We start from the raw sequence: 144,179 nt of genomic DNA on the forward strand, positions 1-144,179 counted from the left end.
TTCGATCTAAGCAAGGCTGACTGTAATTGCCATATCGGAACATTTAGTATTACTATTGTATATTTTGTATCTATGAATACACTTACTATTTCTATCTAGTCTTTGACTCTAAGTGGGAAGATAATTTGAATTCCAACCTCAACATATTGTTATTTTTGTTTCATAACATCATAACTTGTCTATAGGCTTCATTTTACTTTACAGTTAACCTGTATAGAGAAGCAAAATCAGTTTAAAGGAGACAAAACAAGATCAACTCACCCGGCCCCTAGTCTCACGGATGATATCCTGGCTCAAGAGCCGATTGGTGGAACAGTTTTTCAGCATCGCTCCGGCGATACGAAAGAGTTCCGACATCCTATACAGTTTTACAAAGAGACCAAGTTTCAATCTGGCTAAACTGAAAAATAGTCATGCTTTTAGAGCCATCGTAGAATTTTCCTTAAAATTCATGACCTATACTTATAGGTGCCTTTCAATCTTTCAGTTCCTGCGCAAGAAACGCATATCATAACCTATGATGACTCTTATAAACATGCTTTAAGAATATTACTTCTTCAAACGAATTTGATATGACGTATGTATACAGCTTTGAACTAGATTTTCAATTAATTATAGGCCTAGACCGTATACTGTGGTTTCAAACCTGATGAGACAACTACTATTGTCATAGGTATTATGCTGCATAGCTGTTATTATTCACTATAAAGCTGAAATTTTCAACATAATTAAAAAAAAAAATATTTTGCACAAAATAATCTTAACTACATAGTAGTGCATCAGCTAAATTTATCTTTAACGTATAGCATAAACAATATGCTTTGAAGGTTCATTCATTTTACAGTTTCGGCAAAATTTTATGACTGGGTAATTTCCATGAGAGCTACTGTCTTAAGAACATCTCACGCTCAATGCCATCTACAATAATTTTGAGGGCGGAAGTAGACAGAATAACAGAGATGATCTTGTTTACACAGAAAAGTTGAAAGCATTTTTAAAAGAATACAGTCTATTGCTTGTTTTAATGCGAGTATAACGTTTTAAAGGGCGGGTACAGTTTCTGTTGAGATGGGTCTTCAGATTTCAAACTTTTTATAATAATTTTTTGAGCTAATGAGAACCCTTTCATGAAAATATGAAAGAGTATATAGTTCTAAGAGGAATCAAAGTTTAATTGATGAAAATTGGTTTTGAAATGACAGATATATTCAAAACAAAGCAATCTTTATAAAAAGTGGGACCCACCTTAATATTAGGATCACTTTGTTTTGCTTTGTTTTTTGATATCTCAGCCATTTCAGACCCGATTTTTATCAAATAAAATTTGAATTCCTTTTGAATTGCATACTCTTTAACATTTCATAAAGTGGTTTCTAAGTATCACACAAAAATTAAAAAGCTGAATCCTCATCTCAACCAATACCATACCATCACTTTTATTCTATGTAGCTTAGAAACTATACTGCATGTCGTGTTACTATATAATCTGAAAAGCAAACCTTACCTCGATAGACTAGGAATTCGTAGTATATTCGATGAAAAAACGCCGAATATTCGGAAAATACAGCGAAAGTTCACTGAATCACTCTTTGCAGTTGAAAAGCTCAAAGCAAAGTGTCTGTTTTCACTGGGTGCGTTTCCATCCCTACGCGAATTATGCTAATTAGGGCGTCGTCACTGGAACTTTCAGCCAATCAGGTTACTTTTACGTATGCTGTCTCTTAACGCGCTGTGCGTGTTACGCGTTTGGCATTGTTGCGTAAAAAAATTTGGACCGAGCAGGGAGGAGAGCACGCCTTACAGTATACAAATTACGTGTGCTTTGAATGCTTCAAAGGCGTCTATTGCAACAGACCCAATATAATTGTGCACAATCTACCGATTTGCCTTAGGTGATTCCAATGCTGCAGAACAGGACTCTCAACTCAAGCAATCATAAAACTCGAATTATTTTTTGAGCTTTGTCTTGAAGTAATAATACATTTTGAGTATTACCTTTTTTTTTCCCCATTTTCTTGAAATAATCAGAATCCATCGATCTGTTTTTGGTGAGTTATATTGTTATTTGATCTATCATTTTGGTGATGATAGTAAACTACAACTAGGGCTCTTTTCACATTATTATCGTTATACTGGCGCCTGCCGATTTTGTATTTCTTCGCACATACACGTATAATTTCGACGTGACTTTCATTAACTTCACTGTATTGTGGTGTCCCATCTGGTTTTTAAACATTTCATTTACTATTGTATCGATTTAACTCAAATTCTATCACATAAATACTATAAATAAACTTTGTAAATAATGCAAATACACCGTAATAGTTCATTTCATGTAAAACATGAATGGTTGTTCCCAATACCAGTCACGCTGACATGGGATGAATGAATTGTCATTGTCAGCCATGCCATCACCCTTACAAACGCACACACACGCAAATGCACGCACTCACACACACACACACACACACACATGCAAAAGAATGCCGGCTCACATATCAAGCATATGCAAAGAAGGTAGTCTTCAGCGGTACATTACATAATAATAATAGTAATAATAATAATAATAATAATAATAATGATAATAATAATGATGGTAATAATGATAATTATATAATAATAGTAATAATGATCATAACTTGATACCTTGATGTAGTAATCCCTTGAAGCAGCTTGTACATGAAGCTATACTGGGATGAACTCGAACTGTGTGTCATGAGGGGGTGTCATTCAGTGTATGTACAGATGTCTCACTATCATACAATAAAATGTGAGTATAGGTGCTCAGTGCGAGTAAAAACAGCGTCGATCCTCTTACACAGTGGCTGATCCAGCAGGAGGCTGCATTGCCCTGAGGATGGGCAAAGCAGCTCCTTGGAATAATGTTGGGTTGGCGGTGCTTACTACGGGTCCCGGCATTATAACTATAATTCTAAGTAAAATTGTAATAATATACTAACTGTATACACTAATTTTTTAATTAAAATAACAACATATGAAGTCAAGAGTTTCATTGCAATGGCGTGATTTTAATACTCTGGTTTATTTTTTATTATCGATTTTCTTGTTTATACACGCATACAGTATGTACAGGAACGGACACCAAATCTTACATTTTTGACACTCGATATGATTTAATTCTAAAATTAATCAAATATAGAAACTGATCCAGTATCAATGTACAATAATTCTATATCTACCAATACCTATCTATTGTATCAAATTATCAAGAATATGAGATTACACAATGATTACTTATATATGGCTTATTTTTTTATGTATGCCGTTTCAGCCAATATCACTTAGATGTATTCTATACAATATGCGGAGCACATTAATAGTTTAAAGACACAAAGTGTTCGGATATTAATGTAGCCCTTTAACAGGAAAGAATAAAAAAAAAAAAAACACCGTACGCAGTGATTAACAAAGGACCTTTGTTGTTATTGGTAACGAGAGGACCAGAATTGATTTTTTTTTTTTTTTTTTTTTTTTACGTTTGAGAGACGCATAATATCTTCAAAATATGACAAATCCCTACTCATACATTATACTACAATAGGCAGCTAGCTAGATACGTCTTTTCACACAAACAGACCCAAGCTTACAAACATTTTTTTTTTTTTTTGTACACAGACAATGACAAGTGCTAATATCTACCTATCTATATCATGACCAAAATAATATGGTAGATAGATAGGTAGGCCGATATATTGGCAGGTATATTGTAGATATATATGTCTGTGTACGTTTTTGTGAGCTTGGATCTGTTTGTGTAAAATGACCACACTGCAAAAAGTCCGGTGTTAAATATGAAACACCGAGCTGGTGTTAAATTTTCGGTGCTCATTTGGTGTTAGATCAACACCTCCGGGTGCCACTTAAAAATATAAAATTGTTTTTTGAGTAGTTTCTTAATTACTGTTTTTCTTGTTGATTTTGAACTTCAACAAGACGATCAAAAATTTTCCAATAAAGTACTTGATTTTTGAAAAAAAAAGGTGTGAACACATTTACACCACAGTAACACCAATTGGTGTGGTCTCCTATTGAAGCTGGGCGGGTGTTATATCATTAATATTAACACCAGCAATATCAAATCAACACCATGCGGTGTCATTGTTGAATTAACACCAGCGCAGTGTCAAAAATATCACCAGCTACAGTGTCAAATTAACACCATGAAGTGCCAGGTGAACACTTTTCAACACCATCACAATATATTTTCTACACCTGTGGTTGTGGTCCTCTATTGACACTTGATCGGTGTTAGATTTAACACCCGTGGCTTTTCTTCTAATCTTGATCCCAATCATGATATGACTAAGCGGAGAAACTGCTAAGTTCGCAGAATTCTAATGAAGAAAGTGTATTCAAAGAAGAAAGTGCCATTCCTCATCCTCTTACCTGATAGTGATGCAAATCGTAAATGCTCTATGTCACAATATATTCACATAATAACATGCAATGCACGACGCACAGACACACATACATACCATCATAATATTTACTTATACTTACTTGCTTATGTATGTCATTGTGTGTGTGTGTGTGTCTGTGTGTGTGTGTGTGTGTCTGTCTGTCTGTCTGTGTGTATGTGTCTGGGTGTGCATATACACTTCTCGATGTCAGAAAGAATTGAAGTGCAGCTTCACATCATAGTCAACTTGACTTTGATAAAAGAAATCAAGAAATCAGAAGAAGAATGATAGAAAAAAAACTCTCATCATGCAAAGTCGAACATAAAGAAGAGGGTCATGGAATTCGATAATTTCGCCTATTTTCGCCTGTCTAGCTGCAACAAATTTTATGGAATTAGTAAGTTTATAACTGTTCCAATAATATAAAAAGGAACAAATGAGATAGAACTCATGTTGCGCCTAATTCAGAATATCCGCTGAAACTATGGAATGATTATTAATGGATTAAGGCAACACACACACTTTTTCCACACGGAAAGCTACACTATCGTTTTATTTATTTTCTCTTCGTGTCTAAATGAAAACTCAGCGAGGTTATGTATAGATCAATTTGAAATTTGTTAGGTCATGATAAAATCCATTTATTTGCATATTGGTATACAAGTATGATTTTACTAACCATACCTCTGTTCCGTTAAATACATAAGAAGTATTTTTTTAATGATATTCTTTGTTATTTGAGTCCGATTTTAATGTAATCTATCACATTTTGTTTGCTTGATTTTACTTTATCAATCAACATAATAATCACTCAAAAGTCAATCATACCAATCGATATAATAAACACGGGTAAACGGGATCGGACACCCATGCACTTTAAGAGTGAAGAATTCCATCTCGAGATCTCTCAGAATTCTGAAATGAAATGAAATGATTATGAAACGAAACGAAATGAAATGAAATGAAATGAAATGAAATGAAATGAAATGAAATGAAATGAAGTTGAAATGAAATGAAATGGTTCCATAAAACAAAACAAAACAAACAAGCATAAAACAAATGTCCATAGAAGATAAATCCAGGGAAGGAAGTTTTGAAAGAATTAAAAACAAGCTGTGTCGCCAGTGGACTTCGTCTTGACTCAAATTAAGCACCTTGCATTCGTCTGGTTTTCATCCGTTACCATTGTTACTCTCCGATCAAAGTGACAGTCTTTGTCTCCTTGGTGAGGATAGCCCGGTCGTCCTCATTGCACCATAGATACAGAACTTTGAGCAAATACAGAAACGAGAAAATACGTGAATGATGTTGACATAAGATAGGACTGAAGGGTCGCCTCGCTCATCAGGAGGAGCTTTGATCTTATACAGCGAGTCTTAACACTTATAATAATCCCCCGCCATGACCCGGCACCCATTCTAAAAGAGCGATTCCACACCTCTTTGTGCAATTGAAGAGTTGTGAAGCGATGGTATCACCACCTTCTGAATGTGATTGTGAATGATACCACCTCTGTCCATGATAGACTGAAATTCCTCAACTTTACATCTTTTGATCTAATTTTGATAGTATTTTTACTATTTCTATTTACCTGATCTTAGTGTACTCATTACAGTCATCTTAAACATGGAGGCAGTTTTAGGTACAGCACATCTCTCCGCACCTATTTGAGATAATCAGATGATCTGCACCCACATTCATTAACCTGTTACGACGACAAAGCGATATCATCACTTAACTTGTAGAGCTTTCGTGTCATTTTTACCCGCGCAACACTCAATGTGGGTCGAATTCCATCAATGTCTTATGAGAAATATGCCTGTTCTATCAAAGAAAAAAAAAATGAATGAAATAATGCTGACATGTGCCGCTGAAGGAACTCGACCAGGCCGTCAGGTGGACAATGCTGACACTCTTTCCGAGAACTGCGACCAGCGTTACGCCCTCACGTGGCGATATGCAAAAGAGAGATGTTGGATACCTTGACCATGCAGCTGATGCCTTCCACTGAGACAACGCCGCATTTGGCGATCACAGGGCATAAGATCCGCCAATTTTATATCAGCAATGCATGTATAATGATCAGAGTCATTATTATCTTAAAGTCTAACGATTCATATTATATTTGGTTATGAATGCAAGAACAAGGATTGCAATAGAAAAAAAAAATCTGAAATATAAACATGATTTCAAAGATTATACTACGATAACGAAACGCCAGTCTTCAAAAAATATTAATCAAATCCAGTTGCTATTTCAAGTATGTTGACCTAGGAAATGAAAGACGCTTTGAATACGCACTTTTACCCTTCGTTGTCTTTGAGCTGTTCTCACACGCTGCAACTATTTCTTCAGTCTGGTTCGAATTACAGAGTATCTTGAAAAACTTCGGATTCAGTGGAATATGTTTCCAGGAGTCGGTCATCTCAACCGGAAAATCCTGATAAACATAATACATTGCATAATCATTTTTGCAAATAATCGGCAATAACTTTCAACTATTTTGTGAGTACATGTTCATACTATATGCATCTCACCTAACCTATCATTTATTTTTCTTTTCATTTCGTTTATTTCGTTCCAACAATTAATATAAGGATTATAACATTGAATACCATAATATCCCAAAAATATGATAAAACAAACAAGCACACTGTGAACAGGGATAATACGTTATAGATTTCATGACAAATACTAAAAAGTAGGTTGATGGAAATGGACGGGATTGCTAAAAAAAAAAAAAAAAAAAAAGGTTTTTAACTCGCAGTCCCCTCATAAAAATATCTAATTACAAAACTTACAAACCCTTGAGTTATGAAAAATTAAACACACAAATAAACCCCAATCAGCCTCAAAGATTTTGCTAGCTTCATTTTCCATCCGTATGAATATTTTTCCTTCAGCCGACCCCCTCCCCCCCTCGCGTTTTATAATAACAATTCAATAAAATCGATATCGTGCTATGACTCATGTCCTCTAGACAACAGAGGAAAGGGACAAGAAATGAAAAAACAAACAAAACAAAAGCAGTTCAAAGAGACACTGGACAAAGCATGTAAAGTTTCGTAGATCATTAATATCATTGATTAGAGATCATCATCCTTTTCATCATCATCATCGTCCTCGTCGTCGTCATGAATCATCTTATACTTTTAGAAGAAATTTCAACAACAACAAAAAAATAAAGCATGGTGATCTTGAAAGGTCAACGTTGGCTGGTTGACTTCGTCCTCTCTTACACATATTGATTCACCACAAATTCAAAACCCAGACTTTTCCTTTCTTTGAGTGGGAACCTGCATTTGTTTTTTCCACAGAATGTATAAATATGTTTGTATGAATTATGCCTCATTTTGTAAGGACTACAGACTCGAACATGTTATTCCTTGCTATATACCTGTGTATTATTCCATAGAATTAATGTCAAATTTACGTATTTTTTGTACATTCTGTTGAAAAAAAGTGAAAAAAAAAAACGTTTAAATTGAATTGAATTGATATCATTTGAAATATCTCCTACTTATAAAAGGAAACATACCACAACCTCCATCGGACCTCTTTCACTTCCGGCAAGGCATTTCTCGACATTGTTGTCGAAGTTGTGGATGCGAGATTCGTCCTCAAACTCATAGGAACAGCAGTTAAACGCGTTGCCGATACGCAAGCACCGGTTACCATGGCGACTCGCTAATGTAGAAGACTGCTTACGGGGAGTAGACGAGAACGCGACAACACACTGCTCGCCCCCTCGCTTCAAAGTAATTGGACTGTAATAATGCATTCGGAAATTAACTGCAACACAACCGTAGAAAGATATCTTAATGACTACATTACAAGAGAGAACAACAACAAAAGAGTGATATTTTTGCTTATATCTATATCTGAAATTATGTTCATCGTTCTGGCAAATCAAATTGATGAGTTTAGAAATTCTGAGCTGATGTCAAATAAAAAAACAAAAACAACAGTTAAACATAATTATGTAACATAAAATACTTGATCTTAGACACATAGAGGTGTATACGGGTAAATAAAATTAAGGTGTAAACATTGGTGATATAACATGGTATTCTATAGGTAAATGGAAATATATATGTTTACCAACGGGTAAATACAAGTGAGGTAAAGTAAGTAAGAGCAAGTAAGAACAAGAAAAAAAAAAACCAAGAAGACAGCAACATTTTGCCTACATCTACATGTAAAATTATGTTCATTGTTCTAGCAAATCAATTGATGATTCCAGCAATGTTGAAATGATGTCAAATTGAGAAAAAGAAAAGAAAACGCAAACAATAGAACAAACAACATTAATTACTTGATATCAGAACTGTATGATCACTGGTAAAGTTTATCATGGATAAATAAGATTAAGGTGTATAACATGGGTGATGTAATAAGGTTTTCTGTGGGTAAACGAAATAATGTTTACCAACAGGTAAATAATAGTGAGGTCTGGCAAGGGTTATAGCGTAATTTATCTGTTTTTTATCATAATGCGGGTTTTGCTTACTTATTCAATTGTACAAAGAAGCTCTCCAAAGGCGACCTGGAGTTTTGATTCCTGAAAATACATGGAGCATATAAATTACACAAGCAAATTATATAGTATAAATGAGATTTAAAAATAGGTATAAATGAGATCGGAAGACTACGAGCTCTTTATCCTGTTTTGTCTTTACGTACAGCATTTATTCGTGAACCTCGCCTCATCTTTATCGGACCAGCTGTAGAGGCCAAGATATTTTGGGCTTGTGTTCTGCTCAACTGAGATTTGCACCGAGACGGTTTTCTGGTAGTGGTACGTGGTCGCGTTAAGTGTCCCAGAGAGGAAGGAAAATTCCGCCCTGGACACGGTCACTTCCGAGAAGCTATCGCTGATGTGCCAGAGAAGAGCGCGTTTCTTAAGCACAGCTTGTCCACCTGCGATTGAAAAGTCGGTTAGGGGAAGAGAGACAGAGCAGAGATCTAACCTTGGGAATGATCAAGGGAAGATCGGTCCACTCCCAACCTTCATGCTGCTTGAGCAACTAGGAATTTGAATGGTCAGATCAATTTATATTTATGGCAGATAACAAGAAATTGATGTTCTCTTCATAAAGTGTTTTTATAACTCCTTTTCGGACAACGAATCATCCATTATTTTACTTACAGACTTAACTTTATGGTATTATGAGTGCTTGTTCGTCTTCCCCCTTTGATATGAACAGTATTGGTCACATCCTGATATCAAAGTAAAACTAGTCCATGAACATGGAAGCTTCGCACCCTTAAAGGAAATTGGAAATACAAAGTACGGTATCAGGCTACGATAAACGAATATCTATTGGTTTTTCAAATTCGAACTAAAAAACTAAGAAAAAGCACAAATAGCAAAAGGAATCGAGCAAACATAATTATTATGACTCCTTCAATTTAGTGTAACGAGTGCCATGCATAACGAGTAGCATTCAGTAATAAAATGTCATACATACACAATAATTATACTTATACAATCAGCATAAAATTCATGTTGGCAGAAACATGCTTATAATGGGATTCTGCTGATTCTCCTCAGAATGCGCCGTTGTACTGCCTTGCCCTTTAAAGTGCCCCGAAACTCGAGGTATTACAAAAGTTACACTGATCAGCTTTTGGTGATATTCTCTCAACAAAGTGTTACACACTTATGGCAATTTGTTGCAGACGCCATTAGCATAAGAATGCAGGGAAATGAGGGCCAACTATATTGGGAAAGTCACAGTTCCGCTATAGTTAAAAAAGAATTTTCTCTGACACGTCTCTTAAGATCAAGATTAATAAGAGTTACAAGGTGTGGATCACAGCAATCACCATGTGGAGCATTCCATTAGTCGGCCAGTACCTAGCTTTGATTGCGAATGACATTAACCAAGACATCCACCTAATAATTGAATAAAATTTAGGAAGTAGGAAAGAACGTCCCTCGTAAATAAAAAAAGTCACGAACCTCTCTCGCCAATCTTCAGTGCAACTTCGAGGCACACTTTCTCCCCGTGATCGTTCGGTCGCGTCACGTACTTAGGAGATTAGATGGGGAAAACAATGACCAAGACGTATGTCAGCCCTTTCTGTGTGAATGAGTCAATATAATATGCACAAATTTCACGCAAATACCTACGAACAGGGACACACAGAAGGTTTATTTTATACACTTTTATTATGGTCATGCCTCACACAATCATCGGTATCTATTGCTATTGTCATTATTACTATCATTTTTAACATTATTTTCATTTTTATCATTCTTCTTATTATTATCATTATCATTATCATTATCATAATCTTCATCATCATCATAAATACCGTCCGTCGTTAAGACAAGTCAGCCGTATTAGAAGATTATCTGGATCTGTTGCTCCTTTTTTATCTTGTCGCGCTTTGCGAGAGCCTGTTTAGTACTTATAGTTGCAATTAAGTATGCATTTACAGATCATCAAAGATTATTCGGAACGAGACTCTTAATTGCATCTTTTAGAGCGACATGAAGCACCTTTTTTTTTTTCTTGATGTTTGATTATCACTAATTTCCTGACAATTTCGTCTCGATAGATGCAAAGATTGATAAATGTCAATCAGACAAAGTCAATACATTTTAAAGGCAAGTCAAACGGGAGTATATTGTAGGTCCCAGCAAGCAATCCAAATACGGACATTTTTGTAGACTGTGGCTGTCGGTGAGTGTGGGCGATATTCACACGCACGTACACTAATGAGAAAATGGTATTATAGGAGAATGCCTTTTTGATATGATTTTGACACGACATAACAATAATAATAATAATAATTTTTATCGCATGATTCACACAAGTGATAAGGACAGCCGCTAAGTATGATCAATAAGCACGATAAGAGTCATCATCAACAAGATTCTTCTTTTTCATTTATTCATTTATTACGTGTTACACTCAAATTACATTTGTTATTGTAACATATCATATGAAATATAAGATTAATGAATAGTATCAAGTACTTAAAAATTCAGTGTATACATCAGACTGAACTTTAAATAATACTTCATGACACATAAGGATTTAAATCAGTCTAAGAGTATATTATGTTCATATTGGAAAAATAAGGATAATGTGCGGGGTAACATACAGACGTATCCGGGCAATTACCCCCAGAGGGCAATTACCCCCCGGCTAAATACTGGTTAGTGGTAGGTTAGAGTTAAGATTAGGGTTAGGGTTATGTTTAGTGTTAGGAGTTTGGGTTATGGTTAGGATTAGTTTCAGGATTAGGATTAGGATTAGGGACAGGGGAAGGGTCCGGGCTAATTGCCCAGGGGGTAATTGCCCTAGACCCCATACAGAAAAGCCGATGGTATAGTTCCGAGGGAAGAAGTCCACACACACATACACACACACACACACACACACACACACACACATACACACATTGATACGATTCATGATATAATAGTTCATGGCAATACAGATGAATCCCATGCAGAGTAAACTAATTAGGATTCCCCCCACATCACCAAAGCATCTCTTTGATCGACCAAAGCAAATTTACATACCAGGAGCATTAAAGTGCCACACCTCTGAAAGTATTCACATAATGCACGATGGGGAAAAGCTTCGCACGACGAAATCCATGGAATTGACAGCGACAATGACGTCGTTGTCTCTGTTGTATTAAAAGTGTTTGGAAATGGATATCTGATGTGGGCAAAGAACGTTCTGAGAGGACAAACGAAATTACTCTTCTCTCTCGCGTTGACCGAGTCAAGTGTCACATAAAGGAAAACATGGCTGTTAATTATCGGCCGAATTGTATCATCTTACATTCTCATGACATCGCTACATACAAGACACTCAAACATAATTATCCACCACTTAAGAGAATGGTGTCGCTGTCCAACCGAGATAAAGTAGATATAGATATAGAATGATTAATAGTGTCGATTTCAATACTGGCACGTGTTTGATAAACTTACTTGGAATACTTAACGCTTCCACATTGGAGAGACTTTTCATCACACCCAAGTTCCTGTATCCGTCAGGACACTTATACAAGGAGCATTAATGGATAGTTTTAATTTCTTCAGCTAAACCTAACTAACTAACCTACTAACTTTATTCAAACAATAACAAGATTGGGAAGAATCATAATTTTTAAAGGGTAAAGCAAAAGCAAAATTTTCATTTTATTTTATTTCATTTCCATTTCCATTTATAGCAAAAATGCAGTTACAGTAAAACCATGGAGCTACACAACACATTGTAGCTGCGTGGTAAAACATTAAAACGTAAAACATCACAACATTGCAGTATAAAAGGAAAACACTGAACGGAATGACTGTGTAGAAACAAAATTATTGAAAATGGAAAGGGCTTCTGGAAAGCAGGGCTTTATTGTAGTCTACATTATTATGAACAATAACTAATTACTAACCGAACAAAACCAAGGTAGATTGCCTACAAAAGCATGTACAACTTTCATCCCTCTGAATAATATCTTTATTTCAAAGAGACTCTTCTTCAGAATTTAGGATATGATTCTTCTCACCTGAGACCTGCCTGTCTTGCCAGGCCGCTACCAGTGAGGCCAACCAGAGTCTGCCCGGCCTCTGACGTGCGAAGCGACGCTCCAAGGTGAGCCAGGAGATTTCGGTGATTCTTGCGACACTGGACGAACAGATGAGAAGTTCCAGATGTTGAACATGGTGAAGGTTCAATATGTTGATACGACGCCATGGTAACTGAGTTTAACTCTGCTCATTGCCACACTTTTATGATTTACCAATTACAGTCCTCTATAGCTTTTTAACTTCTTGCAGAGTCTATTCTACCCGTCTACTAAACAGTAACTCTTTGAAAGCAATTATATACCGAAAGGTCAAAATGAAAAGTCCAACCTTCTTGGTGCAGACTTCCTGTTGTTCGTAAACTGTCCGAGGTATACCGGTCAATTTTACAACCATAGCTCTTTCACTGCTAGTTTAGCAGCACCTTAATGACACAATTTTGACTGTGGTTAAACGGTGTGTACAGTTCTGGTCGAGGTGAAGATTTAGCTTTTAACATTTTGTGAGACATTCAGAAACCACTCTTTGAGATGTCAAAGAGCATGCAGTTCTAAGGGGTATCAAAGTTTATTCGATGAAAATCGGTTTTGAAATGGCGGAGATATCCAAAAACAAGGTGAAACAAAGAGATACTAATAAAGTTGGGGCATGTCGCCTTTTATTATTAGCACTTTTTTGGATATCTCGGCCATATGAAAACCAATTTTCATCAAATAAACGTTGAATCCTTCTTAAAATTACATGCTCTTTCATATTTCATAAGAGGCTTTTCATTATCTCACTCAGGAATGTTCGAAACATGAATCCCTACCTCAACCAGTACTGTTATCACTTGTGCTGTTCAGGGTCTATAGCGCTACGGAAGGAGAGAGACGTCTTCAAAGCAGGCGTTCGGCGAACTTCGAACTACATGTACATAAACAATGAATGTCATCACATAAATACTCTGTTAATAAATTACATATACAATATGTTTTCATATATATATACATATATATATATATATGTATATATATATATATATATATATATATATTTATACATATATATTATTACACTTTATGTTTATACGTTTATGGCTGTCCGTCTGTTCACTGGCTGTCCGTCTGTTCAAGCACGGCTTATAACGGCGGCCCTCTGCATCATATGTATATATTATATATTGTACTGTGAATTAAGTCATTATTGGCCATATAAACATTTTGTATGTTATTCAACGTTTCATTTGTCTTTACATACAAAATATGACTTACTATGTAATATGTCAATAATTTTCAGAATTGTATTTGTGTAATTGAACCTGCCTTTGTTATTTTTGTTATTCTGAAAGAAAATATGAAATGCAGAAAAAAAATAAAATCTTTTCAAAGTTTATATAATATAAGCACGTTTATATAATCTACATGGCTTTATAAACACTGTATAGATAAAGGCATGCACAGTACATGCACACTATTTCAACTGGCCGTGCTACCTCAGCAGTGACTGAAGGAGAAAAATAATATTTATTCGGAAAGAAGAGTTATTCGATATTTATACTGTTAACTGAGATTTATAATAATATTCGACCTACACCACACTGAGTGCACTGTGATCACTTATAAGAAAAAAAAAGAGGAAGTGCTGCTTTGAAATATTTCTCATCATCCGCTTCCTGCAGAATTTTCGTGCTCTGAAGAAATGGACATTGCCATAGTATCACACAAATACTCCGGAGGTGCTGTCAAACCAATGATTACATAATTGTCTCGCCTAGCTTATAGAAGTTGACCTGCAAACCACTTCCGACAAAAATGAATGTGTTTTTCTGCTCTTTCCACAATTTCCAATAGGTCAAATTCGTTAAACAATACCAACCTCTCAAAAAACAACTACAACAAAACACAATGCTTCCTCAATACGAAATAATCAACGAGGCCCTTTCTTACTTTCTTGCTATCTATACTCTTGCACATGTAAACTGAAAAGCAAACTAACAAAATACAAAATGACCACAAAGAGCTCACAAACAGCTGAAGCCAATATGAAAACAACCATTCAAACTGATATAATTTTATTGACCAGGGGCTCCATTTTCGTTAAAGATGACAGAAACAGAATCATATACTTTGAGCAGTCAAGATCCATTGTCTCTCTCTCTCTCTCTCTCTCTCTCTCTCTCTCTCTCTCTATATATATATATATATATATATATATATATATATATATATATATATATATATATATAACTCTCTCAAACTACCAATGGTTTCCAGTCATAATAAGCCAGTTCACAGGTATCATTAGTTTCAAATGGCCTCTCCAACCAAAGACTTTGCAAAACATGGAATAGTCTTCAAGAAGAGCAGTTGATTTAGACAGCCATGCAGGAAGTGGTAATTTACCTGTCAGTGCTGCGTGAATGGCTTTTGTTAACGTTGCTGAAAAGCATGCAAATACACCTGTAAATACCAATCTGCACCTGGTTCATTTATAACGCAGTTGTCATGAAGCCCTATCTAGGTTTTGAATACCTCAGTAGCAAATCCATTTCAAGAGGTCTGCAATGACCTCTGTCTGCACATGCTCAGATTGGTGCTGTGAACTGGCTTATTGCTCGCACCCATTGCGGAGATTATAGATGAACTGATGACGTAATTGCATCCCATGGCTCAATCATTTATCAACCCAGATGTTAGCTGCTTTATTGAGCTGAAAACGAAAGAACAATGAAGAATGACACCTGTCTGTGCCTGTCGTTCCCGAAAATCATTCTGAAAATTAGAAAAAATTAACATTAATTACCATTTCAAAGGGGACATAATATCATATAGCTGTAGTTGCTAATTCTTCTCAAAATTATCGAGAAGCTGTGTGTGTGTGTGTGTGTGTGTGTGTGTGTGTGAGGAATATTCTATACACTGAAAACCTAGAACACAAATCTTATCTCGACAAATCATCGGACTCATGAAACCATTACGTTTCCACCTTCACACTCCATTTAGTGATGGAGGTTTACAGTCCATTTCTTTCCTCCTTTGGGTTACCCGCCTCCTTTAATGACTGTATGAAGAGTATTCATGGATCATAATTATATGCTCAGAATGCTATTGTAACAACTAAAGACTCAACGTCAACATGAAACAGTCTACGAATACCTAAATGACAGAAAAGCTATAACAAAAAATAGAAAATAAATCGAACAGACATTTGTTTTTTTGAAAGTCCTACCACTCACCTTAACTTCTATTCAATTAGATTTTGTTTTTTCTGCCTCCGCCACGAAGTGTCGCCGGAGGCATTATATTTCTGGTTGTCCGTTCGTTCGTTCTCTTCGACTTAATCGATAATCTCCTTCTGCGTATATCATGTAGGGCCTATATGGAAGAATAACACAACAAATTACAGGGTTTGCGAATGTATTTTTTTTGAGATTTTTATTTTCTTCGACATTGCCGAGTATTCAACATATGCGCCGTCGACGTACGTTATTGATGTCGCTATAAGGCTGCTGTTGCTGATGCACTCGCGCAGAAAATCGATGTTTTTGGTCATCTATGTGGACTTTCGTTGAGGTCGCTCTGAAATAAACATGGCCCACTAATGGTGTCATCAGCAAAAGCACTCTCGCGATAGATGCATCGCTATTACCAGACTGGTATACTGTCCCACTGGAGGAATTATTCACCGCTACAGGAACACATAATGAAACCATACACAATGTCATGTATATGTTTGTATATATTATACATGTATGAGCAAAATGAAAGAAAAATACCCAAAGTGCTTGACCGGGGGAGGGGGCTTTATATAAGATTTTCAGAGAATTCTTTTCAGTTACTGGTATGCAGACATGGCAACATTGGCGTATATCTAGGGAAAACGGCGCCCGGGGCAAGCGCGAAAATTGCGCCCCTAATTTCTGAAAAAGTGTTCAACCACAACCCCATGCCGGTAGGGACTTAAAAAAGTCCACACGATATGCTTTTTCAAGCACTTAAAGGGGTCTTTCGAGGGTGATTTAAATGTAATAAATTTTGATAAATTTTGGCGAGCGAGCCGAAAAATTTTTGTATTTCAGCTTACAAAACATGGAATTCTTGTCACTTTTTGCTTATTAAATCTTACAATTCTAATCAAGATATAGTGACGGCCTTATAGATAACGATTTATACCAACAAACAGAGGACTCTAAAAATACTCTAAATTAGTACGAGCGAGTGAGCCGAAATTTGTATATTTCCGCGTCATTATTACGTTTTGTTCTTATCTTGTTTGATTTGTTTGTTGTTCTTTTTCGCCCCCCCCCCCCCCCGTATGTTCGAAACCGTTGGCGCCCTCTTTTGATCCAATCGGCGATCGCTTCAGAACGAAAGAAATTGCAAAATCGCTGCTCCGTGTAACACGTTTGCCTGCTAGATATAAAATGACATGTGTGAACACAATAGACATTGTCATTTTGTCCGCGTCATCATCGCGTTTTGTTCTTATCTTTTTTTTTTCTTTTGATGAATTTCGGCGAGCGAGCGCAGCCAGCGAGCCGAAAATGTTTATATTTGAGCTTACAAATCATGGAATTCTTGTGTGAACACAATAAACATTGTCATTTTGTCCGCGTCATCATCATGTTTTGTTTATATCTTGTTTGATTTGGTTTTCTCCCCCCTCCCCCCCCCCCCCCCACCATTCTCCCTCCCCCCGTCCGGGCGAGTTTTGTTTTTGTTTTTGTTTTTCTTCTTCGTCCCCCCCCCCGTTTTTTTTTTTTTTTTTCGTTTTTGGCGCCTCCAAGGAGTGGCACGTGCCCCCCTTGCGCCCCCCCCCCCCGCCTATACGCCACTGCATGGCAATATTCTCACGTCAGTTATCAGATTTCTTTCAGGATAAATGAGTGAATTCTGTTCTGTCCTTATAAAATGAATAGACTGATTGCCCATTTACTTCATGGTTTAATCGGTATGTGAGTTCCATAGTCAGTATATTGTTTTTACCAATAAAATGAAATAAATGCGTGAGAGAAATAATGTTTAGTATATGCTTTCCTCTTCAAAATTGCTGGATAAGGCCTCTATAAATCATCATCCAATTTTAGTTTCACTTGAAATATCAATTCGCCTGAAATCTTGTTCAAGGGAAAAGAAAGTGCATGTACTTGTACAGCTGTGTAAAAACATTTTGTGAAGAAGTTGGTTCATTGATAGGGCCTACATCTTTGGGGCCACAATGGACCAGCAAATGTTTCATTTCAAAGCAGTGTGTAAGTTGATATGGTTACAGTGTATAGTAGAGAGTAACTGTACAGTATATCAACGAATGAGAATTAAAGATACGTAACCCTGTCAAGATTACAACATATATGGCAACACAATCGAAGTTTATTATTGATTATGCGAAATGGCACATTGTCCGGGCTCACCAGTGTAAGAATAAAAGAGCATTTTCCTTCTCAAATCCGAAAATGAAACAAGTTCGTAAATCGCACTGTTTGTTAGCGTACACATCTCTTTTCATCTTCGAATTAACGAACCCTATTTCATTTTTAGATAAACGAAGGCCTTCGGAACAATGAACTTTGGGAATAACGAGAATCTTATATTTCATTTTCGGATTAATGAACCTTTCGAAAAACTGAACATCACTCCAAAGTACACACACCAAAGTCCCTTTAAATCACTTCAGTAAGAAGTGGTAAACAGCATAGCTTTTTATTAGGTCCTATAACAGAAGCACGCCCTACAAGTTTGAATGCATTACTACTAAACTGGTCCCTTTTGTACTTTACAGGACTGGCATCTGTCAGAGACTTATATAGATACTGGCCTTCAAGTTCAGCAGGGCAAGTTCAATTGATGTCTGCCACGCCCTGACACAAAATTTGTTTATACTCCCGGAAGGGGGGATTAATGGGTGTTGAAACGGGCAAGAAAAAAAACCGAAAAACGTACAATCGTTTAGGGAGCCACTACACGTGTACATGAACGTGGGTACAATAACTCGTAATACACCGCAGTGCCACTTGATATCATTGTATAGTGGACTATCGCATTGGGTTCAAATAATATGGATGAGCGGATTCAGACCGGTGCAAAGTAGAGGACATCCTTTGTCCATTCGAAAAAAAGGAGATTCACGCACAAAAAGAAGGAATGACAAAAATACAACCCAGTCTAAAAACAACAACACAACACACAACACCGAAGAGCAGAATTTCTTTTTGTTCTATTCAAAATGAAGCGAAGAGAAAGACCAAAATAATCTCATGAACATGGTCACAACCATTTTGTTATTATCAAGCCTAACAAAACGAATCAACTCCTGACTATGCCCACACTGTAGATACAGTTATATATCCAACTTACTCCTAAAAAAAAACCAAACACACCAAACGGAATGAAGAGGCATGGACAACAAGAAGTGTAAGCTTCCAGTTTATTGATCTGAATCACCGTCAATTTAAGTTACATGTGTGACCAATCCAGTTTCTTGCCTTCATTTATCATTCAACTTGCGATGACAACGGAAGTTTCATATTTCACGCGACACCCTCAGTCATGTCAGTGTGGTGGCTCGTATTGACAATTTACAAGGTCTGCATTTGTGGCGTGTGTGTAGAATTAAATGTCTGTCCAAAATGAGTTACCTAGTTTGAAGAAAAAAAAAACTCAATTTAAAAAAAAACAAAACTCAGGTAATAAAGCTCTAAAAAGAGCAACAGCTCCTTGGGAATCTGAACAAAGACACACAACCCTCCACTGATCACCATTTGAGTGATCTAAAGTGACCTGTAACACTATTTTCAAGCAAATGACATTGCATCTCTGTGAGCTTGAGACAATGTCAAGAAAGAAAAATAATAGAAGGACCGAAATAAGTTATTAAATACATCATATTATAACACATCAAAAATGTTTTTTTAATTATTATGTCTTCCGGTTTTAAACTTGGGTGATGTGATGAGTCGTTCAAATAAAATGAGATACTATTCCACAGAGAAGAGGCTGCGTGACGAAATAGGGTGCACGTCACGAGACTGACACCCACGAGTAATACAGCCCACTGGTAATAGAGCTCACGAGTCACACAGTCCATGAGGTATACAGCTCACGAGTCATACAGCCCATGCATGAGTTATACCGATCACGAGTCATACAGCCCGCGAGTTCGATACTAAGCTAACGGCCCACGAGACCGACGCATTAATCCCCGTGTTGTATCTGTCGAACTCGTGGGCTGTTTTTACCTAGTGTCGAACTCATGGGCTTTATTTGCCAATAGTGTCGAACTCATGGGCTTTATTTGCCAATAGTGTCGAACTCATGGGCTGTATGTTCATTTACACAGTGCTAAACTTGGGAGATTGTCTCATCACAGGTTACATTGTCTATACGGAAACATCCAAGGACAATTATTATTGTGTCTCGTCGGCATAACGCATCCTTTTATTACATTCCATTCAATTCAAATATATTCGTTTCAATCCTACAAAAGGTAATACAAAGTACATGTATATAGTATAAAGTATACATTCGACAAATTATGATTGTATCAACAACTTGTAAGATGTACAAATCATAAAGTTCTATACAAGATAATTATGTACAAGTGAATGTATTATAATGAGAGGAACAATGTATTCTTGACAAAGGAGTAAATGAAGCGATAAAAACAGTCATAGAGGCCTACTGAAAAAAAGAGACCTTGTAAGACGCGGACCACTGCATAAACAATGTGCAAATAACATATCATCCAAAAATCTTCCCTCTATGTACAACTGCAGCGAACAGTAGAACATTAATTTGGAAGCTGACACGTTATGATACGCGAGCCTATTGTAAACTGGACTTGTATTGAAGTTCAGAGGAAAAAGAAGCACTTGTAAAAAAATTAATGATATCGATGTTACGGTACAGACACGATTCACTGAGCCGTGTATACCAGGAAAATATGGTGACAATAACGACAACACATACATATACACAGTAAGTTTGTCACCCGAAAAAGCCCCCAAACCAACAACAAAAGCATTACACTATAGCTACCTAATCACATCACCTATATGGGAGATGATTACATGGTGAACAACATCGAGCCGGCCACCAAATTTGGGGCGACACAGATATTTGTCACATGAACTGATGATTCTGACCCATCTATGACCACCTTTCTGCTTCTATAAACGTTCTAGCTGTATGTAAGGCCTCTAACATTAAACCTAAGTTTCAACTTCTGCAACAAGGGTTGTCTGATAGTGTCAAACACCGAAGAAAAACCGATCAGTGCTGGTATGGTTTCATCTTAGTCGAAGGAGGACTGAAAGTCCTTATTCAAACTTATATCATCATACAATCATATCATTATCTGACAAAGGTTGTATCTGAAGTACAGCTGATCTTTCGATAGTCGCTCTAAGAAAAGAACTATTAGCAACTGGTCGCTAATTCTTTAACTCCTCTGGATCTAGCTTTGAACCTGTAAGAGGAGGGAACACTGTGGCATTCTCAATGCTCTCCTTAAAAGTAACTTCATTAAGTCAGTTGTTTCTGATTCTTGTCATAATCAGGAACAAGAATACACTTGTTCGCAAGAAACTATGGGTATGATGCTGGATCTACACTGATCTAAATTACAAATTGTAGAAGTTAACTTCTTGATAATAGTAGGGCCTATAAGCTTCATGAATATGTTTATCTACCTTAATTTTCCTGAATTTAAAGAAATACACATCACTACATGGCAGTCCAGAAATTGACGACATACAATAAATAGAAGCAAAATCACTAGAAGTCTGTTTGACCTTTTATAGTTACAAGGGCATTCCGAATACGTTTCGACAGTGATACACGATCAGACTCAGATGAAGACAGAGTCAAGGAGGGTGTATTTCTTAAACTATACATAATACGGTCCTGTCAGTATATGTATTGTTTCTTTTTTTTGGCAGTAATCAATGCCTTACGATGACACGAAGCCTCCTTTAACATTATGACATTGAACCTCTATATAAGCTTATCGAACCCCAGTTCCTTTTTCATCTTATGATTTAATTTCGTTTATCTATTTTCATTTTCAACAAAGAATTATTGTACAAAACATATCATGCAATAACAACACAATATACATGTTCTATAAAATGTATCGAAATATATCAGAAACAATAAATTGCGAAGAATAGATGCATGATATTCACTAAATAATATTGAAAGTGAGATCAAAACCATTCAACGGCGTGTTACAAATAAACTGGATTGGAAGCTAAAAATCAGAGAATGCAATATAGTATACATTTTCCCAAACTCACAATTAAATGGTATGGAAAATGTTACCGTGTACAAGTAAGGTCGCCTTCTTGCAGCTACTAATGGGAAGGGGTGAGGCGGTGTCACGAATTGAGTATTAAATGGATCAGTTGGATCTGGGAAAGGAAATTGCAGATGAAAAATAACAACAGAACTCAAAATTCGGACACAGAACATCACCATGTGAACACTCTCTGAAAACCAAACCACAGTGTGAAATCATCTCAACACTGTAAAATTCAAGCGTTTCACATATTCGACTATGTGACCACACTGTGAACACACTGAGAGACACTGTGTTCTTTCCAGGAGGGACCTTCCTGTTTAGTATCCAAATTAGTGCAAAATTTAGTACAATTATTGATCAGAGTAGTCAACATCAACATCACGTGACCATTACAAAGATCCCCAGCCAAAGTTTAAAGTGAGATCAAAACCATTCAACGGCGTGTTACAAATAAACTATTATTATTCGCATTTAACTTTTCACTAAACTGATTCAAATGCCTTCATTCATCAAAACTAACTCTAGCACTAGGGAAATACTAAAATCCGTGGTGATTCCAGTATTTTGTTTGATTGGATAGATGTATCCTAAAGACGAATGGAACTTGGAAGGAGCTTTCAGTCATTGATGAAACGTTACATAGATTTTAAATGATTAGGCTTTTAGTCATCCCTGTTATGAGCATGTGTAGGTTCATTCTAAATTTAGCATTTTTTATTTTTGATACAATTTACAAAGCGTCATCTTCTTGGAAATGGGGGGGGGGGGGACGTGAGCTGAATATATTTGAGTTTGGATTCATGTCATTCATGGACACGATTTTTTTTAAGAGATCCTCTTCAGTTACGCTATTATTGTATTGGACCGAACTTGTCATTTTTGTATCATTTTTGCTAGAGATAAGTCGGAGGTTATAGTCTTAGAATTATGGTCCGTCTTTTTACTTCTCCTCTTGTCTATCACGTGCATGATAGTGTAGACGTACGGATTTACCGCTGAATTAAGTGGCAGCAAAAACACCACGATTGTGGCGTAGAGTATTCGAGGCATGCTCCAGGCAATGGCGAGCACCACCAAAAACATCACGAGGACGGGAAACCAAGCGAAAAAGTCGGTACCGACAATGACAGCCATTTTGCCCGCCAGTTGGATCTCCCCCGATCGATCCTGCGAGCGTTGAGAGCGATTGGCCGATCGTTTGATCGAGATGAATATTGTGACGTAGCAGCCGAAGATTACACAGAGGCACACGAAGTTGAGTCCCAAGTAGATGGCTGTTCCCAGGATCCAGACAGGTCCCTCGATCTCCAGTTCGGTCCCGGGAGGGGAATATATATAGAGAGCGATGGGGAGACCGACGCACACGTCAGAATTTCCGTAGAATCCTCGGAAAGTCATCGGAAACATGAATGGGATACAGCAGATCAACGTGGCTGCACACCAGAGGGCAAGAATTGCGATAATAGCTGATCGAATGCCTAGGTGGCGGTTGCGATCGAAAGGAAACTTGATGGCCAGCAGGCGATCGATGCTGATTAACGTCAGCATCAATACCGATATCTCACTCGATAGAGTAGCGATGAATCCCACTATCGAACACAAAGTGCTTCCTAACCATGAGTCGACAAATTGATAATATTGACCTCGGAATCGCAGATCAGCTCCAGCGATGAAGAGAAGAAAGATGCCATTCAATATGTCAGCGGCAGCCAGGCTGAGAATGATGATGGCATCCACGCGAGCGAGACGAGTGTTGAGAGACCGATACTGTCGGCACCGGAAGATGATCACGAATGCATTTCCGACGAACGAGAACACGCCGACCAGCCATACGAGAATCTCGAGGGCTTGGCTGCTGAGCAGACGTTCGCACGACGAGAAGGCGGTCAGCGTTGTGACGTCACACGTGAGGTTTGATCCTTCGCTGCAACATTGCTGCCACTCTAAAAGACTGACAAAGATAACAGTGAAATATTTCGTTAGAGACGGAGGCAAAGCAACATATTTTCCAAAGTGAACAATTATTTAATCAATTTCAAGCAGGTTAGGAGTTCGTTTAACATCACATCCTTAGGGGACAATGATCATTCGTTCACGTGACCACGACTAATCTCTTGACGCATTTCTCTTGTCACACAAAAAATATGACTCTTTTCACATTTGCACAGAGGAAATCCTCTGTGAATCTCGTGAAAACGATTTTTTTTTTGGTGTGTGTGATTGTAGACATTAACATATTGATAGCCCAAACGTGATTCATTAGTAATGTTCTGAACTTAACCATTCGCTCAGATCATTATATGAATGTCTTATCTCAGTCGAAACTATGCACGTTTAATTTCAGCTTTACATGTAGATGAAAATGGACAACCAGCAGTACACAGCAAGATCCTCATCAGTATCGAACAAAAGTAATATCAAGATAGCTAGGGATATCATGCGAAACTATAACACTTCTTATTTCTTGGTCCAATTTTTATGACACTTTCATCGTTCTATTTGTGAGACCTCTGTCTTTAACCAATGCCAACCTGTCTACCGAGTTGATTCCCCCATAGTGTTACACTTTAAGAAAAAAAAAAGACATTCCATGGGTGCAACCAGCGGTATGCACCTATATAGAATCACCACATTCTTTATAAATCCTGTTATGACTTTATCCTTGTATCTTATGTTGAAATGACAAATAACTTATAATGATAGTAACAATTATCTCTGCACCTTTCAGACCAGTGAGCACCTTTACAATTTGTAAAGGTGCAAAGTTGCACCATTCTGGTCGGAAAGGCGCAAAATTGCACCCTGAAGTTGGACCCCGTGTGTCACACGTAATTATTGTGCAAAGTTGAAACTATATAGAATTATGTTACTTAGAGAGTATTAAAGCGTAAGATATTTCCATGAGGTTGAGCCAGACCGACAGCAACTCTCAACCCACGGCGTGTTGTATAATCCCCGGTATTATTATGATGTTCCTCCTTCGACTACATTTTTGATCATGTCTCTATATAGTCAGATGAGGATTTTTGCAGATTCACCGTTCAGAGGGGGAGGGGAAGGGGGGGGGGGGGGAGAGAAAGAGAGGGGGAGGGGGTGGAGCCATGAACGTGAGGGGCCGGTTTTGGGATGACGCTTCGGAACTTATGAGCCTGTCATCACACGAACAGCAATTTTCGTCGCTGGGCATCGCGTTGAATACAATCCGCTCTCTTGTATCAGTATAAAATGCATATTTTCCAAATGCAGGATCTCATTAAAGGATGCAGACAACAATTTCAGTAAAAATACCAAATATTGCATGCCTGCCCTCGACGGTACATTATCTATGATTCTATATATAGGTCTACATTGTAACAAAATGCTCGCCCAACAGCTATTAATGATCACGGAACCATCCTAACCCTTAAATGCTGGATATCGCAGAGATACGGTTATGAGCACGATTCTATAAATCTCATTTTCTCCTAATCCTCTTCTCTTTGCTCCAATTCCCATGTCAAATACGTGTTCCGTTCATGCGCTCTTATCATCAACTCTACCTAAGCTTTTTAGTCATACAATCTTTTATTTTTTTATATATTTTTTTTTTAACATTTTGGTGGCACTCAGCATTTCTGACCTGCACTGAACGGAACCAGACAATAATTAGCAGATGTGGCTGCTAGTAATGCTGTAACTTAAATGTGTTTGTTCAATCAATCGGAACCCGACTCTTCTGAATGAGATCAAATAATTAACATGAAATTTTGATAAACAACACACACACATACACACACACACACACACACACGCACACACAGAGATAGACAAAAACACACATTGTTTCTCTCCGTCTTTTTCCCTATTTCTGTTTTTCATCTCGTCTGTTGGCGGGGGCGAGAAGTATTATTATGACTTTCTTGCCGCGCGGTGATGATAGTTGAATTGAGGCGCCAAACTGCACACTTCAATGAAATCCCCAATACATGTTTACAATCCCATGGTCTATTTTATCATAGAAATTTCGCTCTTAATGTTGCTTTGGCATATATGCTGACAAATTTTATATACACGAACCAATTGAAATTGTGTGTGTGTGTGTGTGTGTGTGGTTGTGCATATATACGTACATAATATACATTGTATGTATAAATACATCTACACACACACACACACACACACACACACACATATATATATATATATATATATGTATATATATATATATATATACATATATATATATATATATATATATACACACATATATATAGTCGTATGACACATCATGTACTTATACATGACATCATGTGGAAAACGCCATCGAAATGAGAATGATTATCAGTGGTATATTAAAGGGGAAGGCTAGTAACTGATCAGTGGAAATCAGTGGAAATGCTTGGAGATGATTGTTCCAATCCTTATGGGATTCATTCAAGAGTTCATTGTATATCTATTGTTGTGTGAAAATGATTTGCTTCAGAATGGTCTCATATTCAAGTAATGTGCAGTTTAATGCTTCCAGGTTAGCGTCCCTGGTCAGTGACGGAGCATGATGCATGGACTATGGACTATGATGCATCAACGGTACGCCATCAAATATTAAATTTGTCTTGTTCTTTACTCACTACTCTTTCTATCTACACATTTTACATGTCAGACACGATCGATTTGAAGAAAAGTAATGTCAACAAATTCGGCTCTTGGGGCAGCATAAATTGTTTTCTCACGAATAACGCACTCACAAACCTATAGGTTCATCTATACTGCATCTTCATCTCCTTGCATCCAATGTCATTTATAATGACAGCAACAAGACAGTATTGTTCAAACACCTTGATTTTTTTTTTCATACGTCTGCCTCCTACAATGGCAGGCTTTCCTCGTTCTGGCTAAATCCTGTTTGTCGGGCAAATCGGGAGGTGATCTCAGTGGTAGCGAAATCGAACATAATGGACTTCTTCACATAGCTTCCCTTTTACGTATTGTCTCTCACATTATTTGTCCGACAGAGTCAAAGCATAAACTTGATTTGATGATTCAGGCGACACCGATATGTCGAGTAATGTTATTGATCAAAACTTTACTAAATAGTTGTTATGCTGACATATTATGTATGTATAGTGTAGGAACCTATGTACCTAGTATTCTCTGCAGAGTCATAAAATGATAACCTTCTACCGGATTATACAGAAGCAAAACTTGCACCCATCCGTTTCATTCCACACTTGCACTCTCATTATATTGGAATTCGCTGGTATAGTAATCGTTCAACAATGCAGGCAATTTTTTTTTCAAGGATACACCAATAGTATGTGTACATACGAATGAAACACGCTGATACATTGTACTTAATTTGCCACAATTGCGATCATCAACCTGCACATAACACACTCATACACATAAATTCAAACCTTCGGACAGTTACATAATGAAGCATTTTTACATATAATAAGTGAGAATGTCGTAATTACAAAAATCAATACGGTAGGCAATATCGAATATAAAACATGTACAATAGGGACATTACAAACTTTTAAACAAACAGAACGGAAAAAACATACAGTGGTGACTCACGTTTGCCTCCGCCATATCTCACTATTCGATCCCCCCCCCCCCCCACAAAACTAGAAGACATTTAAATAAGACAACCGTTTCAAATGATTGATAAAAACAAAAAAAAATGATTTCTAATTTGGAAATTTGATTGCACAACTCCCAAATATATCAAATATTTATGTATTTTTCAACCAAAATTTCATTCAAATGACCAGGGCACCGTTCCATGAACGTTGTGAGCCCTGACAAGTTGTCAGTCTCTGACAATCGCCATAATTAACAGTCAGTGACCAGAGCTCCTCGGCCAATCAAAACCAAGCTGAATTTTGCTGAAATTGTCAGAGACTGACAACATGTCAGCGCTGACTAAATTAATGAAACAACCCCCAGATCTTCTCAAAAAACAAATACTCGGGAACCTGAGCACTCTCACTCACCCCGACCCCTATACTCCGAGACCCCGTGACCCGCATCCTTCTACAAACAACCCCCAACTAACTAACACCAAATGTACATATAGCTGTCCCCAAATACGCATAAAACGAAGTTTTTGTATATATCTGCATGCGGAATTGCAGAGATGGGGGGGGGGGGGAATAATGAAATAATGAGCGTAATTCACAAAATAAGTATCGATACAGAAAAAGGAGGAGTAGAAAGAAAAAGGGAGAGAGGGGGGAAGGGAGATGCATTTACGTGTATAATACATTATACATACACAACCATAATGTACATCACACAACTGTACTTTCTATAACCCCTCACCCACCCTGTTCTATTGCATCATACGACAGAAGAAGACTTTCTTACCTTGGCGCTGTTGGCTCCTCAGGTGATTTTGTGGTAGCATTCGACGACATTATTGCGACCCTCCTAATCCGATGAAGACGGGTTTTAACGAATCACAAATAAACGTCCACTCGAAAGTACGTGTAAATGCACCTGCAATGGGTGCAATCAGGGCCACCTCCCTGGAGCAATCGATGGTTGAGTGATGATAGTCAGAGACAAAGTGGCCTTCCAGTAGAATTCAGAGTACGGGTACCACAACGAAGGAAAAAAAAAAAGAGCCAACAGTCACGCCCTTTGCAATGCAATAATTTTTCGCAGGATTTGTTTTTCTGTGATGACGAACTGGTCCTCGGTGCGGATTGGGCGTTCACTTTACTGTATCAGACACCCAGCGTGCCTCGCTGCCCTGTCAGCTCTCTGTGGGTCGTACAATCAGTCAAACATAAGCATGTATTTAATTCCTCTCCCTTCCCGAACCCCCCCCCCCCCTCTCTCTCTCCCTCTCCCTCTCCCTCTCTCTCTCTCTCTCTCTCCTAACGTACAGTGAACACACACACACACACACACACACATCACCGCAAATGTATCAGACAATGACTGTAAGATACCAAATCATCCAAAACGCAATATATAAGAGCTCATCCCCAATAAAGCCCCCTTTTAACGTCTGAATAGGAACAATGATATAATGCCACGGTGAAATCTCCGATAAAACCTAATCACCTACGCACTATTTTAGGTTTGTCTCCATAAATCCGTTTTTTTTTTTTTCTTACCAAATCATATTAATTAGAGTTTTGATTCATCATATCTTGAATAACATGCTCCATTCAAAGGATACATACCAGCACGAAGCAAACTTAATTAAAACCACCATTACCGTAGATGCGTTCATACTATTATACTAAAAAAAAAAACTAGAAATGTCGCTTTGGCGACTGGTATGCCTCCGCCATAATGCATGATTTTCCCAATAGGTCTAGATAGTACATGTGGACACTGTGTGATTACATTTTCACAAAATTGGCACAATATTGGAATGACAAGTTTGTCACAAATGTGTTGAATGTTCACCTTCCTTGACGTAGGTTTAATTGGATGAATAGGAGAGCATGTATCTAGGGATTTAAGGACTTTAACTTGACTTTGACCCATTCATACATTTAGGCATTGAGTAATTTTCAAGGTACAGGTGTGGAGAAAAAGTGCAATTTCTGAATTGAATAGTAAATTGTTACCATTTTCATCTGGCCCTTGACCCTAAAATTCATAAGATAATTACTTTCAGGTTGAACATGCATAATATGTACTAAGTTTCAAGGTAACTTGAGCCACTTCCGAGATATGGAGGAAAAAGTTAGTTCAGCTCTTTCACTTGATCTTTGACCTTTGAGGCAAAAAGAGAAAAAAAAAAACTTTCCAAAGAATTTCTATTAGGTTACACATGCATACACCAAGTGTAAAAAAATAACCCTGCTGGCATTGCATAAATATGAGGGTAATAGCAAAATTTTGAAGTCTTGCACTTGACCTTTGACCCCTGTTGGACCTTTGACCCCATGAACCCTACATTCTCTAGATAATCACTTCCAGTCAGTACATGTATATACTATGTTCCATGAAGATACCTTGAACAATTTTCCAAGGTACGGAGAAAAAAAAAGAAGTTTTAATATTTTTACTTGACCTTTTGACCTTTGACCTTTGACCTCATGACCCAAACTTTCACCAGAGAATCTTAATTGGGTAATACATGTATACACTGAGTTTCAAGAAAATATCTTCAGGCATTCAATAGATATGGTGGAAACAGTGAAATTTTATGTATTTGACCCTGACCTTTCGACCTTTGACCTTTGACCTCATGACCCAAACTTTCACCAGAGAATCTTAATTGGGTAATACATGTATACACTAAGTTTCAAGAAAATCTCTTCAGGCATTCAATAGATATGGTGGAAATAGTGAAATTTTATGTATTTGACCCTGACCTTTCGACCTTTGACCTTTGACCTTATGACCCAAACTTTCACCAGAGAATTTTGATTGGGTAATACATGTATACACTAAATTTCAAGAAAATATCTTCAGGCATTCAATAGATATGGTGGAAATAGTGAAATTTTATTTATTTGACCTTGACCTTTTGACCTTTGACCTTGAGCATGTGCACCCAAAAGTTGATAGGCACAACTTCACCCCCTAATACACATACATGCCAAGTTTCATTAGGATACCTCAACAGGTTTCGATAGTTACCTTGTCCACAAAATTCATTACGGACGGACGGAAGGACGGACGGACGGAAGGACGGACGGACGGAAGGACGGACGGACGGACGGACGGAAGGACGGACAGACGGACAACCCGAACACATAATGCCTCCGGCACCACTTCGTGGCGGAGGCATAAAAATCCATACAGAAAAAAAAAAGTCTCTTTCTGTCTCTACATCTGGTCTATGAGAGTAGTTCCATTATATCATTGTGTTGACGAATTTCCATGAATGAAACATCAATGAATCATTGCGATTCTTGCTCTATCGTTTCTTCATGTTTGTCAATTTTTCGTTCTATGTTTACATTCAACAGTTTCAATAGTATTTATGAGGCAAGGTAGATGTTCGTATAAAGTTTTAATGAGAAAGAAAGTGGTCGTTTCGGTCGTTTTAAGCCGTAAAGCCCTACTAAAGAACACAATTACTGCATCAGCGATCGCCAATGGGCTGTGACGTTCATGGCAGAGCAGAAAGAGAAAGACCAAAGTAAATTCCAGTGGAGATAGTGGGTGAGAGAAAGCCATTTCGTGATTAGATCATGTTCACATTTCGGAAAATGATCTTTCGTTTTTATTTCTTAGTTCGTTAGGCGCTTCCTCAAAGAGACGCAAAGGTCGGAGGCGTCACACTAGAGCATACAATCATCTGACAATAGGCAGATAGGGAGCCAACTTACGCCAGGGCAATTCGAAAATTTAAAGATATACGTTACCCACATAACACATACACACGTTTGCATCCATCGCTAATACTGATTTGCAACAATATTAATGTTTGACGTTATTAGCATATTTTATAAGCTATTCGCAGGGCTACTCTGTAGCCGATTCTTTTTAATTATTGTTTTGAAAATGTCCGAAAAAAAAAAAAGATCGGCTCCAACGTATCTCTGTGAATCCATATGAATAGTTACTGAATAAAGAACGTCAAACATGTTAACGAACTATTCTAGAGTAAGCAACGGATGCGAACGTATACAACATAATTTTCGAATTCGATGGGCATTCGTTGGCTCGATGAACTCTAGTGTTACGCGGCCTTCGCATAAGGTTGCCGGACGTAATAATTCATGCAAATCTTGTTGAAAGAAATAATTTATGGAATTCTTGTTGAAACAAAGAATGAGTTTTCATAGACTAGCTGACTAGAGAAGCCTCTAATTCAACAATGAGATCGGGAAAGTGTCCATTTCATATGCATTGTATGCAGTATCAAACTATTTCTATTACTGTTGCCAAATACTATAGGCTTCAGTGTTCACTTTGTCGATGTCAGGTGGCCCATGTGTTGTGGCAAGCACTATTTGCATTAATGCATGAATAATCATTACATTACATAACACTGCAATTAAGTGAATTTAAATTAACATGCCTATTATGGCAAATGACCCTTTAATTCTTTCTGCTCAAGCGCAAAGTCAAACTACGAAATAGTTTATTTATTATTTGGTTGTAACATTGAAATTTGTTGTGTGTTTTTTTTTTTCACCTGAACAACGAAAAGAAACAAATGGTATGCACTTCATTTAGATCTATCTCTGTGCTTTATTCATTCACGTTATACTGTCAATATCAGGCGCTACTCTTCGAAAGGAACATGATTTTGTCGTGTCCGACAGGAAAAGAGAAGAATGGAAACCTCCAAAACCACTGAAAACGGTGTTTAAGAATAATCAAATTGCATGAAGACACTTAAAATTAATATTTCACCGTGTATTGCAGAATTTTGTGGAAATTTCGTGGAAATAATATGAAAAGGCACAAGTAGTGGTAGGGTAATATAGTAATGGGAGATGCAGTGTAGACTTGGTGATAGTAAAAGTCATGGTAGTAGTGATAGCATGAGTAACGTTAGAGGGTGAGACAGTAATGAGTGGTGCAGTAGTGTAGGACGAGGAGCAATTGGTAATTCTTTTCTTCCTATAGGTCATATTAGTAACACGTGATGGTTGCAAATTGCATGACACTTTACCAATAACTCACGTCGTATTGCGACGGCAAACTACTAGAAGCCTGTCTGCACATGCACTGTTCTCTTACTGAAATGGGATTATTGTTTCAGCTATGATTGCTGTTTGCGATTAAGTATCAGTAATATTGTTCGTTACAGACATTATTACACTGTCTCCAAATAGTAAAGCAATAAATTTGTAAACTGCGTTTTTTCACGCGTCTCGTGATGTACTGACACTCGAAAGGAAACTTCGCTTCATCTTTATCTATCAAGGACGTCATTTCATAACATTATGGTCATATCATACAGATCACAGTTTAAGACTTCTGTTCCACACTTATGCCTGTTAGCGAGGTCGACGGCAAGCTTGACCTTCTCCCCTTGCGCTTATCAGCGATGATCTGAGTGAAGGTATAGATATACGGATTCAGAGCCGAATTCAACGGCAAGAGAAAGACGACGATGAAAGCGTAGACTGTCTGGGGCATACTCCAGACATTGCAGAGCACCAACAAAAACATGACGACGATGGGGAACCACGCCATGAAGTCGGTGCAGACGATCACGGCCATCCTCCCGGCCAAATGGATCTCCCTCAGCTGATCGGCCGAGCGCTTGGATTTCTTGGCAGACCGTCGAACGGACACAAAGATACCCGCGTAGCAAACGAAGATGATGAATAGGCACACGAGATTCACCCCGACGTAGAGCGCGATGCCTAGATTCCAGGAGGGGCCTTCCACTTCAAGCTCCCCTCCAGGTCTCGAGTAGATGTGGAGACCGACCGGTAGACCGACACAGACGTCGGTGGTGCCGTAGAACTCAGGAAACGTCATTTCGAAGATGAACGGGATGGAGCAAACGAAGATGGCCACGGCCCAAATCACTCCGATGGCAATCGCCGCCGACTTGATGCCCATCCGACGTCCCCGATTAAAGGGGAACACTACAGCTAAGTAGCGATCGAGACTAATGAGAGTGAGCATCAGTACGGACATCTCACTGGAGAGTGTTGCTAGGAAACCGGCGGTGAGACAGGCCGGACTGCCAAACCAAGAGTCAGCGTGGGCGTAGAATTGATCACCGAATCGCAAATCGGCGCCGCCGATGATGATGAGGTAGGAGCCGTTGAGGATGTCGGCGGTGGCGAGGCTCAATATCATCATGGCGTTCACACGTGCGAGGTCGGTTTTGAGGCACCGATATCGCCGAGATCGCACGGCGAGTACCACAGCGTTGCCGATGAATGACGAGACGCCGACGACCCAGGTCAGGACTTTGAGGACGATGTTGTCGAGGAGATATTTACAGGATGAGAAAGACGTCGTGGTCAGTTCGTCACAAGTAACCATGAAGTTAGCGCTGCCATTGCAACACATTTGCCATTCCTCAAGGCTGAAACAGTAATTGGTTAAAACATGGAGTTTTATTCTTTTGTATTATTTGGTGAAGCATCAACATTTTCACACACACAGCGCACTGAAAACTTATTTCTTGTAGCTTCTTGGGATAATTTTGTAAGATTGGTAAAATCCGAAAATTACTCGATCAGTCTTCCACTGAAGGTCTATAGTTCATACATTTGTGTCTTTTTATCTTGATTGCTGCAATTCACTTTTCGATAACCTCAATGCTTCAGATATATTGCAATGTACTGTAAAATACAGCTGCTATATATTTTTGCCCCCCTCATAAAAAGATCTAACCACATTGCCTCAGCAGATTCTGATCCCTCCATATGGCTCCAAATACACCGAAGTACTAGTATAACATCACCTTATCAGTCCTTTTTTGTGGATTAAACAAAAAATGTAATATCGTTACCCACTCTATCTCAAAGACTTGATTTCTCTCCTCTCCTCTATAACCATAAACTTCAACCCGATATCTCACTTTCCTCTAGTCTACAATTATCATAATGGTCCTCGCACTTGTATGTAGTCAATATATTGATCGGCCATTGTTCTGAGTGTACTATTTCGGTAGAAAAAACTCCTCCTCACTCTAAAGAGTGTAGACAATTTCAAATCAATGCCCAAAACTCGGTTATATAATCAACCTTATTTTGACATTGCTATAGATACAGTATACGTATCAGAATGTACACTTGTAATTGTAGTCATATTCTGTACTGATGATGTTAATTCAGCTTTTCAGTTCTGTATTAATGAGCTTATAGATCATTAAACCTCCAATCTGAGGGTTATATTAATATCATCATTTATTACTTATTGTAATAAATTCGCATTAAGAGAATGCCGACACAAACACGCTAACCAGAATGAAACAACATAAATTCATATTTTACTACCATTACATTTCTCCTTCGGTTTTCAAAATTTTCGCTTTGCATGGTAGAACTAACACCACGTTTACGGAGGCGCTACATTGTAAATCAGACCCGTATGAAATAGAAAAGGGCGCCTCCTGGAAATAATGCAAGCCATTAGCAGTTCGAGTGCTACAGTTCGTGATGTTCATCTTTCTCAATGCGCAATTGTATTGTAACCGTCAGACTTGCATGGAATATAATATGATATCCCTCATTGACATCATAGTTTATTTCAAGGAATATTACGTATTAGGACTATGATTACCAATAATGCCTGCAGTTTTATTCCAAACGTGGAATTACAAAGTGAAAACGTATATGAATATGAAAGGCAAATGTAGAATAAGCACTAATAGCTATCAAGGATGCTAGTTACTATATAGTCAGGACCACGGTAGCAGAAGCACTGGCAGCAAACAACAATAATGATGATGATAATAATAACAATAATAATGACAAACAACTCCCCCTCCCACCCCACCCCCCCCCCCGAAAAAAAATGCAATGCAGTAGTACTGAGCTGTGATTGTGGTAAGAATTTGTTCAGAATGTTACAAAAAGAAAGAAAGAGAGAAAAAGCTTAAAACATTATTATGCATAGCAACGAATCTCTCGCTGGAAAATCGGTATATACATATGAACTATTGTTCTCGTATGAAGACACTTTTCAAACTAGTGGCTACACAAAATGAACAACACCTGATTGTATCAGATATCGTCGTGCAATACGCTTGGGTGCATCATGATCAAGTTAGTGACCTACTTCTGCTCTTTTGCTTTTTCTTTTGTGTGTGGAGCGGTTTTCTTTAAGGTGTCGAAGTTTAGGGTCACTTGCATTGACACGTGATATACAGAACTATACTAAACCAGAGTGGATCGTGGCGGACTGCACTGATTCAGGGGCTATATATAGGCAACGTGTGGACGATGGCGGCCCAGCTGGTGTTCATAGCTCTTGCATCGGAGCTCTTGGGTGCAATTTTTGAAATTATGTTCCCATTTTTTTTTTTGAAACCATGTGCCCCAAAACACTCCTGTTATATACCAATGTCATAAAACTCTCCGCTGGATGTGAGCATCTCGACCATTTAATTTTCTACAAAAAAATATCTGCCCTACTAAGTGATTTGATTTCATATAATACTAATGATAAGTACAGCATTATGTTGTAATGCGCCATCGATCTAGTGGCCTATTCTAAGGCGGGTCAGAAAATCAGAGTATTTCTGGAGCTTTACACTGAGGGTAAAGAAAAGTTCGACATTATTTCGTAAGGACGCATAGGCCATATACCAGGTCTTTTTTTTCAAGAAAATTTAAATACAAGTATCGACAACGAACCAACAACAAAAAGGGAGGTGGACCACCTCCCTGCAATAACATACCTCGGTACAAGAGGTTCTTCTCCGCTCTCACAAACGGGGATATCAGGCAAGGTCGACGCCATGGTCGCGGTTTCTGTTCGAGCTGATCGTTCGCCGGCCGGCACTCGAGATCTCCGCGATGTATCAAGGAGGGATCAAGCGCTGTCACTGCTTTGCTTGGCGTGAGACGGTTAACCAAAGATGTAAAGCGCCCTGGCTTGAATTCAGCCTCCCGACCTGTAGCGGTTGCGAAGAGTGCGGATCAGCTGGCTACGCGGAGCGGCGTTGCGGGTATGTGACGTCAGCGAGTCGTCAGCCAATCAAGACGATGCTGCATTTTGACAATGCTTGTATTAGTCCAAAAAGCTTTTATGAGTGAGCCCAATGGCGCATGGTTACCATGGGAGGACAATACATAATCGTTGTTGTATTCTCGTTGTCAAGGCAGAAGCACAAGTTTCGCCACGACCACGTCGTGACAGCATGCAGTATTCAGGCTCAAATTGACAAATTAATTATCACGCATCAATTCTGTTTGACTTCCCTTTCCTCTCCTTAAAAATGGAGAAAATGGACTTTAGGCGACTCCCTACCTATTTGTTTCCCCCTCCCACTTTACTGTCCAGTCAGGTAATCAATTAGTCCACGGTGGAAGAAGGCTGCGGCTGTGTTGAGGCTGGTCCCGAGGAAATGTTAATACATCGCCCAAACAAACGCAATGCGTTGCTACCTGACACTTAAAAAAGTCATAATGATATTCGTGCAGTGGAAAATGGCTTTTCCGACACTCCATTAGAACCATAATTACAATGTTTGTGGTGCATAATAATGACGCAACAAACATAACTATATACTAATTGCTATACGCTGTGACACAATGGTAAACGACAAAAAAAAAAAAATCATGAAATGTAACGTTTCAGGGTGTTCATGTGTTATCTAATACAACTGAATTGGATTTTTATGGGGGGGGGGGGGGCATAACCACGCAATCGTTAGGTCTTACTATTTCTATAGTTCGCTGAGATGTAAAGTTGAAGGTACTACACATGGTCGGCGCCACGTTTTCAAAAGGAGGGGGCACTTTTGGGTTCTTCAGCTATATAACAAGCAAAAAAAAAAGGAAAAAAAGAAAAAGAAAGTGTGTGTGTGTGTGGGGGGGGGGGGAGGGGCAAAGCGGTGACACCCTATGTATTTCTATCAAAAAATACCCCCCCCCCCCCCGCCCCGGTTCCGCCGACCCTGCTACAAAACTATATAAAGAGAACTATGGAATGTATTCTAAGTAAATAGAATCCCACAAAAATTCATTATTTTTAATGAATTATGAGAAGTACACAGTCCCTCGACTTATTACTGTGTTAAGGGTATAACCTCTGCTTTCTTAGAGGTAAGTCATGTGCTTTTTTTTACTATGTTAGAAAAGTGAAAAAAAAAATTATGTTTAATTTCCTGCATATTTTCTCTATTTCCTTGTCAATAAAACTTATAAACTGTTGCAGTCTTCTCATCCATCGATAGCTGAACCGAAACTTTAAAAATTCATAACTTTTCAACGGATTGTCCGGTTTTCCTCAAACTTAGTTGATTTGCTCTATCAATATTGCTGCATTTCCTCAATTCAAGTGTGTTTTTAGTTTTCATTCTCCTTCAAGCACTTTTCTTCGTTTCTCTTTTCCGAGACAAGTCTGTCGAGCTCTAAGTCTTAGGTTGTGAATGTTTCCTCATCAAGGAAAGTGATCCGAGACGATCTCATTGCAATGGTTAGATGCACTGTTGTGCGTCGTTGTCTTGAGCCAAGCCAATCCATGGATACTTAAACCAGGGAGGAGGAACCTCCCTGCTTAAACACACACACACACACACACACACACACACACACACACACACACACACACACACACACACAAAAAAAAAAAAAAAAAAAAACATTAACGCGGATGCTCATTGAAAATTGAGACAATGCTTTCGTTGGTTATAGAGATGATAAAAGGCAGCGAAGGGTATATGCAACAGCAACAACACCTGTGCGAAGAGTTTGTTCGCAAAAACCGATAAGTCCATTTTTGAAGATTTTGAAGTACGGTCTCTGTCATAAAGTACAAAATAATACATTTTAAATGATATATTGGTCACTACATATAAAGGTACATTTTTGAAGTTATGGTCAAAAGAAGCAAAAATTTTCTTATTATTCTCTTTATTTTTCTTGACCTTTAATCGCAAATATCTCCGTTTGTCAAATATGGACTTATCGGTTTTTGCGAACAAACTCTTCTATTGTTGTTGGCACGAACAATGTCTCCGTTGCACCTTGGACAATCATTCCACGTACGGTATTCACTGTCCAGTGTGCGGGTAGATTTTTTTTCTCTCTATAATGTGTCCATCACCACAACGTCATTGTGTACTGAAAAACGTGATGATGTGGTCCGCCCCAAGTAGGCCTACTCACAACTACAATGTAGATCACATGGAAGACTTTAATTTAACACAGTGCAGCTGAAAATGGGCTAGCCAGCCATCTTGTCAGATAGAAAATAAAAAGAAACAACCAGTACAATGTTCTTATATCCATTAAGTTTGTACATTTGGGTAATGTGAATAGTGCATTCATTTATTTCTACGATACTGACACTGCTGCATGTCTTGTACTCTTGCGTGAACACATACCCCTCTGGTCAACATGAGAAGTAGATTTATATTCTTCAATGATTGAGAGATTAATGTGGGTAAACACAGCAAAATATGAAGAGAGTGTTCTAGGCTACGCACATTACGAAGATTTTCAGAGGTGTACAGGTTTGATAACTTTTATTGCATGCAATAATAACTTCATTATAATTAGGACACAGGTTCAAAACCATCATCATTTGAAAAAAAAAAATACCTCGAAAGTATTGAATCTGCTGACATAACTTATAGATGAGTACATAATGTGTTTGACAAGTAAACCCAGTCCCTTACATTACATTATCTGACAGAAATTCACAACAGAATTCTATGAACAGTTGGCATTTCTCTCATTGAATGATTTGCCTTTGTTTCCTTTTCATCTGTTTTTTTGTTTGTTTTGTGATAGCTTGCTTTGTGTTGCTACTGAATTTTCAAACAAGAAAAAATAGTCCTGAATGTATGGGGTTTGTCCCAATATTCCTGGTTTTCCCCTGTTCCATCACTTTGAATGTCTTATAAAATATATAGTTTGCTTTGGAACAACACTAATCACTGAAAATTAATGTAGACGAAAACGATTTTGGCTTGTAAAAAGTGTTAAAGATCTATGTAGTTAGTAGACGAGAATGTCATCGCTAACTCATATTCACACAGCTGCTACGGCGAATAATGACAAACTATAATATATAGCTATAATGTAAAAGAGATTAGTGATGAGTGGTTGACAATTACGTCATGACGGAAGTTACATTATTGTTATTTTTGCTATACGTTCAGTATCTACACCATTCGTTTTGTTGCTAGTCATTTGTCATTATTATCATTATTAGAAATGGTATAATTTCCACTATCATTATCACTATGTATATACAATAATTATTATTTCATATATAATCAGATAGAAAGGGACACCCCCCCCCCCCCCCCCTTCCCGGCAGAGAGTCACTGTATGTTCTTATTGATCACCGACCCCGAAAAGCATCGTACTCTTAATTAATTCTTGAGGCCTGGGTCATGTTGATATCCTCGAAACCCGACAGCGTCGTGTTCCCATCATATTTCCAACTCCGGTTTAAATAGACATCGAGTATAGACCTATACAAAGGATGAACATAGTATTATAGGCTTGTATATGGGTAGAAATCGAACATTGATGTCTGTATACACTACAGTGGTCCGAATAATACTCGCGGATTAAGGGCTATTTGAATAGTTCGTGGAGTCAATGCTTCGTGCATAATGTATAATAGTTGACAATCATAAGCGCCACTTTCTATTCATTGGAAAATCCATTTTCTAGAACTGATCCATCGCAATAAGATTTTAGCATCCGTTTGAACTAGAATTAGAAGTGATCCGTGTGGACGGATGATGTATCGTGTTGTCATGGCAATAACATCAAGATAAACGCGTAAACTTTAAAATGCAATGTGATACAATGTATTAGAGTTCGGGTTATCAATTTTACGTACACTGACCATGCAATGACCACCACTATGGCCGCATGAGTTCGGATATTAAGTACATTGTTAAGAGTATTGGAATCAGAGCGGTTTTCATGCATGGGTGTGTATCTTTGTGTGTACAAGCTTATTTATTGTGTGGGGGCGATTCGGGGTTCACTATTTTCCATATTTAGTGAAAAGCGAATTAGTACTTAATCAGGATAGGGCATATATAGCTGTTTTATGATGCATAGTGGCATCAACCCCTTTTTGCCCCCTCCCCCTTTGTGCCTCAAATAATTAGCTTACAAGGTAGATTTCCATTACTATCGTAAAGAGAAAAAAAAAATCACAGAGTAAACACTCCGGCGGTATAGCGAATGACCACTCCCCCCATTTTACCAATTAAACGCACTTATTCTGCTGTGATTATTTTCTCGCTTATTATCGTGGGGAGAAGAGCGTGTTTGGGATGAAATCATGCCAGGAAGCTACAAGACCCGTTATGGACTTGACGCTGCTAATATTGACTGAATGACCTCAACGAAGCGAAGAATCTCACTCTACTGTTTCAGTGGCTTAGCAGAATAAATAGGAGGTCACCTTAGCTATCAAATCTATTTCCGATTGATATTGTGGCCATATAATATGCGCTGAAAGAGTGATTGATACACAGATTGATACATATCATGAAGACTCATGCTAAAATAACTATAGCCCCTACATGCTTGTCTTTCTTTTCCAATGCTTGCATGTGCAGTAAGTGGAAGACTACCGGGTGAAGAAATCAATCTATAGATGAAGTATTGCTTTGCCTATACACAATTGTAACTGAATCAATGAAGTATTGTTGTTCTTCCATGGTAATTATAATCATTGACCTTTCCATCTCCTTTAGAGCCTAAGCACTGTATGCGATACATATGTAATTTACACATTCACCATGCTCGCCCAGAGGCGGCAGCGTTCTTGGCATGGCGTGTGTGACAACAGAATGCTTGCAAGGATGTCACTGCATGCACTATAGCCCTGAGTCGTCGGCTAGGTAAACTTCCGTTTCATTCCATATCAAAACGCACAAACATGAAAAGCCCCTTTGTCAATACATGTAATTTAGCGAACAAGGCATAAAGAAGTTGCCCCATCAAAACTCGATTGATACATTGTTCAGACTTACTAAATGGAGATTCAATACAATTGTCATGCTTGCATAGGGCCTACAGGCTGATGGGAGACCGGATTGCGAGACGTACGAGACGACCCTCTCACCATCTTATTCGTTGATATAATTTGCCTATCTCTGTTTTCGTGAAGACTGCGAGATAGCATATTACATGTACACGTACAAAACTCTCATTCTTTGTTTGATTTGGATGGACAGTCCACCCATTTCTACAGTAAGCCTATACATGTACTACATACATTGTATGCTTTCCTGACTTTACTCTTCAAGCAGTCGGTCTGATCAAGGAGGAGTTGGAGTTCCAACTGGCTGTAATAATTCAAACAGTTGTCAGATTTTTATTGATGTACAAAAGAAATTCACAGGTGCATTTGTGCCTTTGATGATCGATGTTCGAAGCCGCCGTCTTGCTGAGCAATCTGAAGATTCATTTTGAACGTTAACATAATAATGGCCATATTTTGCTTATCTATTTATTAAATGAAATGAAATTTCACCTAATGAAAAAGCATGTAAAACAAAAATCAATCCCGTGCAGAAATTTGTGCAAAAGTGTAAATCAGAGCTGTATCATGTGAAAATGTTTAAAACTGTACCATCCTGGATTCCTGGAAAGCCGGTTTTATCACTTTTCCGCTTAATTCCGACAAATAAAACTGACATGGAATAATCTTCAAATATAATTCTTTATTGATAGATATATCAGATTAGTGCCCGGGTATGCCCATTCGAGTAATTTTCATCTTTATTTCAGCATTTTTTGCGCAATTTCTATTCGCACATCCTCGTGTCTGTACCACCTACCTTGTATAAGAAGGGATAGCGAAAAGTAATTACCATCACAAAGACATAATTATCTTCCTTAGAAAGTGGCTGGTGATTATGCAATAAGACACGAGTGAATTGTCTTCCTATCTGCGCGGCAGATCCTGTTTGGCACATGCTCCAAATATTTTTGAGCGGCGGCATCGAACATCTAGCAAAGGAAATAAGACAAGTTGTGACTCCATTCTCTTGAACCTCCTTGGTCTGAATGTTATGTGGAGTTTCCTTAGAAGTTGCGAAGCAAGAATTTCGCGCATTCGGTTTTTACCTTTCCACTTCAGCATGTTCAAGGTGTGTGTGTGGGTGATAACAACGATGAATTACGGAACTGACGACCGCACATATTTCTACGAGCTAATGAAGGCAACATCTACTTATGTCAAGTGTTTCTCTCTCCTTTTTTTTTTTTTTAAATAAATCTAGTGACAGTACTTGAGAAGTATAACTTATGAATTTGTCTTTCGATCTTAAAGGGACATTCCAGACGATTTTCATAATTTCACATCATGTAGTACATAAATCAACAACTCCACGTATAGATTTGTTGAATTTATTGTGGTTCTTGAGCAGAGAAACAATACTTTGAAAAACCTTAAAGGGGACCTCCGGATGATTTTCAGACTTTTACATTTTAACAACTATAAATTAGTTAAACTGAGTACAGAGTTTCAGAATTTATAGTGATTGGGATGAGGAATGAGAATGTTTTCAAAATCTATAACAAATTGCAATGAACAAGGATGATGACATGGCAGCCTCACCATAAGAATGTAGGAGTTGGGGCTCAAGGAAGCAGAACAAAAGAAGAAGGCATGCATAGATTTTTCACAGGTGAACTTGTTGAGCATGTGGTATTGTAATGGAATTACACTGCTACATTTCTGAAATATATGAGGCTCTGATGTCATCAACACTGTTCAGTGTAATTTGTTTAAGATTTTAAATTCATTGGTTTCTCTGCTCAAGGACCACAATAAATTCCACGAATCTATACACGGAGCTGTCGATTTATGTACTGCATGATGTGAAATTATGAAAATCGTCCGGAATGCCCCTTTAAACAAATCACACTGAACAAGGATGATGACATAGAGGCTCACATATTTCAGAAATGTAGCAATTGTAATTTCCATTACAATACCGCTTGCTTGCGAGTTCACCTGTGTATAATCTATGCATGCCTTCTTCTTTTGTTCTACTTCCTTGAGCCCCAACTCATGCATTCTTATGGTGACTCTGCTATGTCATCATCCTTGTTCATTGCAATTTGTTCTAAATTTTGAAAATATTCTTATTTTTCATATGGAAACTCTGTCCTCAGTATAACTAATTTATAGTTGTTTAAATGTAAAAATCTGAAAATCATCCGGAGGTCTCCTTTAAATATGTATTCGTTTGTACATGTAGTGGACTGTATACTGCTAGTTGCACCTCGATACTATACTAGTAGTTGCGCGTATGGCTGTACATACACACATCCTGACTCTAGGACCAATGGCATATAATTTCTTACACGACTTTGTTCATTCGACATCAGGAAGAATTCATAAGGAATATGGAAACCTTTATTTTTCTCAAAGTGTATATTTTTATTCATAATGAATGATGCGTATCTTCTTTTACATGTATATGCCAATTTAAAACATAATTATTTTGTGTTACAGTAGTGTCACATTTAACACGAGAAGCTTTACATTATTGTCTCCTCTTCGATATTTTTAGTAGGACAATTTTGTGCTACTTCCCTCCTATCACACACACACACACACACACACACACACGCACACACGCACACACAAAATTGCAATAGCAGCTTGTCATGAAGCTATAGGATGGATGCGACACGACAGTAGGTGACAATGTTGGAAGTAGAGTAAATGACAGTGAACAAAAAGTTGTAGAAGATGCACAGTATAAAGGTGAATGTGCAAGTAAAATTCAGGGCTGGATACATGCAGATTCACACACACACACACACACACACACACACACACATACACACACAAATAATAATTAGAACAGTAACAATTAAATGCAATTATGTACTGTATCATACATGTATCTGTAAGTTTTTGCAGCTGTTGGGAAACTTCAACATGCTCACAAAAATGAACATACCTGTATACAAACATATGTTTCAATTTTCATGTCACCGGATACTTTTAATAACTCTGTATGCACATTTTTTAAAAGTCATTCTCAATTAACAGCGGCTATTTGTACAGTACAAAGGTCCACCATTTGATTCTCATGGTGCTTGCATTCTTATGCATGATATCTACATGTACAAATAATATATATTTTTTCTCATTGAAAAGTTGTGATAGTAGATTTATGTAAATTCCTCTGCTACATCTATACACCTGGGCCCCATTTCATAAAAAACTTGATCTGATAGCAACTCTTGCTGCAATGGCAATTGTCATAGTAGCGACAAGAATCCAGCTTCCTGAATGGCTGTTGCCATTGGAAGTTGCCATTCCAGCAAGAGTTGCCATCCTAACATCTTTATAATATGAAGCCAAGGTCACAAAGTGTAATAATAGCCATCTTGGTTCACGATGAAACAATATCAGCAAAAAGTCCACTGTGATGACATCATAATTCCTCGACATCTATGTTTATTGGACACTGTTGCAATAAAAAAAAAAAAGCACAGCACAGTCTGACCTATGGTACCTGAAGTCTGGTAAACATGGTGTACAACACTGTCATATAATGGTATGAAGAAAGAATTGTGATAGAGTGAACACAAGCTAATTTTTTCTCAAACTATTACCTTTCCATTATCACAAAATCCCCAAAGAAATCTATTCAGTCTTTTATTTCTTCCCAAAAAGAAATTTAAGTTTTTGTTGTGTGTGTGTGTGTGTTTTACATTCTTAATCAACCTGCCGAGGTAATGTTACATCAAATGACACTCGTGTACTCTACATACAATAGCTGACAGTCATTTTTGCAGATGAAGCAAATCTTAAAAATATAAACTTGCAGCATTGCCATCCCTATAATGCATATAAAAACAAATAGGGCCTGCTGTATGCCATCTTGTTTCAAAATTTCACACGCAAGCACTTTCCACTTGTTTCTACCTAATGCATGGTAAAATGCTATGAAAGATATACTTAGTATATCTTATATCAATTAATTCAATACATGCACACACACAAAAAAAAGACGTTTGTGGGTGTGTGGTTTATACATGTTTTGTGAGTGTAGAAAACTTGAAACTCCAATTTTCATTGATGTCCCCTAACTTTGATGATCTTTCACCTATTTGTAGACTTAATTCCAGCATCATTCGAAATCGAAATGCATTTGCTCTCTGGGGATGTTTTTCCCCTGAAAGTGTGCAGTCACTCTATACATTCTGGGGGATGGTTTGACCCTTTTCTTGCAATAAAAAGAGAATGTATGCTATCATGTATGTCAATTAAAGGACAAGTTCACCTTCATAAACATAAGGATTGAGAGAATGCAGCAATATTAGTAGAACACATCAGTGAAAGTTTGAGGAAAATTGGACAATCGATGCAAAAGTTATGAATTTTTACAATTTTTGTGTTGGAACCGCTGGATGAGGAGACTACTAAGGCTCGTGATTATATGAGTACAACAGTTTAAAGAAAATGTAAAGAAAATTCAACATATTTTCACTTTTTTCGCATAATACAATGTACATGTAAAAGAGCACTTGACTTGCCTCTTTCTAAAGGTAATGGGAATAATATTAACCATAATATATGTCAGTAACGAGTCAAGGGAATGTGTATTTTTTTTCAAAAGATGAAATTTTGTGAAATTCTCTTTATATTTTCCTTATATTGTTGTACGCATGTGACATCATACACTGCAGTAGTCTTCTCATCCAGCGGAGACTGCAAAAGAAACTTCAAAAATTCATAACTTTTGAACAGATTGTCCTATTTTCCTCAAACTTTCAATGATCTGTTCTACTAATATTGCTACATTCTCTCAATCCTTATGTTAATGAAGGTGAACTTGTCCTTTAAGGAATGTGATGTGACATGCATAGATGCACTGTACAACAAAGGTATGCTCTGCAATTTATCAAAAGTACAAGTTTGAGTGTACAGTTGTACTAAAGTTGGTAGCCCTACGGAAGCATTGATAGGACAAATTCAGACATTGCACTTTGTACAGTAACTAGACTCCACAATTAAGAACCAATCATCTTTTTCTCTCATCAAATTTCACAACACCCACTTTATAAATAGGTTCTACATAGATAATGAGAAAATGGTACGGCTTTTACCGTGTACTAAGTGCCTTCTGATTTCCCCTATTATTCAGGGAAAGATGGCATAAACGCCAAATTTCAGCTAATATACATTGTACATGTATTTTCATTACAAGTAGTGTAATTTAGCTGTGGTGTCTTTAATAAATGTTGTTTTCATGTCAAGTGGTCGATTCAGAAATCTTCTCTATCCATTTATAAGGCTGCAATATTTTTACTACAGCTCTACATTTATATTTATTTCAGAAGAGTTACAAATTGTGTTCATTCATTTTACATGATATCGTCAACATCATCTTGCAAATGGGAGCTTGCAGCATTCAACATTGATTGGCAGACACTCGTAGCATGCTGCAGGAACAAATATAGGACCATGTAGCTCCGATTTGTTCATACACTCTAACGTTACTGGGAACAACACTAGACAGTGCCTTTAAAATCTGATCCATGCAGCCAGCCACGGGTAGAATTCCATGTAAACACGACGGACTGGGATGAGGAGCATTACCATAACAGTGTGTTCTGATCAAAGTATGCCTCACGGTGGAACGTACAATGTACATTCTTTACACATTCTTGATGGTTCCACTTCATAAACTGCAAGGTTTGTCACAATATGGGACCATGCATCCTGAAACCCCAGATTCGCCATGGAAATTCCTGCAAGATCAACGTCAGAGACACATACAAAAATGCTCGTAATTGATCTGCCGTAGATCCCACCATCTGTGAGTCATCATGACTGGAGCTGTGTCCGCAGTGATTCAATCTGGTCCCGCACAGACTGGCCCAGATCCTGCAGGTCGCTGCACTGCTGAGCGAGCTTATCCTGCGAGTCCCTCAGGTAGGAGTTCATCTCCAAAAAGTCCAACACCTTCAGGTAACAGTCCTGAATGTCACCATTTCCCAAGGGTCCACTTGCTTGCCTGCTGCTCTCACGACTACTCTGTACAGGGGTTCCTGTCACATGTATATCTTGCCTCGGTCTCTTAGCAGCTGACTCAAATGATTTTGAATTGTCCCTTGATTCACCTGAAAGATTGAAAAATGACATGCAATTGAACACTTGTAGTATTAGAATTTATGAACATATACAGTGTAAACACAATCGTATATTTTGGCTATAAATTTCCTATTGTATATGATGTACAGAAGTTTCACTGCATTATAATGCAATTAATGCATCACTGGTACAAACAGAAGGCTCTAAATTCATCATCTTTATATATATGTATATATACATATTTTATTTTTTTTTAATTTTTTTTTATTTATTTATTTATTTATTTCTTATTTTTTTGTTGGGGGGGGGGGGGTCACAGTGTACATGAACCTGGGAAATTATTAAAAGACACAAACTTCTGTAACCCACTATTGCAGTTTACAACTACAATGTACATTTGTATTAATGGCTTATTATTGTGAGGACAAAAGCTGCTTGCTGCATGTATAAATGTAATATCTAATGTACAAAATAAACAGTTACCACAAATCTTGACCCTTTGAACCTTGATGAGATAATCCCAGAAGCAGCCCCTTTTGAACTAAATTGGGATAGCCATATCAATCCATGCAATAATCATATTCCAAGTGAGACTGTGAAAGTAGATTCCTTGAAGCTACTTGTATTATTTCATACACAAAAGAATGAATTACTGATGCTGTAAAACATGTAAAACATTATGATTTGTCCGCGTTATCATTTTCAAAGGCAAGACGGCATATTTGATGAATGATGCTGTGACAGAATGAAATGGAAAAGGAAAAAAAAAACCACCAATATGAAGAAGATGCTTCGCAACAAAGCCTAGCTAGTTTCATCATTTCCTTCCTCTTTGGCTCTTGCTAGAGCAATTGTGGGTTTCCTAGAAGGACAATTAGGAAACAAAGAAAACTGAGTTTTCAGCAATATTCAGAGATATCAATTTAAGTTATTTTCTTACTCGTTGTCCCGAGGTCGGACGTATTGGTATCGGGCTTATAGACCTTATGCATATGACGTCACACGGTCTTACCAACTGAAGGGCGCCCTCCCTCAGAGGGCAAGCGATGCGTTGCTAGAGCGTGCTTTTACACGCGAGGCAATGGTCATTTACACACAACATCGGTGTTTCTTTTACTGTCTTTTCTATTGCATGTAATCTACAGCCCTAGATCGGGAAATTCAAGCTTGTATAGCAAAATCGACATTTGAGGTATGCATTGCACTCACCAGGTTAATGATATATCCAACATTTTGGCACAATTTTCATGAAAAAAGATGCAACTACCAGCGGTCGTAACAGCTCATCAACCTACGAATCCGCTAGCCAATCACATGTGAGGTAGATTTCTACGTGTTTTTTACTAAAACACGTACCTCGCATGTGATTGGCTAATGAAATTCAAAATGGCGACATACATTCAGCGAACGGCGATGTTGCGCTATGGATACAAATTTCTGCGATTTAACCTAGGAATTCTGTAGTTACTGTGAGTATTTCGATTGCACAATGTGAGAAAATTACTCAAATATTGCTGCATAATGTGTCATGGCATGTCAAACTTGTTTGATGGTTAAAAAAACCTGCCACTAGCCTGGGGACTGGCGGCGAGTGAGGCGATCGCCGCTAGCGCGCATAGGAAAAGCACATAACTAGCTGCACGCCTCTGCGATGTCAAGGACTCCGCTTGCCCTCTAAGATGGCGTCGCGAGAGGTTGTCAAGCGAGTGATGACGTCAATGCATAAGGTCTATTCCCCCTCATTACGGCTGTCCCAGCAGCTGTCGACTCGCCTGCACCTCCACTCGCACTGCTGGCGCTGCGCAAGAAGGTGAATGCCACATCGTCAACTGGTGCCGACTGCACATCCTTCAAAATTTCCTCCAGACTTGGTAGTTCAGGTCGTATCAGAATTTGCCTTGTCCTAGACATTGCAAAACCACCTTAAGTTCCTACAATGTCAGTATTTTTGTTCATTCACCAAGTCACGGATAGGTCATCTGCGATTCCAGCGACCTTATAACGTTAGTTCTCTTAAGACCTTATCTACCAGCTAGATCAGAGACACAGTTTTGTAGCATCACGCAGCACACACACGTCGTACGCGTACGGTACGACGTACGTACGTAAAATCCCTAAAATTCCCAAGTGTATGGAAAGCTCAAAGGGACAAAATTGTGTAACCGAGGCAGAGGAATGCAAACCTATGTTGTTGGAAGAGCAATAATAACAACAAAAATATATGACGTTCAGACGAATAGTAAAGAAATAATGAAAAATAATGAAAAGGTTAGGTATTTAACGTTACTGTTGCAAGTCCTTGTTTTAACCAAATTCAAAGCTAGGCTTCCCTGTCTTGCAGTGCGGACGCCTGTCCCTTGACCATTATTGGCAGATTAGTTTATAATAATTATAACTGTGTGGGTTTTTTTTTACATCTACCTTTACACTGCCTCCAGTCCAGGGGCGTCGATTCTGTTGGGGGAGGGGGAGGACCCCCAGATAATTCTCAATAAAGATGCCAAAAATATTTCTATTTTGATAGAAAACTATCCAAATATCATATTCACCCATTATAATACAATATAGTGTGCACTAACTGTATATATTGACTAATTTCGGACTATTCCATCACTTAGTGTGCATCAGATCTGTCACTTCAATTCCACGAAATTCAAAACTTCCTTCATTATGGGAGAGGGATGTATTATCTTCTATCGATCTACCCCCCCCCCCCCCTCCCCTCCGCTCGGTTCCTATCCACAGATTTATATAGTACTTTTATTCTTCATTTTCCCAAATATTCCATCATAAATGTGTGTGACGAAATATTTTCATTTCGATACTTAAAATGCAAAAAGTCCGTCACATGATAGGGGTTGGGGGACACCCCTGATTCGACACCTCCCCCTTGCTATGACATTGCCTCCCCTCCATGTACTGATTATAAAAAATGGCTAGGGTTTTAATTGTACATTACAAATTATTCCATACCAAAAGTGTGCACCAGATTGTAGAAGTGCCATCATAAAAAATACAACAGCTCCTTATGTGGGAGGGGGATACCTCCTCTCACACTCCCATCCCCCTCTTGATCTCGATCCCATCATGGATGACAGACGTTAGTTCTCCTATACAAATTTCCGGATATTCTACCAAAAGACAGTGTGCCTGATCGTTGAATTGTAAAAATGCAATTTAAGCTCCCTCCGAGAATGGGAGGGGGATACCGTACCCCCTTCCAATTCCCTGACCCCCACCCTTTGCTCAGACCCCTCCACATATTATATAACCTATAGACTCGGGACACTTTCAAGATATTGACTTTTGAAGATTGGGAGGGGCCTGCAAGCTCTCAAAGCCCCCTCCCCGTCAACTTCCATGCACTTTTAGTTCACATGCAGTGATAACGCACACGCGGGAACACATAGTTGAGATACGGCGATTTTATAGTTAGGCCCTATTCCTAATTCATTTTCTGTGAATAATTTTCTTACTCATCTTACAGGAAAAATGCAATATTTCACCAAAGGTGCATCAGATCGCTGAATCGTAGGCCTGGAAATGCAAAATCTCCCTCGTTTGGGAGAGGGGTACCCCTCCCATCCCATCGCCCGCTCGGTCGCTCCGCTCCCTCGCACACTGAGCTTCCAATCAAAGTTTTGCCCCCCGCCCCCCCCCCCCCAATAATCGTGAAAACGTATTGACGCCTTTGAGGACCTCCTTACACCTTCCTTACTATAAGTCTCACTCCTTTCACGCACACTACACTGATGTGATATAAATGACTTGAAACTTTTGCAGTTGTAAAGTGCACAAGTATAGGTGTAAATAGGGGAATGATAAATGGAAAATAAAACAACACGAAAATAACAATAGGCCCAGACTAGTCAGCTCAATTTTGAAAGAGATACATATATAGGATTCCCGGCCTGTGCAAGGGTCCAACTTTGAATCAGTCAATATAGTAAACCCCCATTTTTATACAAAGTGACATAGGTTCGAACTATAATAAAGTGCATGTGTAAAATTTGTACAATGCAACGATGGAGGAGCGTAAAACCCCATCCGAACATGCAGGGACAAATCAAAATTCGTGCTGACGCATGCAGTCATTTTTTGTTTACATTATCTTGTTTTACTTCGTCACTATAGGGAAGAAGGAAAACCTTGTCATATTGTTTTACCTTTTCATCTTCTCTTACCGAACGCTCTTCCGACATATCCGATAAGAAATAAAAACAAATACCCCTATTCTTCATCTCAGGACCAGTGTCGTGGCACTTCATACTTCAAAGTTCGCAGCGCTCACTCGATCAGCTTGCGGTCGGTCGATCGATCCACCGCAATTTTAGTACGCACATATCATCATTGCAAAGGTCGATGTTACGAGAGGTCACTTGCGTTGGAAGACACGAATTATTGAAGATGGCGGAACCCTCCGAAGCTTCGGGAACGACGGCAACAGATCTCATCAATGTCGTTGTAAAGACTCCTAAGGACAAGGAAACTATCAAGATAAAGCCAAATGCTACCATAAAAGAGGTCAGTATAATTGAGTTTTTGATATCACGGAAAATGCCAACTCACGATGATCGACACATGCACGGCGGAACCTGCCATGCAATACCATTGAATACTGTAAACCAGCCTGTAGTCTTAACATTACATGCCTATTAACGTTACAGCTCCCCACGATGACAGAGATTCTTGTAACGTTACTCCATACACGATAGAACTGTCATTGCTGAACTAGATATTCTGCTAGTAGCAATTATGCGTTGAACTCTGGTGTACTGACCGACCTCGGCTAAGGAAATGATACGAAATGGTGTTTCAAGTAGGCCTAATTGATCGTTTTGAAAACATGATTTGGTCTTCCTGGCCGAGCTGTACACCGGCAGTGCAGGCAGGGCCATGTCGTCAGCATTACTGGTCAGTTGCAGTGTAGGCCTACTGCAATGCAATGACGTGATGACCGGCGCAGCGCAAGGCGTTGTTGTTCGGCCGTCATTAGGCAGAAATACGTATCTCAATTTTTTGACATTTGAGACATTTTGATATCATGCTTAATGTTAAAATTTCCATATGATGTTATAACTTATATTCAACTCTTTGTAATTTTTAAAATAAAATTCTCAAATATCAAGATTTTGGGGTAAAATTGAAAATGATGTCATTGATCTGGCAGAAATACATAGCTTGAGATATGTAGCAGGTAACTGCTATAGAATCTAATAGAACTTTATTTTACCTGATCGTACTCCTTCACTGAGGCAGCTTGAGCGGCTGTCAAACTCATAATTACCTAACGTTATGCACTTGTCAATGTAATGACTCACCCCACTACCCCCGGACATGGGTGCGTCATTTCCTCGTTTGGTCCGTCAAATTTGTGACCCAGGTGTTTGTCATTTTACCAGCTTTGTCCGTCAAATTTTTGACCGAGGGGTGCGTCAAAACCCCATCATTGTCGGTCAAATTTTTGACCGAGGGGTGCGTCATGGTACGTCACTTGGCTATGGAAAATAACACGCATTATTCTGAACCGAGGGGTGCGTCACTTGCTATGGAAAACTGCACGCATTTTTGCACGCTACCAGTACCGTATACACGTACCGCGAGTGAAATTACAGTGAGCGTTTTCCCGCGGCAAGTGAAAGTCGGGGAGCGTTTTGGAATAAGAGGGGAAAATGCTTGCCAGAATCTGGCAAACAAATAATTTAAAAGCCACCCTTTCTCCTCACATTTTCTAAATAATATTCTGTGGTGACAAAGGCGAATTTTTGACAGTAAAAGAAGCGGCAGCAGAAGAAACTGCCTGCCGCATTCCATTTTCTGCTCGCGGGATTAGCCCGACGAGACGCGCGACACTGCGCTGCAGTATGCATCCACCGGACTAGCAATGGCCGCGCACACACAGCGCATCTGCACACATGTGATTGTTATGTATGGATTGCATGCACAGAATACACACTACAAATGTACGGAATACCCGCTTAGTATCGTAGCATGCAGCAGCGTGATGTATGGTGAATGACGGTACGGTGCTTACAGGGCCAGGGTAAGGGAAACTTGCCGAAACTTTGACAAATTATGTTTACGAACCAAAAGAAAATGGAATTGCTTGAATAAAACGTATGCAAAAATCGTTTCAGTATTTTCGGGGGTGCGTCAAATGTACCGAGGATGTCCGTCAAAAAAGTGACTGTGGTGTTCGTCACTTTCAACGTGTTGTCCGTCAAAAAAGTGACTGTGGTGTTCGTCACTTGCAGCGTTTTGTCCGTCAAAAAAGTGACTGTAGTGTCCGTCAAAAACCCCGTGTGGTCAGTCAAAAAATGACCATGACGCACCCATGTCCGGGGGTAGTGGGGTGCGTCATTACATTGACAAGTGCATTACACATGTACATTGTACTACAATCTCAAGTTCCGATCCTTACGCGCGTGTCATGACTATTGATTGTATTAACATTACTATTGTTAGTTTACTGTAAAAGTGGAAATTTTTGCGCATTTCGCGCAACCAGAAACTAGCGCAAAAATAAAATCCCGCGAATATTTTTGCTTGCCATATGTTCCTGTGCGTGATGTCTAGATTCCGCGGAATCAAAAACACGCGAAACTCTTCTGACCCGGCCAAGCGCGAAAAATTAGTCGCGCGAAAATATCCACTTTTACAGTAATTGAACACAATCTATGGGATTCTCATGATCAGGCAGAACTACAAAACATATATCTTTTAAAAAACTCTAAAATTTCTCTAAATATGTGGCAGTGAGCATGTATTTTGAGTTAGATAAAACATAAAAGTTTCCTATTTGTATTTGTTATAGATCTACAGTATTGTTCGAAAGAAAGTGGACACCCGATTTTGGTCTCCCGCGGGGGACCACCGAACACAATTCCAAGTTACAGTTGTATGTACAGCTGTAAATCACTCTATGTAAAAAGGCAGGTGTTTAAACTTTAAACGTAGATATCTCGAAATCGCTTCAAACGAGATTCGTACAGTAGTTTTGCCAGATCACGGCCATGTTATGTCAACAGATACATTGTACATCATTTTAGATCTACACAATGTAATATGTGAACACAAAATGAAGCTTGAAACTTTCAGTTTTTGAAGTGAAAAGATGCAGTTATGGTTCAATGACAAACATAACAAATAACAATTCAATTACAAATTAAAAAAATACATATATTTTATGTACATGATTATGGTTGCACAAGTGCTCGATCGTCATTCATCTCAACCACGGAGGCCAGTTTGCATGTGAAGTTTGTTATCTGGAATCTTGGGTAGCAAGGTCTGTGATTTTTTTATGAATTCAAATATTTTCACAACAAAGTGGAACAAAACGTAATGCTGCTCCAACATGAAAAATAGTCTCTTCCTATAAGTATTTAATACCCATACAATAGTATCGCAATGTGTCTGTTGCTTCCTAGACTAGTGAGCAATCATATGAGATTAGCCTTTTGAGATTAATAATTAATGACTAGTTAATGCAAAAAAATTCTGCACATACATTGTAATTGGCTTCGTTGATACTAATTAAAATTGCAATGTTCTAAAAGTAAATGTCCCTACCACTACTATATGTATGCCAAGGCTGTAGATGGCAGAATCAAATTGCACAGCTATGATCTGGGGCTCGTTTCATAAAACTTTCGTCAGTGACTGCCACATTTCTATGACAAATTTGCTCTCAGCCAATCAGATGCAAGGATTTCAGTAGCTTGTCACATCTGTGACAACTTGTCACTGATGACAAGTTTTATGAAACAGGCCCCAGGACAGCATAATTGCAAGTAATTTCTGTTATGATGGTGTCATGCCTTGCTGGAGAAAAGCCATACACTGTATGAAGTTGATCCAGATACTTTCTGTTTTAAGTTGGTGATAATTTCATTTTGTTCTGTAGTCAATTTCTTTTCTCGTTTATCTATCTTGCACATTTGCCCTCCAGTTAAAAGATGAAATTACTAAGAAGTTTAATGCCACGGTTGATCAGCTCTGTCTCATCTTTGCGGGGAAGATCCTGAAGGATAATGACACTTTGGAACAAAATAGTGAGTATCTCCTTGAATTTTGTGCTTATTTTGTATTAAACAAGTGGAATGCGTCTAGGACAGTGACAGTCACAGGGACTACACTATCAGGTATGAAATATTAAAGTTCATTTTGATGATAGGATCTTTTCTTTATTTTAAATCAAGGCTTTATGTGATAGCAGACATAAAACTTGTAGTCAGCTTATCAAGTATTTGTACTGATTATCTTTGGCCGATTTTTCTCAAGTTTTGCTGTAAATGGTGTAATTGTAAACCTGATCCTTTATGTAGATGACAGTCTCATGCACAAGTAAGCAACTTGCCTGTTTGGAATTGTTTGATTGCCACACTGCATTATAAAAATAGTAATAGTTGCTAGCATTGGCTGGCTTTCCTGTTACTTACTTGTCCAAATGTAAATACTGCCCTCATGGGACAATGACTTTGAAGGGCAGCAGCTTCGTTCTTAATTTTTTCGTTTCCAGCAGCTTCGTTCTTAATTTTATGCATCTTGTACGACATGAAGTGAGAAAATTTTAACAAGGTTTCACCTATTTTAATGCAACAGTAGTATACAACTGTATGTATCAGTGTCAACCGCATACAGTCTTGCAAACTAGTTCCGGATTGCACCACAAGTTCCATCAGCACAGTCATGCACAAATAAATATACTTGATGTGTAATTGTTGATATGAATCGGAAACTACAAACTGCATAGCATCAATTTTTGGTTGTGTCACAATGGCCTGACAATTTAGTACAATTATAACTTAAGCCCCTCAGACACTTGCGGGCATTTGAGTTTCATTCATGGCAAAGTGTAGGAGGATGCTGCCCAGTGCAGACAATGAGTGAAATTTGTAACAAAATTCTCAATACTTTCAACATTTTTGGGCAACTTTTTTCGAACTGTTTGGCCCGTATTCTACTGTAGACCAAGGTTTAAACCCATTTTAGACTCACCTATGGTTTAGCTAGACCCGAGGTTTAATTTTGTATTCTGCTAGCGAGGTTTAGTTAAACCCAAGTCTATTTCGGGTTTAAATTAAACCCGAAATAGTCTTGGGTCAAGCCACCATGGTGCCCTCTATGGAAGAAGAAATTCTCCCTCTCTGAGTACTTTTCTCTCCACAAATCCACTTAAATTTATTATTGGCAGTGTATCAGCCACATGAGCGTGACTTTCTTGGATTTTGAATCGTTTTTACGGGTATTTATGTCGAATAAGGGCATGCTGTATTTTTGCTTGCGACGACTCGTGAAGCACTGTACATTACTGTACAGTTTGTGTACGTGTGCGACGCACATCACAGGATACTTGCGTATAGCGCATGTATGTAGCGGTATTAATTCCTGGCTAGCTAGCTTTGAATGCTCAGTAGCTGAGTACCAGCAGAGCCATCGCGCCGCGCCGGCCGGCGGCACGGTTGCTGTGTGCGCTGGTTATGTCGATTGAATCGTGAATTCGGAATGGATTGGCGATTGATCAAACCAGGACTTTGAGGTAGGAAATTGAATAAAAGCTTTTCTCTTAAGATTGTCAGTTAATAAAAATGGAAACCATTCTAAAATTTAGAAATAGATCTAGTTCTAGGCCTATTAAGTATTGTATCAACCCTGTCTCGATATTAGAAGTAGATTTTACCTACCGTACCACACTAACCTAACTTTTAATAGATCTAACGTTAGTCCTAACGTTACAATAACGTACTCTAGCTATTCGAATAGGTACTCCTAGTCCGAACGTTAGTCCTACGATCTAACGTTAGGTTCTCAATCTAACACCAACAGTTAGTCTATCTATGCCAAATCGACCTCAGGCTCAACCTACCCTCTAGTCCTACATTGAGTTCTTGGTCTAGTCTTCAGGTTATTTTCATCGTAAAGTCTAGACTAACTGCAGGTAATACTAGGTAGTAGTATTTCTAACATTTAGATCTCGAGTCTCTTCTAAGTGTACAACTTAAGTAAGTATAGCAATAGGCCTACTATAGTACTAGCGTTTAGATCTACATACGGTAGTAGGCGTGTGTACACGCGTGTGGCCGGCAAGCTAGCTGCTGTACGTATCCAGGCAGCCACTCGTTTGTGCCATTGCATTGGCATTGATCTGTGTGCTGGTACCCTTACCAGTCATCGTTAGACTCGATTTAAACTCGAAATAAACCTCCTCCTGGGTAGGTTTAATTTAAACCCAATTTAGACCACAGCTGGACTTAGTAGAATACAAATTAAACCTGGGTTTAAACCTGGGTCTAAACTTGTGGTTTAAACCCAGGTTTAAACCCAAAAAACCCACTTTAGACCCAGGCGTGGGTTTAAACTCGGGTCTAAGTTTTTAGCAGAATACGGGCCAGTGTGTTCTGTGCGGAAACCTCCATGAATTACACACACATTTTGTATATACGCAACCTTCATGTGTATGCAGAAACTAACTGTTCCAGTGCATGCCATAATTGAGGCAGTGTGGTAGTGCATGAACTACAAAATGTGTACCTTTTGAAAAAAGTTTCATGACTGAAGAAGGAAAAAAGAAAAGAAAAGAAAAAAGTGACCACTCCGTGTTTGTTGTGGCAAAGAGTACCAATGTGCGAACATGTGTGCAGTGTACATAAGCCTGGCGTGAACATGATGTATCATTGCGTGTCCTGAAGATTGCACATTTACAATGTATTTCATGAACTATTGATAAATTTGAAATGATCACAAACAAGACTGTGCCACCAAATACCATGCACTGGCTTGCCATAATACAATGCAGTATGGAAGCTGAATTTGTGCAAGTGTCGGAACAGCGTTTTCTGGGAAGGAGTTGCAGTAGCTAGAAGTATCGGCAGGGTTCGAAATTGGCGATGGTCCGCTGGCCATTGGCCACCCAAGATCACGTCGGACTAGCTAAAAATCGTAAAATTATGCAGTTACTAGTCCGTCTGGCTAGCCAAAATATTGCTTCAGTGTCAAAATTGATTCTAAGTAGTCCGCCTGGCTAGTTAAAAAAAAAGTTAAGTGCGACCCCTGATTTGCACATAATACTGCGACTTCATGTATGTAAAATGTTATCTAGATTTCCATGATTTTCCTGTTGTATGTCCAATTTTGATGGACCTTCTGCCTTTGTGCTTGTCATGAGTTTTGTCAAATATATCAACTTGAACGTGGAGTAGCATTGTACCTCTGAGAATTTTGAGTTTGTTTTTTCCTAAACCTGTTGTACATAACATACATGTATTTACTAGCGACTGATGACTGAAGAACGTCTTAGAAAAGCAAAACAGAATGTTACAAAAATACATGTTCACACTTAATGCTGTTATTATGCTGTCTTGTCAAAATCGTTGAGGAGATGCATGGCCGCCTTGATTTTTTTTTTTCTTTCCACAGACATCAAAGACAACATGGTTGTGCATTTGGTGATACGGTCAAAGAAGGTAAGTGCATTTTACTCTTTACGTTGTTGCGTTGAAAGTACATGTATGCAGTTGCAATGTTTGTGCAGCTCATACGAATATCCAGCAGGCTCATCAATCATGATAAAGATAGTTTTATAATCTCTTTTACAAAAAGCTCTGATTGTCAAGTGTCAGAATTGAGATGAATAATGCAAATAAAGATCAAAATGTTTCAAAGCTGATGCCACCTCATTAATTGTTAGATTTAAACAAAAAATAGTTAATACTGACATTATGCTGATACATTTTATTGCAAGACGTGGAGTTTGTGTGCAAAGTGAAAGAATGTTATCTTATTAGGACTGGACAGGTTGGGTTATAAAATCAGGTATTTTATAAACTTTCCCACAAATTCACCTTTGTATCAAATGTGCAAAGAACCAACTTTGTGGTAGCTACTTAGATATACTTTGCTGAAAGTGACTTTTACATGTTAGACTTTGATGCAGTATGGTACAGTGAAGTACATTTTGTATGTGTGTTTTCATGGATTGGAGTTTGTGAGGAAATTTGTTCTCAGTTTTGTTTTGATTTCGTATATACATTTGTGTGTATATTTACTGTCAAAAAAGTGACTCTGTAAAGCATGACACCCCTCCCAATGTGGCCCTTTATGAGAAAATGGCAGAGCCATAATTGTTCAGTATCAATTGAACATGTCCTACAAGTTACTACAACTCTTTTATGGTGTACATAGTAATACATGTAGATTGACAGTTGATACAATTTTGTAACTGCAAACCTGTAGTAAGTTTTGACCTTATGAAATATGTGTGATTCTTTAGCAACTAAGAGGACAGAAATGAAAACATCAGTAGCAAAGGGTACACATACATGTACATTGTTCAACTCTGCACATACATGTACATTGTTCAACTCTGCACTGTTTCTGAGTATGGCTGTAGCAGTATTGTTAATTTTCCTATTGCATGTCTTGACTTATAAGTCTTCCCATTTCAACATTTCAGGATCAACCTGGTTCAGGCTCTGCAGCTTCTCAGGGCAGTCCTTCCACGACACCCAGCACCGCTGCGACAACCTCGTCGACCACCGCGCCGTCATCAACATCATCGAGCACGTCCCCAGGAGGTGGTGGCGGCGGCGGCGGGAATCCTTTCTTGGCTGGACTAGGAGGTCTTGGAGGTCTGGGTGGTCTTGGCGGTCTCAGTGACCTCGGGCTGGACTCGGCCAACTTTGCTGAGATGCAGCAGCAGATGCAGAGACAGGTGGGTGTGTGGGTGGGGGGAGGGGGAGGGAGTAGAGGGAAGGGGGAGGGGGACGGGGGAAGGGGAGATGGGGGAGAGGGGCTCTTTCCTAAAGGAGACAAGAGGGAAAGAGATAGTGAGTGGTTGTATGCAAGTGCATGGTCAGGAGTATAATGGTACAAGATTTCACACGAGAGGAAAGACAGAGGCGCTGTATTCAAAGGGGCATGGCTGAATTGAACAGTGTGCCTCAGCTGTCACCAAATGCAAATCTTGCTCCATTGTACAAAAGACCATACATTATTTGTTTACACAACACCTCTTCAACAGATATGGTCCACACAGATTCGTGAATTTAGTACAGAAATGGCAACTATTTTTATTTTTTTTTGTCAGGCAAATGATTAGCACAGTCACAGTCATACGCGAAATAAATAAGTGACTAAATGTGTGCTTGTAACTGTTGAGTACGTGCACTAAAGGTTTGTTTATTATGACGTCAGATACAAGTTGATCATGAGTTTAACACGGGAGTCAATGAAAATTGGTGAAAATTCTAAGAAATCCCTGGACCCCTTATCTTCATACAGCTGATGAGCAACCCAGACATGATGAGACAGGTGCTTGATAACCCCATGGTCCAGAACATGATGCAGAACCCAGAGCTCCTCCGGAATCTGGTGCTAAGCAACCCACAGATGCAGAACATAATGGAGGTAAGCCAGGAAGGTGGGAGATGGTGTGCTTGTCCCATCATCTTCACTGCTGAGCCCAAAGATTGTGTAGGAGGAGGAAATGATGGTGAAGATGTTGGACAAGAAGAGGAGGATTAATTAAAATGTTGATTTTTATGACAATGTTAATATGACTTAGAAATTCACTCACTAGCATAATATTATAATTCTACCCATATAATTTTAACTACCCCCAAATTGCAATATGCATTTATTTATGAATACCAATAAATGATTACTGTTAAAAATCTTGTAACAGTTTTTGCAACAGATTTTTGTTTTGTCAGATATACATGAAGTGTGCTTTATGTATATCTTGTTCTTTGATTGATTATTATTCATATTCTTTGTGTGTTCTGCTGGTGGAGAGCGTATATCCGCACTATTATTATATCGGGACCATGAAAAATTCAATTCAATTCAGTTCAATTTGAAACAGGAAGGAGAAGATGTGGTTTAGCTTGCTGTATTGTGTTCTCTTTCTGAGCCATTTTGCTCTGGCTCTACACCCAGTTTCACTGATTTTGTGGCAGTTTCTGTGGGATACGCAGCGTATTAATATTTTGGAAGTACATGTGGAACACTGTGATGTACGTAGTAGATAGACTATGAACTCTAATAAGCTCTAGTCTTGCAGAACTTCCAAGCCTCCGTGGTTCTGTAGGAGACTTCCTGAAAACTTGAATATCTCCTCCCATCTTGACAAGAAAATATGAAAGCCTCTTGGACTTAAGGAATGGTTTTCACCTACTGTAAAAGTGGAGATTTTCGCGGTATTGAAATTTTCGCGCATTATGCGCAACCAAAAGCTAGCGCGAAAATAAAAGCGCGCGAATATTTTTGCGTGCCATATGTTCTAGTAGTTGATGTCTTGATTCTGCAGAATTAAAAAACACGCGAAACTCTTCTTACCCGGCCAAGCGCGAAAAATGAGTCGCGCGAAAATATCCACTTTTACAGTATGTAAATGCTTGTAACATATGAGTGTCTTCCTAATTGTTCTGTGGAACCTCGCTGATTTTGATGTGCATATGTTGACAGTTCTGATACAGTATTGCCCGATATGTACTTCCTTTTTATCTAGTCCACCAATTCTCCTTGGCTGAGGTGTATAATTAGGTGTCTAGCAATGTGCCCTATAAAATGGAATGAAAATGTGAATAAGAAATGGAAATATGAATGAAAATAAAGAAAGAGGCAGGACCCTTAGGGAGGTCAATGATTGCAGTGGTGAAGGTATTCTTTGTTATTAGCTCTTTATGTGCCATGGTGTAAACCCCCTGTGTGCCACATTATTCTGAGACACCAGTGTAGCCATGCTTTACAGGAACAATCGGCTTTTCAAATCTCTTCAGGTTAAAGTAGATTTTTGTTACCCTGGAAATGTAATGAGCAAAGTTGTCGAGAAAATGCCAAACTTTGTTTTGATGTAGATTGTATGACAAATATATGATCGTTTTTCTTTCAAATAACCAGTAGCCATATTATTGTAGAGGCATTACTTTAGCACGCACAACAGTGCCAGAAACTTACTCGCAAATCCAATAGGGAGCACCACTTGATAGCCAATCACCACATAAAATCAAGCTACCTGTGGCAGGAATGGAATTACGAGAAACGCTTTCATCGTACTGTGGCATTTGGCGATTATCGGTCCGTTTCGGTGGCTTTGTGCTTTTGAGCAGAATATGCGAAGTTGGCACGCAGTCGACTGAGTTGGAGTTGCGAACATGGCACATTAAGAGTTAAAGTAGACAACGCTGAAATCATTATCCTTATTAATCCTCTCAGTATGGTGGAAAAGCTTTGAAACAATCATCTTTGATATATTATATCGTAACCCTTGTACCCTCACACTCTCTCTGTGCTTCACCTGACAGAGAAATCCAGAGGTGGCACACATGTTGAACAACCCAGAAGTCTTGCGTCAGACCCTGGAGCTGGCCCGCAATCCCGCCATGATGCAAGAAATGATGAGAACGCAAGACAGAGCGCTCAGCAACTTAGAGGTAACCGTGACCAACGTAGAACTTATGCTGAGAGAAATGCACTGGATTCACGTAGGAGATCATCCTGTGGATTTTAGTGTTGAATTGTAGTAATATAGTGTGCTCCTGTTATACCAAACACAGCCTTAACAAAATCCAGATACCACAAAGTAAAACTCAGCTCCAAATCTTATTATCTGCATATATCTTTATATACTTTATTTGTTAAGCTATAACCAAATTTTGAAATAACGAAAGAAAACTGCTGGTCTCGAGGACTTTGTTGTGGCAGGAGTCACCCGTAATATAGATATGGAAGATGTTGAGTGCTTTTTTTTTTTTTAGTTTTGATGGAAAATGCACTCTTCTGACTTTTTTTAAAAACTTTCCAAATGACTCTTTGCAAATTATTTGACTAGGTGTAGGGTATTTAGATGGGTGACTGTGGCTTTGTGTTAACCTGCATGACACAAGTTGGTGATTATTTTGTCCGTCTGAAGCCACAATTCCTGCATAGTTTACTGATCTTTCCCAGTAATCATGCTTGATTATGTAATGGTCATAAAGTTGTCATTGTAGTTGTCAATATTGATGATGTGTGTTAAAACAGCAGGATAAAAGCATTCAGACATAGATAGGGTTGACAGATCGTTTGAGAATGTTAGTATGTTGTTCTTTCCATGGCAAAATTCCTGTAGGCAAAGAAACAAGACATGCTAATCAAACAGAGGAGTGCAACTGACCCTTCCATTATGTGCTATAGTGATTTAAAACCCTTTGGTGTGCTTCTAGTGCTGATTGGCACTGAAAACACCATAGCATTGTACTCACTGTCCAAAGTTCCTGGCACGTAAAGAGTTACCAACCAGTTTTATTTTAGTGAGTACATATGACGACTGCATGGTTGAAATGATCTCCAGCAAATGGCAGCCAGGGAAATGTATTTCAATAAGATCTCAGTTTAATCCCTCGTGTGCTTTGAGTGCTGATGCATAGAAAACCCCCATAGCATCATACATTGTACACACCATACAGAAAGTCCTGACACAGACAAGAGTAATCCCCCCCCCAAAAAAAAAAAAGAAAAAAAAAAAAAGAAAAAAAAAAATGCTATCAAGTTGAACAGTTTCATTTCTCTGTGTTTGTTATCTTTCAGAGTATACCAGGTGGCTACAATGCCCTCAGAAGGATGTACACAGACATACAGGAACCCATGCTCAATGCTGCCCAGGAGCAACTTGGAGGAAATCCTTTTGCAGCATTAGCAAACAGCGGTAAGAAACCCCATACATTGTGCTTTCCCTAAAGTCCTTGATACACACTGAATCAATGCCATTCTCACACTGGTAGGTATGTACAAACTACAGATTATCATTATGATTACACTAAAGGCATAATTTTCCATTTGCAGATGAAACGAAAACCCAGCACTTGTGCTTCATAATAGTTCTAAAATGTGAGTTAGGGATGGAAACAACCACTGTAAACATTTGAATCCGTATAATCAATGTTAAGTATTATTAAATACACAAAATGTGAACAGTAGTTATAATAAAAATGTTTTCAGACTAAACCGTCTACAGTTATGGTTTAATGAGAAAAATACTGATATCTCCTTATATTTAAGGCTTTGTTGTGAAAATTTTAAATGGCAGCATGTTTTTTAATACAACAAACCTACACATTAAGCATCTAATGTGATATCTTGAACATTTTTTAAATCACTGTTCCCAAAGGTAAACAGGACCTTTAATTATATATAACAAAATAGCAAAAGCAATATGACATATAAGAATATTGAACATTCTATGTGCAGGCAATACGTCCAGGCAGCAAGGTGTGGAGAACACAGACCCACTCCCCAACCCATGGGCCCCTCCCTCACAGAGACCCTCATCGGCCACCACTTCGAGCACCAGCTCCACGACCAGCTCATCCAGTACCACCTCGGCTGGAAATCCCCTTTCAGGGCTCCAGGCGGGTACGTAGACCTCGTAAAGAGTTCCCAAGTGTAGAAGTTTTCTCTCTCTCTATCTGGAGATAGACAAATAATTTAAGATGTATGTCATCGTCAGCATTGATGTCTTTGTGAATATATGTGTATATGTGTCAGTGGTGTAGTGTACTGTTGATGCAGTTATTTTTGCGAATAAAGAGGTCACAGACATTTTCGCGAGATGTTTTTGTGAATTGATACAGAGGCCTTCACAAGTGCAGTATTACCTTTAATAGCGCTTGGTGACTTTTTTGCATGTTGTTAAATTTACGGTCCAACTGTGATTCGTGAAATTCATGAAAATTAACCCTCTCGAAAATACAAGCTTATACAGTGTTAACTCTGTATGTTTATGTCTGTTAGTGTGTGGGGAATATGTTGATGTGTAATCTCTGTATGTGGAGAAAGAGACAAAATATATATAGAGTCATATAGTGCTGTATCTCTTTTCTCTCTCTCTCTCTTTCCTTCTCTCTTCCCTCTCTCCCTCTCTCATCTCTTTTCATTCTTTCTCTTTCTAATCACTCTTAATTGCCATCTGGTAACTCAATAATTTTTACTTATTGGAAGCATATAGCAGTGATTTTCAACCTGATTTTTAAAATCATCCTAATTACACAATTTCAGAGACTTTGGTCATTTGCAGGTGTAGGTTTTCCATACTAGAAGGAGTGTTCAAGACATTTCATGTAAAGTTGTCAGTGTGCCTGGCAGTTAAGACTGGGTTTATTGCCTCTCTGGACAGGTTCCAACATCTACAATAGCCCTGGCCTGCAGAGTCTGATGCAGCAGATCCAGAGCAACCCCAGTCTGATGCAGAACATGCTGCAGGCACCCTACATGCAGTCCATGATGAGATCCATGGCTGACAACCCAGACATGGCAGCCCAGGTGAGGTGCAGTCTACGTTGACCAGTCGAGTTCAATGGGGTGGTGGTGGGGGGGGGGGGGGGGGGGGGAGGAGAGCTTTGCAGCAGAAACATTTGATGCATATATGTGTAGGATCTGTTTTATCACAAAACATCCTACCATATACCAATTTTGCAATAAAGCGTAAATTATGAGAAGATATCACTATTTTCTTAGTAAACCGTAAATGTAGATTGTTTATTCTAGAAACAATTTTATTAACTATTGTTCACATTTTGTGTATTTAACAATATTTAACATTGATTTTACTGATTAACATTTTTACAGTGGTTGTTTCTATCCCTAACTCACATTTTAGAACTATTTTTTAGCACTAAAGCTGGGTTTTTGCTTCATCTGCAAATGGTAAACAATGCCTTTAATTCCACTCAGCTCATCTGTCACATAAATTTCAATATTTTTGTAATCCAGTCTACAGGTATCACTTCTTTTCTGTGTCAGCAAGCCTTTCTAGTTTCCAGGAAGGACATTATTGCTTTAGTTCTATAGAATTGAAAATGCATTGAATCTGAATATGCTACAAGTCATTTGCCACTGTTTCAAATATCACGTTTTCAGCAGTACTGGTACTTCCATTCTCAACATTGCCATCTTTGTTTCAGTTGGATGATATTACTTGAAGAGGTTTTGTAGTAGGATGTAGTTGCGACTAAATCGTAGATAATTTATCCTTCTACTCACCATTTGTTGTTTCTAGCACATAGTAAAATACTCTGTGCTTCGGGGCTGTGTCTGTAGTCGCTGTCGTAGGAAATGGTCGTCCGATTGAAAGTTCAATTATTGCACTTCTCCCGTTTAGCAAATACACAAGAACATAATGTGACACAAAATATGATTCCGTTAAATAAAGTGAAATGGCACAATGGTGAATGCTCCATGAGACGGCGAAATTAGAGATGGAATGTAGAGACACAGAGGGATGGATAGATAGAGAGAGGAAAAAAAAAGTTCGCGAGTCCGATGTTTGGATTTGAATGATGAGGTTGGGCGAGTTAGCAACTCAATGATTCCGTGCTTTCACGTCGAAAGCTGGTCGAGGAGTGTAGTGAGCATGAATTGTTGAATTTTGTGAATGAATAGTTGTAAAAAGGCGTGCGAAACTTCGAAACGTGGAGCGAAGGAAGAAGGAGATTGGTTGGAAAGGATGTCCATCTCACGTTACTATGGTGACCATGGAGGAGTGACCAGAGGTGAAGTTACAATGTTCGAGAGGAATTTCAGATAGATGATATATGAGTGCTCGCGATACAGTGGACCAGAGCGGTCGTAAAATTGTGCTTGTACAGTACTCTCCGCGTAATCGGTTATCGCTTAAACGGGTACTCCGTTTAAAGGGATGGTACAGTATTGGTGGAGATGAGAATTTGGCTTTTAACTTTTTGCGAGATACCAAGAAAACACTTATGAAATAGTACAGAGCTAACCATTTTAAGAGGAATTCAAAGTTTATTTGATGAAAATCGGTTTTTGAAGGACTGAAACATCAAAAAATAAAGTAAAGCAAAGCGACCGTAATAAAGTGTGTGTCCCACACTTATTAGAAGCGCTCTATTTTGGATATCTCAGCTATTTCAAAACTGATTTTCATCAAATAAACGTTGAATTCCTCATCGAATTACATGCTCTTTCATATTTCATAAGAGGTTTCTCATTATCTCACCAAAAAATGTTAGAAACCTGAAATTAGGTCTCAACCAGAACTATACAATCCCTTTAATTGGGTAGTAACGTCAAAATCAGTTCCAGCGCACATTGAAATTACCTGATAATGGGGTTGCCTCTCTTAATTTTCTTCTAATCTAATTTGCACCCACATTTTATTGCAGATATAACACTTTAAGAAATCATGATTGTCAAATTTTCTACAGCTAATTGCATTCTCTGCTTAATTTGCAAAGAAGACCAATCATTTGGGGAGTGATTAAGCATGAAAACACATGTACACATACCGACTTGCCACACGTAAACGAACATTACACATGTAGCTGGCACTCACAATTGCATAGACAGACGGGAGTTGAACACACCTGCACTCCTCCCTTGCTCCACAACAAAAATTCACAATACGAGAAGTTTGCAACGAAAATCAGGCCATGCACCAGCTCCATAATTTTGCTTTTCCCCAGTCACTTCTCAAAAAGTAACCTGACGTTCTGCGTGACTCGTGCACGCAAAGAGACATGTTCATTTCGGAAAAAGGCCTGCATGTTAGTGAGGAGTCTATAGTAAAAAAAGACAAAGTTTTTTGAAGACATATTTGTCCATAAAAAGAATGTAAATTATTGCTCGTGACTGACCAAGTGTAAAGTATGTATAATGTGCCGTGCAAGCACACGTGTTAAGCATACAGTGTAGGTGTTTGGTGCAGTGTACAATGCATATACATACGCATTGTGTGTGTCAATTGCGAATGAGACGTGTTCTTCTGTTAATCGGGTAAGAAACGCTCTGCCCGAGTCTACCCAATTGTGCGGAGAGTACTGTACTAAGTTGTAGTGTGACCACGAGCGGATATCGTCAGTGAGTGGACAAAAACAATTCTTAGTAAAGTGAGAAAATGAAAGCATGACTCATTGTGCTGCTACATACTAAAAGAGGTGTATCACTGTGACCAATGTCTGTAGTCTGACAAAAATGTTGTCGCAGAGGGACGTGATTCTTTGTGATTCTCTGGTGGTAAGAGTTGGAGAGGCGTGATATGCTGATCAATTCTATCCTTCCTGTGCTCAGCTGTCTTCTCCTCCTTCCATTTCTCGTATCTCAGGTGATGAGGAACCACCCCCTGTTTTCCAGCAACCCCCAGCTTCAGGAGCAGATGACTCGCATGATGCCTGCCTTTCTGCAACAGGTGAGACAAAGAGATAGACTCCAACCACAAGCATCTCTTATTAACTCTTTATGTGCCATGTTCGCATGCCTCACTTGGTCGACGGTGTGCCAACTTTGATTATTTTGCTCAAATGCACAAACCGCCCAAACCAATTGACAAAGCGCCAAATGCCGCCGTACAATGAAATCATTTCTCGCCATTCCACTCCTGTTACATGTAGCTTGCATTTTAGTGTGGTAATTGGCTATCAAGGGTGTTCCTCACTGTATTTGCGAGTAAATATAAGTTTCTCTCAGTGTTAAGTGTGCAAAAGTCATGCCTGTATGATGATGTAGCTTCTGGTCATTTGAAAGAAAAGCAATCATAGATTTGCCATACAGTTCATATCAGAGCAGAGCTGGGCATTTTCTCCTTACATGTCCAGGATATGAATAATCCCTAAAAGTTATATAGCTTTAAAAAACAGAACGTTTTTCCAAAGCATGACTACGTTGCAATCTCAGAATAATAGGGAGCTTTAGATTTTAGACGCGCGGACGTTCAAAGAGAAAAAAACATGATCTGAGCGTGCGCAGTAACTTGACGTGCGCTACTGCGCACGCTCAGACCATGTTTTTTTCCCTTTGAATGTCCGCGCGTCTAAAATCTAAAGCTCCCTAATGAAACACACAGGGGGTTGGTTATACACAGTGGCACATAATGCTATTATGTTAATATGTAATACACATCATGTCCTATTTAGCCAGGGTCCAGGGCCGCCTTAACCCTATTCTAACTGGGGGGGGGTCAAATTGACCCCCCCCCCTCGACGTTTCGCGGCACGATTCCGCAACGCGCAAAGATTTTGCCGCGTCGTTTCATGACTTTTTTCATTGAAGTCTTCCACATATTTTGAGACCAAATTTGCGACGTCCGGGTACACCGTTCTGAAGTTAGGTAATGTTATGCATATATGCATGTCAACCCGAAAACAGCTCAAATTCATGATATCGTGTGCAAATTGTGTTTTTTGGTTAAATTGATATAAATTAGATTATTTCAACTTTTTAACCATTGAAATTAATCAATTCTAGTGTAGATAAGCCTGAAAAAGTGCTGACAACAAATTTTCGCAAAAAAACAATAGAAAACAAAAGGTCGAAAAAACAGTAAAATACATAAGAAATTAAAAAAACTATAAAAAGCAAAAGAAATTGATTTTTGATTGTGCTATGTTTTTCCATGAAAATTGTTTGATATGTCTTGAGGAATTCTGACACAAAAATTTAGCATTACTTCAGTCTTTTTAATGGAGTTATAGGTGAAAATATGATTTCATGCACAAATTTGCATAATTAATTTATTAAAAATAGAAAAGCAATATTTTTCTATTGTATGACCATGTAATCTTGTAGTTGACATCCAGCTCTATCTTCAGGCAAAATTTTGCGGTGATCACGCGATCGGTGACCGAGATCTGACTCCCAGTAAAAACTTGGTCTCAAATAGCCCAGTTAGAATAGGGTTAAGGGCCTGGGAAGGTCTGGGGTTACGGATGCTTTACTGGTGCTATCTTAGCCTTATTTTGGAACATATATGAAGAGAAAAAACCTGAAGTTTGGCAGGAGAGAGCTAAATTTTGAACAGGTGAAAATACATTTTATGCAGAAGACACACTGCTAGAGCAGGAGAAATTCAAATTCTAAGTAGGAGAGGGGGAGATTTTGTGAAAATGGCCTCAAAGTAGGAGTTTCTTGCTCAAAGCAGATGAGTTGATATCTTTGGTCAGAGCCTATACACTCCTGAAAAACCATAAACCAATGTCTCAGGGATGAGTACCATATAAAGCATACCCTCTCAGTGTGCTTAAAGATAATAAAAAGTTTTGGTACCTCAAAAGTGTCCTTGAATTTCCTTGTCTTAGTTTGTGTTTCAGGTTAAAGTACCTTTCATATAACTAACACTGTGAGACTTACTCGCCCCAAAGTGCTCTCCTTAGTAATCATGCAATTAACTGCGATCAGCAGCCCCATACGCATAGCGACCAGCAGTCCCATACGCATAGCGTAATCGGGCTTCGCATTGTAGCATTCAGGATCATGACAGATTTAGTATCGCAGGGTAAATGTCAACTTAAAATCCCATAAATTCTTCAATTTGAAGACTTACCAATTAACTTGAAGTATTGGAAACAGGCTTCGGGCAACGTTTGGTTCTGCCTATTGTCCCTTTCTTTTCGAATTGATGACTGAATGTGACTCGGTCGACAGGACCTTAGGAGAGCTACATTTGTACATACAGTACACTGAATACTACAGCCAGTGCATGCGAACACATCACACGCACACAAATTTCAAATCCATGAACGGATAAGATGTTTGTGTGCGCATGCGCTGGCCATGGTATCCAGTGTATGTAGCTCTCCCAAGGTCCTCTCGACCGAGTCACATTCAGTCATCAATTCGAACAGAAAGGGACTATTGGCAGAACCAAACGTTGTTCGAAGCCTGTTTTCAATACTTCAACTTAATTGGTAAGTCTTCAAATCGAAGAAATTTTTGGATTTTAAGTTGACATTTACCCGCGATACTAATTCTGTCATGATCCTGAATGCTACAATGCGAAGCCCCATTACGCTATGCGTATGGGGCTGCTGGTCGCAGTTAGCTATGCGGACAATGGGCTGCACGCTGCTGGTCGCAGTCAGTGGTTTCGTACAATATTTATTGACGCTGGACAGCGTCGGCTCTGGTACGAAACCATTATTGCATGATTACTAAGACATGAGAGCACTATGGGGTGAGTAATTCTCACAGACAACGTACTTTAACCTGAAACACAAACCAAGACAAGGAAATTCAGGGAAGCTTTTGAGGTACCAAAACTTTTTATTATCTTTAATGTACTTGAAATATCCAATCAGTAATGTTTATTTTCCTTCTGTCTGGTTGTGATGTTAATACAAATGAGTTATACTATCACTTGCCATCTGATATTACATTAATACATGAAAGAAATGAAAAGCTTTTAATTCCAACTGTAGTGTTGAATTTGATGGTATATTATCAAAATATTTTCTGTCTGGACTTTCATGACATTAGTTGCCATGTAGCCTGGATGAGCCAAACATATACTGTGCTCGTGAAAAGCTTTAGCAATGTGTTGAGAACTGGCGTGGCCCATTCACATCTCGCTCATGCAGATGCAAAACCCAGACGTCCAGCAGGCACTGACCAACCCTCGGGCCCTGCAGGCCATCATGCAGATTCAACAGGGGATGCAGCAGCTGGCCTCGGAGGCACCAGGGCTACTCCCAGGGTGAGTCTCATCGCCCCTCTCCTCACCGTCTTCACTTTGCATTTAGAGGGACGGTATAGTATTGGTTGACGTCGAGGATTGGGCTTTTAACTTTTTGTGAGATGCCAGGAAACTACTTATGAAATAGTACAGAGCATACCATTCTAGAGGAATTTGAAGTTTATTTGATGAAAATTGGTTTTGGAATGGTTGAGACATTCAAAAACAAAGTCGGCTATTTCAGAACCAGTATTCATCAGATAAACTTTGAATTACTCTTGGAATTACAGACTCTTTCATATTTCATGAGTTTTCTCACTATTTTATGAAAAAATGTTAGAAATCTGAAGTTAGGTCTCAACCAAAACTATATGATCCCTTTAACCCCTCTCTATGCACATGTTTCTCTCTCTGTATTTTCTGTCTCCGCCTAAGCTTTTTTTTTTTTTTTTTTTCCATTGTTGCTTCATCTTTTTGTTCTTCCGATTTTTACCCAGTCTGTAGTGACAGTTTGTATTGTTTTCTAATTGTTTGTTTGTTGTTCTATACTGATTGCATACAGCTTATTAACCAGGCAGGAATTACCGATACCTTCATCTGTGATTGGAGATGATGAAAAGTGCTTGCAGCTGTTATCTCTATGTAGCATCTGTCGAAAACAAGTTCACAGAATGACCCACTTTGATGATTCTCCAGCATACAGAATAAGGAAATGAAGATTCTTGACATAATTGCCTCCAGTAATTTAGAGTTAGGAATACAATTGAATTCTCTGTTAGATTTCATTGCATTTTTCAAATGATTCCCCATGTTCCCCAAAAACTTTGACTTGGCAACATCGCCACAGAATGACGGGAGGATCACCGGCCGGCAGTACAGCCACCACCACCAGCACCACCACCGCCAGCTCTACCAGCTCAACAACCTCCTCCTCCACAGCCCCTTCCTCCACCACCAGCTCCAGCGCCACCCCGACAAGTGGGGGAACTACCACCAGCAGCAGCGGCACCACCAGTGGTGCCCCGCCCCTCAGCGGTCTGCCTCCTGTAGGGGAGCCCCAGTGGAACCAGCTCATGGCCCAGATGCTGCAGTCGCTTGGCACCATGAACCAACAACCATCACAGGTACCCACCTCCTCCTGTGGGCACCATTAGTTGACCGGTCACACTGCACAGTGACAGTGAATGCAGTGACTTGTCAGGGCTTGTAGTGATTTTCTATGAAACAGTGATGTTCCAACAGCCTAGGATTTTTTTCTGTGTAATAAAAGGCCTATGAAGGCACTCCTGTTCAGTATATCAACAGACAAATGATTATAACTCATTACTGTATACTGTATACAGCATTTAGTTTGCTAGTAGGGTGCTATTCTCGAATTTAAAAACATCCAAAAATATTAATTGTGATTCCTACATGAATGTGACGGGCATGCTTATATTTCTCTGTTCATTAGTTTACTTTGCAAAATTGTCAGGAAGTTCCGATTCGAAAAAAAAAAAAAATTAGACTCGCTAAATATGTGTACATAGCCTATATTGTACTCCCCGAAAAGTGAATGTTAGTTTCCATGGGCAAGTTGACCAGTAGGCTTGTATTTTAAAAAGAGAATGAAACCCAAATAGACATGTGCATTGAAAGAATGCAGCAATATTAGTAGAAAACTGCTACAGTTTGTGACGTTATGTATGGAAAACGATATAAAGAAAAGTTTCATTTTTCATTAGAAGTATACATTCCTTTGGCTTGTTACCGACATATAATTAAGGGTAATGTTGTTCCTCATGTTTTCTGAAAGAGGTAAGTCAAGTGCTCTTCATGATGCTAGAAAAATTATATATATAATGATTTCTCTTTATATTGTTATCCTCACTTGACATTACAAAAACTTTTAGTCTTCTCATCCAGTGATGGCGGCACAAAAAACTTTACAAACTCATAACTATTGAAATGATTGTCTGATTTTCCTTAGCCCATTGAGGATGAGCTGATATTGCTTTAATATGCATATCCCATAGACACCTGCCTGATAATACTTAGGACTAGTCTTCAACGGGATAGACTTGCACTGATCTGCTGTACTACTGTTGCAGCATTTATTCAATCAGCCTATATATTTGGATTTCATTCTGCTTTAAAGGGATGGTATACAATAGTATTGCTAGAGATGAAGATTTAGGTTTTTTTTTTTTCTTGTTTTTTTTTTGGCGAGATACCAAGAAACCTCTGATGAATGTTACCGAGCATACCATTCTTAGAAGAATTCAAAGTTTATTTGATGAAAATTGGTTTTGATATGGCTGAGATATTAAGAAACAAAGTAACACAAAATCATCCTAATGAAAGGTGGATCACACCTTTTATTAGTATTGCTTTGTATTGGGTATCTCAGCCATTTCAAAACCAATTCTTATCAAATAGACCTTGAATTCCTCTTGGAATTACATGCTCTTTCATATTTCATAAGAGGTTTCTTATTAGCTCACAAAAAAAGGTTAGAAACGTGAAGCCTAGGGTGGTATTCTGAGACCGTTTTGTCTCTGTTGTTAGTCTGTTGTAGCAAATCGGTATTCTGAACACCATTTTATCTATGTTGTAACTTCTGTTGTAACTGCTGTTGTAACTGTTTTATCTTGCGCTCTCTTTGCCTGCGCATACCATTGTTTTGGGGTATGCGCACGCGCGTAACTTTGGGCGCAAACCTATGCACCCATTAGTTTACACAGTATTCTGAAAACTGTTATGTCTTCTGATGTAACTCATACCACACGCAAATTTAGGCTTCTGAGATAAAACAGGGTGGAAGGTGTTTTAACTCTGTTGTAACTTTCGTTTTAACTTCTGTTAGATAGTGAGATAATTCATTAACTCATTAAATATTGTGGTATGCGAGTTCAAAAAAAATAAAAATAAAAAATATAAAAGCAATGTATGTACAGAATGGCAAAAGATAAAGCAGTTTGACAAATGTAAACTCATTCCACAATACAAAATTTGGTGATCAGTAACCTTGCAAGATTACGCGTAGCATAATATGCACATGGTAAAAACACAAACCCATAAACAGAAAGGTTACCGACACCGCCGGCAGTTTCTTTTAAGCAGTAAAACACAAACTCACAAATACAAAATTTCCTAATCCATGCCATAGACCTTCTTTTAGAAAGTTTCCTCTGAATTATACTTAATCGTTATATATAAAAAAGTAAAAGTCATTTAACTCTATTTATGGTACCATGTATGATTATTCATCTTTCAAAATATTAAACTATTTTTTTACATGATTTCACTATCTTCACCAATACAAATTCATTTTAAGTACCTTTGGGTGTTTGAAAAATATTTCTTAAAGTGCTTGTTTTACGGGAAATTAAAAAAAGCAGACATTGGATGTTAAAATTTTCCCAAAATCAGGAAGTCAGTTAATCTTCTGAATGCCGTGAGTGCCGTTAACAAACAATGAATAGTTAAAAAAACACAATAAGCGTTATGATTTCCCATCCCTCTAATGGACAATCCTGTACAAATAATAATGATAACAATAATGATAGTAACAATGATAACATGGCATTGCAAGTACCTATCTGAGTTTAGAAGCATCTATAGTTCCCAATAAACCATGAAATTTGGATTCATCTCATGAACGGCAAATATCTTATTATTTTTTAAACAAAATTTGAAATAAAAAGACTCGATTTGAGATAGCTTTTCGATTCCCCCTACTGCACCAACTATACGTCTAAACCTGTAAGAAGGCATATATGATCAAGCTTCTGTTATAACCTTATTTTTTTCTGGCTCTCTTTACCTGCATGTGCCATTGTCCTATTATTGCGCACGCCAGAGAATGAGCGCTTGTTAAAACGTGCAAAGTTAAGCAAGGCGCATTTGCCCAAGGGAGCAATCTTATTGGTTAAAATGTCTTAGATGCTACTTCTTACAATATTTCCTATTGGATATGATTATTTGGGTGGGCGTGGCTTTCGCGACTTACAACACCGTTAAAACAGTTCTCAGAAAACTGATTTACAGCTGTTTTAGCGGTGTAGTAACTCACAGACTTACAACAGAAGTTACAACAGGGATAAAACGGTGTTCAGAATACCACCCCAGGTCTTAACCATAACTACACCATCCCTTTAACTGCTTACTCATTCTAAATGAAGCTATACAATGTATAATGTTATATTTTAATGTATGATATTAGATTGATCATAATTTGCGTGTGTGTGTGCATTTGTGCATTTGCATGTTTCTGTCCGTTCCTTGCTGCATCTGATCACGCCCCTTTTTCCTCATCTCTGATGTAGCCCCCGGAGGTTCGCTTCCAGTCTCAGCTGGAGCAGCTGGCAGCGATGGGTTTCGTGGACCGAGACGCCAACATCCGGGCGCTGACAGCGACCGGTGGAGATGTGACGGCCGCCATTGACCGGCTTCTTGCGAGATGACGGCCTTGACCATCTGTACCTACATCTCGTCTTGACCCCTCTACCCCCCTCGCTAACTCGTTTGACGAGGTGAATTCAAAATCATCAATGATAAGTCGTTGATTCTACTATGAAGGAAGTTGCTTGTTATGTGTGGCTAAAGGAAGAATGTTGGCCTGAGATTTAAGAAGGTCTAAGCAGGCCTATCGGATATTTCACTCCGCTAATGGCTCCCAGTTAGCCCTATATTCACAATTTTCACAGTAGGTGCCAGCTCTTAACAAAGAAAAATGGTTGGAGTTAATTCCATCAGAAATTCTCTATTATGTAAGAAATAGTATTTATTCATTGAAAGAGTTGTGAGTAATCATTGCAGTGAATGCATATTGTGATGCGTAAACATCTTGGCCATACCTTGATTTACACAAGGGAATCCTTTGCTTTTGAATCACTGCACACCCTTATAAAGAGTTGTGTCGCGTCCGTGTGTCAGATAGGAAGGACATTATGGAATATTTCACAATTTTCTCCATCTCTTATATCTCACACTCTCTCTTCGTATGTCATTACCACTCACCTCACCGTGAATGAATAAGCAATGTCAGATCTGATGACAAAATGATCAGTAGGTACTCCCTTCTCTTCTATTTTGTTTTCCTCTCTTTGCAAGTAGAGCTATAAGATGTGATGTCATGCCACCTCAATTCTTTAGGAGTTACTGCAAAATCTAAGTGTAAATTCAAACATGTATCATACCCTATCTCTCTTGCATCATAAGCACTAACTTCACCATTGTACGTATAGCAGTGTGATATCCAGTGTATATGTGTGAGAATCTCACTAATGAAGTGTACATTCGTGTTGCCCTAAAGCTCCCTTTTTTTTTGGGGGGGGGGGTTAAATTTATACGTATTTCCAAAGTTTAATCGCCAGACAATATTTTGTGCAGGACAGATTACTCCATTATCATTATATGTGGTAAAAGTCAGTGCTTACAGAGGTTTGTTCCTGCAAGTCATATATAGCATTCAACTGTCCAGTAGGAAAATTTGTTTGTATGATGGTATGAGCTGAGATTTGTGAGAGAGTATGCAATTGCTGCCTTAAGTTTCTTTGGCTTTCTGTAGACTCTCAGTGTCAGCAATGCAAATCAGCGCAGAGAAGTGAGAAAAATTCCAGCTCGGTCCAGCCTTGCGGATGCTGGGATCATGGCTTGCTATCTTGCTTCCACATAACAAGTCTACATTTATCGCAAAGAAATAAAGCGCTTGAATGCAAAAGGAGTTAACTCCATTTATATGAATTTGAGATATTTGCGATTAACCCGTTGAGGACGGTTTGATTTTGCTACAACACACATTTCCCATAGACCCCTGCCCGAGTATACTCGGGACTCGTCCTCAACGGGTTAAAGATGCTATAAAACACAGAGAAAATGATTTGGAAATATGGGATATTATTTATCATAACTGCAAGGAAAGTCCTTGTTATGCAACAAGTGAGATATCACGGGAAAGGTTTTATTTCGCTCTGATGAAAGATTTTTTGAAATTGTTTAAAAATGGCACTTAATCCATGTTGTGATCAAACTCTTTAAATGCACAAGGCAGTATTCCACACAGATGAAAAATTGTAGTGGCAGAAGCATAATACGATTATCTTTACTGAAGATGAGCACACATACGTGACCATGCATCACAAAACCTATAAAAAATCGCCAGACATGGATTTGTGAATAAGAGCAGATTCTGAAAGAACAGACTCTATGTTTTAAAATGATGTACAGCTCAATACAAATGGACTTTCCTAACCTATGTAGATAATGGAAGACAGTGCACACTCTGAAAAAGTGTTTACTGAGAAGAGACCGGAGTTTACAGTATATTCACGTGTTTAATCTCACCAAGCTGTGCAGTGAATGGAACCCCCCCCCCCCCAAGAGAAAAAAAAAAATAAAAATAAACAGGACGTGAAACTCCAAGGCAACCACTATGAAGGGATAATCAGATTAAGCTGAAATTGTGCATCTTTTATTAGCACATTCTATTCATGGTTTATACCAACTTTCGAAGCAGTATCGGCATCCTTTCAAAAGTTATTAGAGTTGAAAGTGAAGAGTGTGTAAAGGAAAAGGGGCCTCTAGGACATACCTACGCTGTAACCACACTATTCTAAAAAAGAAAAAAAAAGTGATCTAGAAAAGATCTGCAAAAACCACAGCTTCCCATTCTTTACATGATCCCAAACTTAGTAATAATGTAGAAGAATAGTTCATTTTGAAATTATCAGAACTAAAAATGTACAATTTTGACTCATTTCACCTTATTCCAAGTCCTCACTTAAAATCCTGTGCACCATTTTGTTGGTGTTGTGATGCAGGGTCACATATTATGTTACTGTGTCATAGTCTGTAGTTCACGTTTTATCAAAAAGGTTAAAGAAAGATAAAAAGAAGAAATCCCTTGCTGGTCTTAGATATTGATTTCTGACATGTATATTGGGATAGTAATTATGGCTGGATGTCACATATCCTTTGCAAAATAATTGACCCATTGAATAGCTCGTAGGATGATTTGCTTTCGACATTCGCCTGGATATTTTGTTTTATTTTTTACTCTTGGCAAGAAGCTGCAATGCTTGTTTCATGTCTGTACATAGAATTATTGATGGTGTTGGAATGTTTCGTATGGTGTTTGATTCATTCAAGCTGCAGTATATTGACACTTGATTGTACCAAGCGATTATAATGTATGTCAAGATTTCCGTCGAGTACTAGGTTATTATTGAGGTTATTCCGCGTTTTCTGTATTTTCCTTTTCATTCATTTACTGGTTTATTCATTTTAGCCTCAGGATTGTAAAAAGATGTGAGGCGTAGATCACAACAAGCAACACCATGTTCAGCATTCACACTTCAGACTAAAATGTAGTGAATATGCTATGAATATACTTGTAATTGTGTTTACAAACTATACTTTAAATCATATGCACCTGTTTTGAGACCCATGCTATGAAGCCTTCAGAGCAAATGTAATTATGCATGTTATGATGTGTATACAAGCCTCATACATGTACCTTATCATATGCACACATTGGCCATAGACATTTCGCCATATTTCCAATTAATTTTGTGGGCTGCCTTAGCGCTGCTAGGAAACCACAAAAAGTGGCTGCCATGTGTAATGATAAGATTGAGTTTGCTTACATTAAGCAGCTCTCTGCTATCAAGATATACACAGAGTGAAGGATTGGGTGGAACTCAAGACAGTTGTCAAAGCGTAGAAATTTGTCTAAAGAAGGAAACTATCTACATTTACCTTCTTCAGTGAAGGTAAGAGAAAATACTGTAGGTGTCGACCAGTTGATATATACATTTATCTGCTGAGAGTGAACTCAGTATGTCTACTGTAGACAGAGTAGCAGCTACTGCTATGTTTTTGCGTCCCATTTGTACGTTAAGCAGCCATGAAAGCTCTAATTAAGAAGCAATTCTTATTGTCGTTGACTTGAGGGACAGAAATAACTATTTTGTGTAATCCATGCTGTTTTTACTTATTTTGGGCGGCATGGTCATGAGCAGAGGGTTTAAAGAAGTAAGATTGGGTTGTTTTTTTTTCTGTGCCATTCCTAAAGTTGTTGTTTTTTTTTTCCCCTACAGCATCAGTTTGGTTTTATTTATCTACAGGGCACGGTACCTGCATGCATACAAATTGTACATGCACAATGTGAATGCACACACACCTGCCAATGCTAGTGTACACAGAAAACGCTCTCGCTCAAAAGAATGTTAGTAGTTGCACCATTGTCTGATTGATTCACACCAGAATGAAATACACTGTGTTGTTGATGTAACCCTGAGAAGTGTAGGGCAAATTCATTGTTTCCACACGGAATACTGTCACCCAACAAAATGATGTCTGTTGCCTTTCCAAATGGCACTGCAGTACAACACAAGCAAAGATGAGAATTGGGGGCCGTCTTTTGTTGGTTCTTTTGCTGCTCCATGCCTGTTATTTTTCTATATTTGCACCACATAATGTCAAAAGGACACAAGAGGCGATCAATAAAGCCCTCTAAACACAGATGTAGTGCTCTTGCGTTAAAAAGAGTCAACACTGCCAGTTTATGTAATAAGCAGCAGCTTGCAGTCTACCAAGTTGTACACTGTATTGATGAAGGCGACATTGGTGATGTGGCAATATCTGGCACTATGATTATGATTCGGGATGATTGTATGTTTTGGAGAGATGAAGAGTGTGTGCTTTGCACATTGTTATATTCAGGGCCTCTGGCCAGTTTTAAGTTTGTCCTTGAAAGAAATTTTACAAGACGTGGAGCCCTGCAGGCCCAAACTTAACTGATAAAATGAATCCTGGCAATTCTGACAGTGCATTTTGATGTTGATATTTAACACGATATCTTCTACATGATGTGATATGATGTGTATTTGGGGAGAGTGTTGAATAGAAACAATTTCTTGTTACAAGGTGTCCAGCTATCATGTTTTGTTTTCATTACTATACTTTCTAAGTGTGGCTGGAGATCGGGCGGAGCAATTTTGAACTTTACTTATCTGAATGGCCGAGTACTTTTCACTGAAGCTCTGACAGGTTCTAACACTCATTTGCACAATTGACACTAGTGTACATTTTCATTGTCTATAGATGAATAACCCAATTTAGCACGCATTAATCATTGATGATGGCAATGTTGTGCTATGCTTTGTATACTTGTGAGAAATACCATTTGTTTCAAAACTAGTGTGATGCATACAACTAGCAACTAATAAAAAAAAGAAATATTACAAGAATCAAAACCTAGAATGTGTGTATCCTTCACACCAATTTCTATAGATGTTTTCTAGCTAACGTCAGACTGTAATTTGTATGCAATTCTGTAATGTTTTGACTCCATGCATCATGTCACATACTTATCTCACTGTGTTGTACATTCTTTCTCTGTCCATCCAATTAAGAGCTACACATGAATATAAACGATATCATCTGTAAGTCCATGTAAGTGTATTTCTCAGTGTTATTCCCTCAAATCAGACATTGTATAAATAATGTAAGATTGTCATTAAAAGAGTCATTAAACAAAAGAGTGTGAATGCATTTTCTATGTTTGTGTTTGGTATTCTGCAGATTTTACTGTTTGTGTATACATAGTGGAATGCGAGTTCAGATTTCATCTTCATAAGTTGTCTCTGTGCACATTTTACAAGATATAATAAAAAACCTTTCAGGGAAGTGAAACCCAAATATACATGTGGATTGAGTGAATGGAACAATAATTAGTAGAACACTTCAGGTAAATTTGTGGAAGATTGAACAATCAGTTCTGAAGTTATGAATTGTTCAAGTTTTGGTGCCGTCGTCACTGGATGAGAAGACTACCACAGTTCGTGACGTCACGCATCGAAAACAAAATAATGAAGATAGCATTTGAGAATTTCCAAAAATTCATTTTTTTTTTAATGAAAAAAAAACCAACACATTCCCCTGACTTGTAACTGACACACATTGAGGGTAATATTAACTTTGCTTTCTGAAAGGGGCAAGTCAAGTGCTCTTTTATTATGCTGCAAAAGTAAACAAATTTTTGAATAATCTGTGTATTTTATTTACGCTGTTCTCCATATCAAAATGGTGTCACAAAGTGTTGTAGTCCTCTCATCCAGCAATGGCTGCATTAACACTTTAAACATTTAAACTTTCGATCAGACAGTCCAATTTGCCTCAAAGTTCACTAATTTGTTCCATTGATATTGCTGCATTCACTCATTTCACATATATTTTTTAGTTTTATCCTTCCGTGGCTATCTGTGAATAACCCGTTGAGGACGAGCTGATATAGCTACAACATGCATTTCCCATAGACACCTGCCCAAGTACATACTCGGGACTCGTCCTCAACGGGTTAATACTTTTGTTAATCATGTACCACTTTCCATGTTTGTTCTGTTCTTTCAAAAATACATAAATTTGTAGTACAACAGTGTTTTCTCAGGCCCTTCCATTTCTTTCCAATTATTCCTGCAAAGGATAATTTACAACTGGATTTCAAGTTTGTGTTGGAATTCATGAAAATCTACAAATCTTCCTTCATCTATAGAACAGAAATACAGCAATTTTACTGGAGCCAGGACATGGCAATTGGTAATGGCCAAATTTCATAAACTGTAAAAGTATGAATTTTTGTGTGAGACTACATCTCCCATGACACGATGTACATGCAAACATAAAAGCCTGAAAATTGGTTGCTTGTTATATGTAATATAATAGTTTATATTTTGATTTTGCAGAATTAAATACATGCAAAAGTCATCTTACCCGACCAAGCATGAAAAATTACTGTACTTGCGCAAGCATTTCCACACTTACAGTACACTGCAGTACTAACTATTGCTTAAATCATTGATACAGCACTGATGAATGTCTATAGTTGTTAAATGTCTTTACTCATTCTGTATAGATTGCTACTGATTAGCCCATTTGCAATGTTACAAAGTTACAACAACTTTCTGCTTTACATGCATGCTCAAACAACAAGAAAACATAAATATGGGTTGATCAAACTCTTGGGGCCATAATAAAAGCACAATAACAACACTCGAGACTACAATCTCGAGCCTTAATTAATGTTAACCTTTGTTAAAGATCTGTGTCCAGGCAAGTCTGTAGATTATACATGTACCAGCATCAAATACAGAACATCACATTTCATGTCTATTGGTTCCAAATGATCATAAAACAAACCATGTCTCCTCAGAGAAACTCCATTCCATGCAGAAGATAAATTTGACAAATAGAATAAAAGGCAAACAGGGCAATAAGTGTTTCATGAAATATCTGACAAAAACTGAGAGTATGAATACAGTGGACTCCTGCTATAACGAAGCCCTGGGCCCCATCTCATAAAGACTTGTGATTGATGCAAATCAATCACAACTTTACGAATGAATGCAAATCCATCTTATAAAAAAAAAAAATATGATTGAAATTAAGACAGAGAACTGCAATCAATCAATCACAGGTTGCGATTCATTGCGGCTTTTAAGAGATTTGTGATCGATTGATTTCTATCACAAGTTTTATAAGACAGGGCCCTGGGGACCGGCAGCTTTCTTTCGTTACATCAAAATTTCATTGTAACCGAACAAATAAACAATCAAAACATGTAGAGCGGATGATGTTCGGCCTGAATTTTTACTCGTTATAACCATGTTCATGTTAACGGGAGTACACTGTATAAGAATGCAATTTCCAAAATTAAGGGTTTTCCCAACCCTAGTGATACCAGCTCTAATTACATTATACAAATTAGATGGGTTGATAGTGCCACTGCTCCACAATTCCCCAACTGGCATTCCAACAAGACTTTTCTAAATCAAGATCTTAAGAATTAATTAAAAAAAAACTCACATGCATACACTTCTGATCAAATTATTGCAGAGATGTGATGTAGCAGTGTTGAGCTTTTTTTTTTGTGTTTGTGTGTGTGTGTGTGTGTGTGTGTGTGTGTGTGTGTGTGTGTGTGTGTTTTAAACAGAGTTGTTATCTATATTGTGGAGATACAGCAGACAAAAGAGATTGTTGCACTTCTTTATGAACAAACCGGTGGTTTTATTTGTCTGCGAGCGAGTCTTCTGTGAGAACTAATTCCTGTTGCCATGACAACCTGATCAAATAACAACTTCTGGTCACATGAAGATGATCTGGGGCTGACCTTCATCCAAGTTTGGTACACTAGCATTACCCTGGTAATTGTAGTCACTTTGGCAGGAGCCAGGAACCTACACAGTTACAACAACATTCTTGTTACAACAAAGTAAGCATTCATATATCAATTTTTTTACCTACATAATACCTTCATTTATATACTTTTACTGTTTGGCTATAATGAAATTTCCATATAATGAAAGAAACTGCCGGTCCTGAGGACTTAGTTATGATGGGAGTCACCAGTATATACATCTTGAAGAGATTAGCCCCTACTTCAAAACCCTGTAACAATGTTCCACCAAAGATGGTGGGACCATTTACTGTGATAGGGCATTTTATTGAAATTGATCATAGCATGGGAATACTACATACAAGGACTAATGACAAAGAGCTTTTTTTGATCCCATCATCACACTGCCACCCGATGATGTGCATCTTTAAATAAAGAGCACATGCAGATGTTTGGACAATGACTATTGCATACAATCGTGCATCATCATCACTGACATAAGAACCGTTTCCCTCTTATTTTTGGTCTTATTTTGCTGAGGTGCGTTTTCAGACTCAACTGCCTTAGAATAAACATCAGTGATGGGGAGCAGCAAACCTGGAAACATGACACAGTTTCTGTCACAAAATTGGTCACTAATGAAGTGGACACCTGTGGTCATGTAACTTTGCTTAATGATAAGGCATACATGTCGTCTGCAGTTACTATCCATGTTTACTCTGAAGCAACACTTGTGTGAAAAATTAAACAAAGAATAAATTACAAATCACACACAACCTGCCAAAGTATTTACTTTCTCTTGTAATGTACGTGCATTTCAAAAATGGAATTTATACTTGCGGAGTGATTTCTCACTGTATACTGCAACTCTTAATTCAACAGAGTTACTCTCTTCTGTGCATGTAGTTTTTAGATTTCTCAGTGCCGTCCTGTTTCTATCCAGCCTGGCTGTTGGTGGTGATGATAGGATCAAAGCACTAAAGCATGTTTACATATTTTTTTTGGGGATACTTTTGACAGAAATACATGCATAATTTACTTAACGAGCAATAAATGTCCATGTGTAGTAGGTCCATGATTATAGGATGGATTTTCGAGGTAGGGATGACCTATAAAAAGAATGTAATTCTGCAAATATGCAAAAGATTTGTCAAAAAAACTGGTCAATCACAACTCATGAACACAGACTTTGATATTAAAAGCAGATCCATGGGGATGATATTAGGCCAGTATTGGGTAAGAAATAGGAGTGAGTACATAAGATCAATGTGCTATGCATTTTTAAAATGTAATAATTACATCATTATTACAAGGCTAAATTCTTGGACACTACTAAGCTATTAATGGGGACACTGGTAGAGACGTCTGGTGAAGTGGTGAAGTTTTAGCTGAGAAGCATTGCACTAAACTGAATGTAAACACTGCTACCAATAATGTTTTGAAAATGCCATTAAGAGGCTTTGACGTTTCAAGCATTAAGGTCAAGGGGTCAAAGTGAAATACATGTAAGATACAGAGTATGGAGTACAGCACACTCAACTCTGAATGAGTGAAATTCATGGGAGTTAAACTTCTGCCAAAAATCTATAAAGTAAATCCACAGATAAAAATATGAAAAATGTGTGCTCAGACGTTTATGCAAGTAAAATTTTGCCCAAGACATTGCTAATGGATTAAACTCATGCAGAGTTAACCAGATTGGTGAAGAACTAAGGGGGACCACACAGACATATTTAATGACATTAACTGGATGATTTGAATGGGTAACTTATCCTATTACCAATGGAAAATCTGTTGGTTTTGTGCAAAGTCTTTGGGGATTTCAGAAATGATTCATATGAACTTGGCAAAAGCATATCCCATAAATTCATTTGATTTTTGCAAGAGAACACCAAACTCACAATGATGTTGTATGCTTATCAGCACTTATCAGTTTAACAAAATTTGTATAGAGAAAGAGTTTACCAATACATCTCTCCAGACGGAGTGTATGTGCCAAAATCTTTGGCAAACCCAGGCTTGAACGTACATAGAAAAATCTTTACGTAATAGCATGTACTGGCAGTGCAAACTCTAACTTCAGTTGTATTGTATACCTTGATAACTTTTGAAATAATTTACTATTTACACATTCTGTCTTCATCTAAATTTAAGATGAAAGTTTATAAGAAGGCTACAAGGCACAAGTTCTTTATGCTAATAGACCATTAAATTCACTTTTACCACTCCTGACCTCCATGAATTTGTTCCCTCAATAAGGGACAGTCTGTACCCCTCTCTATCTCTACCATTGATATGACCATGATGAAAGTCCCTCTTTTTTGATGTTCAATGCATTGCGATGACTACAATATGACAGATAAAGTATTGGTAGAAATCTCCTTTTTTTATCAAAGTGGAAGACAACAAACTGTGTCACAAATAACCATTCACTGCTCATGAAGACTCCATGCTTGAGTTGAGTTTTGGAAGGGTTCACATGCAATCCAGTGCTTTACTCAAACAGTTCACAACTCGATGGAATTCATGAATCTGAAGTTTTCAGCGTGAAAATGTTGATGACCATCTATTGAATTGGTCTGTGTGCCTTTCATCTAAACACTAGTAGCATGCATGAGTGATAAGACTAAGTAGATATTGTAGCTGCTTATATTTTTGTGAGTATAATACTTCACCAATAGAGACTGGTGAGACAATTTTGTGAGAGATTGAATTTGCAGTCCAGAACCACATTGACAGAACAATAAATATGCATCATGCCTTTTTAGGGGAACAGTTACTCGAGTAGTGTTTTCTGACTTTGGAGAAAATACACAGCCCGGCTGTATCTAAGGGTAGCAATAGTTTCATGAGTTGTCCATTTCACAAATATCTGTCGACTCACGGTATCCACAGAATAAAACACCTCAAAATATACCACACATACAGCCATGAGATTGGAGTGACAGCTGTCAGCCTGGTACAACCACTTGTTTTGATACTTGACCACATTAAAACGAAAAGTTCATAAGCATACATTTTGTGAGCATTCATGGAGGTGCAATTTTCACAAGGCTGATGAATAACACTCAAAGAAGTCTGTTCAGGCTCATCATGATGTGAGTGCAAGTTTGTCTCCCAAGCCTTCCAATGTTGGCATCTGAGAAGGAGAACTACACTTAATCTGAAGATTGACAAATTTGACCTTCCATTTATTGTCTGCAAGGGGATCCCTGACCAGGCCAGTATTCTGCTCAAAGACTCCAACACAGTTGCTGGCCTGATGGAGGGTCCCACACACCATGGTCACAACGAGACCATGTGACTCGCTACGTCCCCTCGTCCCGTCCGGCAACAAGTTGGGGTTGAATATTAGCTCCTCGTCGCTGACAAGGCACTTAAGTCTGTTTGCCACAAGGTCCGGGCCTTCGTAGGTTTCCAAATCTTTCTGCGGACCACGAATAACGTAGAGTTTGAGACACGCGTCCGGTAGAAAGTGCTGGGGTCCCCAATCTGCAGTTTGCTGTGCATTCATTGGATGCATTAAATTCAGCTGGGAAAAGAACCAAGATGAGAATTGCTTTGCCAGCTCCTGGCTCCAGTGTGTTGTGTCCGTTTCTTTGCCACCTTTATGTAGACTACTAGTACTTGTGTTTTCTCTACGCTGAGAGGCGAGTGGTCTTTCAGCCCTGGATACCTCCTCTCTCTTCAACTCACACTACGGGAAAAAAAAAATGGGTGAGACATTAACTTTTGCTAACCTGAATGTCATGTTTGAAGCAGTAAAGGTGCTTCCTAAGCCCCCAAAATGAAATCTGACAAAGAAAGGGAAGCACAAAGATATTCAACTACCAGACAGATGCCTCGCAGCAGTTGTCAAAGAACTGTTTTAGTATGTCAGTGTGTTGAGATGTATGCTTTAGAATCAGTGTATATCAATCACAGTTTGGCTGTCCCTATTCAACTTTTTGAGTACCTAAAATCAGGACATTGCATTGCTTTTTTTTTTCCAGTGTGATAGGGCATAAATATACATTTTGAAAGACAGGCTTGAGATATAATGTATTCTGAAATCTCTATGGAGGGGTAGGTGGTACTGTCAAGATGAATAATGTTTCAATATCTCTTAAAATTAATCTTATGTCAAGGTAAACTCATTTTTTTTTTCTTTAAAACACATTTCCCCAGTACACATCAACAACAATAATGTTATCTTGACATAACACTTTAAAGTTCAATGCTACACCATGTTCACACTGACTATCATAAATCCTGAGCAAAATTTGACCAACTGGTACATATTTATCATAAAAAAATAAGAAGAAATGGACATTTATGGCATTTTACAATTTCCCACACTTTCCATTGCATGGTGGTATTGGTCACAAACTAAAATTATATGAAAGGAGGCAATTTAGATTTTATAAGGTGATTTAGCATTGACTCTATGTGTCTTCCATAATTATATCAAAAGTTTCAATAAATGTCAACAATATCTATTTGATTGTGCAATAACATGGTCAAATGGATATATGTGAGACCATAACACCAGCATCTCAATTGTAACTTGGCAGATGTGGATGCCTCTAATTCTACATGTCCTGTGTCCTAGAAGATGTGAATCCAAAATTTCTTTTTAATCTCAAGTCAAATGTTTTAGCAATATCTACCCTTCTCTGCGATTTTACTCTCATTTAATCTGAGCATGTTGTGAAATTGCACTGTAAAGTTTGTATTGAAGTGGAAAGCACAGAGTATTATGTACATGTGTATCTTTTGCCACGCTCACAGACTGCTCAGTTACTGGAGGCGATTGCCAGTATTCCATCACCCTTCTGATCAGCGCAGATTTATCAGATTGCGGTGAAATTGCCACATCGCACTCAGCAAGGTAGGTGAAGAGCAGGTCACGTTTGACGAGCTTGCGTCGCAGAAACTGCTCGGCATTTTCGGTGTACATAATGATGGCTTTGATGGCTTCTGTAAACACACAGCAGTATGAAATCCATTTTAATAAACATATTACTACATAATGACATGAGTAAACAAGTTACTAAACGCATGTATTCTACAACATCAATATATTTGGTACACTGATTGAAATATAAAAAAAGAAAATCAGTACATGTACTTTAAAGTGCACTTAACAGACTATATATAGTGAAAAAAAAAAAAATGAATGGCTGCGTACATTTTTTTTGGGGGGGGGGTACACATGGTTGGTGTGTGTGCAGTGTGTACAGCTTATGCATTAATTATTATTTAAAAAACAACAAAGTTCATTCCACATTTATGCATCCTGCAATTTCAAAACAGTACCAAATCAGTATGAATTTAGAAATTAATGGGAACCTGACCTGTTATCCAAAAATCATTGTATGATAAATCAAATGTGAAGCCTATATTGTATTTCTTTTGGTTGCGAGGAATTTACTTCAGGAAGGATTATACAGTGTATTGAATTTAGGCCTAGGTATGGTTCTGATTCTGTTGTAAGAGTAGCTGAAACAGCTTCTTTACGCAAGTGACCACCATCAACTTGCTGATATACGTGTACATTTCAGTTTCACTTTGCTTCGTAGAGAAGTCAGCTAATTCACATATGAAGGTTCACGGAAAATAGTCCCTTTCCGAATTCACAAGTCTGAAATCTGAATAATATTTATCTATTGAGCCAAACCCTAAAGCAGGAGGTACTATAAAACGAGGAATGTTCGCGTGCATTTTAATTTCGCGAATTTCGCGAGCGCCAAGATTCACGAAATTAAAATGCACGCGAAAATTCTTGTCTACACCATATGCATTGAATGCCAGTGGCATTTCGCGAAAATTTCATGCCGCAAAAAAAGCCGTCGGCTCCAATTCGCAAAAAATTCATGCCGCGAATATATCATGTTTTACCATACAGTAAATTCAGTACCTGGTATTCAGTGTTGTAAAGCACATACTTATGGCTACAAATGCTGAGTACTAGTTCCTACAGCACGGCGTTATCAAATTACAGGTTAGGCTACTTACAAGCAAAGATAATCTCTTTGCTTCCAGTCATATAAAAATCTAGGGTGCATGAATTCACTTTAATACACACAGTCTGACGTCTGCGGACATAATCAACTGCTCAACAAGGGGTCAATAAAAGAGGTAGGCCTAGTTTTATATCCCGACCAGATGCAGTGATAGTGCATTAGTTACTAGGCGTGGCCTGTCGCAATCCCGAGACGTGTTGTGTAAGTTTATACAAATTCAAGAGAGGCAGGTCCAGATGTTTGTAAGAATGTAAGATGGACCTATTTCTAAATTAAGACTACCGGTACTAGTACAGAACTAGTAGTAGGCCTAGTACTACAGTACTTACTGTACTAATTTACTACTAAATACTAGAAATCTAGTGATTACTAGATCTAGGTCTAGATTAGAATACACCACAATCTGTCCAGCCACATGTAAATCTATCACTGAACAAACAGACGTGGTTCTGACACCTATTGTACATGTAATATATGGAATATAACGACTTTACAAATAAGAGGAACAGATTCGGAGAGGTGGTGCAAACATTTTGGATATAGCCTAACAACTAGGGTGGTAGGGGCATTTTTCACAACCTCATCACTCCGATCAGGAAACGCCTATTGCAGTGCATGGGACTAAAGTTGTAATAAAGCAGCGCAAATCCTGCCTTCGTCTCGCAGAGTCGAAGTAAATTTTAGGCCTAACAAACATGTAAATAAACTTACCTCCTTTACTTTGTAAGGTAATAAGGTGATTCGTCACTGTACTTGCCAGCTGCTTCAGTTCTTCTTGGGGCATTTTATCAAGCAACATTAGAACACCCTGTTTTTCTCGTTTAGACAACATTTTGTTTACTGGCTGCAGCTGTGACGTACGTGAGAGCAGAGGTGCTCGGAACCGCGGTACGGGAGTACATACATTTTTCCAAGCGGGGAATCCCCACTGGTACCTGTGTTCCTCCTCCTCCTCCACGATGCACCACCACCACCACCACCACCACCACCAGGGAAAAAACAAAAACAAAAACAAACAAGCAACAAACAAAAAACGCTGACACAGAGACTGATGGACATGAAAAAATACGCATGATGGACATAATTACGTCACAGCTGCATGGAGAAAGGATCAGTGGAACTCTGCAGTGAAGAGATTTTTTATTTTTTTATTTTTTTTTTTTTTCGGTTGGACCAAGGGAGGACTGTGTCGAGCGTTCTGACAATAACTCGTGAAACTGGTCATTGTAGTTTCAATATCCCCCAAATAAATGAAGTGAAATGAAGGTATTTAATGATACGTGAAGAGCTGACATTTTTTTTTTTTTTTGAGGGGGGGGGGGTTGATTAACTTTTATTAAAAAATTATACAGAATCACACTATTTACAATAATTTACATGATTGAAATAACACAAGCACTAGCTAGTGATTGTGTTATTATCTTTCCTCCAAGCATCCGAGCAGAAATTCTGCCTAAGCCGAAGCGAGCGCATTCAAACTCAATGGCCCCCTTTTTTTAAAACAAAATTATTACTCTGTAATGTTCAGCGCTGAACACTGCAGAGTAATACCTTGAATACTTTTGTATTAAAAAAGGCATTGAGTTTGAATGCGCTCACTTCAGCAAATAGGCAGAATTTCTGCTCGGATGCCTGGAGGAGAGATAATGGAGAGGAAGTGGAAAGCCCCATCTATCGCAGTATACGGCACACTGAATACTAGTATATCGGGACCAAGAAGACTGGAAGACGACATGTGACATGTGTCAGTTACACTTTCTCCTTCTCGGGCCCAATAATATTTTGGTCCACAGATGGGTTACATAGCACACATGCAAAAAAGAAAAAGAAAAAGAAAAAGGATTTCAATGATTGGAAAAAGACACACTATCGTATTTTAACTATCGTACTTTAAATCAGTGTGCATAGGCTTTTCTTTTTTAACTGTTCATCATGTATCGCTCGATACTCCTCCACAGTCCCCCCTTTCACCTCGTACACTCTTTCTTCTCCGTACTCCGTATCCCTCCTCCTCTTCATCAACACCACGATTCCCAACTTCAGTGAAGAAGATATAGTTCTCACAAATAGCTTATAGGATTAACAGCGCACCCTTTTGTTTATTTTCGGATGAAATGACCCAATCTATTTTCCAATAATTGGACCTTATTTCACTTTCAGATTAAGGAACATTATTCGTATTTCATACTTTATTCTCTGATAAACGGTTTTATTACTCCATTTGATTTTCAAATGAACAAACCTTATATCACGTCATTTTCTTTAATAATAATAGTAAATATATACATGTATATATATATATATATATATATATATATATATATATATAGAGAGAGAGAGAGAGAGAGAGAGAGAGAGAGAGAGATACTTTTGGATTGAAAAGGGATTTATTATTTTAAGTTTGGCTTAACGATCTGTATTGCATTCTCCCTATTCTCCCTAAACCCTATTTCTTTTCTGTATTATGATAACTAACGTACATATATATTATGTTCTGAAGTTTCTGATCATTTACCAATATTCTCAATTTGTGAATGTAAATTGGGTCGTAACAAATTACGTGATAAAATATGGTATTATAAAGAGTCAAAACGTAATGTGGAATTGTTGAAACAGAATTTATTTTAGAGGAATGGACAGATATTTATAGCATTAATAATGTTAATTTGGCATATAAATGTTTTAATGATAAATTGTTGTATTATTACGAAAATAATATTCCTTTATGTAGAATAAAAAATAACCGAAGTAAACCAAGAAATCATTGGATTACAAAAGGTATTTTGAAATCCATAAACACTCGTAATTTTTTGTATAAGTTACATATTCGTAACCCAACTGAATTTAATTTGAATATGTATAAAGTTTATCGAAACAAATTGACAAAATTAACTCGTTTATCCCGTAGATTATATTTTTCTGATAGAATGAAAAAGGTTTCTTCGAATACTAATGCAACATGGAAAATTATTAAAGAGGTCCTAGGTAAAAAGCCTGATTCTCCGCCAACGGATGATATCACATTAAACGGCATCAAAATAAATGATCCCAATATGTATGCTAACTCATTTAACTCATTTTTCGTTAACATCGGTCCGGAACTTGCTACTAAAATTAGCAATACTTCTGCTCATTTTACAGATTATCTTTTTGACCAAAATCAAGAGTCTATTTATTCTAATCCAACGAGTCCCAGGGAAATCATTAGTATCACTAAATCTTTAAATTGTTCTAAATCTTGTGGTTTTGATAAAATAAGTATGATGTTATTGAAAGAAATAATTTATCCACTAGCAGAACCGTTAAGCCATATATTTAATCTTTCTTTATCACAAGGTATTTTTCCTGATCTGTTGAAAATAGCGAAAGTTAATCCTGTCCATAAAAAAGATGATCGTCATGAAATTAGTAATTATCGTTCCATTTCTTTGTTGCCTAGCATATCCAAAATTTTAGAAAAAAATTGTTTATAATAGACTTCTTAAATTTATTAATAAGTATGATTTACTTATTCCCAATCAATATGGTTTCAGAAAAAATCATTCAACTGATTTAGCATTAATACAAATTTATGATAAAATTACGAGTGCTTTTGCAAACAAAGAACATGTTGTAGGTATATTTTGTGATTTGAGTAAGGCATTCGATACTCTTGACCATTCTATTTTACTCTCCAAACTTAGTCATTATGGTATTCGAGGACAAGCACTTTTATGGCTTAAAGATTATCTAACTAATAGAAGACAATATGTTACTTTTAATGGTTGTGAATCTGACCCCCTTTTAATCAAATGTGGTGTTCCTCAAGGCTCAATTCTGGGCCCACTATTATTCCTTCTTTATGTCAATGATATCATTAATACATCCTCTCTTCTCTCTTTTGTTCTATTTGCTGATGATACCAATATATTTTATTCTCATACAGATCTTAAGATTTTAAATGATACTTTAAATATTGAAATTAGTAAAGTATCAAATTGGTTTAAGTCTAATAAACTTTCTTTGAATATAAAAAAGACTCATTTCATTTATTTCAAACTTCATTCTCATAATGAAGATACGCTGATACATATTAACATTGATGATATCCCATTAGAAAAGAAAACGAATTCAAAATTTCTGGGAGTGTATATAGATGAAAGTTTGACTTGGAATGAGCATTTGCATTATGTTACAAGGTGTATTTCTAGAAATATAGGGATAATTTCCAAGCTCAAGTTCTTTCTTCCTCGTTCAACTTTATTTCTATTATATAATTCCTTAATTCTCCCATATATAAGTTATTGCAATGTTGTATGGGGTACTTGCGGCTCTACCAAAATAGATTCTATATTCAAATTACAAAAAAAAAAAAGTTATACGTATTTGTACAGGATCGCATTTTCTGGCTCATACTGATTCTTTATTTCATGAGCTTAAAATATTGAAAGTTTTTGATTTGAATATTATTCAAGTAGCAGTAATTATGTTTAAATATATACATGATCAACTTCCATCATCGTTTAATAAATTAGGTTTAATACTTCTGTCCATTCGTACCCTACTCGTATATGTAGAAATTTCCACCTTTTGAATCCCAAATTATTAGTGACACATAAATCTATAAGACATTCGGGTCCGGACATTTGGAATAATCTCCCGGATAATATAAAGTCCTGTTCAAGTATTTACTCCTTGAAAGCCTCACTAAAACGATACATACAATTATATTCTCCAAACCAATTAAGCTAACAAATATTTATTGTAAATGATTGTCATCTTATTGTTAATCTCTATTTTCTTCCTTCAACTGCGTCTTGCACTCTCACCTGCAACTGCACTGCACTCACCTGATCACCTTCCTCCAAGAGAGTTATGTCGTTGGATAGTCATTTTATGAGGCCTCCATCCATTTCAAGCTTAATCGCTTATGATGGTGGTCTCCTGCATTCATTGATCTCTGTTGTTTACTGGAAAAAAATACTGTATATCTTATTTTATGTTTCTGTGTATCTACATTGCTCAATGCAATCACCTATGTGTATCTATTTACTGTTATCGATTTATTTCACTGCACCTGTTATTCTTTGTTCTTTGTACTTTTTGAAGTTTGTATTCAAATTGCATCTGATTGAATGCAGAAATAAAAGCAAACAAACAAACATAGTTTCATTTTCGGGTAAATGAACTTCATTCCTGTTTCGGAATAACGAACCCCCGGTCGGTAGTAATGAACCTCCCCTAAATAACGCAACAGCTATCCGGATAAGATTTCATGCCTTGTTGTTAAACGAAGCCACAGATCAGCTGCAGATAGAATAAATTATTTTGCGTGTTAGGAAAAACGAACCTTCGGTAAAACGAGCATCGTACGTCCGTCCTATCCGAATCATGCTCTGCATTTGGTCATGCACAGTTAAGTTCTTTAGGAATGTTAAATCACATCGGGCTAATTTCGGCAAAGCATTAATTCTAAAAAATGCTGAGATCAGTCAGAGCATATTGGCAACAGCAAGCACTTTAAAATCTGAATGTGATTCCGCTAAATTCTGAGAGTCTTTAACATTCAATTCAGTTCACAATTTTTCGGAAACATTTTTCTTTTCAAGAATACAATATGCCAACAAAAATACAGCAATAATAGATTTGTTAAAAATGAATGATCTTGGGAAATACAAAATATATGAAATACAGTAAATTATTGCATTTACTCTTCCGTAAAAAACAAAACAAAACATGATTTATACAATAAGCATACATAAATCTATTTGCGTTCTTATCTTATTCTGCGGGATTGGCCTTTTCAGTAGTACAAAACGATCTATATTCAAAGGCGCCCTAGTATGATCTTATACATGAAGTTATACGTCACGAAAATATATGGAACATATATAAGTATAATATTATTATGAACATGAAATACATAAATCAAGTTAGGACCTCGAAAATGAATCAGAAAATAAATTTACATGCAGATATCTAAATATTTCATCACGAAGATTTCAGATACCTGTATACACTCAATGAGGCATAATGATGATTTGCGTATATCAAATACCCCTTTCCTCATGACAAAATAACTAAAAACTTTTTTTTTCCAGGATTTAGGCATGCATTCAAAAATAAGGGGGGGGGGGCAAAAATGTCATGTTTGACCTACTTTGGAAAATTGATAATGATTATTATGTTTTATGGTTGATATGATAATGGACTATGACATTGCGTTTATGTTGTCATTATTGTCAATACTATACATACTGTGATGATTTAATACATACAATGATTATCGATAAATAAATGCAAAGGTATTCGCTTAAACAATGTGAATACATTGGTGGTTCTATAGGCCTCTAAGACTATGTACTCAAATATTGGTGCTTTCACTGCTTGGCAGACATCATCTAACAGCGACTATGATAAAAACGTATGGTTGTGTCAAGTTCTAAGCACTTCAGATGAAACTGTAAACCTACTCTGATTTGTGCGGATTTGCCTTTTCATTCTCATTAGATTTTCCTGATATAATGATTGATACTTTATATTACTATATAGATCAATTTGCAAACAATTCATAAATCAGTTTTATAAAAAATAAAAAAAAAAGAAATCTCCACAAGGGCCTCATTTCGAGTTGAAACGCAAAGACCACGAATTCATATTTGCAGGACACACACAACATGCACAATTTATTTTCCTCGGTCAAGGTGCCGTCAAAACGTTACATGACTCCCACGCGCATTCACACACTACTATGTCATGAACACATTCCAAAGATCCTGTTTGCCTCCGGGAGCAGTGATTTAAAAAAAAAAAAACCCAAAAATGTTTGATGCATATGTGTAGGCCAGTTGTATCACAAAACATCCTACTATATAGATTTTTTTTTTCTGTAATAAACTCTGAAATTTGAGGAGAGATATCACTATTTTTCTCTCAATAAACCGTAACTGTAGACGGTTCATTCTGGAAGCATTTTTATCATAATTATTGTTAACATATTGTATATTTAGCAATACTTAACATTGATTATACTGATTCAAATATTCTGATCCACATTACTCACATCTTAGAACAATTTTGAAGCACTAATGCCATGTTTTTGTTTCATCTGCAAATGGTAAATTATGCTTTATGGTCATATGCACATCCATCTTCACTCTGCACATTCACATACACTGATATCACACGTTTGCAAACAAAAGATTAACATGCACACACATACACACACACACGCGCGCACACATCCTCTACTGACCATGAGAAAATAAAAGCAGCACTTCCTTTACATGCACCCTTATCCACCCTTGCGCTGATGCATTTTCTATTCACCCCCACCCCCGTCACCGCATTTCGAGTAAAACTTTAATAGGGCCTATATATTAGCAATGACAATAAGTTGACCATTATTCTTTTTCGGACCCGAAATCAAAATCAGTCCCCTTAAAGATGGCGGTTTGCTGCATTTCTTTATAATAATTTGATTAGATGATCAATGATTTCCAATTGCTCTTGTATTATTCACGCATACTGTATAATCATTTCATGTATTTGGTTTACCCAATGTATAATTATTTTTGGAAAAATATTTGTAACATTATATTTGTGAAAAATGCAGAAATCTAATAAAATCAAATCATATCAACTTAAAGTTTGTCTCTTTAATATGAATATTATTGTCAAGTGCTCAAGATGTTACATAACTATAATGGTGATGCTTAAATACACAGGGGTAACATTCCCAGTAATGCAAATTACTTAACAACTACATGCTCTCGGTGAATTTCTGTACAGCCATGACCGGTTGCATTTACAGTACATAAAGAGGTGCTCATGGTATTGATAGCCAAGTTACCTATTCAGTCCTAGCTTAGCAAATCAACAAAATACAAGCTAGATGTATACAGAACGTATAAGACGTGGGGAGTAGGTGCAGCTGACATGACTTTTGATTGGTTTGTGGGTTTTCCAGACATGTTCCAAGGTTCTGTGATACTACAGTGCTGGATACTATGAGTATGTGCACTTACTTAACACGAAAAAAACAAACCAAACAAACAAACAAACAAACAAACAAACAAACGATAATCTGGTTCCTTTCACTTCCAACCTGGATCAGAGTAGGCCTTACAGGGGCATTCCGGACGATTTTCATAATTTCACACCATGTAGTACATAAATCGACAGTTCCATGTATAGCTTCGCGGAATTTATTGTGGTCCTTGAGCAGAGAAACCCATAAAATGAAAATCTTAAACAAATTACACTGAACAGTGTTGATGACATTAGAGCCTCATATATTTCCGAAATGTAGCAGTGCAATTCCATTACAAGACCACTTGCTCAACAAGTCCACCTGTGAAGAATCAATGCATGCCTTCTTCTTTTGTTCTGCTTCCTTGAGCCCCAACTCATGCATTCTTATGGTGAGGCCGCCATGTCATCATCTTTGTTCATTGCAATTTGTTATAAATTTTGAAAACATTCTCATTCCTCATCCCAATCACTGTATATTCTGAAACTCTGTACTCAGTTTAACTAATTTATAGTTGTTCAAATGTAAAAGTCTGAAAATCATCCGGAGGTCCCCTTTAACATCATTTATCCAATGGTGTCATACAGTTCATAAAGGTGTAATAAAGTATATACACGTATAGATCACAATTGTGTCAGCTGCACAGCTTGTAAATCTATACGAAGATTTATCTTCGAGTTTTTGGCGTTGATAAGCTTGATCATGCAGAAGCCGTGGCGAACATGGCTGTGTAGGCCTATTCCGTATTATTCATAGTTACAGCGCTGACATGTTCAATTCAGTATATATTTATGGCATTGCAAAAAAAGAGTGATCTATATTTCTATGATATATGATGGGATAGTAAATATGCGCACTCAGTTCCATGTATTTCGTGGTGTATATTCAACTTAACAATTCAACCAAAATATACATGTGCATATCATAAAATATACATTCCACTAACATAATATGCTATATTCCACTAACATAATATGCTATATTCCACTAAATTATCTTTAAAAGAAATGTATAGGTCTATTTAACAACATTAACTCCAAGAAAATATGTATCCAGCACACAATAACAATCTTAACTCAAAATGTATGTTTAAAGGCGAATTCCAGACAAGTTTACGGGTGGTCCGATGAGAAAGTGTACATTTTTTTTAGAACAACAGTGAAAGTTTGAGTAGAAACGGGTACAAATAACGGAAGTTACGAAATTGTCAAATTTCACTAATTTTCTGGAAACATTACTGTAACCAGGAAACAGTCAATGTGAATATGCAAATGAGCGAGAAGATGATGTCATCGCCTCACAATCTGCCGTAAAATTTCAACACTTAATATCAAAATTTTCATTTTTTTTTTGTTCATACGCATGTACACCCCAGTTTTAAATGAAAACGTACACATTTTCTGTCTTACTGAGGCAATGATGTTTAGTTCCAGTGGCAATTGACAGTTTTCCATGGTAGCCGAAGGGAGAACAAACTGGTATTGGCACAATGAAAGGAAAAGGATCAATAGTCTAATGGGAGTATGAAGGATAAGATGTGATCTTTCAAGAACATAAAACCTCTGACCTTATGCACTAGAATTCCCAAGAGTTACGGGTTGCCAGGCTTAACGCATGGTCTAGTATATTCAGTAAAAGATGATTTTCTAATTAACATAAATACATATAATATGTATGTGAAGGTATCATCTGACGTTTACCAATTTTCTGTATCCAATCCTATCCTTGCAGGGTTTTGTTTTCAATTCAATTCAATAATACTTTATTATTTTCCACCCAACACAAGGTTATATATAATACAAAGTATATGTTAAACAAATCATATTGTTTTAACAATATTCATAAGAAGGACAAGTAATGTATTATAGTACACAACATATCTACATGTATTGTACGAATTAATGTATAACAGTAATAAGAGAAACTATGCGAACTTTGAAAGAATGACCCCCCAAAAAAGTAAATTTAGCGATGGAAAATAGTCATCTCATAAAAAGCGGAGCTTGTAAAACGTGGATCACTCGAAAGGCAATATGCAAAAAAAAAAAAAAAAAAAAAAATCTGCTAAACTAGAGCTTTATACACAGCAATGAAAACGCAGGTATAAAAAAAAAACTATATTGTGAACAGTATTTGTTTTAAAATTGTACAGAGGAAATACAATAGAAGATGATATATCAATGTTTCGACACATATTCAGTTTGTATATATTTGAATAAAAACAGCAATACACTTCTGTATAACGTACATTGTTAGTGAACTGTGCTTTCTTGGAGTTTCAACTCAGTGCGTTCCCTTTCCCACGACATCAAATGCTGGTGATTGCCAGTACTCCTGCACCGCCCTGATCAGTTTGCGTTTATCAGAACTCGTTGAAATTTCCACTTGATTTGACGCCAGGTACTTGAAGAGTAGATCTCGTTTGATGAGCCTCCGATGCAGAAGCTGTTCAGCACTGTCTGCATGGCGAAGAATGGCATCGATCGCATCTGTAAACACATGTTGGCATTAGATATAGGAAATGGCAAATTAAATGAAAGAATAAACAAACATTATGTTAACATGTAATGAACCGGTTACAGGTATATTAATAGATTGACAAGCAAAAAATAAATGAGTGCATGATTAAACACACAAACTCAAAGTAAACGTCTGCCATGATCTCAGTGTTTCTTTGCAAGGTTTACCATGTTGAGTTCAAGCATGTCAGTTCATTATAAGGTCATTATAGAATAATGAGATTCTGCTTGTAGGCCTTTTTATTTGCGTCTGAAGTATAGACGTCTGTATCTTCTGAACGAATGCATGGAACAAAATATAAGTTGGAAAGTATATTTCCATTATAGTTTTAGGTCAGTAGGGGATAGAAGCATCTTTCTTTGCAGCTATGAGGCAAAACAACAACAAAGCAACATAACTATCAATTAAGACGTTTTTGTTTTATTTACCGATGTTACATGCCTGGCAGGATTTATACAACTGCAGAAATTTTGAGGAGAGAAAAACTAATCCAATGATATTCAATAAAAAAAAAAATGAAAGGGAAGCTGTTTCTATGATGTAGATCCATAAAGATTTGTCATGTAGAACATCTGTTTGACAAGGACTCGCTTATTTCCAAAGTTTGGGTTTAAGCAGCGAAAGTATTGACTACATCTGGAGCCCGCCACTGTGATTAAAAAAAAAAGGTGAAAATATTATGGTATTTTAGCCAATTGGAACTACGCAGATATGAATGATTACAGAAATATGTTTCTAAAAGTTCATGGGCAAATTACCACTTAAAAGATGCGGAATCAAGGAAAGTTCATTTTGTGGCTGTTTTACAAAAGCTGTATTGCTTAGAAATCGGAGATGACCATCAAAACTTGATTTCCCTTACACACACACACACACACACACACACACACACACACACACACAAAAGGATGGGAAATATTTTTGTGAGGCCTAAAACCTCAACACTTATTGGAGATATTAGAGAATTTCAATACAAATCACTTCATGGGGCGGTTTACACTAAAGAGCAATTCCAAAATTTGGTTTAATTGATAACTTATGTTCCCGTTGAAGTCAAAGATCAGAAACTTATTCACATTAAAGGCCTATTTTAGAATTAGGCCAAAGTTGAAGAATTTTAGTGGGATAATTCAGTATTTTTAGTTAGCAGAATTAAGAACTGCAGATTGGCAAGATATATATACGTGTGTACAGAATTAATGGAACTTTTCATAGAGTCAAATGATTGTGTAATACGGTCATTTTTATAATCAAATTCATGATAATACCTATCACACAAGGCAAGGTCGCAATACAACACCGTCATTGGCAGAAGTAAAGAAAATACTAGTCACCTATTGTGAGGAAGAAAAATCTCCCTTGAAAGAAATAAATTGGGCCTGCTTTTGCTGAATTAGGAATGTCTGAATATTACGTAAGTTTAGTTTTATCCCCCTCCCTATGCGTTTTTTGCTCTTCCCTTTCTCGTTAAAACAACGGCGATACATGATATCTCCTCCCGTGAAGTCATACAGGATCCTCAGTAGTCATCAGAATAGACTTCGCAAAGCGCTGTGCATTATTCCTGAATGCCGCAGTGTTTGTTTGTGCGTGTGGCTCGGTAGCATGTTATAATGAGTGGGTGAGGTGTGAATTGTAGAGGGAAGGGAAGGACAGCATGTATTGTTCGTGCCGGGTCGCGGGGATGGGAATGTTTGGACTTGAAGACGATTAAAGGGAGTGGCAGGAATGACAGATGTTTGTCTGGTGATGGGCTGGATTTAAAGGGCCCCTGAAATGTTCTTCTTATCTTTTCCTTTATTTTTATACGACATAGGCATCAAACAATAGATAAAATAGAAATAATCGAAAATACAGCATTTTTCAAAGACTACCCTTTTATTTTGGGTTATTTTCACGCAAGCTTTGCCTGTAATATCATTTGTTTATCCTATTATAAATCCGCAAACTCAAAATTGCAATATTTTTGAAATATGAAATGTGATACCAATATATGAACCCATTCCAAGCAATACATCATAGGTTTCATATATTTCTTTATATTGTAATGAATAGCGCCCCCACATGTTGACCTTGAGAAATTTCAACCATTACAAATAGTGAATGTGTCCCCCCCCCCCCCCCCCCCCCCCCCTTGGGCCTGGAAGGGGTCAAAATAGCTTGGGCTTTACAGGGTTAAGGTGCATTCCAATGTCTTTTGTTAAACATTTCAGTAGTTTAGCAATGATTGATAGATGAGGTCATCTGAGGAATATTGGTTTGGAAGGATTTTTGTGGGCGTTCCCAAGTAATGTGAAGAGAAATAGAAGAAAAAATTGTTAGAAATACATGGAATGTTTCTAGATATTCGTTTCACCGCAAAAGTGAGGTTGAGGGTATCATGAATCAACACAAATCGACATGCATTTGGATTTCAGGGGCCCTTTAAAGGGGAGGGGAGATATGAGTATTTGTTTGCTTTGGATCGTTGTCAGGGTATATTGTTCTGAGAGATAGTTGTGAAAGTATATCGTTAGAAAGGACAACTAGGGAGAATTGCTTGGGGATGGGTTGTTAATTTCAAATCTAATGTACATCCATTCTGGGGGGGGGGTAATTTTGCCATACACTATCTTAATTTGTTACAATGAAAAATGGAATTTGTGTCGGTGGCTGCGTTTATCAACTTTCCCCTGTTTAAACGGCTTTCGATAGCACTGGCGTAGCCGGGGGGGGGGGGGCGATGGGGGCGGTCGCTCCCCCCCCCCCCTAAGATTTGGACCGGGGATTTAGGAGGCGGAAAAACAAATGCGTGTATACTGTATGCATGCACATGAAGCGGGTCTCCTTTGCAACCTTTCATCAAATAAGATATTTTTTTTTGAATATTTCACTCAAAGTGTGCACCAGATCGTTGAATTTCAATTCAAAATATGTAAAATCTCTCGTGCTTGGGAGGGGGTATTCCCCTCCCAAACCCTCCCCCTCTGTGCCTCTTTCCCTAGCTAAGTACACTTTTTAGATTTACAAAAAACTCTGAATAATTCTGAGTGCACAAGACTTATCACTTATATTCCGAAAACTGAAGGTTCCCTCATGTATCTTAAGGGGAATTTCCCCTTTTAATCGACCCTTTCCTCCCTCAGCCCTCCCATCAGTTTTTTTTTTCTTTTGTTGGTGATTTCCCAAATGTTGATTCCATCAAATATGCGTATACGAGATATTTCAATTTCAACCTTAAAAAGATAAAAGCTCCATCGGAAGGGAAGGGTGCAGATAACACGCCTTCTCCCTGCTCCCCCCCCCCCCCCGCCATGCAAAGAAGTAGACTGTTGCTATACCCAGATCGCTTTATTTCAATTCTAAAAACGCAAAAGCTCCTCGAGCGGGAGGGGGAATCCCCCTTCCCCTAAGCTCTACCTCACCAGACTTTATACATACGCACAGATGGTGCACATTCGGAATAAGAGCTAAATTCCGTGATTTTAACACTTCGATGAAAAAGTATTGCACCCAAAATTTGCACCTCCGATCGCTGAATTTCAGGTCCGAAAACGCAAAATCACCTTCGTGTGGGAGGGGATATGCCCCTATCTACACCCTCGTGTGCATGCTTTTTCTGTTTGAAAATAAAACGCGCAAAAACATGCATCAAATTGCACCATTTGCAACATCAAAATGCAAAAAGTTCTTACTGTGGGAGGGGGGACACCCCCTCCCCTACCCCCTCGCTCGCTCCGCTCGCTCGGGTTCAGTCGCGTTCATAATATTCAGTGAAAAGAATTAATACAAGAAGTGTATCTAAATTATACCATTTTATAGGCAAATTGTTCAATAATAATCTACATCAAAATGAACTGCTACCATAAATAAGTGGGACTGTTTCACGTCGATAAAACGTGCAAAAACATGCATCAAATTGCACCATTTGCAACATCAAAATGCAAAAAGTTCTTACAGTGGGAGGGGGGACACCCCCTCCCACACCCTCCCCTACCCCCTCGCTCGCTCCGCTCGCTCGGGTTCAGTCGCGTTCATAATATTCAGTGAAAAGAATTAATACAAGAAGTGTATCAAAATTATAGGCAAATTGTTCAATAATAACCTACATCAAAATAAACTGCTACCATAAACAAGTGGGACTGTTTCATGTCGATAAAACGCGCAAAAACATGCATCAAATTGCACCCATTTGCAACATCAAAATGCAAAAAGTTCTTACTGTGGGAGGGGGGACACCCCCTCCCACCCCCTCCCCTACCCCCTCGCTCGCTCCGCTCGCTCGGGTTCAGTCGCGTTCATAATGTTCAGTGAAAAGAATTAATACAAGAAGTGTATCTAAATTATACCATTTTATAGGCAAATTGTTCAATAATAATCTTCATCAAAATGAACTGCTACCATAAACAAGTGGGACTGTTTCACGTCGATAAAACGCGCAAAAACATGCATCAAATTGCACCATATGCAACATCAAAATGCAAAAAGTTCTTACTGTGGGAGGGGGACACCCCCCTCCCACACCCTCCCCTACCCCCTCGCTCGCTCCGCTCGCTCGGGTTCAGTCGCGTTCATAATATTCAGTGAAAAGAATTAATACAAGAAGTGTATCTAAATTATACCATTTTATAGGCAAATTGTTCAATAATAATCTACATCAAAATGAACTGCTACCATAAATAAGTGGGACTGTTTCACGTCGATAAAACGCGCAAAAACATGCATCAAATTGCACCATTTACAACATCCAAATGCAAAAAGTTCTTACCGTGGGAGGGGGGACACCCCCCCCCCCTCCCACACCCTCCCCCCCCCCCCCCTCGCTCGCTCCGCTCGCTCGGGCTCGGTCGCTTCGCTCCCTCGCAGGCTAACCGCCCCCTAACATGAAATTCTGGCTACGCCGTTGTTCGATAGTCCTATCGATAGCCCTTTCGAAATCCCTTTCCATAGCCCTTTCGAGAGCACTTTGCTAATTTCTGTTTCCATTTACGGAAATTTTACTAGAGAACTATTTTTGTCACGTACATTCTTAAGATATCCGGGTCAGAACTGAACCGAAACCGGGTCGGTTGGGGTCACACTCCGTTCCGGGTCAAAAATGATTTGGAATTTGGTCATGAAGACCCGGAATGGGGTCACCCTGACCCAATTCATGACTCTGAACGGGGTCATATCCGACCCCATTCCTTGTCATTTCTGACTCGGAACGGAGTGTGACCCCAACGGATCCTTTCCGGGTCAGTTCTGAACCGGATGTTTTAAGAGTGTAGTTTTGCTGTAAGAGTTCAGTTGTTGATTTCCGTATTTTTAGCAGAGTGCTGCTTTAATTGAACCTCTCGTATCCGGACAAGTCGGGACCGGGGCTCATCCGGATAAGAGATTTGGCCGGATACGGGAGACTCAATGCTTTATACATGTACATATATATACACATGTACTGATGTAGCCCATTGTAGTACCACATGCAGTTAATACTGCAACCTTTTCATCGTTACATTTGGGGATGTTTGGGGATGTTAAAATGTCTGAAGGTAAGCAATTTGGAAGGAAATTTGATGTAATGTATGTTAATCATGTTGGAAGTAATATGTAATTCATGTGTGTTTGTGTAGGAGTTCAAGTTCTCAAGGAGTTGGGAATTCCCCCTTTCCTCCCGTAATTATTAAAAAAAAAAAAAAAATCACGGCGAGATTGCGTCCGTATAATAGAGAGATCCGGATAAAGGGAGGCCGGATAAGAGAGGTTCAACTGTACTTGTTTTCGAGGGACCTTTTGACAATGGGATTTCGGTGTCGCTATATGATACTACAACACTCAACGAAAATACTTTAGCCCATGTAGTGGGTGAGTGGCTGGGGTGGGATCGGGGAGGGGATGGAGGTGAACAATAATTTCATTCAATTTCCAGAAATAACAGACATAACGTGTTATCTTTCTGAACTGTGTGTAATGTGTAGTTGATTACGCTTGTAAAACACAATTCGATTTTCTACTTGTATTCCTTTTGGTATCCTGTACTGAACGTTGTTGATTTCGAAAGTGACGATTGCAATCAATAACTTAACATTCCTTTGAATTAAAAACTTGGATAGGTTTATTGTGTATAGCAATGGCCAATGGGTTACAGTTCGTTATTTCGAAGGTTCTTTAGTCAGGAGGTTCGCTATTCCGAAGGTTCGTTATTCCGAAGATTCGTTATTCCGCAGGTTCGTTAATCCGAAAATGAAATAAGGTTCGTTATTCCGAAGGTTCGTTAATCCGAAAATGAAACAAAGCTCGTTATTCCGAAGGTTCGATGCGGACCCTATTTCATTGTCGGATCAACGAACCTTCGGAATAACGAACCCTACAATGCATTTCATTTTCGGATAAACGAGCCTTCGGAATAGCGAACCCTATTTCCTTTTCGGATTAACGAACCTTCGGAATAACGAACCTTCGGAATAACGCCTCAAAATGTTCGGATTAACGAACCCTTTTTCATTTTCGGATTAACGAACCTCTTGGTATAGGGAATTTGTGTGTTTCGGATTAACGAACCTTCGGAATAACGAACAGCACCCGGTCAATGTACCTATACGTAACAAAAAACAACTGAATACCAAAATGCACATACCTTCTTTGTTCTGTATCTGCAGAAGGCCACCAGTCACTGCGCTTCCCAGCTCCATGAGCTTTTCTGGTGCCATATGTTGAACCAACGTGAAAACACCCATTTTTTCCTTATCCGACAACATTATCAAATTATGTGTGTTCTTTGTCGTTTCTCTCCCAAATTATGTTGCAAATCATGTAGCAAGTGTGTTTGAAAGACTGCTGCTGGTAGGCATCTGCGTATTATGCACTTTTTTTTTTTTTTTATGAAGACTGCTGCCAGTACGCGTCTGCATAATTTTTGCACTCAACACTGACCAGCGGGGAATTCCCACAGAGAACAACCATGACAGCTATATTGTTGAGGTAACAACTGAACTGGAATATGCAAGTGTGTCAATATTGACCTAACCTCTGTACAAGGCTTCAATGAAAGTCTCGTTATTTTTGTCATTTCTTTAATGAAGTGATCGTAAACAAAAGAGAATTGAATATATACATACAGCTGCGGAGCTATATACATATGGATGGATGGATACAATAGATGAACATGAACATGTATTTGACAGTAATACCGATGCTGGCATTATTTTATTTCATTTTATTCCATGTAATTGTTTCCATATCCAAATAATACAAAATTATTGCAAAGTAGCATAATCGATTTGTACAAACAGGTGAAAAAGGCGAAATGTCGTGAAGCACTGAAACAAATGCGAATAAAATTACAAAAGTATATAAAATATACAGCTGCACCTACATAAATACATATGATTTACATAGCCTACGTAGTTGGTCATCATGAGTTCACCACAAGTTGAAATAACCCTTGCTAGTTTGGAATGTGGGGGAATATGGAGGAAACTTGCAAAAAACAAAGCAGAGCTTGTACATTTAGCAAGTTCCCGGAGTAAAAAGTGAAACAAATGATGAGTCTTTATGTGTGTATACGTGAACGACTAGGCACAACGATTCAGAAAGAATAAGAGGAAGAGTGCAAGTAAAGAAATGGGACAATGTCATGACACACACATCCAAACAATCAATTAGACAAGCACAGTAACAGACACAGAATTAAGAATGACATCAACAGTGACAGTAGTACAGGCTCAGTTTTATCATAAACTTATAAAAGTGGTTGCCCTGACAACAATAATGACTATATAGTAATTATTATAGCTCTCACTATCATTACATCATTTGTATCCATTATTACATTATTACCACTATCACCAGTCCAGAACATCAATAACAATTGACACTCGACTATCGTACGTGTCAAATTGACGCTACTCTGAGTTAATTAAAATCATCAGGTTAACCCTTCTTTTGTCAGGATGATCAAAACGAACCAGCTGAAGAACAGCCATTGGCTAAAGCATGGCAGGTCAAGTGCGATATAAAACTAAATAAACTGAACAGAAAATGAAACAAACTAAACGTATAATACATTGACCAAATCTGAGGGGTTTATATGCTTGAAATGAAAATTGATCTTTGAATAGATTGTTTTAATGAATCTGAAATGACATAGGGGAAATTCAGTAAAGCATTGATATTTGTAAATGCTGACATCAAAATAAGCACTGATATTGGCAGATGAGCAAGTGCCAAAAACGTGAAAGTGAATCTGAGCATTCTACAGTTATTGACAAGTAGATGCAAATGTATATTGGTTTAATTATTTAAAAAAAACAAAACAGAAGCAGACTGTATAAACATCGGTGTTTCAATACCAGATCATTATGCCCTCAATATGGGTGTTTACACGGTATAACAGTGACTATGTTAACGTCATCAAAAATGACGTGATTGAGCGTCGAGTTCTGTAGGATGCTGTAAAGTAAGTGAGTCTGATTGTTTGACATTCTGTATATTGTACATTAATTGTCAAGTGTTTTATTGTACTGTTGTAATGGTTACTGACCAGGATGATTTTTCTGAGTGGACCTATGCAATGCCTGCCTCCACTAAAGTCTGCATTGTGTAAATTCTGCGTCTGTATTATGTACACATTTGTTAAGTGCTCAAAATTGGGGACTTGAGTTCGGTTTGTTTCACATCCACAGTGAATCGAAGTGAAATTCGTTTCACATGACGGGGGGGGGGGGAGGGTAGTTGAGACGCTCATAACATTTTTTTTTTTCATTCTGAAGACACGCATATGAGATTTTAAAGTAATTAGATCAGTAATAGAAATTATATTGATACAGGACATTATAGTCTGTCACCACACTTTTTACTACTGCATTTCTATTATTGCGCCGTCACTTAGTACGTGGTGGAGACACGCTTTCCCACGCTTTCGTTCAATACCCCTGTTTGCACGTTTCCCCTCATAAAAAAAAAACCTAGAAATGTCGCTATGGCGACTGATGCCTCCGCCATAATGCATGATTCTCCCAATAGGTGTAGGTACAATGTCTTTACATTGTGTGATGACAGTTTAACATAACTGGCAAATACTGAAATGACAGGTTTGTCAGAAATATCTTGAATGTTCACTTTCCTTGAATTGGGTTTGCTATAATTGTCTAAGAGTGCAGGTACACATATTTGGGGAATTGAGGATTTTTATTTGACTTCTGACCGACCCTTTTATAAGTTTATACATTGAGTAATTCTCAAGGTATGAAGAAAGAGCGTAATTACAGTACAAAATAGATTTTTTTTTTCATTTAAACCTGGCCTTTGGCCCTTAACCTTTGACCTTTGACCTTCTGGCTGGAAATTTCCCAGAGAATCTCCATTAGGTAATACATGTATATATTAAGTTTTAAAACTAATAATGCAAGCATTGAACATACTAGTATATGAGGGAAATAGTAAAATTTTGAGGAGTTGATCTTGACCTTCTATTGACCCATGACCCCTAAGTTCCCTAGATAATCCTTGCCAGTCAGTACATGCGTATATACCAAGTTCCATGAAAATACATTGAACCATTTGCGAGAAAATTGAAATTGTAACATACTCACCTTTGACCTTTTGACCTTTGACCTTATGACATGAAACTCTCTCTGGAGAATCTTTACGCAGTAGTACATGTCTACACTAAGTTTCAAGAAAATACCTTCGGGCATTGCATGGATATGGGGGAAATAGCAACATTTATAGCATTTGACCTTGACCTTTTGACCTTTGACCTCTTGCCAATGTCACTAAAATCTACTCAACTAATTGCCCCATCATACATCATCCTTGGACCAAGTTTGGTGAAAGCTGCTTCATCACGTTTGGTGAAAGTTGCTTCATCCAGTTTTGAGCTATCACGTAAACAGATAAATTTTAGGATTTGACCTTGATCTTTGACCTTTGACCTCTGTCCGATTTCACTAAAAAAACTAATCAAGTAATTTTCCCATCATACATCATCCTCGGACAAAGTTTCGTGAAATTTGCCCGATCCAGTCTTGAGTTTTCGCGTAAATAAATACAATGTCATGATTTGACTTTGACCTTTGACCTTTGGCCTTTGGCTGATTTCACCCAAAATCTAATCAAGTAATTGCCCTATCATACTTTATACTTGGACCAAGTTTGGTAAAATTCCAGTCAATATTACTCAAGTTATCGCGTAAACGAATGCGGGCGGACGTACGTACGGACGGATGGACAACCTGAAAACATAATGCCTCCGGCACCACTTCGTGGCGGAGGCATAAAAAAAAAAAAAAAAAAAAAAAAAAAAAAAAAAAAGATACAGGGCATTATAGTCTGTCACCACGCTATTTACTACTGCATTTCTATTATTGCGCCGTCATTTAGTCCGTGGTGGAGACACGCTTTCCCACGCTTTCGCTCAATACCCTTGTTTGCGCGTTTCCCCTCATAAAAGAAAAGAAAAGAAAAATCAGACATATTATTCTTGCCCCCCGCATAGAAAGCTATCCCTGCTTACTTCCATGTATTTGTGACTGAATTTGTATAGGGTGTGACTGATTAAAGAGCACATTATCATTGTGTCGGCTATATATGCATTTTCTGGCGTTCACTTGACTAACCAGACGCCGTACGACACTGCTGTGTATGTTCAATCCTATTATGTAGGGCCGGCACAAGTGTGACACGCCATTCCAGAAGAATTCAGTATTTGACCGAAGCGACCCGGGGTTGTCGCGCTCATCTGAGTATTGCTAGTTCAGCTTCCACGCATTGGGTTGCCTGGGGGTCCTCATGGAGGTGGGGAATGGTGCCAATTTCTTTAAATATATATTTTTATCACCATAGCGACAATGCCTGTCAGCGTGAAAAAGAAAATAGGTCCCAATTCGGTCAAAAAAAAGTTGGAAAAAGTATACGCAAGACGCACGACTCATCCTGGTAGGTTAAGTTAGTCAAAATTTTTACTTATTAAGTTCTTAAATTGGTAAAAAAAACAACAAACAAACATGTATTCAGTTCCATAAATTCTCATTAAAAACATACGATATTATAATCATATAAAACTTTATGTTTTGACTTTTACCATACTAATCGAGGTTTTAAATCACCCAGTATCCCTAGGCTTATGAACTGTCTACGGTGCTTCAACTTGCTCCACGCTTCCGTATCATAATTCTTTATCTTCTATACATATCTTAAAGACAGCTAATCCCTTTTGCATGCAAATTTTTGAAAAATTGGTGAGAACACTTAAGTATTGAAGAAAACACTATATGGAAACCTCCTGTAAATTTTGAAGTCAAGAGGGTCTTTATTTGTTTAGTTAAATTGACCGTTAAGATTTGAATAATTTTTGCGTACTACGCAAAAAATTACAAATCTAAATACTAGTCTGGTTTTACAGACCTGTGTGATGCACTTAGTTGTACATGTAGTTCATGTAAGTGGTGTGTTGTTATTTGCCATTGACAACAAAGTAAAAGAAGCTAGTGAGTTCTTCTTTTCTGACATGCATATCTGTTGTTCGAAGTATAAGTATCATATTACAACCACAGGAGGATTAATGCATGCAGCACAGAATACGTTACGGTGAGCGTTTTGTGCATTATTTGAATTTTAACGGCTAACAACCTTCAAATATCACAGAAATGTTATATATTTACAATAGTCTTGTCATTCTGGTGGAATATATCATGTTCTGTGCTATTTGGGAAGGAAAGCAAAAGGGAAGGGCCATCTTTAAGTATCACTATGAAAGGGCCTATATAGGTTTAAATTTGTAATGGAGGATGAGGAAGGGTTTAATCATTTAGGCAATGATTGATTGCTGTTATAATGTTAAACATAAATTTCACATATCAAGGCTGAGCTAATTTACATTTCCTTTCCAACTATTTCAAAATTTGATAATTCCCCTAAACTGTTGAGGGTATTTATCAAGCCATAGGCGCCGGAAGTGGGGGGCAGGGGGGGGGGGGGGGCGGCCGCCCCCCAATCCAAAAAGTGGGGGGGGGGGGGGCAAAACGCATTTTTGCCCCCCCCCCCCCCAAAAAAAAAAAAAAAAAAAAATAATAATAATAATAATAATGAAAATAAATGAATAAACAAATAAAATAAATATGTATATATATATGAATAACAGGGAAAAAATATGGCTACAAACGGCAGCTTTTGGACTGTAAAATGTCAAAATTTTCAAGCTCGCTCGCTTCGCTCGCTCGCATCCAGCAGTTGAGCCCGGTGCGCCTCCCTTAATTTCTAAAGCGAAAACATAGCTACGACGGCAGTTGTTGGACTGGTATATAGAATGTCAAAATTTTCAAGCTCGCTCGCATTGAATCGTTATGCCTTCTCCTAATGTTGCTGACAGTAATTGCCAGTAGTTGCGCCCGATGCTCCCACCCCTTAATTTCCAAAGCGAAAGATAATATAGCTACAAACGGGAGTTTTGGGACTGTTAAATGTCAAATTTTTTCAAGCTCGCTCGCTTCGCTCGCTCGCATTGAATCGTTATGCCACTCTCCTAACGTTGCTGCCAGTAATTGCCAGCAGTTGCGCCCGATGCCCTCCTACCCCCTTAATTTCCAAAGCGAAACGTGTAGTTACAAACGGGAGTTTGGGGACTGTAACATGTCAAAATTTTCAAGCTCGCTCGCTTCGCTCGCTCGCATTGAATCGTTATGCCACTCTCCTAACGTTGCTGCCAGTAATTGCCAGCAGTTGCGCCCGATGCCCCCCTTAATTTTCAAAGCGAAAGATATAGCTACAAACGGGATTTTTGGGACTGTAAAATGTCAAAATTCTCAAACTCGCTCGCATTGAATCGTTATGCCATTCTCCTAATGTTGCTGCCAGTAATTGCCAGCAGTTGCGCCCGATGCGCCGCCCCATTAATTTCCAAAGTGAAAGATATAGCTACAAACCCCAGTTTTGGGACTGTAGAATGTCAAAACTTTCAAGCTTGCTCGCTTCGCTCGCTCGCATTGAATCGTTATGCCATTCTCCTAATGTTGCTGCCAATAACTGCCAGCAGTTGCGCCCGATGCGCCCCCATTTATTTCCAAAGCGAAATATATAGCTACAATTAAAACTCCAGTTTTGGAACTGTAGAATATCAAAATTTTTCAAGCTCGCTCGCTTCGCTCGCTCGCATTTTATTGTTATGCCATTCACCTTATGTTGCTGACAGTGTATAATTTGTCGATCGTTTCACACCGTCATTCCATAATCCATGTAAGGAAAACTTACAATGTTCCTCAAAGACTGTGTTGTTGAATGTATCACATTCCGTAATGCATTGTAGTCCCATTATTGCTCACGCACACACACACAAGCATACAGACCGTCAAAATTACTTTATGGTTCCCCCCATGTTTCGACCCACCGTACGCCACTTTATGTATATATATATATATAATAGATGTGTGTGCATGTGTGTGTGTCTGTGTGTGTGTATATATATATATATATATATCGTGTAACATATGCATGGTCTAATCTTGAGCCCCCTCCAATGTTTGCCCCCCCCCCCCCCCCAATCCAAAACTGCTTCCGGCGCGCCTGTATCAAGCATTTGTAGATCTGGGCTACTCCAACATTTTTAATGTCATGTTATACACGTGACCATTTCGAAAGGGATAAATTAAAACTTTTAGCAAACAAAATTTCATTTTGATAAATTTAAACAATTTTACAATATTTCATACCAAATGTAAAATTTCATACTGAAAATACCTTAATTTTGGAATGAAATTTTAAACATTTAATATTTTTCCAATTTTACTGTTCGGTGATTCAGAATTTTTCACCTGATGGTGTAGATTAACATCTTAGGAAAGGCATACAGAAATTTCTAGGTATAATTTCTCTTCCTTGCTAACATATTTCCATATACATGTACTGAAGCATGTTTGCAATGTCCGTGTAGTTTGATAATATATCAATTTGTGTGGTACTTCGGGCAAAAATGCATACTTTGGCATCATCCTGATTTTTTTTTTTTTTTTTGGGGGGGGGGGATTCAAGTACTTTTCTGCATTACTTTTGATGAAAATAGATGTATTTCAGTGAAATACCATGTTTTCACCAAAATACCAGCTGATGATATCAAACAGGTAGGCCTACAAAATTGACCCCTTTCGAACCATACTGGCCCGCAGCAATTGACTGGTTTCTGTACCAGGCAATCTCTTTGCCTCTCCTGTCTTCTCAGTATCACATGCATGTCTCTCTATCCCCAGTGCCAAGTAACTATCGTCTCTCTTCACGAGAACTCGTAACTATTCATTCTCCCTGGGACCAAACAAACATGGAACCAGCCCCAGGCTACTCCTATCATTCGTTGGTGACTGGAACCCCTGCCCTCGTTTGTGTACGTAATCTGCATGGCCTTGCTTTTTACTCCATCAAGCGGAGAGGTGTGACTCTTACACTTCCCCGCTATATACCAGGTATCACTGCTAAGGTAAAACTCCACAAGCCGTATAAGCCCTTTTTACACTTGTGTTTCTTAACCCCGTACTTTCTCTGACCCAGGACTATGGTTAGTCCCGTACCAATTTTTTTTTTTCAGATTTTACACTCGCCAATAAATCCCGTACTAAGCTCTTGTCCTGGGCTAAGGAGAAAACTGACCTTTTTACACTCGTATTTCTTAGCCCCATACTTTCCAAACCACATGAATACTCATGATTACGCTGTGCACTGTACAAGACAGTACACGCACGCGCCGGTAGCACTTGATTACCTCGTTTCTGATTGGTCAGTGGGGGGTCGGACTCCGTCTCCGTCGCTTAGCCCAGGATTATTTTTTTCGTTCTGTTTACACTCGCTTGCTTGGCACCGCAATTGCGGGGTTAGCACCGCAAATTGCGGTGCTAACCCTGCTATTTTGCAGGGCCAAATAGTACGGGATTATCGGTGGGGCTAGCCCACTTTCGCAAAAACAAGACAGTGTAAACAGAAAGTGTGCTAAGGAAAGTCCGGTACCAACTGTGGGGCTAAGGCCCTCCCCCCCCCCCCCCCGCCCCACCGCTGGTACGGGACTAAGCAAAAATTTGCAAGTGTAAAAAGCCCTAAAGTCTTCTGCTCCAGGGTAGCCAACATTCCCAAGGCTAGGTCATTGCTGTTTATAAGTCTAGGTATGAACTGTGCACCCCCTACCTGAAAGAATTATGGAAACTGAAAAATAATAACCTTACATTCAGAAATATGAAATGCTATTTATATTCTCACTTGTGGCTCTTATGACGCAGATGGACCCTATTCAGGACTGCCATACTTTTGAACCAGTTATGAAAGGTTTCTCGAAACTATTATATTGTGCGGACTCCATTTTTTTCTTTTCTTGGGGAATTTTGCTTTGGGGAGAAACGCGTTCCTCACCTCGACACACTTTTGGAGCGCCGTCATTTAGTCCGTGGTGGAGACACGCTTTCCCACGCTTTCGCTCAATACCCTTGTTTGCGCGTTTCCCCTCATAAAAGAAAAGAAAAGAAAAATCAGACATATTATTCTTGCCCCCCGCATAGAAAGCTATCCCTGCTTACTTCCATGTATTTGTGACTGAATTTGTATAGGGTGTGACTGATTAAAGAGCACATTATCATTGTGTCGGCTATATATGCATTTTCTGGCGTTCACTTGACTAACCAGACGCCGTACGACACTGCTGTGTATGTTCAATCCTATTATGTAGGGCCGGCACAAGTGTGACACGCCATTCCAGAAGAATTCAGTATTTGACCGAAGCGACCCGGGGTTGTCGCGCTCATCTGAGTATTGCTAGTTCAGCTTCCACGCATTGGGTTGCCTGGGGGTCCTCATGGAGGTGGGGAATGGTGCCAATTTCTTTAAATATATATTTTTATCACCATAGCGACAATGCCTGTCAGCGTGAAAAAGAAAATAGGTCCCAATTCGGTCAAAAAAAAAGTTGGAAAAAGTATACGCAAGACGCACGACTCATCCTGGTAGGTTAAGTTAGTCAAAATTTTTACTTATTAAGTTCTTAAATTGGTAAAAAAAACAACAAACAAACATGTATTCAGTTCCATAAATTCTCATTAAAAACATACGATATTATAATCATATAAAACTTTATGTTTTGACTTTTACCATACTAATCGAGGTTTTAAATCACCCAGTATCCCTAGGCTTATGAACTGTCTACGGTGCTTCAACTTGCTCCACGCTTCCGTATCATAATTCTTTATCTTCTATACATATCTTAAAGACAGCTAATCCCTTTTGCATGCAAATTTTTGAAAAATTGGTGAGAACACTTAAGTATTGAAGAAAACACTATATGGAAACCTCCTGTAAATTTTGAAGTCAAGAGGGTCTTTATTTGTTTAGTTAAATTGACCGTTAAGATTTGAATAATTTTTGCGTACTACGCAAAAAATTACAAATCTAAATACTAGTCTGGTTTTACAGACCTGTGTGATGCACTTAGTTGTACATGTAGTTCATGTAAGTGGTGTGTTGTTATTTGCCATTGACAACAAAGTAAAAGAAGCTAGTGAGTTCTTCTTTTCTGACATGCATATCTGTTGTTCGAAGTATAAGTATCATATTACAACCACAGGAGGATTAATGCATGCAGCACAGAATACGTTACGGTGAGCGTTTTGTGCATTATTTGAATTTTAACGGCTAACAACCTTCAAATATCACAGAAATGTTATATATTTACAATAGTCTTGTCATTCTGGTGGAATATATCATGTTCTGTGCTATTTGGGAAGGAAAGCAAAAGGGAAGGGCCATCTTTAAGTATCACTATGAAAGGGCCTATATAGGTTTAAATTTGTAATGGAGGATGAGGAAGGGTTTAATCATTTAGGCAATGATTGATTGCTGTTATAATGTTAAACATAAATTTCACATATCAAGGCTGAGCTAATTTACATTTCCTTTCCAACTATTTCAAAATTTGATAATTCCCCTAAACTGTTGAGGGTATTTATCAAGCCATAGGCGCCGGAAGTGGGGGGCAGGGGGGGGGGGGGGCGGCCGCCCCCCAATCCAAAAAGTGGGGGGGGGGGCAAAACGCATTTTTGCCCCCCCCCCCCAAAAAAAAAAAATAAATAAATAATAATAATAATAATAATAATAATGAAAATAAATGAATAAACAAATAAAATAAATATGTATATATATATGAATAACAGGGAAAAAATATGGCTACAAACGGCAGCTTTTGGACTGTAAAATGTCAAAATTTTCAAGCTCGCTCGCTTCGCTCGCTCGCATCCAGCAGTTGAGCCCGGTGCGCCTCCCCTTAATTTCTAAAGCGAAAAACATAGCTACGACGGCAGTTGTTGGACTGGTATATAGAATGTCAAAATTTTCAAGCTCGCTCGCATTGAATCGTTATGCCATTCTCCTAATGTTGCTGACAGTAATTGCCAGTAGTTGCGCCCGATGCTCCCACCCCTTAATTTCCAAAGCGAAAGATAAATATAGCTACAAACGGGAGTTTTGGGACTGTTAAATGTCAAATTTTTCAAGCTCGCTCGCTTCGCTCGCTCGCATTGAATCGTTATGCCACTCTCCTAACGTTGCTGCCAGTAATTGCCAGCAGTTGCGCCCGATGCCCTCCTACCCCCTTAATTTCCAAAGCGAAACGTGTAGTTACAAACGGGAGTTTGGGGACTGTAACATGTCAAAATTTTCAAGCTCGCTCGCTTCGCTCGCTCGCATTGAATCGTTATGCCACTCTCCTAACGTTGCTGCCAGTAATTGCCAGCAGTTGCGCCCGATGCCCCCCTTAATTTTCAAAGCGAAAGATATAGCTACAAACGGGATTTTTGGGACTGTAAAATGTCAAAATTCTCAAACTCGCTCGCATTGAATCGTTATGCCATTCTCCTAATGTTGCTGCCAGTAATTGCCAGCAGTTGCGCCCGATGCGCCGCCCCATTAATTTCCAAAGTGAAAGATATAGCTACAAACCCCAGTTTTGGGACTGTAGAATGTCAAAACTTTCAAGCTTGCTCGCTTCGCTCGCTCGCATTGAATCGTTATGCCATTCTCCTAATGTTGCTGCCAATAACTGCCAGCAGTTGCGCCCGATGCGCCCCCATTTATTTCCAAAGCGAAATATATAGCTACAATTAAAACTCCAGTTTTGGAACTGTAGAATATCAAAATTTTTCAAGCTCGCTCGCTTCGCTCGCTCGCATTTTATTGTTATGCCATTCACCTTATGTTGCTGACAGTGTATAATTTGTCGATCGTTTCACACCGTCATTCCATAATCCATGTAAGGAAAACTTACAATGTTCCTCAAAGACTGTGTTGTTGAATGTATCACATTCCGTAATGCATTGTAGTCCCATTATTGCTCACGCACACACACACAAGCATACAGACCGTCAAAATTACTTTATGGTTCCCCCCATGTTTCGACCCACCGTACGCCACTTTATGTATATATATATATATAATAGATGTGTGTGCATGTGTGTGTGTCTGTGTGTGTGTATATATATATATATATATATCGTGTAACATATGCATGGTCTAATCTTGAGCCCCCTCCAATGTTTGCCCCCCCCCCCCCCCCCAATCCAAAACTGCTTCCGGCGCGCCTGTATCAAGCATTTGTAGATCTGGGCTACTCCAACATTTTTAATGTCATGTTATACACGTGACCATTTCGAAAGGGATAAATTAAAACTTTTAGCAAACAAAATTTCATTTTGATAAATTTAAACAATTTTACAATATTTCATACCAAATGTAAAATTTCATACTGAAAATACCTTAATTTTGGAATGAAATTTTAAACATTTAATATTTTTCCAATTTTACTGTTCGGTGATTCAGAATTTTTCACCTGATGGTGTAGATTAACATCTTAGGAAAGGCATACAGAAATTTCTAGGTATAATTTCTCTTCCTTGCTAACATATTTCCATATACATGTACTGAAGCATGTTTGCAATGTCCGTGTAGTTTGATAATATATCAATTTGTGTGGTACTTCGGGCAAAAATGCATACTTTGGCATCATCCTGATTTTTTTTTTTTTGGGGGGGGGGGATTCAAGTACTTTTCTGCATTACTTTTGATGAAAATAGATGTATTTCAGTGAAATACCATGTTTTCACCAAAATACCAGCTGATGATATCAAACAGGTAGGCCTACAAAATTGACCCCTTTCGAACCATACTGGCCCGCAGCAATTGACTGGTTTCTGTACCAGGCAATCTCTTTGCCTCTCCTGTCTTCTCAGTATCACATGCATGTCTCTCTATCCCCAGTGCCAAGTAACTATCGTCTCTCTTCACGAGAACTCGTAACTATTCATTCTCCCTGGGACCAAACAAACATGGAACCAGCCCCAGGCTACTCCTATCATTCGTTGGTGACTGGAACCCCTGCCCTCGTTTGTGTACGTAATCTGCATGGCCTTGCTTTTTACTCCATCAAGCGGAGAGGTGTGACTCTTACACTTCCCCGCTATATACCAGGTATCACTGCTAAGGTAAAACTCCACAAGCCGTATAAGCCCTTTTTACACTTGTGTTTCTTAACCCCGTACTTTCTCTGACCCAGGACTATGGTTAGTCCCGTACCAATTTTTTTTTTTCAGATTTTACACTCGCCAATAAATCCCGTACTAAGCTCTTGTCCTGGGCTAAGGAGAAAACTGACCTTTTTACACTCGTATTTCTTAGCCCCATACTTTCCAAACCACATGAATACTCATGATTACGCTGTGCACTGTACAAGACAGTACACGCACGCGCCGGTAGCACTTGATTACCTCGTTTCTGATTGGTCAGTGGGGGGTCGGACTCCGTCTCCGTCGCTTAGCCCAGGATTATTTTTTTCGTTCTGTTTACACTCGCTTGCTTGGCACCGCAATTGCGGGGTTAGCACCGCAAATTGCGGTGCTAACCCTGCTATTTTGTAGGGCCAAATAGTACGGGATTATCGGTGGGGCTAGCCCACTTTCGCAAAAACAAGACAGTGTAAACAGAAAGTGTGCTAAGGAAAGTCCGGTACCAACTGTGGGGCTAAGGCCCTCCCCCCCCCCCCCCCCGCCCCACCGCTGGTACGGGACTAAGCAAAAATTTGCAAGTGTAAAAAGCCCTAAAGTCTTCTGCTCCAGGGTAGCCAACATTCCCAAGGCTAGGTCATTGCTGTTTATAAGTCTAGGTATGAACTGTGCACCCCCTACCTGAAAGAATTATGGAAACTGAAAAATAATAACCTTACATTCAGAAATATGAAATGCTATTTATATTCTCACTTGTGGCTCTTATGACGCAGATGGACCCTATTCAGGACTGCCATACTTTTGAACCAGTTATGAAAGGTTTCTCGAAACTATTATATTGTGCGGACTCCATTTTTTTCTTTTCTTGGGGAATTTTGCTTTGGGGAGAAACGCGTTCCTCACCTCGACACACTTTTGGAGCGGGGGCGTGGTTGGGACTGCTTCCACTCCATTTCAGGTGCCTGGGCTACTATACAATGGAGTCTAGTTTTGTTTTTGTTTTCATTTTTGCTTTTTTTAAGATGACTAGAATGGAATAGAGAAATTGACATGTTTTTGTCATACGGAGGCAATGACCGAGTTCCGTCGAGCTGTTGAAAGTTTTCAATGGCAGTCGGGATATATTGGTAACCCGAAGACTGAAGAAGTAGGTCATCGGTCTAATCAGAATATAAGGGATAAGATGTGATTCTTCGAGGATAAACTTTGTCCTTAGCCAGTAGAACTTCTAAAGAAAAATAAAAAAAGTAATCAACACATAGTCTCATTTTCAGTAAAAGTCGATATTCTAATATTGTCACGAATATTTACATACACGTATACATGTAGACCTATGCGAAAGTATCGTCTGACGTTTAATTCAATGTCTGTAATCAATCCTTGGGATTTGCGGGGTTTTTGTTCTTTGTGATGATGAAGCTAGTGTCTGATCAAATCATTTAATGTATTTCCACATTAAAAACAGCAGTCATTACAGTTTCAAGTCATAATGAAATCACATTCATTGATGGGAACCAATAAAAGCCTATTAGGTTTGATGGGAAAAGGCCACAACGTAAATACAAGACATTCGCAACCTAGCATAGGGGTAAAAAAAATATGAATATAAAAAAAATACAAATATTACACAAACAATAATAAAGGTGGTAGAAAAGGAAATGGTAGAGTACTGGCAGAATATTCAAAACTAAGTTGATAATTACAGAAATTGCGTCTTATTTCATTTCTAAATTGCTGCAATGACTTTGAGTTTTTCAGTTTATTTTCGATCAATTATTCCATTGTTGTGATGGGACCTTGATAGACAATTTTGGTTTTCGCTTATCTGGTTTTACAGAAGGGAGGATGAACATTTTGTAGATTTGATTTTGTATTATAAGAGTGAACCTGGCTGTCATTAAAACAGGCAAACATTCTTGTAAACGGACTTGTAATACACCACGTGAACATTGCTGGACAAACATTCGTGTCTTAGAGGAAATTATAATTTGTAAAGTGCAGAAATTGGATATGGATAATGTGAGCAGATTATAACAGGAAAAGCTCTTTTCACCAACAGATGAATACGTTTCACATCGTTTCCTTGTTTTAATTGAAAAGCTCTAGATGAGAATACAATGACTGAAATGGGATAAAATGAAAGAGTGATATAATGATTTCAACACATCAGCAGTGAGGACAATATCCATGCCAGTACTACATGGCAGTATTTTCATTCCATGAAAATGGAGAAATCACATGAAGAAAATATATACATAAAAAAAACAATGTAGCAATTGCTGCCAATCAATGAAGAAATTGACATTTCCAGGGTAGCATGACTTTTATGCAGATTTTTGTATAAACACAAAATTACGTATGATACAATAGTAGGCCTACATGACATTTATAAAACTGCAATTTGCGCAGATCTTCTTTGCTGATGTTCACTTGTGTGATTGATTTCCCCAAATTACCTCTAGTAATGCGATAACGTGAGTTTCATGCAGACTTGAATTTTGATTTGATTTGATTTGATTTGATTTGATTTGATTTATTGGTTTCTGTATCATCATTGTGCATACACACATTCATGTACAAACATAAATATAATAATATATATAAGTATTTTCGTGTTCATTGCCTGTGTACAATGTACAGCAAAAGTACAACAAAACATACAGCAATGAATAATAAAGAGGGGCTACAGCATAAGCGTAGCTTGATTTGCGTGCAGCCCCCGTAGCATAACATGATATTATAATATACATCGGAAGGAGAATAGGAGGGAGGGATGACTTGCATAGAAATAGGATAGTTGAAAGGAGAAAGGGAAAGGAGAGGTTTGTCTGCTTTCACTAAAGGTTTATACAAAGTAAAGTCACCTGTATCACTGATTAGCAAGACATGACAAAATTTTTCCTTACCGAGGTATGCAGGTGGACAGTTGATACAGGTCATGGTCGGTTACATAATCATTATTACATAATAGATTCATTTCGTCGATATTTCTACGAAAGAATCCATGTATAATACATTAACAATGACGATGAAATTACTGATATTCAGATAACAACATTGTTTTTACAGCCTTCCTAAAAGAATACATGGACTTTAAACTTCGAATTTCAGAAGGAAGAGAATTCCAAACATCGGGTCCAGTGTGTCTGACAGATTTCAGAGCCATCACTGTTTTGGGATTATAAGAGTGAAACTTATCAGATTGTCTTGTTGGATAAGAATGTATTTCCTTGTTTAATTGAAATAGTGAGTAAAAAGAAGATGGCAACAGACCATTATGTAAGCGAAACATAAAAAGTGAGTTTTGCAAAAAATTAATGTCATTTACCTTAAGTGTTCTTAATTCTGCGAATAAAGGATCTGAATGGTCTCGATAACCTGAATTGGTGCATATACGTATAGCTTTCTTTTGCAAAAGTAATATACTATCAATGTGGCTTTTTGAAGTCGCCCATGAATCGACGTTTGGATGCTCATACGTGATCTGTGTGTTCGTAGATACTCTTAGTTTTCACAGTCGGGTCTTCCACGATGATTATTCCTAACCCTTTTCAGATCACTTTTCGTTTTCGGAGGATTTTAATGCGCTATTATGTGTAAGATGCGAGTCCCCGATGATTTGGGCGAGGTGCGGTTGGTCGGGACAGCTTCAGCAGGGTCATCGCAAGTTGAGATGGCGTAGATTGTCTTCCTGTCCGATATCTATGACATCCCAGGCGAATCCCCGGTTTGACTGACATTAGGTTGCAAATCACGACATCTGTGTCTTTCATCCCTTTTCCGCTTTCTAGTACTCTGATACACGAATAAACACAATAATTGATGTAAAGTACATTGGAAGTAAACTGTGCTTTCTGGGAGCCATAACCGGTGGTACTAACCCACGATACAAATTCTACTTATTTTTACATTTTAAAATCTCTTGATGTCCAGTACTTCACCACCGCCCTGATCAGTTTGCGTTTATTAGAGCTCGCTGAAATTTCTACGCGATTTTTTGCAAGGTAGATGAAGAGCAGATCTCGTTTGATGAGTTTTCGGTGCAGAAGCTCGTCAGCACGATCAGTATAACTAAGAATGGCTTCAATGGCATCTGTAAACACAAGGTGGCACAGGAAAACGAGAAAGGCAAGTTAGAAAATTAATAAGATGAAAGAATAAACATTAACAAAGATCATGGTATATAATACATGCCAGCCGGTTACAGGTATATTGGCAGATTGATGAGTAAAGAAATGAATAAGTTATTGGTGTGCCGAGTAAACCAATTGAATTTGTTTTCTCTTTCTCTCTTTCCCTCTCTCTTTGTTTGTGTTTGTATATATATATATATATATATATATATATATATATATATATATATATATATATATGTATATATATTTGGCTTTGAAGACACCGTAGCAAATGGAAGTCGCCAGGCTAACTGGCGCCTTCCAGGCTTACTGGTGACATGCTATACATAATTATATGCCAACTAACGTTGGTATACTAGTATGTAACATGGTCAGCTCTGTGCTAATCATGTTAGAACCTACGTACTATACACTGCACATCCATTATAACGAAATCATCGCGACCAGCAGTTTCTTTCCTTATAACGAAATTACGTTGTAGCCGAACAAAAATTATATATAGATTTTCCCTGTCAATTTCACATTTTTTGTCATTCAAGTTCCTATTCGATCCGAGCATTCAATTTCACGTATTCCATCAGGGGCGGGTCCAGGAATTCCGTAAAGAGGGGGCGCGTTTACAAAATTAAGGGGGGGGGGGGCGCAAGCACCCCTTCCCCCATTTTTTTTTCTTGTTATTGCTTTTGTTTCAACAAAAAATAAGTGGGGGGGGGGGGCGTGCACCGGTTGCGGTCCTCCCTGGATCCACTGTCCATGCTCGCAACACTAAATCAGTAATCAAATTCAAAATCCGGTCATTCAAATGCACTATCGGAGCAATCAATAATTGTTCATTAGCCTTGGGACCGTGTATGTGCGTCTTTTTCACCATAGCTTTGAACAGAGTGGGCTTACTGATGAAGATCATATGTTCTGCAGTATAGGTTCCCCTGTTCATTCTAAAATTCGAACGAGCAAAATGGCAGACATACCACAAGCAGCAAGCACATTAGGCCCTTTATACAAATGAGCATAATAGGGAAAGTTGATTGACACCTTTGAACAAAACAATATCGAATACATTAAAAGTGACAACATGAACGTTGTATACTTCTTGTGTGTTTTTTTACATGTTATCTTATCAGTTTACTTTTGCCGGACTCCGTGCAATCACTGTGTGTCGTTGTGTTGCTGGGATGTACTGCTGATTGGACCTTACAATATAATATTTCTTTAACTGAAAAAAAAGAATAATATGAGCAAAAAACAACATAAAACTCTTAAACAATTATAGTCACATTGAACCCTTTATGGTTGTGTTTACTCCCCCCCCCCCATCCTCATTCATAAGGCCTATATAGCTACCCCTTCTTCTAAAATCTATTTCATTTTCTCCATTACACTGATAGCTCGATGTAGGAAATTAATCACCTGAAAACTGAATGTCCCCCCGAAAAAGCTCACTCAAAAGCACGAGTAGGAAATGCAGTGCTCGCATTTGGAAATTGAACGCTCATGCTTGAATTTGATTCGACGGAGACGGAATAGAGCCCCCATAAATGAAATTGATTGCTCTGATTCTGAATTTTAATGCCCGAATGTTTTTGCGTGGGTGCGACGTGTGAATTTGAATGCACATTCATGAATTGGAATGACAGAAGTATGAAACTGACTGGGAAAACCTTTAAAATGATGAAATGCGTGCCTTTCTGACTTTAGTTCCTCTTGAAAACCTCAAAGCTTGTCTGAAGTTTGCCCGACTTAGTAACAACTAAGTAACAACAAACAATATAGTAGGGTGCATATTGCTTTATTCGTGACTTGACAATAAACTGACATTTCCACCATATATATATATATATATATATATATATATATATATATATACATAAACATATATAATGTTTGTATATATATTATGTAGTTAAATACAAGCAATAAGTTTCTGCTCGGAGTCTAAGAAAAAATATATAGTTATATGTATATGCGAACATGCACTTTTATTCGGAATTTTGGTTTTTCTTTTTGTTTCGTTCCACTACATACTAGATAAATTGATTTATTTCGGCACTGATGATTACCATCAACGGATATTTCTTGGAAATTAATGCTTAGATGGATACTTTTATTCGTATACCAATACACAATGTACCCATACGTAACAAAACATAATATAATGCATACACATACCTCGTTCGTCTCGTATAACTGTCCCAAGACCAGCAGTCATCATGCTTGCCAGCTGCAGCAGTTCTTCTGGTGCCAATAACTGAAGCAACATTTTAACACCCAGTTTTCCCCTCCGCGTTAACATTCTGTCATATGTTATGTGTGTTCTTTGTTAATACTCTCCAAAGTTGTGTTCTAACTCATGTATAGCAAGTGTGTTAAAACAAGATTTAAATTTAAAACCTATACTGCTTTTAGGTATCGATATAATATGCACAATGACAGTGACAGTGGGGAATTCCCATACAAGCAGCACAATTACACTTATAGGAGACAAACAAACTGAAATTTGTCAATGTGTCGATATCTACCAATAGACTTCTGACAATGTCTTGGTGATTTTTTTTTCTGTCGTTTCTTGAATGAGAGGAACTAAAAAGTAATTGAAAGGTAGGCCTACATATATGGATATAGGGATATGGACGGAAGGACTGAAAAAAAAAATAATATGAAAGTGAATACATGTACCGCGGTGCTGGCATTCAGAATCACATCAACGGTGACAGTAGTACAGGTTCTGTTTCATCATTAGTTATGGTATAAGTGGTAATATTGGTTTGATATTGACCAAAGGAATTGTTACAGTTATCATTATCATCATATTTGTACAAATTACTATCGTCATCATCTGCCCAGAATATCAGTAATAACTGACAATCTCAAATCGTCCTGATCGTATCGTAAATAGCATTAAAGGTATTGCAGGTGATGAAATGAAAAAAACATCAGGTGAACCTTTGGTGAGGGAGTGTAAGAGCAAAACAAACCCAAAGTGTTTTTGACCACTTCTGGAGTGCATTGAAAATTGAAATTGATCACAGATGTGGAAATGACAATAAAAATGATAATTAGAATAAAACTGATTATGATCATTAGTTCAAAAAAGACAAAGAATGAACAAATTCAGTTTGTTTTAACAAATAAAGAGTGTGTGTATGTGTGTGATAATGGTTGTGGGGGGGGGAGGCATACACACTATCCCCCAAACCTGCTAAATGGCGTTGGGCGCCGACGTCATCTATAACCCCTCCTCCACCCTTTTTTTTTGAAATCCCAACAGTGTCGCGCTAAGAGAGGAATATGTATTTTGCACTAAGAGTATTCCTGTTACCTATAGGCTTTATTCCCTCTATACAAACACACACACAAAAAAAAAAACACACACACACAAATGTATTGATCAAGTGGAAAAAAGACACAACTATCTTCATTTGTTATTGTCAGAATTATATTGATGAATTCAGTAGCTGAAATAAAAAAAAAAAAGTTTCTTCCCCTCACAGTACTGCTCCCCCCCCCCATATCCCTTTCTCAACTTCTTCATTATCCCCCACCTTGTCATCTTTATGATCAACGTGATCGACCATTACATGCATGACAAAGAAAATCTATAGCCCTAGAAGGTCATTCAGAGGCGCTGTCATCATCCATCTCAACACCATCATTATCATTACCATTATTCTCAGCATTTTCACAATTGTCATCACTCTGTCAGTTTCATCACCATTATCATTATTATTCTCATCGGTACAACCATCATTAATACCACCTCCCTCATCGGCATCATCATCATCATCATCGTCATCTTCGTGCTCACAAGGCTTACCACCACCATCATCATTATCATTGTCAAAAGGATTTCCATCACTATCGTCATGTCAACACCATCCGCATCATCACCACTTGTTACAAGGGATATGTGACCTGGGCAAAGCAACAAAAATGAGATTAGAAAATGAACCATGATCACTATAAGAATCTGGAGACAGTGACATTTTCGACACTTTGGTGGTCTAAGAGAGCACATCATTGTTTTTTTTTTTTTCCACTCGTAATTTTGTGTGTTTATGTTTTTTCTAACAAATAATTGCCAATTATTTTTCCCAGTACACCAACTTATATCACCAGTGGATATTCCTGTATACCTTAAGGTGAATCTGGAAATGATTTTTCCCTCTGTTCAAAGTAAATTGACCTTTGATCTTGATGTCTTTTCCATTTATAGTGTATAAGCTACACTTTATGTAACGTAATTAGGCAGGATATTAAAAAAAAAATCATGAAACGAATTTCTTAAATCAAGATAATGAGGTCTGAGGATTACAGACATTTCTTAGAGACAAACATGACAAACAGATGCCCGAAACATAATGTTTCCTGCAGCCTCCCCAAGAACAGGACTGCAGATGGTGTTTTTCTTTTTCTGTTATGCTTTAAAGGCTCAATGTATCTGTGAAGTCCTTATTGATGAAATATCACTTGGAATCACATTATTACATCATTGAATCTGATGTGAGGCGGGTGCTGCAGTTCACAATCAATACGTGGTTGAGATGGTGATTCGGACTTTAATTTTGGCAATTATCTTGCCAAAATTTCAAAGCTGAATCCCCATCTCAACCAAAACCAACCAGTCTAATATGGGTGCCAATGCTGATATTGGATCTTGGCACTGTTTTGGTTCAGAAATAAACCTTCTTGGCAACCATGGCGGTGGAATAGATGCAAGTGGTGCATTTAATCCACAATGAAATGAAGAAACGCCCACTGATGTAGAAGATCTCCCAGAAAATCAATATAGAAATGTGATAGCACCCACAAAAGTCAAAACATACACATATGTAGAAATAATGTGTATAGACGTCGACCACAGATTTACAAACGGTACTAGTAAAATGGTTATTTGCCTTTGGAGATTTTATAGTTGGGTCTATACTGTGTAGGCCTACGTGCCTTCTGATTAGGCGTGCGTGAGTATGTGTGTGTGTGGGGGGGTGTGTGTGTGGGGGGGGGGTTCAGCGAAATCTATTTTGACGTTATTTTGTGGGCTTTTATCAAATTTGTGGGCCAAGGTCATGGTATCAACCATGATAATAATGGGTAACACCATATTATATATATAGATACACAATACTTCATGTTAATATTTCCCTAAATATGAGGTTTTTCAGTTTTAGATTGATGGAGATTTGCTACCTATTAAGCACAAATAAAGTCAAGCTGATAACGTCTACTATTATTTATTTTTTTTTAAATTCATTTATATGTTTTATTTTCACAGGGTGGCTCCGTCAGTGGGTTAAACACTGTTGTTCTTGGAGGCCCTGCATGAACACATACATACAAATAAACACAAATACAATACCAACATCAAGTTTACGGTATCAAATCTGTATATAACTTAACATTACGCTATAAAAGTATGAAATAGATAAATAAATTAAGTGATTAATTTTTGGGGATAAAATTCCTGTATATAGTCCCAAAGAATCACAAGAGAGCGAGAGAGAGAGAGAGAGAGAGAGAGAGAGAGAGAGAGAGGAGAAAAAACAATAAGCATGTCAAAAATCGCAACGTACTTTTAATTGGTTTATAGATGGCGCTGTTCTACGGTTGCAACCGGCTCTGACCTGTTGGCCTTATTCTCTTTTTTAATGGTGTCGGTGTCTTGACTAGCGTTGGTATACTTTTTCACGTACAGTACTGTCGACCTCGTGGGCTTTGTTACTTGCTGTACATCACCGCGTTTAAAGTTTTGTTCCAAAAGGTGCCAAATCCACAAAATCCAGTGTATACATAGAAATTTTTCAAAGGCACATTTTTCTGTATCTTATGATGGGTTATTATTATAGGCCATTAAAGTCATTACATGAAAACTTTCAGAAGCATGTGAAGTTAAAAAAAAAAAGAACACCTGTTTTTCTCCTTACCATCAAAAGTAGATTTAGCCCCTTTTGAAGAGGAACTCTTCACACACACACACACACACACACACACACACACATATATATATATATATATATATATATATATATATATATATATATATATGTATAATATATATATATATATATATATATATATAGTGTGTGTGTGTGTGTGTGTGTGTGTGTGTGTGTGTGTGTGTGTGTGTGTGTGCACTTCCACGAAATTTTTGCTTGTATGCATAAAATATATCAAACATGTAGCCCTTTATTTGCAACCAAATAACTACTTTCAACGAGATTGCTTTGCATCGCATGAAATGTGTATGCGAGAGAGATTTAATTACATGCAAACGCTGAAATATAAACATGCAATAAAGGAATGTACACAACACAAGTCTACAACATTAAACAAACCTCGCAAGTGTGCATGTCCGATATCCGACTGCTAAAAAATAGTGGCACGCCATCTCGTGGCCATCGTCTATTAGCCCCGCCCGTGTGTAAACATACCCTGGCAAAGTGTAGTGTCGAGCTTTACACTCACCAAGGCCCACAGGTAACACTACCAAGGTAAGATTTTACAGTCTTCAGCTCTTGGTTAGTCGGCATTCCCACGGCTCAGCTCTTCCTGCCTGTGAGTCTAACTAGAAATCATGCATCTCTATGTATATACATAATATACCTGAATGAAATATGGACCCTGAAAATACCTTACGTTCAGAATTAAGAACAATAACAATGTACATGTATTTATTAAACGCACACGCTAAACTACTAGTAATTAGAATTGCAATACTTGCGAAAGCCGCGTCACAACAATGCCACTTTGCTGAGGCGAACGCCCCCTATTCGGGATTGCCATACTTGCAAAAGTTGCCAAACCTATTATCTAGTTGCAGGCTTTTTCATAACTATTCTATTCTGCTAATGCGAATTCTACCATCCTTTTTTTTTTTCGAGGGGGGGGGGGGGGGGGCTTTTTGGGGGAAAAAACGCGTCCCTCGCCCCACTCTTTGGACGGAGGTGGGTTGAAGACTGCCAAACCCACTTCCGGCGCCTTTGATACTTATCATGAAGTGTAGTTTTAAACTTTATTATTTCATGTGATTCTACTGGGATTTAGTAAAAACTATCAATTCCATTTTAGCATAACTCAAATAGTGCTTCGATAATGTTAGGTGATAGAATGGGAAATAGAATTGGGAGGTTATTTTCTGCCATGAGGAGGCAACGACGTAGTTTCCACAAGCAGTTGACATTTTGTCCATATGCAGTCGGTGGGAGGAGAAACCTGTATTCCAGGATTTCAAAATGTGTTAGTAATCAGAGTATGAGGGATGAGGTGTCATCCTTCGAGGATAACCTCTGTCATTATTTAGTAGAATAATTAACACATGGTCTAATTTTCAGAAAAAGTTGATATTCTATATCACAAATATGTATGTGAAGGTATTTTCTCACGTTTACTAACTGTCGGTATACAATCCCTGGTTTTTGTAGGGTTTTTTGTTTTCAGTTCAAATCAATACTTTGTAATATTACACCCAACAAAAGGTAACACTTATAAATAGTATATACATAGTATACATTGTTTGACAAATCATATTGTTCTTACAATTTGTAAGAAGTACACGTCATGAATTATGATAAACATACCATGCACTTACATCCGGTGAAATTGAAATAATGGATTCCTAGGTGACAGGAAGAACATTATAATCTTAGTGGCGCAGCCACGAAGAAAATAATACAATTTCTGTCACAGAGGAATCCATCATTTTACTAGAGGCTCGAAATAGGTGCATGTCCACATGGTTTGTATCCTGTAGCTCATCTTTTGAAATAAAATTACAAGACGCTTTCACTTTAATACAAAAATGTTCCTTTCTATATCTTTTTTTTCCAGACAACATCACAGACGATCATGCATCGTGACGGTCTCGTGCGTATGCAGTGGACGTGATTATACACAGTGGTCTATTTGAGACAGATACCGACAGTACTTATACACACGCTACAACATACCATGCACGGCCATCTTGTCTCCAAGATAGCAATGTTATGTTTGGTCACATGACGCTAAGCAAAACAATAAGCGAGCAGGATTTCATATGAAGGATGTATAATACCATTTCTATATAATTATTATTATGAATGAATGTAAAATTAGAGAAACTATGCATTCTTTGCAAGCAGTTAGAAAAGAAAGTAAATAATAGTAACATAGAAAAAAAGTGATCTACTGAAATCGAAGCTTGTAAGACGTTCATCATTTTATAAGTGATACGCAAATAGCATATTTATCCAAAATCTGTATATACGCACAACTAGACCATATATAAAAATCATATTGTTAACAGTACTTGTTTTAAAGTTATACAGAGGAACTACAGATGTAAAATGAGATATCAATGTTTCCAAACACGTTCAAGTTTGTGTACAGCTATAGAGCATTTTGATAAAGTGATATATATAATAATAAATGATGCAGATAATTATCATTGCATATTGTAAACAGAACTTGTTTTGAAATACAGAGGAGAGACAAATATGAATAATGAGATGTCAATGTTTACAATAATAATAATAATAATAATAATAATAATAATAATAATAATAATAATAACAATAATAAGGTCTTATTTACCTATGGTAGCCTCTTCAGTGTTGCCACTGTTCTACCAGAGGGCCCGGCCATTATTATTACCCTAGCTTTGCCAGGTACCCATTTATACACCTGCGTCGAGAGGGGCATGATGGGTAAAAACATCTTGTCCAAGGACGCAAGCACTGGGCGGGATTTGAACTCGGGTCCTCCGATCGGAAATCGGGAGTCTTATCCACCATGCCAAAGATGAATGCTGATCGATGTTCATGCTTGCGTCTTATCGAATATAAACAGCAATTGGACGTGTTGGAAATGAACCGGAAATTACGTTTCTTGGAGTCCTAGCCCAGTGCACTCCCTAGACCCACGACACAGCGCTACACATCAAAACCTGGTGATAGCCAGTACTCCTGCACCGCCTTGATGAGGTCGCGTTTCTTAGACTTCGTTGAAACTGCTACGGAATTTGATGCAAGGTAGGAGAAGAGTAGATCTCGTTTGATGAGCCTTCGGTGCAGAAGCTCCTCAGCACTATCTGTATGACGGAGAATGATTAAGATGGCTTCTGGAAATAGATGTTGGGATAAAAGAAAAGAGAAAATAAAAAGATGAGAAATGAAAGAATAAACAATATACGGTATGATACAATGAACAGGTGACAAGGTTGTAAATAGATTGATAAGGGGATAAATAAATGAGTGATTTAACAAATAGATAACTCTGACAAAATCCCAGTGTTTCTTTGCTAGGTCTACCATCTCGAGTTTAAGCCTGTCAGTTCTTTGTAAGGCGATTATAGAATAAGAAATTCTGCTTGCACCTATATCTCAATTATACGTATGTATCTTGCGAATTAATGCATATTGCTATTACTTTGAGGAATATCATGGGTATGAATTGAATAATCTATGCAAATGTCATCACTTCTAGTAACAAAATCGCCGAAAGACCAATTACAGTGTGTGTGTGTTTGTGTGTGTGCGTGATTACGATGCATAAAACTCTCACTCTTACTGATGTGCCATATACAAGGGGATTAGCTAAATATATCACGCTTATAGCGTTTGCTAAATATATCACGCTTACAGGGTTGATCTTGATTCTTGGAGACGTCCTGAAGTCATGCATTAACTCGTGGTAAAAATGAGCATAATTAAACAGTGAAAAAGGTCTAACACATTCAACACACATGACATGAACATAACTATGTTTCTTCTGTATTCAAGCAATATGTCTGAATTTATGCAGACATTCTATGAGATAAGTCTGACAAAATTTATAATGCAGATTGGGTAATATCTGCATTCACACAGTACGTATTAAACTTCTTCATAAACAAGAGGAATTGTGTAAGTCTTAAAAATTCAATTGGTTTAAAATTTCAACAAGAATAATTTATATCACACGAAATTGACACTTGCTTGTAATAATGCAATAACAAGACTCTTTTCCTTTTTGTTGACATTTTTTTCTTATCATTCTGATTTGTGAATGAATAGGAGGCGTTTTACAAGATAGGGCCTATAGAATAACAACAAAAATCACTGATTGAAGTAACGAAAACTGACTGCAGAATAGCAATATGCATGCACTGCTTGAAATTCCTTTTAAATTGAAATGTAAAGTTTAACTAATATGAAATTTTCATTTGATTTTATTTTCTGAGGTTTTTCAGTCATGAAACGTTTCATCAAACATCTGCTTCAATATACATGTATTGCAAGAACATATTATTGATAACATTTGGTGAAAATGATGCTTACTGATTAAGCACGTATTATAGTATTGACAGCCTGTGTTCACGCTACAGTGAGTTACTAGAGAGGCCTACATGACCTGAGGTCACCAAGAAGCAAGAATTTACCACTAAAACCTTACGTAGTCGCATAGTTTCAAATCTTTAGAAATTCTTTTGATATGTACATTTCATGTGCTCACTGAAGCATAACACATCGAAATGTTTATCAAAAGGAAATTTGACTAATTCCCCACAAATTCTTTTGAAATCTACACAACACAAGAACTGACTTTAGTCCATTTATAAGGTAAAAGGGTTTTCCAGCCCCACGTGCTCATTGAAGCGTGACACCTTGAAGGAAATGCCTCAGGATTGCTGTAAATGCACATCGGTCTTAAACGTACTGAAAAAAAAAAAAGTAATTCGGTTGATTCACGTGTTCAAAATCAAAGTACTATACTTACTGCATAATATAATATCAATATGATTTTTCGTTTGTTCTATAATGTGGTCATTCAACCGTGAATTGACCAACATTGTGTGGAAAAGTTATTGTTAGCTTTCCAAAACAAAAATTCCATCTTTTGGAACAAATGGACCACGGGAAACATGTCCAAACTGCCATTTTGGCAATTTTTTACTCCGTAGAAACTCAACCGTGAAATTTTGCCAACAAGTCATATGGTATGACAGGAAGCACATGCATTGTATGGTGCATGCCTTCTTATGCTGGAAAATTGAAATTTGTTCCGGTATCATTGAATGAAAGTTACGAAATATAGGGCTTGTGAACTTCAAAGAGTGACCATTTTGCCTTCAAATAGGGCGTGCTCACTGAAGCGTGACCCAACGATATCCACTGAATTCCACATGAAAGGTAGCTTGGAAGTACAGCTTCTTGCCCCTGTGTTCAGATTTCCTTTAAGGTTCTTGATTCAGAAATTACAGCAATTTGTTTTAGGGAGAACTTATCTTTTGTTTAGTGTTTTAATAGTTATATCATGACCGAGAACTTCAGAGGAGTTTTTGTTCTCTTCTTTCTCTGTTGCGTTGTCTTTCATTCATGCTGTAATCGTTCAATTGCTTAATTCTCGATTTTGAGATGAGTGTCAGTTGCTTATAGGATTTTGGCGCCGCTATAACTGTATACATTCAACGAAACTGTCCTTAATGTAAAGTGTGTGCGTACACTGATGCAAAAAGTATGGTGTTAGATATGAAACATCGAGCTGGTATTAACTTTCCGGCGCTCATTTGTGGTGTTACATTAATACACACGAGTGTCACTTCAAAATTTAAAACTTTTTTTTTTTTTAGAATAGGTAATTAGTTCATTTTCTTCTTGTTGATTTTTAACTTAAACAAGACGAACAAGAACCAATAAAGTACTCTATTTAAAAAAAAAAAATAAATGTGAACACATTTACACCATAGTAGCACCAGAGGGTGTGGTCTTCTAGTCACCGTGACAATGGCGGATGTTATGCTCTTAACATTAACACCAGCAACAGCAAGCAACTGTCCATGTATGTCATTGTTGAATTAAAACCAGCGCAGTGTCAAAAATATCACCAGCTACAGTGTCAAATTGGCATAACGAAGTGCCAAGTGAACAGTTTTCAACACCATTACAACATATTTTCCACACCTGTTGGTGTGGTCCCGTATTGGCACTGGTTTCTGTTAGATTTAACACCCGTGGTGTTAAATCTAACACCAATCCTTTTGCATTGTAGCAGGGCTCAGAAGGAGAAGGTGGTGGATGTGAACAATGATGAAATGATTTCATTCAACTTCCAGACACAATTTATTATTCTGTACTGTGCGTAATGCATCAATGATTACGTTCGTAAAAAATAATCTGCTTTCATATTATATGTATCCTCTACCCACAACATTCTATTCATTTCGGAACTGATGATTGCAATCAATAGATACTCTTTAAAAATTAAAAACTTGGATATTATTACTCTGTATACAAGTGGCCACCACCTATAACATATCACAATTGAATACGGTACCACAAATGCTCACACCTTGTTCATTCGGTATAGCCACAAGGCCAGCGGTAACTGTACTTGCCAACTGCAGGAGTTCTTCTGATTCCAATAACTGAAGCAACATTAGAACACCAATTTTTTCCTTCTCCGACAGCATTTTCTCAAATTATGTGTGTTCTTTGTTGTTATTCTCAAGAATCGTGTTCCAATTCATGCAGTAGAATGTAACTATTGTTAACAGTCTACCGCTTATAAGTATCATGTACCCGCATAATTCACACAAGCACAGAACAGCGGGGAATTCCCACAGCACACTTTTTGTTATTTTTTTTTTTTACGGGGATAAATACTTTTAACAGGAAGCAACCAAACTAAAATGTATCAATGTAACACTCTTTACAAGGCTTTGGTGAAGATGTTGTTATTTCTGTAGTTTCTTGAATGAAAGGAGCGAAACCTCAGGTACATTACCAAGATCGTGTTCATGCAAATAATTACAGTTGTGTTTTCATTTCAACACTTCAAAACAGAACATTCATTAGTAATTCCCAGATGAATGGCTGAAATGGCAGAAGTTCAGTGACTGTTGACTTAACCTTTGACCTTTCATGCAAAACTATGAATATACTACTATATACTACTACTACCATTATCGTATTTTTGCACTTCTACCTGCAAACCAAATTACGTGTATTACCAATGGGAATTACTGGATATGCCATTTTTGCTGGACTTTTTAACCTTTCATCACTATTTCCTATTACGTCATGAAAATACATGATTTCAATTGCCTAAAATTAGTTTTTACCCTTCCTACTAAAGTATATTAGAAATGAACTTTCCTATAGGTGAAGTAACTTCTGGAAATGCCATTTCAGCCAAACTTTGGTGACCTTTGTCAAAAAAGAAAAAGCGATTAGAGGGTCTACAATAATGTGTATAGCATACCTGCACAGGATGGGATGAACACGGAGCGCTTCCGGAGGACGTGCCGTGTTTTTTGGCCAATATAAAAGGGGTATGTTACGGCACATTTTGGTAAATCGGCACATTTTGGTAAATTACCAATAACATTGTGCGAGTTACCAAAGTGTGCCGTCACTACGTTACGGCACAGTTTGGTAGCTGCACATTTTGGTAAAATGTGCCGATAGTGCACCTATACCTGACGGGATCAACTGTTACCAAAATATGCATTAAAAGTTGATTTGCCAGCACATTTTGGACAATCTGCACATTTTGGTAACTGAACTAAAAACCCATGGATGGGCTTGAGATTTATAAAACGGTCAAGGAGTTAAGGTGATATGGTCCTGCAGTAAAGACAGGCAAGACGCTCATTTAGCTCACCCGAGGTGAAGCCTAGGCTCGAGTAAGCTATTGCGATTGCTTTTCGTGCGGGTATGCTGTGTGACCTGCGTGCCAGTTGCGTGGGGCTGACAACTCAGTGAAGGAATTCCTCTGAAGGAATGGCAGAAGTACCACACAATGTCATTAACTTGGCCGCATACGGGGACTGCGAAATACATGCGTGGGGGTTGCCTGCGAGGTGCTGCCGCTAAGGGCCTCCTACTGGCGTTCTGCGTGTACCTCTGCGGGCAATACCCACGACTCACCCGGAAAAAGTTTTGGTCATGCTGTAAACTTAGCTGCGGGTAAATCGGACTTGCTTGCGCACCTCCGGGCAAATAAAGGCCAGAAACGGACAAACTGCAGAGAGCTCCGGGTAGCAAATTTGCTTCTAACCGGAGGGCCAAACCCCAAAAACTCGCTTATATAACGAGTGAGTTGCACTCTCTCTACAAACTAAGTAGACCATGCTTATTTTCAAGATTTTATTGTAACAAACAACATTCCACTGGTCTACCTCAAAAAATTTGTTGCGAAAGCCTCCAAATCCAAGATGGCGTCCAAAATGGCCGCCATATTTACTGAATTTGTTATTTGAATGATAGAATTCGAGAGAAACATCAGATTTCAACAAATGTGATGTCATATGAAAGAGAATAAAATTTTCTACAAGTTGATACCATTTTTGTGGGTTATTGTGCTAAATGGATTGAGATTTTAAGGAAAAAACACTAATTTTTTTATATTTTTCTGAAAAAAGGAAAATCATGAAAATGCTTGATTCGGCATAAATCAGAGAATGACCGAAGGATTATCTTGAAACGTTTCAGGAATTTTGTTTGACATATAATTAATATTTGGAGAAAATTAGGGGTCAGTACCGCTTTTTGTTCAGGAGTAATAATGTCTAAAACTTGAAAACTCACTTTGTAAAAATGGGCACTTTAGTTGTGACAAGACATTGCTGGTCATAAAAAAGTCTGCCCGCGTTAAGACTACTACACGCACCACTGGCACTGGCGCGTGTAGAAGTGCCAGTGGTTCATGTAGTAGTCTTGGCAAACGCAGACTCTTGCATTGACAAACAAGAGTTTGTGCCTGCAAACTAACTTTTCATACCAAGTGGTAGCTTAGGCGACGCTGATCGCTATTATTTCAAAGTGGATTGTTCTGAAGCAGATGAGATGAAGCAAAAATTTCTTTCAAATAGAGGTAGAAGCTTGAAACAACCTGGCTTTAGAAAGTTTCTAACAGAATTTGGATCAATCACTCCAAAAAAAAAAAATCAAGATTGCAGGCCATGAAAGCTGACACAGTGTGTTTCGCCAGAGTAATGTATCATTTCCATTTTGATATAATTTTGTCTGTTTTGCTTATATGGTTTGTTTATATGGTTTTTATATAAATTTGAAAATTGTAATGCTATTTCAAACCATCTTAGGTTTTTATGGAGACATTGTTCAGAACGCACCGTAAATATTTCTCTAAAAAGTAAAAAAAAAATAATAATAAATTAAAAATGTTTACGAAAACCATGTAGAAATTAACATCTTTCCCATACAATCAATATTTGGAGAAAATTAGAGGTCAGTATTGTATTTGGTTCAGGAGTTGTAATGTCTCAAACTTGAAATCTCATTTTACACGCATCTGTTTCCAAAGATGTCACAGAGGGTCAAATCCAAGATCGTGCTTACTTTTCGAGTTCCACTCTCTCTATGAATAAGACCATACATAAAGTTACTAAGCGTACTAAGCAATGTGTCGTAATTACACCTCAGTAGATTTGTTACAAAAACCTCCAAAGTACAGATACGGTCCAATAGGGTCGCCATTTTTATTGATTTAACATTTCTATTGATAGAGACATCGGATTGCAGAAACTTTGATGTCATGTGAAGGAGAGTATAAAAGCTTCCTAAAAGTTGATACCACTTTAGCTGTGTATTGTGATAAATGGGGGGGGGGGGGAGGGGGAGGAAATTCATATCTTTATATTGTTTTGAAGAAAGAATGAAATGTAAAAATGCATGATTTAGTATTTATCAAAGAAGAACCGAATAATTATTTTGAAACCTGCGATTGTGATTGAGATCTACTGAGAGGAGACATAATTCATATTTATGGAATTACAAGCAATATCATACACTGTTGACATGTTAATATCTAAAACTTAAAAAAAGATATACCTATGCATTATAAATTTTGCATACAATGTGTTTACATGGTCACAATACATGGTCACATGTAATACTGTAATGGTCTATTGACTTATAAGTGCCTGCAAACTATCTTTTCATGCCAAGTGGACAGGTAGGTGACACTGGTCGCTATTACTGTAGCATTTCATGGTAGATTGTTCTGAGGCAGATTAGATTGAACATTGAACAAAAAGTATATTCCAAAAAGAGATAGGAGCTTGGAATTTGGCACAAATTTTGCCAATGTGTCATATTTAGCGACAAAAATAGTATCAGCACAAAATTCAAGATGGCAGTAATTGATTGAGGTTGTCGTTCAAGGCATTATTTACCATAAGTGCACGTAACCAAAACCCACCTTTAGTTAATTCCTCAAACTAGTTCTAAACTGTGAGTTAGGGATAGAACAACTAATGTACAAACTTAAATCAGTATAATCATTGCAAATATTATTAGATATACTAAATAGATCTGATAAGAACGGGGTTTTTTTATACTTAGCTGTCAACAGTTATCATGGTTAATGGTTTCTTGTAAAGAAATGGTGATATCTTCGTATGATTTAGTCTTTATTTTAATTTCTATACATGGTAGAATATTTTGTGATACAACCAACCTGCACATATAAATCGAATGTGATATCCCAATGGTAAACAATACATTATGTGTGTTGCGTCAAAGTTAAATCTCAACTTATGATTTAATATATTCTTTTAATCATCTTATATTGCTGTCTATTATATGTTTCTATACATCCGAACGATATTGTATAGTGTAAACCATATTGAGGGTCTTTTTTTTTGCGGGGGGTGGAACTTATTCCAGTGGAACTCATTTTGGGTCACATAAGGCCCAATCTTTGATGAAAAAGAAATGCTTCTGTATCAAAGATATGCTTTTTTTTTTTTTACTTGTATGCTACTCTGCTGTTGCAGAAACGTGAATAATGATGGTACTATGTGTAATAATGTCCGTAGATCCTTGTCCTTGAAAGCCCTTCTGATCCCCCCCCCCCCCGGAAAATCCGACATGGCGGCAATTTCTCAAATTTGCCTTTAAATATCTTGTGCGAAATCATTTTTCAGTTTTTTTTCTCGAATAAAACTGTCCAAATGTATTTTTCGTGCTGTATATTCACATTTACAAATAAGCATGCTGAAACTGTATTTACTGTTATAAGATTTTTCCTACATTGTTTTTAGGCTGATTTCATGTTGGTTATAGTGTCACAATTATTGATCTGAACTTAGGCCATTTCATGCTTTCCCATAGTAGATATCAGAATCACTTGAGAGTGAAAATGTTCATTTTCATTCATTTTAGAGTGACCTCAGGGATCACTCGAAGAATGACGAGTGTTCTCTGAGGTCACTCTAAAATGAGTGAAAATGGACATTTTCACTCAAAATTCACTCCAATTTCACTCTAAATTCACTGTTTTCTGTTGTTCACTCCTTCAAAAGTGAATACTTCCACTTGATTTTTTCTCTTTTTTGGAGAGTAGAATATCACTGGTCTTAAAAATGTCTCCATAAAAATCTAAGACGGTTTGAAATAGCATTACAATGTTTGAAATATGTAAAAACATATAAATAGATAGTACAACAGACAAAATTTTATGAAAATCATGATAATACATTTAATTTGGCGCAATAAACTATGTCAACTTTGATGGCTGTCATCTTGATTTTTTTTTTTTTTTTGTGGTTGATCTGAATTCTGCCTTAAAGGACAAGTCCACCTTCATATACATAAGGATTGAGAGAATGCAGCAATATTAGTAGAACACATCAGTGAAAGTTTGACTTTACTTTTTAAATAAAGTGCACATTTCTTCGACTTGCGACTGACGTATGTTAATGGTAATATTATTCCCCCTGCCTTCTGAAAGAGAGAAGTCATGTGTTCTTTTGTTATGCGAGAAAAATGGAAATATGTTGAATTTTCTTTATTTTTTCTTTATATCGTTGTACTCATGTGACATCACAAGCTATAGTAGTCTTTCCATCCAGCCATGACTAAGTAGAAACTTCAAAAATTCATAATTTCTTTAACAGATTGTCTGATTTTGCTCAAACTCTCACTGATGTGTTCTACTGATATTGCTGCATTCACTCAACCCCCATGTCTATGAGGGAAAACTTGTCCTTTAAACTTTCTATAACAAGATTGGTGCCAAGTTTCAAGCTACTACCTCTATTTGAAAAAAAAAATGCTTTATCTCATTTGCTTCAGAACAATCTACTTTGAAATAATAGCGACCAGCGTCACCTGAGCTACCACTTGGTACGAAAAGTTAGTTTGCAGGCACAAACCCTTGTTTGTCAAAGCAAGAGTCTGCGTTTGCCAAGACTACTACACGCACCACTGGCACTGCTACACGCGCCAGTGCTAGTGGTGCGTGTAGTAGTCTTGACACGCGCAGACTTGTTTTATGACCAACAAGGTCTTGTCACAACTTAAGTGCCCATTTTTACAAAGTGAGTTTTCAAGTTTGAGACATTATTACTCCTGAACAAAAAGCGGTACTGACCCCTAATTTTCTCCAAATATTAATTATATGTCAAACAAAATTCCTGAAACGTTTCAAGATAATCCTTCAGTCATTCTCTGATTTATGCCGAATCAAGCATTTTCATGATTTTCCTTTTTTCAGAAAAATATCAAAAAATTAGTGTTTTTTCCTTAAAATCTCAATCCAGTTATCACAATAACCCACAAAAATGGTATCAACTTGTAGAAAATTTTATTCTCTTTCATATGACATCACATTTGTTGAAATCTGATGTTTCTCTCGAATTCTATCATTCAATTAACAAATTCAGTAAATATGGAGGCCATTTTGGACGCCATCTTGGATTTGGAGGCTTTCGCAACAAATTTTTTGAGGTAGACCAGTGGAATGTTGTTTGTTACAATAAAAACTTGAAAATAAGCATGGTCTACTTAGTTTGTAGAGAGAGTGCAACTCGACCTCTGTTTTAAGGTTTTGGCCCCCCAGTTATTCCCCGCAAGTCAAACTTCCCCAGATGCGGTATGACAAGGCCTTGAGAATGTTCAAAATATGTTCCAAGTGAGTTGCGGGGGTACATGCAGAACACCAGTAGGAGACCCTTACCGGCAGCACCTTGCAGACAACTTCAACGCAGGTACTTCGCAGTACCCGTAAGTCGCTCGTAACAGAAAATGGATCGGTTTCAAAGTTCTCACGCAGGTCAAACGGAATACACGCAAGTAGAAGGTAAGTAGCACGCGTCTAGCAAATAAGACACAAGTGCGAAACTCGTAAACATTCTTGTCCGCCCGCAGAAAATTTTCCTGCGTGCTGAAAAATCCCTACTCGCAACAAGCCTGCGTAGCTTGCCCGGAAAGGTGTGACACGGCCTTTCCGGGCAAGCCTTGCGTGCGACTTGCGAAGAACAATTTTTACTACCCGGAGGTCCCCGCAGATGACCTGCACGTAGCAGTACCTAACACGTATCTCACCCGTAAATCAAACGCAAATCCTTTTTACCCGTAACCATGGGCCTTGTTACAACTTTCCGGGCAAGCTACGCGGGCTTGTTGCGTGTGAGGATTTTCCAGCATACCGGACAATTTCTGAAGACGGACAAGAATTTGGGCGAGTTGCGCATGTGTCTTACTTGCTGGATCCGTGCTACTTATGTTCTTCTTGCGGGTATTCTGTGTAACCTGCGTGCCAGGCGCATGGGGGCTGAC

The 144,179-nt window shown here is 38.0% G+C and overlaps 5 protein-coding genes across 7 annotated transcripts; 1 reads left to right on the forward strand and 4 right to left on the reverse strand.

The window, feature by feature from the left end:
- Positions 1 to 7,507: 7,507 nt before the first annotated feature.
- Positions 7,508 to 28,649, reverse strand: LOC140230710 (uncharacterized). The gene is made up of 8 exons (XM_072310849.1): positions 28,600 to 28,649; positions 23,196 to 24,202; positions 22,272 to 22,360; positions 12,954 to 13,072; positions 12,382 to 12,434; positions 9,105 to 9,341; positions 7,960 to 8,213; positions 7,508 to 7,570 (listed from the first exon to the last, which is right to left on the reverse strand). Exons 1-8 carry the CDS (start codon positions 28,647 to 28,649, stop codon positions 7,508 to 7,510), a joined length of 1,872 nt encoding a protein of 623 aa, XP_072166950.1.
- A 4,480-nt stretch (positions 28,650 to 33,129) lies between these two features.
- On the reverse strand, positions 33,130 to 34,164 carry LOC140230714 (relaxin receptor 2-like). The gene has a single exon (XM_072310853.1). It carries the CDS (start codon positions 34,162 to 34,164, stop codon positions 33,130 to 33,132), a length of 1,035 nt encoding a protein of 344 aa, XP_072166954.1.
- A 12,425-nt stretch (positions 34,165 to 46,589) lies between these two features.
- LOC140230643 (uncharacterized) lies at positions 46,590 to 49,860 on the reverse strand. 2 transcript variants are annotated; one of them, XM_072310786.1, is made up of 3 exons: positions 49,613 to 49,860; positions 48,842 to 48,867; positions 46,590 to 47,930 (listed from the first exon to the last, which is right to left on the reverse strand). In XM_072310786.1, exons 1-3 carry the CDS (start codon positions 49,810 to 49,812, stop codon positions 47,635 to 47,637), a joined length of 522 nt encoding a protein of 173 aa, XP_072166887.1. In that variant the 5' UTR covers positions 49,813 to 49,860; the 3' UTR covers positions 46,590 to 47,634. The 2 variants fall into 2 exon arrangements, 1 of the variants encoding a protein (XP_072166887.1); XR_011901405.1 differs by lacking the exons at positions 48,842 to 48,867; positions 49,613 to 49,860 and adding an exon at positions 49,111 to 49,391 and having other exon boundaries at positions 47,806 to 47,930.
- A 2,435-nt stretch (positions 49,861 to 52,295) lies between these two features.
- LOC140230816 (ubiquilin-1-like) lies at positions 52,296 to 81,870 on the forward strand. The gene is made up of 13 exons (XM_072310956.1): positions 52,296 to 52,425; positions 55,853 to 55,955; positions 59,320 to 59,366; positions 60,356 to 60,613; positions 61,183 to 61,308; positions 63,207 to 63,335; positions 64,471 to 64,588; positions 65,131 to 65,295; positions 66,056 to 66,201; positions 69,005 to 69,088; positions 72,252 to 72,367; positions 73,194 to 73,470; positions 76,654 to 81,870. The coding sequence occupies exons 1-13, from the start codon at positions 52,309 to 52,311 to the stop codon at positions 76,789 to 76,791; spliced, it is 1,824 nt and encodes a 607-aa protein (XP_072167057.1). The 5' UTR covers positions 52,296 to 52,308; the 3' UTR covers positions 76,792 to 81,870.
- Positions 81,871 to 84,386: 2,516 nt separating this feature from the next.
- LOC140230398 (uncharacterized protein C3orf38 homolog) lies at positions 84,387 to 91,340 on the reverse strand. 2 transcript variants are annotated; one of them, XM_072310547.1, is made up of 3 exons: positions 91,220 to 91,340; positions 89,272 to 89,462; positions 84,387 to 88,200 (listed from the first exon to the last, which is right to left on the reverse strand). In XM_072310547.1, the coding sequence occupies exons 1-3, from the start codon at positions 91,338 to 91,340 to the stop codon at positions 87,595 to 87,597; spliced, it is 918 nt and encodes a 305-aa protein (XP_072166648.1). In that variant the 3' UTR covers positions 84,387 to 87,594. The 2 variants fall into 2 exon arrangements, with proteins under 2 accessions (XP_072166648.1, XP_072166647.1); XM_072310546.1 differs by having other exon boundaries at positions 89,248 to 89,462.
- Between the last annotated feature and the right edge of the window lie 52,839 nt (positions 91,341 to 144,179).

This window comes from Diadema setosum, chromosome 7 (genome assembly GCF_964275005.1).
Source record: "Diadema setosum chromosome 7, eeDiaSeto1, whole genome shotgun sequence".
Lineage (NCBI taxonomy): Eukaryota > Metazoa > Echinodermata > Echinoidea > Diadematoida > Diadematidae > Diadema > Diadema setosum.

Excerpts from the sequence above, each read along its gene's own strand:
- LOC140230710 (XM_072310849.1), bottom strand. The coding sequence starts at position 28,649 with ATGTCGTCGAATGCTACCACAAAATCACCTGAGGAGCCAACAGCGCCA. Across the intron at positions 22,361-23,195 it reads CGTGATAGACAAGAGGAGAA|ATCCAACTGATCCATTTAAT; the intron begins GTAAAAAGACGG and ends TTCCTTTCCCAG. Across the intron at positions 13,073-22,271 it reads GGCGACCTTACTTGTACACG|TGTCGCAAGAATCACCGAAA; the intron begins GTAACATTTTCC and ends CTGTTCGTCCAG.
- LOC140230714 (XM_072310853.1), bottom strand. The coding sequence starts at position 34,164 with ATGGTTACTTGTGACGAACTGACCACGACGTCTTTCTCATCCTGTAAA.
- LOC140230643 (XM_072310786.1), bottom strand. The coding sequence starts at position 49,812 with ATGTCTAGGACAAGGCAAATTCTGATACGACCTGAACTACCAAGTCTG. Across the intron at positions 48,868-49,612 it reads AGACCTTATGCATTGACGTC|CAATACGTCCGACCTCGGGA; the intron begins ATCACTCGCTTG and ends TAAGCCCGATAC. Across the intron at positions 47,931-48,841 it reads GTCCGACCTCGGGACAACGA|GTGAATCAAGGGACAATTCA; the intron begins GTAAGAAAATAA and ends TCAATCTTTCAG.
- LOC140230816 (XM_072310956.1), top strand. The coding sequence starts at position 52,309 with ATGGCGGAACCCTCCGAAGCTTCGGGAACGACGGCAACAGATCTCATC. Across the intron at positions 65,296-66,055 it reads CCTTTCAGGGCTCCAGGCGG|GTTCCAACATCTACAATAGC; the intron begins GTACGTAGACCT and ends CTCTCTGGACAG. Across the intron at positions 66,202-69,004 it reads ACCCAGACATGGCAGCCCAG|GTGATGAGGAACCACCCCCT; the intron begins GTGAGGTGCAGT and ends CTCGTATCTCAG.
- LOC140230398 (XM_072310546.1), bottom strand. The coding sequence starts at position 91,340 with ATGTTGTCTAAACGAGAAAAACAGGGTGTTCTAATGTTGCTTGATAAA. Across the intron at positions 89,463-91,219 it reads TACCTTACAAAGTAAAGGAG|AAGCCATCAAAGCCATCATT; the intron begins GTAAGTTTATTT and ends GTGTGTTTACAG. Across the intron at positions 88,201-89,247 it reads GCGTGGCAAAAGATACACAT|TGTGAGTTGAAGAGAGAGGA; the intron begins GTACATAATACT and ends TTTTTCCCGTAG.